At 45.2% G+C, this 144,179-nt stretch overlaps 1 long non-coding RNA gene across 1 annotated transcript; it reads left to right on the top strand.

Annotated features, from left to right (window-relative positions):
- The first annotated feature begins 92,846 nt into the window (after positions 1-92,846).
- LOC149372386 (uncharacterized) lies at positions 92,847-137,447 on the top strand. The gene is made up of 3 exons (XR_016292339.1): positions 92,847-92,926; positions 131,320-131,413; positions 137,330-137,447. It is a non-coding gene; the product is annotated as an uncharacterized LOC149372386 (long non-coding RNA).
- Positions 137,448-144,179: the final 6,732 nt, after the last annotated feature.

The raw sequence follows: 144,179 nt of genomic DNA, 5'->3' as shown, positions 1-144,179 counted from the left end.
ATTCGAAATGGTTTAACCAAAACAAAAAAAAATATCAATCAAACGATACATTTCAAAGTGAAAAAAATATTATTATTTTGGATTTGTCAAGATTACTCCCAACGCGAAGGCTGCATTGCATACGGGTTAGGATATTTGCATTTCTACATGCTGATCTAGGCTATTCCTAAAAGTTCAGTATTCTGGTTAAGTCTCGCCGTTTAGGTGCAATAGGGCTTCGAAGCCGATTCGAGCGCCCCCTCTCCTCTGCACACCCTCACAGAAAAAAAAAGCAAACGTAAACCACAGCACAGCATTCAGCGCGCATATTTTGTCGCTTTGCTAATGCGCGCAACAGCAACAGTAGTTTCATACTGTTCCGTGCGAACGTAGTTCGATACAATCTCTTCTCGCGACTTCAAAAAACGTCTTAAAGAGAGTAATGCAACCTATTTGAAAAAAAAAAAAATCTAGCTGGTTTTGGACAAGGCATTTTGCATCCCCAGCGAATCACATGCTTTGAATGTGTTGTCACGCGGCTAAACATGAGGAGAAATACTCAAGACTCTCCCAGAACCTCTCATTAGCGCGCGTTTAAAACGCTTTTGTGATTCAGCAGCTCCCCAGACATACATACGCACCCCCCGCTTTCGACAGCCACATACACAATCCTGAGCAGATGTGGCTTCAGAGCAGCTCGGTGTGCATGCAACGTTCTGCCGACAAAACACTGAAGCGTTCAATTTTGATCGTGTCGTGAATGCGAATAATGCGTATCCGCATCTCCCCGCCACTCATTCGTTATTGAAAAAGCACGCTTCCATGTGCAAGTGCATTGAACGGAGACTCAAGTAAATGGCAATTTGTCTACTAGGATAACGCTGCAGTTAGAAAATGTTTTCTGAAAACTTCTCTGTCGATATGCTTTCCACACTAAACCCGCATGAGCGTGCGTTGCAGGTTAGGCTCCGACAGCGGTAATTCGAAAAAGCTTTGTTTGCCCTCCTGAAGTATCCACGTGCCCTGCAGCAATTTTTCGTTCCAACCGCGCCCACGCGAAGGCTATGATAGCATTACTAGTTGAAGAATCGCGACTTGAGACGGAACTTAGGGCAGATAACTGGTTTTCTCACAAACCGTTTCTCTAACAGTGGACTGTCATGCATGCGCGCGACGTCAGAGAACGGGATTATCTCATATTTATACTTATGCAAACATGTCCAGAACATCTGTCATTTAATCTCCTAGCAGTGGTGCTCTATTCTTGTCGAAACACGCGTCTGACTGGTTTCAGCCTGGTGCGGAACATTAGATTTCGTTTTGTTTGGCACCGGTAGCAAGTGTATCACGAAACGTTTCATTTATTTAGATTCTCTTGAAAAACTCGACCAAGAATCGTTTTAAATCAAGTTCTGGAATGCGAAGTTATTTTGCCGCTTTTCTGCGTCGGCATGATTTGTGGGTGCATGCTCAAATATTCTGGACAAAATCATTTTTGGACGGGAACCAGTTTATGAAAGCAGTATTTTTATATATTGTAAGATTTCACTATAACAATCAATATAACTGCAGATCTCCCGTCGGCAGGCTTGCATTTTTATTTTATTTTATTTTTTTTTTTTGCTTTTAACGTTTTTGTTGTCGTCAAACGTGTTCCCTATTGGTTTTCTATGGCCGTTTTAACTTCTCGATGCGAGTGTTGGAAACACTCTAAACGAAAGATTTTACTACCAGTCGGAAGAATTGAACATTATCTCCAATATTTTCATAACATTACCTTCCAATATTTCAATATACAAAATTTTTGTCCAAGAATGTTAGACATGCTTGCTCCGCTTCCTTCCTACAGCTTCCTGCCTCAACCCAATGGCATAATACGCATTGAAATGTGCTCTGTCACGCAATTCTATCTGAGGAGTGCCACAAAAAGTGTTTGTGACCATGGCTACACTTGCTTGCTCAGCCTTTCATGTAAGCATTTAACCTTCTTGAATTTATACAATGTTGTGTCAGTAGTAATGACTCTTTCCAGGAACACAGGCCGCCGCGGTGGCTCAGTGTCTATGGTGCTCGGCTGCTGGCCCGAAAGACGCGGGTTCGATCCCGGCCTCGGCGGTTGAATTTCTTTGGAGGAGAAATTCGAGGCCCGTGTGCTGTGCGATGTCAGTGCACGTTAAAGAACCCCAGGTGGTCGAAATTTCTGGAACCCTCCACTACGGCGTCTCTCATAGCCTCAGTCGCTTTGGGATGTTAAACCACATAAACCAACCATCTTTCCAGGAACAGTAGTGTTTCTTTAGTCAGGACATACTAAGGCCCCATTATAAAATTTCCCTGTTTTATGGGCGCCACAAAGTTCCCTCTAAGTGCTAAAAACTCAGGGACAAATAAGGAGATCAAAGTTTATCTTTTCGTCTCTTCTTAGATAACGTGAATAGCAAATTCACAAATATTCAACCCTGTCGCAGCCAATTGTACGTATAACATGCTCACTGCACCAAATCACATTAAAGTCTTCTGTCCTGGAGTGGCGCAAGTATTTCAAGCACGAGAATCTTTCCGTTTCTTGGATGGATAGTTGAAATGCCATAAATCTGCGTCAAAGAAATTATTACTGTATACCAACCTTTTTCTCTTTACTACTGCGTCGTCACTGAACTCAAAGCTACGAGTGTAGTGCCAGCAAATTAAAAGCCAAGCTTTCAAAGCATGCTACAAAGAAAAAACTCCGGCCTTTCTGAAGGGGCATTGAGTTCGATAAACAGATGCACAATTCTGCAACCGTGAAGGCAATGTGTCATGCAGGGTGTGGTTTCTACAAGGGCGCATGATCTCAGCCTGACGACAAGCAGACAAGCAGAACGGCAAGCAAACAAGCGACCAACGAATGATCGAAGCGTGGCGCCACTTCCGCGAACCACTATTCTTCCAACAAGCGCGGGATCAGTCAGGTTACGTCAGGATTATAAACTAGCCCTCAGGCGACGTAGTGGCGCATGCGCGAAACATTTCCGCTTGTAGTTGCGTCACGCGACGCAAACTGCTTAAGGAGCCAGGGGATGTGTTCTTTGCGTCCTATATTTCCATGCCTCCTAAGGTATCTGCCCAAACGACCGGCTATACAGCATGAAAACGCCGCGTCTCAATGCCCGCCGATAAGCAAGCCGGCTCGCAAGTGCCGTGAGCAGACAATGGGAGCTTTGCAATAACCGAGATCGCCATCGTGATATTCGAAGACAGAAAGGGAAAAAAGGAAGCGAAGAAGGGATGACGCGGGTTGTGTCCAGGAAGCGCTGCCTTCCTTCTCTGAACACTTGGGCATGCAGCGATCAGAAGCCATCCAGCCCAGGCGCATTGCCTAATGCCTTGCCGAGATGATGGCTCCCTCATGAATGACGCCCAGGGATCGCGGGAGGAAAAGCGTAATGAATTGCGCCAACGCATCCTCCTTTATCGCCGGCTACCCAGCCAGCCACCAGAGACACGCGTCAAGGTCAGAGTTTCTGGTATGCTCTGGTTCCTTATCGCTTTCACTCACTCGTTGTCTGTGTCTTTTTTTTTTTTGCTACTTAATGTAAGAACCCGCTGTCATAGGCTTGGTCTATGGGTTTAGCTTCCCGTTGGGCTCAGTAAAACTCATCTGTACACACACAATGGAAACCTGTTATGTAGGATGAGCTGAAAGAAAATTAAATCGTGCGTAAGAAGCCAGGCTACAGATAGCAAATGCCACTTCTTTCAACAGCACCATTAAAATTCGTAGAGCTTTGCCATCATTTTATCTTATGTAATGTTCCAAGAGGGGAGGCGGTAATAGAAACTTTAAATGAGCTCTCCGCGCTCGCGTACAACCATAAAGAAAACATTAAACAGCATAGGAACGAGCAGCACAAATGTATATGATGCTAAAGGCACCGCAAAATTTAATTTTGAGGACATCAGGGCCTCAAACCGCATCTCTTTATATCGGCACTGCAAAAGCTTACATTTTTAAATTTACATTGTTTTCTTATCCATTTGATTTTTTTATTTCAGTTTACTTTTCATTATAAAGCAGCGTCCATAGCGCACGGCCAGAAGCGCAGAGTGTTCGGCTCGTATTAGTCGTGCCTTATTTATCTTGGCCTTTGTTATGTGTGCATTAGGTCACCCGTGCATACGGCAAGACCGGTTGCTTCGATAGCCTATAAGTATGAAGAATGCGAGGTAATATCAATTGCCCGGCTACTACAGCGGAGCACGGCAGCTGTTGTTGTCACGGCTTATTCAGGTAGCAGTTCAATCCATTTATGCGTTGCTCTTGTTTGTTTGATATTAGTTGTGCGCAACTATGCCCAGCTGCTACTCCATTTCACGGAATTGAAGCTTGATGGACGAGTTCAATTTTCTTGTCATTTCACATTATTCTCAAACTCAAGGTTTTTTTACAGCCATTAATCTAATAATAGATTTTTTTTTCTAAAGCTCAAGCGATGCCACGCTTGATCGCCCGTTCTCTGCAATTTGGCCCCTGAGCAGACGGGTTAGAGGAATCATTGAGGCGGTGACGACTGCATGTACACGGAATAGAAGCGCAAGCGTGGCATCGCTCGCACTACCAGAAAAGGAGTCCATGTTGTAGGATGAATGGCTGTCAAAAAAATTAATAAAAATTCAGTTTTGTCATCGCGTTCTAGAAGTTTTGTTTCTAGCTTTTTTTCTTCGTTGAGTTTTGTGTGTTTCTTTATTTGTTTATACCTTATGGCCCCGCAAGGACATTTATAAAGGTGTTTACAGGTGAAACATAAACATTACATGCAGATTCGGCCTAAAAAAATTAAAAACATTAATTGCGACGCGATATAACGTCATACAATATTAGCAAACGGCAAATACCAGCTGTCACAGAGTGTAAAAAAATAGATACAAACAAGTGAATCAATGACAGAAAACCGATTATGCGTGTGTTCAGATGAGAACGGTAATCGCGGTCTCACACTAATTTTTTGTAATAAAATATTATCCTTGAGGGGCAAATGCGTCGACATCAAAAAATATATCTTAGCTTCACAAGCAACGCAGCAGTTTTCTATGACAAAGATTGTAAAACACAAGAAGAGGAAAACGTCGCTCTTGTGATTTCGAACTTTGGTTCGTGCAGAACGAAACTTGATACAATGTTGAATCTGAGCCTTTATTCAGTAACTGCACAAAAAATCTTTAGTTGAAAACAAATCAAAACACCTTTAGATTTACAAATTTTACATCCAAAAAATCGTAAACGCGCTTCAAGAAGTTCCGCGTGAAAAAAGGGCACTTTTTTAAGGCAATTATGGCACAAGATGTAGTAAGAACAAGACCCAGAAACTTTTCGTCAGTGTTCATAACTCCGTTCGGCTACTGTCAGGAAAATTCGGGTGTTGAAATCTTGCGAATTTCAAAAAGAGCAAAAATTCACCAAATCAGATTCACAATAAAATAGAAAGCATTGAAGCATTGAAGTCTTTTAAAATTACCATGACGGATCTTAAATACCCGGCCATTTGAACGCAAAAAAAAAAGGTATCGCATTATTCTATTTTAAACTATGAAATGAACAACAAAAAGCAAAGCCTATTTCTTGCAGTTACCGTCGCTTAAAACTGCCTGTTAACGATTCGCACTTCACACACACTGCATGTGGTTGCATTTTATTTAGCGCAATAAGAAAATTTCAAAAAACAGTTTGGAAGCTTCCTTTAGCTTATTAGCTCCGTTTTTATTAAGTTCAAACGTTCCCAACTTCTCCATTTCGGATACTCTTCTTCAGGTGTAGCTAATTCTGGCAAAAAAAAACTTCTGTTCTTACTGACAATATAGCTGCTGTTATTTTATTAGCTATTTAATGTTAATATTATTTATTATAAGCTGTTTTATGTTTATTTCATTTGGATGTCATGGTTGACTACCCGCAGAAATTATGGCTTATGCATTTCTGGCCGGCGACTGGTTTGAAAAAATTTCAATAATTCGATATGAAAAGGTACAGTTAAATGGTCAGTCATTTGAGGCTGAGGCGCAAAAATTAGTAACCTCAAGTAGAATTGGACGATATTATTTTCGTGGAAGTCTCTACACGGGAGATGAACTCCACAAAATAGCATGGCATATTCAGCTAGCTACCAAACGGTCTACTCAGTTGATTGTTTGGCAGCTCATGCTAAGCCACTAACGTTCTCGTCTCTTATGTATGCAGTGCTCTAAAGTTATGACGGTCCTACATGGAAAAGTCAGCCGACAAAATGTATCCTGCACAGAGGTAATCATTTCAGTTTCAATGTCCTTCAGGCGCATGGCCGCGAGTCTATGAAATAATGAGGAACTGTTCGTGTCGCTATCTCCATAGGAAATGGCCATGAACTAGGCCGCAAACTAGACCAGAACTGCTCTCACCACGAAACGGTGGTGAAGGTCACATCAGAAAAATTACCTACATCGGATTTGCCATACTGACACGCGATGCATTTCGCTATCGCTGTTTGCTTTGACCATTTCCATTCTTCCATCTTTTCCAGGAAGTCGATATGCTTATTACGTGGGTAGTCCTGAATACTGATACTGCTTAGCTTTTCTTCGAGTGCACCTACGAAGCCACTGGCTGTTTCTATGCAGTCATTTACAAGCGAAAGCAGGCTGTCTAGTGTATCTCAACTACTCCGCCATCGCCATCGCACTCACTTTAGCCTTGTCCTATGTCCGGAAACGCCGGATTTGTAACTTGGCAATCCTTCTGTTGGAGCTCGGGAATCTGATATTCGCTCTTAATGTGAGCAGGAGTCCGGTCATTGACACATGTTTCCTTGGCATTATATGGAGACGTTGTGTCGACGGTGCGTCTTGATTTTGAGAGAGACAGGCACACACGTGGCGACTTGACAGGCAAGCCGTCAGATATAAGGGCGGATATCCATGTCGAGTTGTTTGACGTGGCAACGCACGTGAAAGCGATAACTTATAATGCGATGACAGTAGAAGCCATTTGGGGCAAAATGCGCCGTCAGTCTTAAATTCGTTCATTAGCTGCGGGCAAGCTACATCACCAGACAGGAGCATTTCCCCTGGCTCTAGAGAAGTGACGTTACTTCGGGTTTAGGCATGAACAGCTGCCAATACTACCGCATTGTCAAGACACAGTGGAATGAGGTGTACCTGTGAAACTTTTTTTTCGCCAATGGAACATTTTTACTGCATATAGAAACCGAAATGTTGAATCCTCGACAAAATGAAAATGGAAAACTGATTTTTCTCTCATAACTATCCAATCCTTTATGAACAGATATTACTGGGATGTCTAGTGAAGTTATGATGAGTAATTTTGTGGCCTTCCTTCAAAGTTAATTTAATAGCAAGGAAGTCAGGTGTTTTAACCCATCTCATTCGACTCACAAATTTCCATTAGGTCCTCGTGGTCAAAATTGAATAAAAAAAAAATTGATGAAAATTACATCTCTTCGGCACTGCTCTCATTACCAAGAACAAAGTAAGGAGTGATTTGCTGAAATAAGCAGAAAATCTTGATATTTCGGCATTAAGTGGCTTTCCTGGCACACTAAGAGCGTGACATGCACAGAGCACAACTATGTAATTTCGCGCACCTTTTTTGTATGTCTTCATGCCCTTTCCCCCTCTGGCAGGCAGATGTGTACACGCTCGCGGAGTATTCGAACGCGCTGCATATACATTCTTGTCAGGCCTGCGTCTCGTCGTGTCCGCGTACGCTTCTGCATCGTCCTGGATTTCAATGCCGCCACCGTCACAGCTGCTTAAGCCGAGCAATGTTTCGAACGCACTGCATATACATCCTTGTCAGGCCGGCGTCTCGTCGTGTCCGCGTACGTTTCTGCATCGTCCTGGATTTCAATGCCGCCACCGTCACAGCTGCTTAAGCCGAGCAATGGAGCCTGTGTTAGGCCCGTAAACATTTCATGCTTACTCTACTCTCGGTTACGGGAGAGGGATTTTCTATAAAAAATGTTAAATTCGTTTTGCCTTCCAGGAAATATATAAATTTGGCCCCGGATGGAGGCTTTCGATAACTTGCCTTATGTTATCACGTGACTGAAGCATTCTGGGAGTTCAGTCGCTTGGTGACCTCGTGCCCCTGTGATTTCGCGTAGCTGTCAGTGGTGAAGGCAGTGTTCTCCACACATCTGCGTTATGTGAGGCGTGTACCTTTCTAGTATAAGAGGCTCTGCTACCATTACGTAGTCGCCATTACATGGCATCTCGGTGGTTAAGGCACTGGCACAGTGGAGGGTGGCAATCAGCGCAGGTTGGTGGCCATGGCAGTGGAAGCCCGGGTTGGCCGAAGCTGATTCCCAGTGCGAGAACCACCCGTATCCCACAGGGGCGTGCGTAGCATGCCGGTGAGTGGCGACACCGTGGGTTACCCGAGCTAGTGCGCGTCTCATTCATGTTCGAAACAGGGTCCCGCAGGAGCACCTTTGTTGGCCCTTGGGTGTCGGTGTGTGGCGACACCGCGTACTCCGAGCACAACGCGCTTCCTACCTGAGCCCGGGGGGGCCGGCCCACAGGAGCCCCGCTGTCAGTCAACAGCGGACGTCGGTGAGTGGCGCCACCGTGGGTTTCCCCGAGCCAACCCAGGGGTGCTTCGAGACTGCGATGGCATGGCAGCCGGAGACCCCGGTATAGCCGGCATCCGCGGCGGCGCCTTGCCGCCAGGGCGTCGCCGCGGGTGCCAAAAAAATAGCGCCCTTCTGGACTCAGGTTGGGAATGCAACCCACAGGAGCAGCACAGCGTGGCACGCCACGGTGCTGTTCGGTGAGTAGCGCCACCGTGGGTACCGAGCTAGATCCGTTTCGATTCCGGATGCGACCGCACTTCGCAGGAGCACTTCGGTTAGCCACCGTTGGTGTCGGTGTCTTGGCGTCACCGCGAACTCCGAGCCAATAAATATTTATTTATTTATTTATTTATCATCATACCCACAGCGCCATTGGCTGGCATTACAGTGGGGGGGTAGAAGAAAAAGTACACAAATGCCACCGCGTGCAGGTGGTTACAAAATAAAAAAAAGATAACAATGAGATAGAAAGAACACGGAATTATTATACACAAACAAATGTCACAGCATGGAAGAAAATGAATCATTTGATAATATGGACACTACTTCCTCAGGCAGCTTGTTCCATTCCGAAACCGTTTTGGGGAAAAAAGACATTTTAAAAAGGTCAGTCCGGCACCTGTATTCTTTAACTTTAAGTGAATGATCTCTACGTAAAGACACGTAATCAGGGTTGGCTATATATTTGGTTCTGTCTATTCCAGTTCTAGAATGAAATATATTATGAAATAATTTTAAACGCAGTACTTTCCTACGTTTTTGAAGTGAGTCCCAACCCAAAGATTTTTTCGCGCTCGTTACACTAAAATATCGCCCATAGTTATTGAAAACAAAACGAACGGCCAAATTCTGAACTCTTTCTAGCTTTTGAACGTCAAGCAAGGTTTTCGGATCCCAGACTGTGCAAGCATACTCAAGTATGCTTCTAACGTTTGTATTATACAGCAGTTCTTTAGTCTTTAAAGGGAAAAGTTTAGCGTTACGTCGCAGGAAACCTAAAACACGACAGGCTTTGGCAGTCACGAAATGCACGTGACGATGCCAAGACATTGAACTTGTTAAATATACACCAAGATATTTAAATTCCAACACTGAAAGCAGTCTGCTATTATTTATGTTATAAGTGAAAATATGGGGAACCTTCTTTTTAGTGAAACACATATGTACAGATTTTTGTAAGTTAATATGCATTCTCCAATTCTCACACCACTGGGCCACTTTACACAAATCCTGTTGTAATGCATCGCAGTCACTTTGATCGTTAATAATTCTATACAATACACAATCGTCCGCAAAAAGACGCATGTATGAAGAAATACCTGAAAAGATGTCATTCATGTAAATTATGAACAGTAATGGGCCCAAGACGGATCCCTGAGGCACCCCTGATGTTACAGCCACCTCATGCGATTGTTTCCCGTTGACAACAACACATTGACGCCTAAAGCTCAAATATTCCTTTATCCACCTAATAACGTTCTCATTTATGTTGTACCAGTATAATTTTTGTATTAATAAGGAATGTGATACAACGTCAAAGGCCTTCTTAAAATCTAGAAAAATACAGTCAACAGAATATCCCTTATCTAAAGCACTTGACAGGTCATGTACAAATTCGGTAAGCTGGGTGACACACGAGTAACCACTGCGAAAGCCATGTTGATTAGTATTTAATAATGAATGTATACTAAGATGATTCATAATACTAGTATAAAACACATGCTCTAAAACTTTGCATAATACACTGGTCAAGGACACTGGTCGATAATTTGAAACAACATTCCTAGGTCCCGATTTATGTATAGGTACAACATTAGCAAGCCTCCATTCATCAGGCAAGGAGCCTTCCTGTAATGACTTTGTGAAAAGAATTTGAAGGTACCTTGACAACGCAAAAGCGCAAGAAGAGAGCAGGATCGTGGGTAAGCCGTCCGGACCGGTGGCACTGTTATCTTTTAAGCGTTCTAAGAGCGACACAATTCCTCGCTGATCAAATTCAATGTTCTCCATGGGTTCCGTACAGTTCAAGGCAAGGCGAAAATCGGCAGGGCTATTGCTGTCCTCAGCAGAAAAAACTGAGCTGAAAAACGTGTTAAAGCACTTGGCTTTCTCCAGATTATCATGAACGATACTTCCGTTGTGATCGAGTGGCGGGATAGACAATTCATCCTTTCTGTTTCTTTTTATGTACTGCCAAAATTCTTTAGGGCGATCCTGGATACGCATGTCGAAAGACTGAAAGTAGGTAAATTTAGCCTCTTTGACCGAAGCATTCATATCCTTTGTAATCTTTTTTAACTGATCCATGTTATCTTCCGACGGATTTCTTTTGAAGCGCGCATATAGTTGTTGCCTCTTTTCAACGACTCTGCGCAGCGCTTTTGTGAACCATGGCTTGCTTTTGCTGCGACGTTTCGTCATCACCCATGACGGCACATGCTGCTCACGCAAATCAAAAAGTTTGGCTGTCAGTGTGCGCCACAGCTCATCAACGCTGAGTGAATCAGACAATGTTTCGTACACATCGACATAGGATTCAAGTGCCCAGGCTATCTCGGGGAAATTTGCCTTTCGGTAACTGTAAATGCGCCGATTGCCACAGTCTTCCAGTTTAACATACTGAAAGTTCATTTCCGCTAAAACACAACTGTGATCACTGATACCGGGCACTACAAGGGTAGAACAAGCTGCCGATGGTTGGTTAGTGAATAATAAATCCAAAACATTGTTGCCACGGGTTGGCTGCAGCACTAATTGGGATAAGCTGAATGAATTGCACAGATTTAACAATTCTTTGCCTACTGCGGAATTGGCTCTAGACGGAAGACATCCTGAGCTCCAGTCTAATTCAGGAATGTTAAAGTCACCTCCAACAACTAAACAGTCAGTTTTAACAGTTTCAATCATATCAGTTAGGTCGCTGATGGGTTCAAGCTGATTTCCAGGTGGCCTGTAAAACGAGCAAACTGATAGTAATTTACCATTTAAAAGTCTAATTTGAGCCCATACTATCTCACATGTCCCAACATCAATTTCCATCTTACGAGAACTAACTAAGACGTCCACCAGTATAAATACGCCTCCTCCGTGCCTGTCTCGATCTTTTCGATAGCTGATATAGTTACTCGGAAAAACTTCGCTATCGCTAACATCCCCATCCAGCCATGATTCACATCCGATCACAACGGAAGGTCTCGCCATGTCAATTAGACCATGTAGCTTGTCCACTTTATTCTTAATACTTCTGCAGTTTAGTACTAGAATCGACAAAACAGAGTGATCCGGCTTAACTTGTCAAGAGGCTCGAACTACCTGCCCCTGAGATTCGTCGTAAATGTACTTGACATTATTCAAGTAAAGGACATCGTATTTCAGATGTGCTTTGCCATTGGGTCCCTTGCGAGGTTTGGCGTAGTCCCATAGCATTTTCCTCTTGTTTCGTACTGGTTCAGAGAAGTCCTCTGAAATGCTAGTAGAACTTCCTTTCAATTTCTTCGCATTTGACAGAACAGCCTCTTTCTCTTTGAATGAACTAAAATTAACAATTATTGGGCGAGTTCCTTCTGAACGGAACCGTCCGAGGCGATGGGCTCTTTCGATTCTGGGGTCTATTCCCAGAGTAGATCTACACAAATCTAGGACAAGTTTTTCAGAAATTGGTTGTGACTCGCGTTCATCCTCGTCCTTAATTCCATAAAAGAGCAGATTGCACCGTCGAGATCGATTTTCAAGATCGTCCACTTTCTTCATCAGAGTCTGCCACTCGGAACGCTGTCTTTCACTACTCGCCCTACAGTCCTCGACAGCAGCCCTCATTTCCTCAAGACCTGCAATCTTTGCTTCTAAATTGGCCATACGGGCATTCAGATCCGACATAGCTGTTTTGTTTTCATCCTGATAACTCTCGATAGTTGCAAGTTTTTCCTTAATTTCTGTCTGGCCTTGCAAAAGCTGCTGCAGGATTGCATCGCTAGGTCCTGGGTTAACTTCTATGTCGCCGCACAAAACCAGAAGCAAAAGGTAAAACGCAGCTCTTCGAAATAAAGAAAAACGACACCTTCTGCGTAACATGGGTCTGTGTGCTACAGAATGAGAAGAAACGCATGCATACAATACAGGGGGTGGAACCGGCAAAGCATACACTAAACATATATTGAAATATGTGTCACTAACCTGCGTGAAAAGCAGTAAATGCGTGAGGATTTGTTAGTTTTATTTTTTTCTCTCTCTCTCTTCTCATTTATTCAGAAGTCCGTTGCCCATCGCAAGTAATATCTATATTGGTTTTGATATTTTTGAAAATTCCATACTCGTCGCCGCTGCAGCGCAAGGACTTTTGGGGCCGTACACGGGCGAAATGCGCGGCCGGTGAAAGCGCTAGCAACGCCTTCGAGCGCGCGTCACACAGGGGCACGCCTGTCACGGATAATCTACCCGGTCGCTGCTCTCAGCCGCGGGCTGCGAAAAGAGCCCGTGACACCCGCGCCGGTCCGTGCCGCGCGCTCGAATGCGTGGCTAGCGCTAAGCGCAAGAGCCTATATTAAGGCGAAAGCCTTTAATGCCTCGTCGTTGTCCACAGAAGGTTGTCAGGAGAGGTGTCACGCTTTTCGGTTGGTCGAAGTGGTTATGACGTCAGAGTGCGCAGATTCGAAGTAACGAGGTCACCCACGGATGCCTGACACCCCCTTTTGGAGCAGACGACCACTAATAAAAAATAGTTGTCCGCTCCGACAGGGGGCGTAAGGTGTGCGTGGGTGACCACATTGCATACCTCATTACCGCGAACAGAGCCATGGATACAACCGAACTCATCGAAGCAGAGAGAGAGTCCTGCTAAAGAATCATTCAAAGTCGGCAGTCAAAGTGTGTAGTTCTAATGTGTAGTGAAAGTGTGTAGTCAAATAAAGCACTAGTACAGCACAAACAGTACAGCGCCAAACCCTGGCGGCGCGAACAAATGAGCTTCGCCCGACACTCTGCCACTCTGAGCTTATTTAGCTAAGTTCGCAAAATTCGATACAAGCAGCATGGGCGTGGAAAGGTGGCGAGCGCTCTGGTATGAGGGGTGTTGACTGTTTACAACTTTCTGCGTAGAATTAAAAGTGCTAATGACTTGCTTTTGCTTCGTAAAGTGTGGGAAAATGCTTTTGAGACACCTTCAAGCCCTAGATAGTCAATTAACACACTGATCGAATACACTGGCTGCAGCTGAAAGCACGATGAAGTGTCACTCTTTTCGGCACCTACGAGCGCCCGCCAGCCTGACAGTCTCTAAGCTGTGCAGCTTACGCTCGTTCAGTGCGGCACGCACTTTGCGCAGGAGATTTAAAACTTCGCCTAAAGCAAAGCAAAGGCGAGATTCTGTGTGCGGTGCAGAAAACCAATGCCTGTCAAGCTTATTTTCTAAGCCCGTCTTAAGGACTGGGATGGGCGTAAGGCAGTGGCGGCTTACACCAGCTCAAGTTTCGTAAACAAGGTTTTGCGTTTTGAAAAGTAGAAGCAGAAACACACAAATAAAGAAAAGTGGAAAGCGATAACAGGATGCTGAGCATGTAATAACGTCGTGCAAAGGAACTTCAAGCCTGTTGCCTTCGTGAATTGCGGGCTGAACAACAGCTGCTTATCTCACTCAGTCGTTCCTGTTAGCTTTAATATTTTGTTTCTGCGAGAAGAATAACAACGTATTGTGCTGTCAGAGGAAAATGACAAGCCTCTTTTTTAAGACAAAGTGTTGAATGTTTCCCGTATTTCCCCATAAACCGTCTGCGAGCCTCGAAGACGTAGAGCTAACATGCGATCCAAATCATTACGGCACCACTCGCAAGAACCCGTTTCAGAATAAAGACTGACAGGACTGGACGTTGCCTTTAGACCTGTCAGATGGCCAGATCCTTTGTAGTTGTGGTATACTTCGAGCAGAATGTGGAACTTCTTTGCGCAAGAAGCCAATATCGACAGTCACATCGACATAAGCAGCGCACTTCTCAATATGCAACGCAGACTACTGAAACCTAACCTACAGGGCATTCTAATAGAAACCCACAACCGCAACCGCAAGTTCACGATCTCCCTGTGCTAGATAACTGTCCCGACGCCACTCAGGCAATTAGGATGCTTAATCAACTTGCGGACGCAATTAAAAACCAGGTCCTCTCGGTTTCCTAGCCAAATGAATATCCAGCGAAACATGTCGTAACATACAAAGAGATCACAGCCAAACAACGCAACATCAGGGAAAACCGCACCATCTTCTATCAACAGTGCCCAGCAGTCAACGCGGAACAAGCACACATCTTCCGCTAAGTTCAAGCTAACAGTCTCCGCACATTACTAATGCTCGGCAACTTCGGATGGCGTGATATAGCTCATTATCTCAACTTTTCGGAGATCAGGGAAGACAGAATACATTCTATACAAATGCAACTCTGACATTGCCTCATCGTAATTTCCCAAGCCTTCCTCCATTCTTTTCGAGGCTTGGCTTCATTTGGACTCGACGGACGGCCAGCGAGCCTGAAAGAAGGAAGCGCCCCTTTTCACCGTTCCTGAGTGTTGTAATAAATATTTTCCTTCTCTCGCTCGTTTCAGAAATTTCGTATCAGAAAAGGGTATGCTTCTCACACGCAAAACAAGCGGTCAGATAACTACATGCCACTATTTATTTTAGTGTAAAAAATTAGAAATTTTCTCAGAGGTCTTCCTGGCAAAAGTGGGGCAGACTACTACGGATGACGACCACGAAGTTTATGCTGTAAAGAACGTATAAATGCGGTTCTATCTACTGAAATGTTAATAATTAGGCGGATATGCGCCTATCTAAAACAAACACGCACGCACGTAGGCATAAACGAAGACAAGATATGGATACAAAGATAAGTCCGGTTTCTAGGCTGAGCAACAGAAACGCCTAAGACGCGCACAACTCAAAGAAAGTGATAGCAGCTTCTCCACCGAGCTCCAAAATTGGCAACGTTACAACAATAGTCCCTTCACTATCTGAGTGCAGCCTTGCTCTTACGTGACAGTGTAAAGCGAGTGCATATGCAAATGAGCGCGTCAAGGTAGTTACGTAGAGCGTACGCTGCGCACTTGCAGCACCCTATTATATAAGACACAAGATAAAAATGCGAGATTGGCATTAACGTGCTAAATAGAAATTATGAGGGCTTAAATAAGCAAGAACTTACATGCGTAATAGAGCGAGAGTTCCCACAAAAGTCCATCTATTTCATTCAGGCTAGCTTCTCCGTATTTTCATTTCTTGTTTCCATCGAAGACCCCTCGAACAAAACTTTTCAGTTGGCTGGATGTCGCAAAAGTGCCAAAGTTGGTCATATAGTGCCTGGTGGTTAGCAGAATGAAAAAGTTTGGTGTTTTCAAGTTAACATTAATTTAGTGAGGCCCGGAATATACTTTGCTACTGCCACCGTCGGAGCTAACCAAGGAGGAGCGTGTAGAACTTTCTCTAATGAAAATGCATAAATTACAAGCCTCGCTTGAGATTGCTACGGCAGCCGACCGATCGAACTAGGAGGGGATACCTTGTGGCTCGGTAGTTGTGCAGGGCACGGAGAAGAGCACCCGATTTTCTTTTTCTTCACTCTTTCCGGCTTCTCATTTCAGGCTCGAACGAGTAGAGATTAGGTGCTAATGCACCGTTCGATCAATTTCACCTCGCTAGCTTAATACCCATCATTTTCCGATGCTACTCCTAAGTTTTAGCTAAGTTCTCCCCAACGCGACGTACAACTAGCGTTCGTGCGCCGAGCTATAGACGTCGTGGACGGTGAATATGCGACCATAATAAATTGTTGATTCTCTCCTACTTGCTTATTTTATGATAAATCATTTTTAGGTGCCTTGGAGCCACCTAGATAGCAGCTCATAGAAGGCTGCGCTCATTTAACGCACCTAGATTCGCTTTGCAAATTTCCCTGTGTTTTGGCAACAGATGTCGTCTAATAGTGTGGCATAAATTACGGCGCTTCACGCATGCGCTGTCACCCGACGTGGCTAGGCAACTAAACAAGCCGACACGTACAAGAGTTAACAGTCTTCTCTGCAGCGCTGGTGCGCTGAGCTGCGGTACAAATGGAGTAAGTTATGAGCGCCGCTCTGTTCTTGGGCCTCCGGTGGCTGTCTTTGTCGCTCGCGTAGCTACGAGGCGGAGCTGATGTCCTAGCAATGGCCATGAAAACTACCATGTGATTTAACATTTCGCTTAATTTGCTTGTCAGAGCACCGCTCGAGCGCTCTAAACAAGGCTGCTCACGCGTGTTCACAGTACTTAGCTCTATGGAGATATCCCGCGCACATGAGAAACACTACTGGATGATGTTTACCTCAAGGACGAGGCATTATGTGTGGTAGAAAACCTTTAGTCGTATGGCGCACTTTGCACGAGGGAGCCCGGGCCGAGTTATTCTGGGCTTAGTTACGTTTTCACTGCGTAACTGTTTTAATTTTATTTGCAAAAGTTGGCTAATTGTATATCCTGAAGTTTTCAACGGCGCAGAAAACGAGACGCACGCACTGTTGTACTCGTCGTCTTTTGAATCGCCGCTGCGTTTACGCTGAGAAGATCCCTGCAATGAACAAACCCACGAATTGGCCTAAGCTCAACCCCAATACGCCATCGCGCAGAAACACAGGGGGCAGCACTCTCGGTGAAGAGGCAGCCCTGCTAGGGTCTCCAGAGAAGCTGCGGTGGCGAATGACGGATGTATACATAATAGGTATCGAATCTATAGATGTCACCTTTAGATCTATACGTAGTAAAAAATTGAAGAGAACACTCAAACTCCGCCTTAAGGGTATGACGCGATAACATAATGGGTTAATTTATATATATGCAGAAGGTCATTTTCTACATCACCTTCTGAATCTCTGGGAGTACTCATACCCCTCTTGGTACAGTGGTGCAGCTGTTAAGCGATGCGCCACTGCCCTGCAATGGCAGTTTCTCCAAGCGGTGGGCCTTGTGCGACCCAGGTAGCTCTTCCCGAGCGACCAATGATTAATTTAACTGCCACACGCGGCAGAAACGCGCTGTAGAGACCCCGCACGCGGGTGACTTCACCATCATCAATGTGACTCTCCCCCTCCGAGAAAGGCAAAGAGACTTCCGCGATCAATGAAAGGATGTTTGGGGGCACACCTCCTCCTCCCTGGGGTGGCTCTACCATACCACCTCACTCGGGTAACAAGACAGACCAAGCTCAAGATGGGAATGGCTGGCCCCTCCGCCGCATGCGCTGGGCGAGATGCCACTGCCCCGCCTGAATTGACGTGGCACATGTAAAGAGTGGCGCGTCGCCTCTGCGAGATACGCTAGGAATTGCGATGTGCCACTGTCGTATTGACGTAATCATGGCTAGAGATTACACACAAGGGAAAGTCTCCACCAACGCCACCAGTTGGCCTTCAGCTTTAAGAGAGTGACGTTACGTCGTTTGGAGGCTTCACAGTCCAAGTTGAAACGCTCGCGTCTACATCATCAGGCGAGACAGAAATGCGTGGCCGAAGGCGGCAGTTCACCCCGAATGTTCACCCCGAATTCCCGACAACTCAGCGACACACTCAGCGACAAGCAATGCTCTCGGTCGCATTTACAGATCATAATAATTTCTTTTTTGTCCCCTAGTTTTTTCTTGGGAAGGGGCGCGCGCATCGGCGTCGGAGCTTTCCGTGCCCCTTTTGTCAAAGGGCAGCATGTCAACCACTGCTGTTGAACATCCAATATGGATTTTCTGATTTACCTGCTATTTCATGGAAAGAGTGGTTAGTTTTCTTTTACATATTTCTAACCTCATATACTGTGCACTGTATCACAAATATTGCGGCAAATAACACGGTTTCAACGATCAGCTCCAATGCAAGCAATCACATTCTTCTCCGCAAGCAGAGAAACTTGCCGTATGGCGGCCTTCAGTCACTTTTTCATTCCTTTGTTCCTGTCTCCGAAAAAGAAAGAGAGAAAGAGTGAAGAGACCAAACAGACGGAAGAAACAATGAAAAAACAATAAAACGGAATGTCACGTCAACCGCCTCCACTTTCGCTGAATACGTCCCGCATAAAATATTTCATTCACTTTCCACGCGCGATCTTAGAAGCGCACGCGCAGCAGATGGAAAGGCTAGAACGAAGCATCCATCCTCTTGAAAAGTTTCAAATAGCAAATGGCGAGAGATACAAGTGGAGAAAATGGGGGAAACTCGCTGTTTGACAGACAGAGAAGTGGATAAATTACACGTCTGCTCCGGGGCCGCTTTTCGCAAGAAATCTTGGGAGAGGCCTCGTACCTGGAACACTTCTGTCGCATGCATCACAGTTCAACAGCACCACTTTCACTGCAATCTTCTTCTCGTCGGCGGTGGCAGATCTCTCGCACGAAAAAAGCAAATACTGAACAGCTGCTGTTTCAGATGAATGTCGTTTTATGTGACAGGCGTTGCTATGCAAAATCTTAGCGGGCACAGAGAACTGCAGTTCATCGGTTGGATTCTCATATGTGAAAACGTTTTCTTTAGAGGGCTCTCGATAAAATTAGGCTGCCATGAATCTTTTTAGCGCCTTCTGTCTGACGTCACCACGATCGGTACGCCTCTTTCTTTCGCTTACTGAGACAGTGCTATGCCTGTCGAGAGACTTTTAACACTTTTAACTTTCCTTCGCATGCAATGTACCGTCTTATCCCGCTATTTATATCCCGCATCGATGAGGTTAGTTTCATTCTTAACGTCAAGTTTCTCTTCTGTCGAAAAATGCGAATGGAAAGCCGCCGTGTTTTACGCAAGCGAATGAAGGTAACCCGAAACGGAAACAAGCAGAAAAAAGTGAAAGGCTGACCAAGAACACGCACAGAAACAGAACAACCACGGCACAGGTACAAAAAACAAAGCATGCGAGTGAAAATGCACAAAACAAAATGTTGCCCAGCAATTCTGCTCCAGGGAGAGGCAGGTGCTGAAAACTGCCCCGTTGCTACAGTAGGAACCTTTTGTTCGTTTGATTTCTTTATTTCTCGAGTGTGGTACATTTTGCACGCGGTTGAAGTCGGTAAAGAAGTTTCTTGTTCGTGGATCCGAGCCTGGCGCAAATGCACTGTCTAGCTCGCTCCAGGACCGAGACAAGAATTTGCATTGCTGGGTTGTTCTCAGGATAAGCGTATATATAAAAGTTCTGCTCCGTCTTGAGTCTGATCTTACCGCTCTGTTTCCGACACCTGCTCTTCGTTGCGAAACTTGCCCTCCAATCCACTTTACTGCCTTTATTTGTGCTTCGCCTGGGTGGATCGCTTTAACTTCGCGTGGCTGGCCGGGTCGTTCTTTGGCAAAGTTCTGTGCAGTGCGTCTCGATGCAGTCTTACAGCTTTCCAGCTCAGAAAATTGGGAAAAATTAAATTCGTTGTTTTGTCATTGCTCATTCGTCGGCAAACAATGTAAACACTGCTTGCACCGGTTATAACAGGGTACCAAATACTTGTGTCTTTCAAGCGCAAAACTTCAAGAATAAGAGACATAAAGGATGACACAAATACTCCTTTTGTATAGGATATCAATTTTAAAAACAGGACATTCATTTACAGCAAAACAAAAAAAATAAGCAAGCAAGCAAAAACTGGAAGATGCAGTAGCTAGAGCAGGTACAGCGGGCCCAGGTATGAAGGCTTAAAAATGTTTTAAAAAAGTCGAACTCAACATCTGGTAATGTAATTAGACCTTTTCACGCCAGAAACCCGTCAAAACATTGCAAATTACCTAGTTTTTCATTTATTTAATATTTCCACGCACCTAACATGCCGCGCGGCCTCCGCGCTGAGAAGAAAACGACGACGAAGCGGCGGTGGGCTCTCGAGGCGCGCTTGTTCTGTTCGGTGTCCTGGAACCTGGCTCTACAATTAAAAGAAGGCTCCCATTGTTGAGTTCTTCCCGACGCCTACCTACACGGCTCCTCTGGTCGTGACAATATTTATATTCCTCTTGATTATAGCAGGCAATCTGGAATTGGTAAAGTAAAATGACTCGTTTTTGAGAATTAAATACACCAAACACGGAGCCCGAGTTAGGCCTATAACGACAATATGCAATCTATATAGCTGCAGTTTTCATAAACGCAGTAAGCATGAAAACACACAGCCGCAAGATCTAGGAAAGGTCTAAAGATTGCTAGACTGCCCATGGAGAAACGTGGACAAAAAATTAATCCAGAAACAGGTATGGAAATATATATTTTTAATTCATTCCTCGTGCTTTTCACCTTCAGAATCTATCACACATGACAAAAAGGCACCCTCGATGGCCCGCAGTGACATTTGTCGCGTGGCCTCGGTATAAAACACATTGTGGACGTAAAGGAAGGGGCAGAAGAGAGAAACTTGATAAGAATTTTAACAAAATGCAGCGTGAAGAGCGTATTTAGAACCTGTTATTAGTTCGAATCATTTCTCGGCATTTTTGTATCAGATGCGGGCCACGACATCGTACCCTACGTTATAGGATGAGTGGTCCAGTCTTAGGAAAAACACGCGGGTGTGTAGCCGCGCTCTAAGGGGCGGGTTTGTAGGCACACGTTCGCGTGTTCTCTCTAAGAGTGGACTAACCTGTACAAAACCAACGAATCTGCCGCTTGCCCAAGTATCAATGTCGACACATACCAACGAGAAAAAGTAAAGAAAAATGAATTTAACAGCGAAAACACTCACTAAAATATACATCGCGTGGACCCTAATTATTTACCAAGATATAGAGCCCTGTCACTTCTTGTGAATTCTTTATGTACGTCTTAGGCTCTCAAAAGCATGTGCTTTGTTCTTGAACGAAGCTGTATCCTAGTGCCAAGCCGCGAGTGCACCTGTCTGTCGTCTTAGCTCCCACGGAACTGCACGAAACATTGAAACTCAACCTACTCTCGAGCCTGCCTAGCCTGAGCATGAGAAAAATGCACGGGGGATCAGAACATCTGGCGCTAGCAAGCTTCACTGATTTTACGCAACCTGGTGCTGTCTTCCTTATTTCGCAAATTTCTTTCTCCGTGCTCCATCTCCGCCAAGGTGTTTTTTTATTTCAGCTTTTTTTTATCTTCGAAGAAGCTCTCAGCCTGCTTTTGTCAGGATCAGACGAGCGGAAGGGCATCAAACCCTTAATGCGGTCGCAAATGCTTCACATCAAGCATAAGCCCGGTGAAAGAAAACAATATAAATGGCAGCATAAGAGAGAAGTACTGAAATGTTTTCAAAACTAATGTAAAGGTTACAGTGTGTGTGCCGCGTGTGTATGCGTGCGTGCACATGTGTCTGCGTGTGTGCGCGTGCATACTTGAATGTGTGTGTGTGTGTGTGTGTGTGTGTGTGTGTGTGTGTGTGTGTGTGTGTGTGTGTGTGTGTGTGTGTGTGTGCATGTGGGTGCGTGCGTGCGTGTGTGCGTGTGTGCGTGTGTGTGTGTGCGTGTGCGTGTGCGTGTGCGTGTGCGTGTGCGTGTGTGCGTGTGTGTGTGTGTGTGTGTGTGTGTGTGCGCGCGCGTGTGCGTGTGTGTGGGCGTGGGCGTGTGCATGTGTGCGTGTGCGTGTGTGCGTGTGTGTGCGCGCGTGTGCGCGTGCATGTGCGTGGGCGTGTGTCTGTGTGTGTGTGTGTGTGGTGTGCGCGTGCGCGTGCGCGTGCGTGCGTGCCAAACTTCTCCCGTTCAAGAAGCATTTAATGCTAAGAATTCGAGGGAACGGGGACTGAGTATGCTTACAAACGCACTCCTGATGCAAGAGGTGTTTGTGCCGCGATGAACGTACTTGCAAAACTGCTTATGATTAATTCTCTTATCCATCATGCACAGCACCGGCTTGTTGAAACAACAGCTAAGCTTTCTGCAGCTTTTAATGAAAAAAACAAGCCAACTCCCGTTAGCAGAATACAATCTGCCCATTAGCTTGCTTATTAGTTCTCCTGTTACCTGAAACCTCGCGTGCTTTCCTAATGATTGCCACACAGAGCGTTTCACAGACTAAGCGATATCAAATGTGTTATTCTCCATGCGGGGGCCATGAGCCACCCCTTTTCTCTTCCCCAAGCCCTCCTGTCTATGAATAAATTTATTCCTTTAAGTTTTTCATTCTATTGTCTAGCGACAACAATAGTGCGATTAGGGTCGGGCTCCTTAATAATTCACGAGACAAAAAGAAACTTTTCTAATCGACAGAAACATTTCTTGAAGACGGCGTTTTTCAAGCTATTTATGCATACAGCATCGAGTTACACCGATTATTCCTCTCATTAGTTTCTGTTCGTATGGAGGTACAAACACTGGCGTGCTCATATTTCGAAAACAAGGAGGCTTTAATTAAACGGGACAGTGTTATATCTTTGTGCAGTCACGCATTTTGATACTTGCGCTTAAACTGGCTATGTCATTCCTATAGTTAAGCCATATTGTTTAAATGAACCATAGCTTCAATTTCCGAGCACTGATGTAAACACTCAGCGAGAAAACGCCCGCAAAAACAATAACTCACCCTTTCAGTCCGGAAGACGCCAGCAACATGACTATTTTGAATCTGTTTTTCTTATTCCTGTACAAAGAACTTCATGAAACTAAATACGGCTATTTTTTTTTTGCTCATGAACTTCTAGAAAGTTCGAACGTTGTGGTCTGTCGGCCATATTAGTAAATTAGCAGAAGGCACCGAACAACAACAAGAATTAATTCCGCTACGTAAGTGCTACATAAAAGTTCATATCAGCGAAATTTGTGAAATCCTAAGTAAATTATTCGCGCCTAATATTAGTGGTAGATCGTATTAAAACATATTGCATTGTTATAAGCGGCAAAATAACCCGCTAAGACGCATGGCCTTCGTTTTCTGCTCGGCATGTCTACGTTTAGTATTCTCGTGGTGTACACCACTGCTGTTTGTTTTTGTTTTTTTTTTTACATGGTAGCATTGCGTTCACCCAAAGCTATCAGATTAGGCGCTCTCGCGTTAGCAGCTGGTCAAACTTTCTCGGGTACGAAAAGTGGCTGATGACGAAAGCACAAGTACACACTGTACGCCTTTCTCGGCCGCCGCTATCAAGTGCCGTGCCTAGCAGTGTGCGTTGAAAGGGGAGAGGAACGATCGGGCACTGCCTTCTGAAGTTCCGCCTCAAACGTCGCATCCAGAACACCTATCACACAGGGTAACCCGATTACACCATTGAGCAGGCCGCTCCCTCAACAAAACAGGCGTGGAGATCATGCGGGGACAAGTAAAGAGAAGTAACTGATTCGCGGGTTAGAGACGTGTGGTCACTCAAGTCGATTCTACAAGAGCAGCTAACAGACCTAGAAGGTGCTGGTTGCGTCTTGCGAAACGCTCGCGGTCAACGGCCTCGCGTAGTATTTCAACAGCCGAGAGAGGGTTCGCAGCATGATCGATTCTCTCCACTTAAGTTAACGACGACTACAGGACACGTCTGCTTCGGACTCGCGTGCCTGACAACGTTTCTCGTTGTCGCTCTGGCGCTAAGTGTACTATGTGCATCGAGTGTGACGGCATTCACGTCGCCAGCTGATTTTACCTGAAGGCACAATGATACCGGTGCACCTGAAAGGAACATAAATCGTGCCACAAACAGCGTGCGGGGATCTGCACTCGTAGAAAAAATACGCACGACAGACCTCCGGCTACCCTTTCTAACGGTTAGCATGTTAAACATTGATTGCTGTCGAGTTGCATGCGTGCTCTAGCATACCGGCGAAGCTTTAGTGGGAGCGCATGGATCGTATTTTACACTGGTTGATGTTGGGTACCAGCAAATTGGAGGGTCCATTAACAAAATTCTTATATAGAACCATGCGTAAAAGACTACAGATGGTACGTAGGAAATGCATCTCTCTGAATACGAACTCAAGAATACTCGAAAACGCTTCTAAATTGAGCTAGATCTGCGGAACTGTTTTCTTGTCATTTCTTTCCTAGCGTTTAAACAAAACACGGTGCAGGGTTTACGGGCTTTTTTAAGGTCCAAACTTGTATATTGTTAGTGGTACAGCGTTTTCAGTTCATTCGGTGAAGCTTAATTGCAACAAAACATCGGAATGTTAACTGACATGTGCTAGCTAGTTTGCAAAGATTATCTACAAATAAACTTGAACAAGTTAATAGGGATATCATCATCATCATCATCAGCCTGACTACGCCCACTGCAGGGCAAAGGCCTCTCCCACGTCTCTCCAATTAACCCTGTCCTTCGCCAGTTGCGGCCACCGTATTCACGCAAATTTCTTAATCTCATCCGCCCACCTAACTTTTTGCAGCCCCCTGCTACGCTTGCCTTCTCTTAGAATCCACTCCGTTGCCCTTAAGGACCAGCGGTTATCTTGCCTTCGCATTACATGACCTGCCCAAGCCCAATTCTTCCTCTTGATTTGAACTAGGATGTCATTAACCCGCGTTTGTTCTCTCATCCGCTCCGCCCGCTTCCGATCTCTTAACGTTACACCTATCATTTTTCTTTCCATAGCTCGCTGCGTTGTCCTTAACTTAAACTGAACCCTCTTCGTTAACCTCCACGTTTCTGCCCCGTAGGTGAGTACCGGTAAGATACAGCTGTTGTATAATTTTCTTTTGAGGGATAGTGGTAAACTTCCATTCATGATTTTAGATAACCTGCCGTATGTGCTCCATCCCATTCTTATTCTTACAGTTATTTCCTTCTCATGATCCGGATCAGCTGTCACTACCTGCCCTAAATAGGCATATTCTCTTACTACTTCCAACACTTCGCCCCAATTGTGAACTGCTGTTCTCTCGCTAGACTGTTGAACATTTCTTTGGTTTTCTGCATGTTAATTTTTTGCCCCACCATTCTGCTCTGCCTGTCTAACTCATTGATCATGCTTTGCAGTTCTTGTCCTGAGTGACTTAGCAAGGCAATGTCATCAGCGAATCGCAGATTAAATAGGTATTCTCCATTAACTCTGATCCCCAACTGTTCCCATTTCAGGCCCCGGAATAAATCCTGTACACAGGCTGTGAATAGCATAGGCGAGATTGCGTCTCCCTGCCGGACACCTTTCCTAATTGGAATTTTATTGCTGACTTTACGGAGAACTATTGTAGCTATGCAATCGTTATTAATATTTTCTAATATGTTCTCATGACACTCTTCTGCAGCCTAATTCCTCAATGCCTGCATGACTGCTGAGGTGATACTAAGTCGAATGCTTTCTCGCAATCAAGAGCGCTATATACAGGGGCAGGTTACATTCTGTGCCTTTCTCTACCACTGATCGATAGCGTGAATATGGTCTATTGTCGAGTATCCTTTACGAAAGCCTGCCTGATCATTTGGTTGATTGAAGTCTAAGGTTGTACTGACCGTATTAGCGATTAATTTAGTAAATACCTTGCAGGCAGCAGGCAATAAGCTGATCAATCTGTAATTCTTCAAGTCCATGACGTCTCCTTTCTTATCAATTAAGATAATGTTAGCATTTTTCCAAGCTCTAGATACGCTCGAGATCACAAGCATTGTGTATACGGGGTGGCTAGTTTTTCGATCTTTCAACAAATCTGCTGTTATCTGATCCTCACCAGCTGCTTTCCCGCTTTGCATTGCTCCTAAGGCTTTCTTTACTTCCTCCTTCGTTACTGGTGGGATGTCCCATTGCTGTGCTCTACTGCCTCTCTCGGTAACATTCTGATGTCAATCGCTACTGTATAGATTTGTGTAAAACTCTTCGGTTACCTTAACTATCTTATCCCTATTGCTAATGACATTTCCCTCTTTGTCTCTTATCGCATACATCTGGTTTTTACCTATGCCTAGTTTTATCTTCACTGCTTTTAGGCTACCTCCGCTCTTTAGAGCATGCTCGATTTTTTCCATGTTAAACTTCGTGATGTCGGCTATCTTGCACTTATTTATTAACTTCGACAGCTCCACTAGCTTAATTCTGTGTATGGAGCTAGACGTCTTCATACTTTGCCGTTTCTTAATCAGATCTTTAGACTCCTGAGATAGCTTCCCGGTATCGTGTCGAACCATCCTACCACCTACTTCTACAGCGCACTCTGTAATGATATCTGTTAGACGATCGCTCATTGTTTCAACATTACGATCGTCATCTTCAGTTAAAGCGGAAAATCTGTTCTGCAGCAAAATTCTGAATTCATCTACTCTCCCTCTTAATGCTAACTCGTTAATGGACTTCCGCTTCACTAATTTCCTCCGTTTCCTTTTCAAATCTAAGCTAATACGAGACCTTACCATTCTGTGGTCGATACAACGGTCCTTTCCGAGGACCTCCACATCCTCTACGATATGGGCGCACCGTATCTCTTGTGGAGTTTTTCAGAAAAAAATACTCTGGAATTGAGAAAAGACCAATGTATTGGACATCAGTGTTGCGGATGAGCTTTAACAGTGTTAAATTTTATCAATATTGTTACCGATGGACATATCCTGCAGGCATATCGCTGGCTACTTTGTCTTCTCTCACCGACTGTACCGTCACTGCTCTCTCACCTGGACCGCCTTCTACTGTCTCTCAAGCGCCCGACATCCCGGCCAACGTTCCGCAATCCATTTCTGCGATGATTGCTTCTGACCTGAGCCCCGAGCATGCACAGGATCTTCACAACCTTTTGGTGTCCTACACCGACATTTTTGACTTCGCTTCTGCTCCTCTGGGTCAAACATCGGTAGTGACTCACCGCATTGACACCGGCGATGCAAGACCTATACACCGGAGGCCTTATCGTGTGTCGCTACCAGAGCACCAGGTCATCCAGCGGGAGGTGGACAAGATGTTGGCCAACGATATCATCGAGCCTTCAAACAGCCCTTGGGCATCTCCTGTCGTGCTCGTGAAAAAGAAAGACCAAACTTGGCGGTTTTGCGTCGACTATCGTCATCTCAACAAGGTCACGAAGAAAGACGTCTATCCCCTTCCGCGCATAGATGATGCCCTGGACTGTTTACATGGTGCCCGCTACTTTTCTTCCATCGACCTTCGTAGCGGGTATTGGCAAATCTCTGTTGACGCAAGAGACCGCGAGAAAACAGCTTTCGTCACCCCTGATGGCCTTTACCAATTTAAGGTCATGCCCTTCGGCCTTTGTAACGCCCCTGCCACATTTGAACGGATGATGGATTCGTTACTCCGGGGCTTCAAGTGGACGACCTGTCTCTGTTACTTAGATGATGTAACTGTTTTCTCGCCCTCTTTTGAAACCCACCTGCTTCGCCTTTCGTCCATCTTGGCACTTTTCCGCCGCGCAGGTCTTCAACTCAACTAAAAAAAATGTACTTTCGGCCGCCGCGAACTCAAAGTCCTCGGCCATTTGGTGAATGCGAGTGGCATACAACCTGACCCTGATAAAGTTCGTGCCGTCAGTGCTTTTCCCTGTCCCCGCTCGCCCAGCGATGTCCGCAGCTTCATCGGTCTCTGTTCCTACTTTCGCCGGTTCGTCCCGAACTTCGCAGCCGTCGCTCGCCCTCTCACCAATCTGTTGCAGAAAGGCGTTCCTTTTTACTGGGGACCAGAGCAGGCTACTGCATTCTCCAGCCTTATCGCCGTCCTCACTAACCCTCCTGTATTGGCCCATTTCAACCCGTCTGCCCCGACTGAACTTCGCACTGATGCCAGTGGTCACGGAATTGGCGCCATCCTTGCTCAGCGACAACGCGGCCAGCACTGCGTGATTGCGTACGCCAGCCGTCTTCTTTCTTCCGCCGAGAAGAATTACTCCATCACAGAACGCGAGTGCCTGGCTCTTGTTTGGGCCATTGGAAAATTCCGCACATACTTGTTTTGCCGCTCATTCACTGTTATCACCGACCACCACGCCCTGTGCTGGCTCTCCTCTCTCAAAGACCCTACTGGCCGTCTTGGCCGGTGGGCATTGCGATTGCAAGAATACACCTTTTCCGTGGTTCACAAGTCCGGTCGCCTTCATCAAGATGCAGACTGCCTGTCACGCTATCCCGTCGATCCTCCTTCTACAGACTGTGAGTCGGATGCCTGTGTCCTCTCCATCTCCGACCTCTCCCACATTGCCGACGAACAGCGCTTGGATCCCGCCCTCACCTCTCTCATCGACCGCGTCAGCACCGACCGGCGCGACACTTCTCTGGCCCGGTTTTTGCTCGACGGGAACACGCTGTACCGCCGCAACATGCGACCTGATGGCGCTGAGCACTTCCTCGTTGTTCCCCGACACCTACGTTCCACTATCCTCCAACAACTGCATGACGCACCTACGGCTGGTCATCTTGGTGTCTCCCGTACGTACGACCGCGTGCGCCGGCGTTTCTTCTGGCCTGGTCTGTACCGCTCCGTCCAACGCTACGTTGCCGCTTGCGACGTCTGTCAGCGCCGAAAGAAGCCCGCTGTCCTGCCGTCTGGACACCTGCAGCCGATTCCCATCCAGACCGACCCGTTTTCTCGTGTTGGGCTAGATTTACTTGGGCCCTTCCCGGAGTCCTCCTCGGGGAACAAGTGGATTGCCGTCGCCACCGATTATGCCACGCGGTACGTGATCACTCGCGCCATTCCAACCAGCTGCGCCACTGACGTCGCTGACTTCCTTCTGCACGACGTCATATTACACCATGGCGCTCCCCGTCAACTCCTTACCGACCGTGGCCGCTGCTTCCTCTCCCGAGTTGTTGACGAAATCCTTCGTTCGTGCTCCGTTCGTCACAAGTTCACCACTGCTTATCATCCTCAGACGAACGGCCTAACGGAGCGTCTCAACCGCACGCTTACAGACATGCTCGCCATGTTCGTATCCGACGACCACCGGGACTGGGACATAAGCTTGCCTTTTGTCACCTTCGCCTACAACCATTCGCGCCATGATACCACTGGTTACTCGCCCTTCTATCTTCTCTTTGGACGAGACCCCTTACTGCCCTTCGACACTCTGCTGCCCACAGCCGGCCCTGTCACTACATATGCGCATGACGCTATCGCCCGAGCAGACGCCGCCCGCCAGGTTGCTCGTCACAAGCTCTCCGCCTCCCAAGAGGCTCAAAAACACCGCTACGATGGCCTGCACCGTGATGTGCGCTACCCTGCCGGATCTCTCGTCTTGCTGTGGCTCCCATCGCGTCGTGTGGGGTTATGTGAAAAACTTCTGCCGCGCTACACAGGTCCTTATCGTGTATTACGGGCAGTGACCGACGTAACGTATTAAATCACGCCGCTGCACCCAAAGTCGACGTCCGCTCCACTGAAGTCCGAAGTCGTTCATGTAGCTCGCCTCAAGCCCTATCACCCACCATCGACATCGCACGCCTAACACGCACCGGGACGTTGCCTTCAGCCGAGGGGGGTAGTGTTACCGATGGACCGTGAACGAAGAAGTGGCGGTGCGCTGAACGACGACGACGTTGACAGTTGGTAGCTGGGCCCTCGGTGTCTGAGCTGAGTGCTGGCCATCTCAGAGCAGCCGCCAACACAGACTTACCGCCGTAACATCCCCATAACAATATTTTCAAGTAACCTTCTAAGTTATAAATCTGTGCTTCCTTCGACAGGCGCTTCTTTGCTGAGAAATTGTTCAGGAATACTTCCTACCTAGTAAGGATTTATTGTCCGAGTTTTAAAAGAGCTGTCGGTTTACTGTTTACAGAAACCCGACATCATTCTTCTGTCATCAGGGTTGGTTTCCACACATTTCCGATCCTCTGAACAAGTCCAAGTCTTAAGCACGGCTCGGTACACTCGTTTCTCCGCTAAGCTCCGAAATGCAGGTGGTGCGGTTCTCAAAACACTGGATTACGATAACGGCGTCCTGAAAGAGGGCACCAAACAATGCGTCAACATAATTCAGATATATGTGCGGAACATTACAAGGATTCAACTGCTACCATAACATTGTTTAGCTTTCTTCAAGAAACTACTTGGCAAAGAAACAGGAAAACGGTAGCGCGATGGCCGAAAAGCGTTCCCATGAGATACGTGCAAAAACGTCACCAATCTTTGAAAGTGCTTGAGAATGAAAATGCCGGAAATTCTATCCTGCAGGAAGTCGCAGTTGAGATGGCTGAGGTTTATGCAGCCAGCCAGGCACATCGCTGCATTAAACAAAAGTTATTGAAAGGTTGCTCTTTTCACGACCTCAAAGGAAAGAAGAGAAATGGCTTTTAGGAATTGCGAGAACGTAGGCAAGGTCGTTCCATATCATTCGGACGGCAAACAATATGAAAAGAGTCCAGGCAAAGTGAGCAAGCACGAACCACTTTCACTGTTTTATTTGAATATTTGAATACTTATTTCCTCTATTGTGTAGGTACGATGAGAGACTGAGACTAAAGGCTCATGAATGACTGAATGGTAACTTACCAATATCCCTGAAGAGAAAAGTATATAACAGCCATATCCTACCGGTACTCACCTATGGGGCAGAAACGTGGAGGCTAACAAAGAGGGTTCAGCTTAAGTTAAGAACAACGCAGCGAGCTATGGAAAGGAAAATGATAGGTGTAATGTTAAGAGATCGGAAGCGGGCGGAGTGGGTGAGGGAACAAACGCGGGTTTATGACATCCTAGTTCAAATCAAGATGAAGAAGTGGGCTTGGGCAGGGCATGTAATGCGAAGGCGAGATAACAGCTGGTCCTTAAGGTTAACGGAGTGGATTCCAAGAGAAAGCAAGCGTAGCAGGGGGCTGCAAAAAGTTAGGTGGGCGGATGAGATAAAGAAATTTGCGGGGATACAGTGGCGGCAACTGACAAAGGACAGCGTTAATTGGAGAGACATGGGAGAGACCTTTGCCCTGCAGTGGGTGAAGTCATGCTGATGATGATGATGATGAATGACTGACAGAGATCCTAGCCGCTTCGTGCACGAAATCGACAGCACACACTGCTCATTTCACATGTCCAATGTAATGCAGCATGTATTACACACAAAAAATATACTGGCTGGAACAACCTATACAACACGTACCCAGATATGCCCAAAAGCGCAGACGATATTCACCATGAACACACACCTCTTTAGTTTGAAGTGCAATCACTTGGCTTTTGCAAGACAGTTACCACACTTATGCTAAAATATTATAAGAACAAAGAAAATGCCCAGTGGAGTGGACAGTCCATACAAGATAAATAGAAACGAACAAGCCCAAAAGACATACGAAATCTTTACAAGGAAGTAAAAAATTCCATCCAAACAAAAGCAGTCACAAAAACTAAGATTCCCCGAATCTAAACATCAAAATCGATAAGTCTATTCATGGAAACAAATCATTTGACTGAACAATAATTCTTTACTTCGTTTCTGAACGCCTTATTAGAGTATAGTTATCGATTATTTAAATCTATCTCTTAAGTTCATCGACTGACCGGTCGGCAAATATTTGTTTCCGATATTTCGTTCTTTTTTCGTCTGTAGAATGTGTGGTATGTCAGAAATTATATCCGCTATCATGTCTGTGATCCTGCTGAACGTATAACTCTTCTTTTTGTACAACCTGGAGAAATTTTATGCAGTAAATCTTATAGGCACGCAATATGAATATTCCTGAAAAAGCAGATCTTTTCTTAACTAGGCTTACGGATACTGATTATTTGAAAACAAATGCAGAACGCATTTTTGCAAGACTAACCATTTGCAACAATTTGGTTCGCTTGTTGTGCCCTATACCCGTGTCCCATAACAAAGTTCGGAAAAAAAAACATAGCTGTTTTTGTACCCCCTTCTTTTACCGCTCTGGGATTAAATGTGTTATTCTGCACATGACACCCATGTTCGCAGAAAATTCACTACAAGGTTAAGATGTCTTCATGTTCTAAGATAATTCTTCCTGAAACCAGACTGTTACTTTAGAGTACGCTGAGAAACCCGAGCTACTTCGCTAAATGCCTCTTGACGATGGCTGGACAGGCTATTAGTAAAAAAAAAAAAAAAACAATAACAAAAGTGCAATGGCAGCGAGGGGCGCCGGTAGGGTCCCGCTTCTCAGACCGTGGGCGTGCATAGCGTAACCCAGCTCGCTCTCGGCGGTCAGTTTTATGGCCCTCTTTAGTCGGGGCGCTGCACGGTTTCCCAAAACGCATTGCGACCGTTAGCGAAACTCTCGGCCGCGTTTTAGAATCTACCGGGAAGACGACAGGACTGGATCACCCACTGAGAGCACATGAGAGCTTGAAGGCATTAATAAGCTGTTCGCTTTGCTGTGGGCCAGCAATTAGTCTGAAAAAAAAAAGATTTCGACGCGAAAATGAGAAGATGCGTGAGCACATGAGAGAGCTTGGGAAGTTGGTTGGCGGCGGTCGAAGGAGACGGACGTATCGTTTGTGTCGCACGGAGGCGAGGCTGATGGAGGTTTCGCATTGTGCAGAGTACGTCCTATTGTTTAGGGGAAGGCATAGACTCCACGCTGGGTGCGGGCTGTGGCCCCATTCCGCTAGACTCTGACACTTGAACTCCTCGCGAGTGGTTGAAAGTTTTTCGGATGCCAGTCGCATCCGACGGCCTTGTGAAAATAAATAACTGCAAATAAACGTCGTACGGTTTCAAGAAAGTGTCTTCTCCGCTCACCACAACTTGCCACCGAGTCAACGAAATACCGGGAACAACATTATTGCTTCGTCATCCAATAAATTAGCTCAGACACCCAGAACTTTTGTTATTTTACACAATTTGTGAGAGTTTTATTATAGATTATGTTGATTTATTTTTCTGTCCTTCTATTAACTGGTTTAAGCAGGACGTTAGCTGTATTTATCTGCAATGTGTTTTTTTTTTCTATCCACTCTAATAGCAAATTCAGGTAACCATTTACACTAGACGGCTGCACATTAAACCATGAGAACTAAAACATGCACTACTGTCGTCAGCATACATTACCAGTTCTCGAGCACCTCGTATATTTACAATGTCATTCACGTCTAACAAGAAAAGCAAAGGACATAACTTCTTAATTTGTGGGACGCCATTCCGCAGCTCCAGTGTAGCGGAGGACATTTCTTTCATTTTATGCTAATTGATCTGTATTATTTAGGTAACTCCGTATTAGCTCACTATTAAGTCTGCGTACACCATAATTTTCTAAATTTTATGAGCAAAAGTTTGTGATCAATAAAAGCAAAAGCATTTTTAAACAAAATACCCTATTATAAGCACATGTTTTTCGGATATTTTCGATTATTTTATCTTGAACACATACCTGTGTTGGGTCTGGATATCGAAAACCAGAATTTATGTAGCAGATGCCGAAGAAAGGAATTTCCTTTCTCGTCGGGTACTCGTTTGAGCCCTCAAACATCTCCGGGAAATTTAGCATCCTCACGAGTAGCGCCTAACTACAGGAAAGTACGAAGGTGGTGGTACTTTTTGAAGCCAGGTGCCATATATGTTTAAGCGACGTTTGCTGTATTAGTTGGCAGTATCAAAACAGAGCGAATAATTTTCCCCGCACGTATGATATTTCCGACTGTAACATAACCACTACAATTTACAGCAACTTCGAGATCGAACTACAGCTCAAAGTGCTGAATATAATTTTTCCTCTTGCTCTGAACAGTCCAGGAATTGTAGTAACTACTTTCTCATTCTTGTATTTCAGAAGAAAAAATTTAATGCAATCTCTACTATTTATTTCGTTTTAATTCCTTCGAAGTTATTATTCTATTCGTTTGTTTGCGAGCCATTTCAGTCCTTCTATTGACGCTGCTACTAACATTTCAGACAGAAAACTCGACGGTGATAAAATATTTTTATCTTAATCACCTTGCACACCTTGCACAAATAGGACAGGTGTAGGAAATTTGCGACGCAACCAACAGAGATAAAGAAAGACCGTAAAAAATTTGGCAGTGGTTTAGCTCTGGTCAAACCTGGAGGATTGCGAAAACAACTAGGAGAGAGAGAGAGAGGTGATGGAGAGCGCGCGGCAGCGGCGGCTGCCCCGGCACGCTAGCTATGCGCCGCTACTGCGCATGCGCAACTGGCGACCGCGGCGGAGGCACCTCTGAGTCACCCGCGCAGCGACGGCGGCGGCGCGCCAGCTGTGCGCCGTGTGGCGTTACTGCTCCTCGCGCATGCGCAGTATGGCCTTTCGTCAGCTTCACGAAATGGCTCGGTGACTCCCGTAGTGTAGCTTTCGCAACAAAAAAAAAATAAAAAATTGTTTGTGCTTAGACCACAGCCCAGCGCCCGAAACACGCTTTTGTCGTTTGCAATTCCGCGTGTACCAATGACACGTTCTGCAAAAAAATCTTCAGTGGGGGCGCTGGCAGTCATGTCCAACATTCTTGGACAAACGTTTCGAATATTCAAAAACTATTAGGTACTGGAACAGAAATATTGAAGGTAATGGTTCATTCTTTCGATATGCAGCAAAATCTTTCTTTTATAGTATTTCCCTCGCTCACATCGAGCTGTTAAGACTGCCATAAAAACCAGTAGATAAAGCTTTTGTCGATACAAAAACGTTAATAAAAAAAAATTCAAGCCTGCCGGCGAGAGATCCGCGGATAATCTTGCAATTTATAAAACATTGCCCTCATAAGTTGTTTCGTGTTCAAAAATGCTTTTCTCCAAAATTGCTGGGTATGTAACGACGCCAGGTAAGAAGGTTTAGCGAAAGCTCAGTGCACGAGAGCTTTAAAGGCCTTTCAGGGATCACCGCTGAAAGGGTTCTCAGAGCCCGGCACGTGCGGCGTCAGACCGTCAAGGATTCAACGATTTAAAGGACAGAAATGGAAGGAGTAACGTCGAGGCAAACACGAAGTGAGCACGTCTGCCGAGGCGAATCCTCGCATGACAGTCGATTTTTAACCGTCATCCGAAACACGGGTGGCAAAAGAAAAGGATCAAAGCTCGCCTACCGTGCATGACAAATGTAGGCATTCCGACGTCGCTCACATTCGCGCTATATTTCACGTGGAAGGTGGGGCATGACAGAGGACTGCGAAAACAGGCGCTTGCCGCTTCCGGAAAATGTATAATAAAACGTAGAAATGGCGTGGGCTGTCCAATAGCTATGTATCGCGTTATATTCGGGTTCTCCGTCATACGCCACGTGTATGGTCTTGCGCCTGAGCGCGGTAACTAAAACTAATGTGTCACGCCGTCGTGCTTGCCGTGTCCACCATTAGAGAAAATTTTGACTGTACGGCTTGTTTTGTGTTTTCGCTTTAAAAGGAAAACTTTCTCAACACTGCCCTCGCTAATCTTCATTTCGACTTTAATACTACTCCGCTTTCTCCCTCTTCATGTCTCTCTCTATCTGCATGAATAAAGCATTGGCCAACGAGGAATACGCGTGCAATAAAGCAGATGGCACCAGCCAAAGCGCTATTATTAAAGCACGCGGGGTTTATTTTTCTTATGTTCTTCGCCATGCCATCCCGCGTTTATGTTATACGGCTGCAAGCTTTCACGGCAGCATATGGTTCGGTTAACGTTAAGCAACGCTATATTGCCCCACCAAAGCCCGTACTGCAGGACTAACTATGCGCTTTCCTAAGCCTCACGTCGCCTGTTCCGCGAAGGCCGCGTGTGGGCGGAATATGGATGGCCCTATAAACCGTGGTTTCAGAGCGCGTTAGTGATCCCCAGGTGGTCCGAAATGGGCCATTCTTCCGCTACCCGGTGTATCTCGGATAGTCTAAGCGTTGTCTTGTAGAATTTGAAGCCTAACTGAACGGTTGTGTTCGGTCTTGCTTCCTTGAACTCCATATGGTTTTTTTGCGGTTTCATGACTTCTTCTAAGCGCTGAAAGAGTTTTCGAGGGGGACTTCTTAAGCAGTAGTGATGCCGATGCAAAAATAATAGTTGCGCTAAACAATACCGTAACAAAGCTTCGGAATACCGAGGTTCACAATTTTATTAGCAGTTTTCAGTATCATTATAAAGAATCTGGAATCATAGCTCCTTTCGCTAAGGTCAGGGGTGCTTCATGCATTTCGTTCACGATATGGTCCTAACAAGTCTTCCAACTTTCATTTCTTATTTTTTACTTATGCGTCGCCTCATTTACCTCGGCGAAAAATAATGTTTACGAAAAATAGTTCCTCCCGTGGCATGATTCAAACCAGCATCGCCCTGGTCAGGTTATATGAACAAGTTTGCCGCAGGTGCTAACCGCAGGGTTATGGTCCGAGCGCAATGCGATTTACGTACACAATTTGAAAGTATCGCAGCTTCTAGAGTGTGGTCCAGGAAAGGCTGTTTGAAAGATTTAACATGTCAGAAAGTTCAACTTTCTTGTGTCAGGCACAATACACGACCTACCGAACTGTACGAGACTTCATGCCATTTCGCCTCCATCGAAATTCGACCGCCGCGGCAGGGATCGAACCAGTGACCCCACCGCAGCCGGTATCGAACCCGTGACCCGAAACACGCAGGTTGGATCTCAACCGCGGCGGTCGAATTTTGATGGAGGTGAAATTATAGAAGTGCGTGTACTGTGCGATGTCAGTGCACGTTAAAGAACCCCAGGTGGTCGAAATTTCCGGAGCCCTTCACAACGGCGTCCGTCATAGCCTGAGTCGCTTTTGGTGGTTAAATGTCCCCATAAACCAATTGGCAGATTTTTCGTAGTCGGCATTGGAACAGAATAAGAATTGGAATAGAGTTGAAATCGGAATAGTCTTGCGAGTGAAGGAAGAATGCTAACACATTTCCTCCGCAACAATCCAATTTATCGCTCCTTATTTTTTTTATTTTAGCTCCCTTTGGCAACCCCTCACAAGGATACGAAAATCCACAGTCAAAGTGTCCGCATGAATTGAGTCGAGAATTGTTGAAAGCGACGCTTGGTTAGTCACCCGAGAAAGAGCTGCAAACCCTTTTCTTCTTTTGTATAACAGAACAGACAGAAAAATATTTCACCTTTGTTGATAATCGCCGGAATTCAGCTGAGTACAAAGGATATATTGATTATGCTGTGCTGCTCTCAAACTTCTCGAGAACTTTGTTCAACCCCGATAATTAATTTTTTTTTGTCCTATTCTTAGAGGTGTCAAACACACGCTCCTGAGAGGCATAGAGGGCTCCGCTGAACTCAAAACTGCGCAGCCCTTTGTGAAAACAAAAATTTTTTTTTCTTTAACGGAACTGCTTTCTACTCTCTGATTCTAGGCTTCCACCTCATTAAACATCATTTGAGGCCTGAATAGATGGTTAGAAACGACAAAAATGCACGTACTGCGCATCAAGCGTCACCTCCAGCAGGCCCCTGTCTCGGCGAATAAACCGCAGTCTTACTTCATGCCTGAAATATGACGGCGAAAATATCGAATCACGGGTTGTTTTTTTAGTGCAAAAAGCGGCAAGTGAGAGAGAGGGAAAGGCAGGGATGTTAACCAGAAAGGATTCCGGTTGGCTACCCTGCACAGGGGAAGGGAATGAGGGGAATTAAAGAGGAAAGAGAGAAGTAACGGGAAATAATCACAGTCTGTCATTCAAGGCAGTCGCTCTCAAAAAGCGAAAGAGTGCCTTGTAAGCCTTGATGGCAGTTGACTGTTGTGGCCACGGACTGAGGATCTTGGCCTCTGTGAAAGGGCGAGGGTCCAGGCGGTCCAGAGCACATCGCAGCTTATGTCTTTCGGCTACAAAGACAGGGCACTCACACAAGATATGGGTGATTGTCTCATCACAGGCGCAGTTCACACAAGAAGGGCTGTCGGCCATCGCGATCCGGAAAGCATACTTATTCGTGAAGGCAACACCGAGCCATAGACGACACAGTAGTGTTGCTTCACGACGCGCTACATTACACGGAAGACGGAGACGCAGTCCAGGGTCCAATGTCCTGAGGCGACGGTTGCACAACTCTCCAGAGTTCCACGCTGAAAGTGTGACCTCCAGCCTGAAGGAACGAAGCCCACACGCTGCGTCAGCTCTCGTTACGGGGATATTAACGGGGATTCCGTCATTGTGGGCAGAACGGGCAGCTTCGTCAGCCTGGTGATTGCCATGAATGCCGCAGTGGCCCGGCAGCCACTGGAAAATTATGTCATGTCCTTTCAATGTGGCGTCATGGTACAGCTTGCGGATTTCGGCAACGAGTTGTTCGTGTGACCCACGGCGTAGTGCAGTTTGCAGGCCTTGAAGGGCTGCTTTAGAGTCGGTGAAAACTGTCCAGTCATGTGCAGATTCCAGACTAATGAACTGAACTGCAGCCCGTAGGGCAGCTAGTTCTGCAACAGTTGCAGAGGTGAGATAGGTAGTCCTCACCTTCATTAAAATAGACCTGGCCGGTATCACCACAAGGCTTATCAAAAGACAATATAACAAGAATGGTGTGAACAAACAGCGAACTGAATACGGCTATTTTTTTGTAAGTTGATCGCGCCAGCCTCCGAAGGTGATGGATGTCTCAGACATCGCGAAGGGACTCATAAAGGACTACAAAAATATATTAACACAAAAATACATCAGGCGTTGCCAAGACGCCACGTGACATGCAAGTATGCACTTAAACCTCGTGCGCTGTGCATTCTGGGACATCTGTCCCAGTGAGACTTTAAAGGCACAGTGGCGATATCCTGTTCCTTCAGGTATATCCTGTAGCTGATATGCGGTTCCTTCAGGCAGTTCCTTCAGGCCCTTAAATTAAACACTAATAATTGTAGCGTCAAACCTCAACAGCTGGTCAAACTAGAAAATAAAGAGGGTGATGACAAAAGAGAAAAGAAAACATCTGTCACATCAGACAGAAGCAGAAGGCAAGATAAAGGCCACCCGTTTATGTTTTTTTTTCTTCCTAGCTTCAGATGACGCGTTTTTGTACATATGATAGGTATGTACGCGCAGTTTGCGGTATTAAAATACTAGGAGTTACCAATTGTGTGCGCTTGTTTTATTGAGAACTTATATAATAATTGCTTTTTTACGAACGCTGCTTCTTTTCACACATTGGTAGTGTACTGCGAATAGCTATGTCTGTGCCGTGGTTATGCAAACGTCTTTTCTTCAAATGAAAGTCGATCAAGTGAACATCGCGCATTTGTATCGTTCCTGTTACTTGCATTCAAACAGTCTTATTCCCCAGCGAGTGCGGCATGCCAACGTTCTTCGCCCGTAATTGGCGCTAACTCGTTTCTTCGCTCCCTCAGTCGTTCTGACGCTTATTGCAACTCTTCTTTCTTCGCTCGCTCTCTCACCGCCTTGGATGCGTGTAGCAGTTTGTCCAAACTGCTTTCGTCATTAGCCCGCCAAATTGCGAGGCACAATGGACCACGTGGCCATGTAGGTTCGTAGACGAAATTGACGTGGTCGGTCGCCCATCGACCGTTTTCGGCCTCTCTGGAACAAATGCTCTCCGGCAGAGCGGATGCAGAAGCGCTGGCCGGTCGTAATGCACCCATCTGCTCAGCGGCCTCCGAAGCAGTCAATCCTGGACGTATACTTCCTGCGGACAGCGAGGGTAGCGGACACTGCGTGGTTCGGCAAGCGAGTCATTTGCGGGATGCGTCGCGACAGGATATCCGAGAGATGGCGCTCGCGAGCTGAACATAACGAAAGCAAGAGAAATGACGTCCGTCCTCAGCGCGCAGCGCGCTATGTGTCCATTAACGAAGCGCGCAACGGTGGCACTGGTGTTTGAGGGTGGAGACGACGATTCATCCGCTTTCGGGAGAAGCTTGTAAGAGCCCTCTCAGCAGATGGACAGGACATCCTCGGCTTTCGCTCTCAGTGCACTCTGGGCGGAAATTAGAAGCGCGTGTGAGCTTCTGGTTTGTTCAGGAAGACTCTGCCTATTTTCTCTGGCATTAAGAAATCGTCAGCAACAGTTTTGAAAGAGGTCACTCTGAAGTTTCTTGGAGCATTACAGAACAAGATCAGCGTTTCACTACAGCGAACAAATTTTAAATTACGCCGGAACGCGAAGAACTTAGTTATTTTCCTCCACAAAAAAATGAGCCATCAAAGAAAAGCTTATTCTTAAATATAGTTGAGAAATATCTTTTTTATATAAATACATGAGTAAGTCAGCAGTGAAGCACCAAATATTCATAGATTCATGCTTGCAAAACATCAACGCTGCTGCTTTGAAAACAGGAAACAAGTGTTATAGTGAACAGCACCAAAACGTATCCTTGATTTTTCTTTGTCTTTGAACTGTTTAAACCTGAAATCACCGATTTGTTACGTGCCACTTTCTTTCTAAGCTTTCTTTTTTAAGCGCACTGTGTGCGTCTCTCTCGGTGCCTTCATCTTTTGATCGCTTTTACGATCCCGTAATGCAAACCAACAGGCCTTCCCTCCTTGCCTCCCCTTCCAAAAAAAAAAAAATCTAGCACAAACACTGTCGCTGTGTTGTTCGACTCCTCCATTTAAAAATTCATCAACGCAATTTGCAAATAAAAGTGGTATCCCTTCACCAGCACCGTGAGGTACGACGCAAAAAGTCGCGAGTACGCTTTCCGCTCTCCAATTACTTTCAATAAGCGCGCTACTCCTCGTTTCTCGAAAGTCATGTCATTCCGTGGAGTACCCGAACACACTCCCTCAATACTCCCTCTCTGTAGCGCTTGTTCAAAGATTAAGCAGCTTAGTGGGTTAAAGAGTGACCGAAGTTGTGTTGCTCACGTGTTGCTCAGTGAAGTAGCTTGACTGGTGCTAGGAAGTGACGGATTAAAACAACCTTCAAACCTGACTAGCAGCAAAGGTTTGCTTGAAGATTAATTATCCTCCCTTTCTTCAGAATCTGCCAGTACTGTACCGGACCTATCATGCATTTGCGGGTTGAATTGCAAAAGCGGGTAAGGCAGTCCTGTAGAGGTCATGCCTATCGGCGCTCAAGGAACCATATTGTCACAGGCCAGACGGAGCACAGTCGTAGACGTAGAGGGGGACCGCAGAACGGCCGAGGTTTTTAATCACCCAGAACAGAGCCAGCCCGAGCACGCCTCACGCGAACGCGACCACTTCGTCCTCGTCACGGCTTAGTGCGTAGGTAGCTCGAGCCAGGTCCGTGGCATTAGTCCCCCGAAAAAGAAGAGCATCGTCCCGATGCGAGGGTATGTACAAAGCAGAAAACGAACAAGAAAAGCAGGAAGACAATGTTAAAAAAACGGACGGCCTCTATGAATTTCGTGTTCTCCCCTTCGGACTCTGCTGTGCTCCAGCAACGTTCCAACGAATGATGGATACCGTGCTCACCGGCCTTAAATTGCAAACATGTCTAGTATACCTGGACGATGAAATCATTTTTTCAACAACGTTTTCGGAACATTTGCAGCGGCTCAGAGTGGTGTTAGAAGCCGTCCGGTCAGCTCATCTTTCTCTAAAGCCGCAAAAATGCCATTTTGGCTTTACTGAATTGAAGTTTCTCGGGCATGTCGTCAGCGCCGAGGGCATCCGGCCAGACCCTGACAAAATTTCTGCCGTCGCGGACTTTCCGGTTCCCACTGATAAAAAAAGCCTTCCGACGATTTCTAGGCCTTTGTTCGTACTACCGACGTTTCATAAAAAACTTTGCTAAGCTGGCCAGTCCTCTGACGCGCTTGACACGAGATAAGGAGCCATTTTTGTGGGGTGCCGAGCAGCAAACTGCTTTTGACTATCTACGACGTCGGCTAAAATCACCACCAGTACTAGCCCATTTTGACGATGGTGCTGCCACTGAAATTCACACGGACGCCACCAACGTCGGTCTTGGAGCGGTTCTCGTCCAGCGTCCGAACGGTGTCGAAAAAGTGATCGCTTATGCTAGCCGTGCACTTTCCCGCGCAGAGTGTAACTACTCTACAACTGAGAAGGAATGTTTGGCCGTAGTATGGGCCATCACAAAGTTCCGCCCCTATCTGTATGGCAGGCAGTTCCAGGTTATTACTGACCACCATTCATTGTGCTGGTTGACAAACTTGAAGGACCCATGTGGCCGCCTAGCACGTTGGGCGTTACGCCTACAGGAATTTGACTTCACCATCATCTACAAGTCTGGTCGCAAGCACACCGACGCTGACAGCTTGTCGCGTTCACCCGTGCAACCTTACCAAGGTAACGCAGAAGACGATGCATTCCTTGGTGCAGTAACGTCGTCCGACATCATCGCACAACAACGTGCGGACGACGAGTTGAAGCTGCGCATAGAGCATCTAGAAGGTCACCATCCCTCGATGCCCTCCCACCTGGCTCGCAGGCTGCCATCCCTATGCCTTCGAGGCGGAGTGTTGTGTAAGAAAAACTCCGCCTCCAGTGGTAAGAGTTACTCCTGGTCATACCAGCCGCCCTCCGCCACGAGATCCTCCTCGCCTGCCACGACGAGCCAACCTCTGGGCACCTTGGATTCACGCGACCACTTCGTCCTCGTCACGGCTTAGTGCGCAGGTAGCTCGAGCCAGGTCCATGGCAATATCATTTAATGATTAGTAATGAGATGGCATTAAAAGTTTCATCGGGGAAAACAATGTGCCGTCAGTCATAAAATTCTCCCATGGCCTGGAGGGAAGTGACGTCACCAGACCGGAAGTATCGTGACAGTAAGGGCATGAACAGCTTCTAGTACTATCGCTTTGCCAAGGATTAATATAGTTAGGTGCCCCTCTGAATTTCTCGCTTCTCTTTTCATGTTCTTTGTCCACTTTCTCGGTAGTGAATCATGTCATTGATACCGAAACCAGCAAATTACATTGATGGATAGCCATAAGTCCTGATATAAGAGGCGGCAGCTTCCAAACAGTGATGCGGAAGAAGGAAGAGGAAAATTAATCGTTACAAAATACAGTGCCAGCTTTGGGTCCTTCAAAACTAAACAAAAACGATCCAAATCAAGAAAAATGTAAAAGTATATTTTATTTCCTCCATCTGGACATCTGCGTCTCTGAGGCCATGCGCATGATTTTTAATTAAATTGCACTCAGACCACTCGTGGAGCCAAGACTACTTTGAAAGCTTTAGTGTAGAAATCAGGGGAAAACTAACGGGCCTGAACCGCGAAAAAAACCATCGATTCTGCTATAACGTTTAGTTAACCAAAATGCACACCCCCGTCAAAAGCATACAGTCCAAGAGGTTTGCTTGTGAGGCCTGCTGTATGCCTCGCTATGCATCCTCAGCGACCGTCATCTCTCGAAAGAGAAATGGCTTCGCGTCCTCAATCCTCATAAGCTTTGGATTACTAGATATGCTAGGGAGCCCCTCTAAACAGCTTAGTAGCAAACCCCTTGCGCTGTATACTTTTGACGGGGATGTACATCACTAAAAATTGCTTCAAAAAATCGGCTCAATAGCAATCTCAAAAAAAAAAGAGAACAGCGAGCTCGCCTAAAGATAATAACTGCTGTTCTTGTTATCTCGTAAAGGGAGCCGACCATTATATGGGACACTGTTATTTTGATCCCTTGCAAGCCGCGCATGAAGAAGGTAGGAAGACAGTACTAACCTCCGGCGTTGCCATAAAGCTCTGCTTTCGTATTTAAACTGCAATATTTCAGAAATTCTGGTATACTACAAAGCTCAACGAGTTCCTTTGAAGCCTGCAGGTTTCGACTCGACTCTTGTTACGCTTCAGTTTCAAGGAACGTGGTGCTACAACCGGCTTCATAGGTAAACATCTATTTGCCCAGATGCCGCGAGTTGTTTTCTTCTAAAATCATTCCTTCTCAATGTCTAACGTTCTCTTTTGTTGAGAGTGAAGCCGGAACGGATGCTCGAGCTATTCTAAATTGCTGTGTTTCGTTGATTTGGGACTATGTTTTAAGCCGGTGACGAACATAGATCTACAATTCGCCGTAACAAAGCGACATTTGTCACTCCTTTATGGCAGTATGCTTTGGCTTCTTTGGAACAGCTTTTCTAACCTTCTCCATCACTGGCGGCTCTTTATCATGAAGGCTACATTTCTTCAAACGTAAAAGGCGCTTTTCGCTCTCATCCCCGTCTCTTTCATTTTTCGCTTCCCGGCAGGTTTCATCAGCAAAGTTTCCAAGATCCCCCAGGGCACTTATACGAAATTTTTTTTCAAGGCAATAGCTGTATATGTAATTTCCCTCAACGCAAAAAGCGCCGCAGTAAAAAGGGGGGGGGGGGGGGGGGGCGGAGGGGGGAAGGGGGGGGGGGACGCATAGCTGCAGCTATCACTTCTTCATCTTGCCGGCCTGTGGAAACTTTGCCAACTAGTTTTCTTATTCCCTTGTGTTCATTAAAGAACTCAGCAGTGCACGTATAATCGCCACTTGTCCGTAACGTTCCACTCTAAACGTCAGGAAGTTTTTTCCTGCAATTTCCATGGCAGCCCCCATGAACGCTTGAAGTTGATTAAATTTCAGAGTCTGAGCTGGAACAACTAAGGCAAACTCCGGGAGGTGCTTAGCCTCCAAAACCTTTTCCCTCTGGAAGCGTGGTTTCAACACTTCTGGATGCGACTGAATGCTCTACACATAGTTGCTGCCCCGAAATCTCACTTTCTAGGCTTGCAAACTAAATATAATTTGATTACAAAGACTCTTTCAGTTGATCATAGCGCCCACGAAAAGCAAGAAATTTCGGTTTGCATGCGTTCTTCCAAAGCCTAAGTTCCGGATGGCAAATTAAAAACTCTTGCAATTCACAGTTTTCACATTGCCGTACAACGTTTAAACATAAGTATGATAGACGTGCGAAAAATTTTTTCGCGGTGAAATGAGTAAGAAGTTTGAATTAGAAAGAGCTACACTGTCATCAAATTTGTCCTTGTCTTGTTTTTAGTTTCAAGTGTTGACTTATGATGTTCAGCGCTATCATTGAATGGAATTCACAACCAGCTCAGCTGCCTGCATCCTTGTTAACTACATTATGTTCAAGCTCGAGAATTGTTGTATTTGTATAGGCCAGTGATTTAGAATATCCGACTTAAGCTGATTTACGTATAAATGTTGTTTATTTTAAGCTGTTTGCAGAACTACCTGTAAATAGCAATGTCTGCAAGAAAGAAAAAAATGCCTTCAGCAAAGTGGTCCCATTCATATCTCGCCTGCATTTAGGCATCTCCTTATAATCTAAATTGTTCAATCTGTCCAAATAATTCAGGTCTGCGCAGCCGTGGAGAAATATTTGTGACGAAAGAGTGGTTAGTTTGCAAGTTCGAACCTGCGAAAACACCCCAAGAACAAGCTGCATATAGAAATGCAAGCGCAGGAGGTCGCCTTCGTTTATATAAACAAGAAGAAGTCACTGCGTGGAGTGTTGTGGAACGTCAAGAGTGCTCCGATTTCACTCTCGTTTTGGTTTCCTTTGTTTCAAGCCTGCCTTTACGAATCGCCTTACTTTGTCTACGAAAATTCAAGAAAAAATATCAATGTCTGCACGCTACATAGGCATGTGTTCTTTGACTTCAGTACCTCTCACGTATTAAAAATCTTACGAAAAGATTACCAAGTTTGGGTGTTCCGATTAAATATATCTCAAATATTTTTATCACTGCTATAAAATTGAATGAGATGAGCCCCGTGTAATCCAACCACCGAAAACAGATTCTGTGTGCTCGTAAGCTGGAAATCAGTCTGTGTACCCAGCGAAAATAAGCGCTCATATTAATACGTTTCATTACGGTAACGACGTAAGAATGAGTTAAGGAACCAATAACGCAGGGAAATTAAAGATAACTAGCGATCGTACTCATCCAACGTAGAATAGCTGCCATAAACAGAAAATACCCCTCCCCTTCTAAACGGGAATTTTAACGAAAGCAGGTTTACTTATACTGTTTTGCATGGCATTTCATTTACAGTGACAGACAGTCACTATATGTACAATTTATGGGCTACAATCTAGAGTGTATTCTTTTCACAGAAGGAGGTCAACACTTAAAAGAAAATCTCTTTTATTCCCTTCCCCTGTGCAGGGTAGCCAACAGGAATCCTTTCTGGTTAACATCCCTGCCTTTCCCTCTCTCTCTCTCTTTGCTTGTGTGCAGGTGGCAAAACTAAAAACTATTTTAGCCTAGGTTTACTACGTCTTGAAAGGACCCTCTTAACGAAAAATCTACAGCTTTAATAATGGCCCGAATCTGTTGTTTCGCATATTTGCATCAACCTTAACGAAGATATTACGTCCACCTGAGTGTATCGCCTGTTTCTTCTCAATAGCCGTACTGCAAGACATCATATATGCTGGGAGTTCCTCATTTTTATCAATTGTAAACAGGACTAAAAGAATATTAATTCACTAGGGGCCCAAAACGAGACCAAAAACACCCACGGAATGACCTGACTGCTATCGTTTAAACCGTTATGGGGTGACATAGCTTGGATGGAGTAATAAAGTTGCATTCAGCGGTGCTCTGAAAAACGACCTAGATAGGATCTCAAACGTTTCGTAAAGCGACTACAAAAATTAAACTCTCCGCAACCGAAAAAACAGAGATGTCAAATGATTCTTTAAGGCATATATTTCCAGAAAACGCTTCCGTTATTAAATCGAGCAACTTTTTGAGAATACATATAATAACAAACCACAAGCGTAGCTTTCTCTCTTATTTCTGTCCAGTCTGAAACATGTTGCGACAGAGAACTGGCGGTATTGTATTGAACCGCGTAGCCGTTCCCGCCTTAAGCCTCCGCACCCACGATACGCGCTTCAAGCTGCCGCCCGCGATACGATAAGGGACGCACTGGAAGGTAGGCACAAAAAAAGAAGAAAAACAGATGATCTTTCATTCATTTTCATTATACAAGTCCCGCAAAATACGACGTCATCTGTGGCAAGTTAGGGGCATGCGTGTGGCCTCTGATTAAAAGTTTTGCTGCTTTTTTAAAATGAAAAGAAAGAGTGAGCAAAGTTCGAGAAACCTGATATTGCGAAGTTAAAGAAGCGCGGAGAAAGAAGCCGTAGCAGTTTTACATTCGAAATGATCTGAGAAGTAGAATAATAAGAGAAGGCGGAAGGGAGGTAAAAGAAAAATGCCAAGAAATGCTGCTCCCCCTCCTCTCCTCCGGAGAATTGGCCGCCAAAACTGGTGTTAGAACATCCAGTCCTAGATCGCGCCGCAGTATTCCTTTTTTTTTTTGAAATCAGGAAGTATGAAACATGAAATAGTTAAGTTCCCGTTCTAGGAAACTTGGCAAAGGAGCTTTTCTCAACAGGCAAACTCTTACTCTGAACCGTGTGATTACAATGTCCATCTTAAGAGTTCGCTGTAATATGACCAAGGCAAACAAAGCATCAGGACACAGAATAAGGCAATGATCTATGTTCTCTGGCCGTTGACACTGGGGGCAATTCACCGATAATAACACAAAATATCTATACGTTGTGCAAAAGTAATATGTACGTTGTGCTTAGCTTACATTTATTTTTAGAAACCATTTATGTTATCCTGAACGGCTTTCAAAACAAAAAGAACTTCTACATTTTACTTCTGTTACGAGGAATTTTTATTTCATGCATGATCGCAGCTGTTTCGGGAATGTCAATAATGAAGCGAATCTGAAAGCTAAAAAACTCGTATCATCTCGGCATGCAATTTCCAAGTCATTAAGCTCGCATGATCGAGCACGACCAGCATCCAAAGGACCTGACTATTCCCGGGTACGATTACCACCACCCATGAGCCGTCCTTGAATGCGAAACGCCGTTCTTGCAGCACATTTCGCGCTCTTCCCTTCCCTCTACGAAGCGGTCGAAAGCAATTTTTTGTGTGTTTTTTATGTTGCGTGCGTGTTGCGTGTTATTATGTTGCGTATTATTTCGTCGTCTCTTCTCCGACCGGAACATCTCGCGAATGTCCGCCCGTTGCAAAGGGTCAGGCCCATGCAGCTCTGTTCTTTTTGTTTTATTTCTGTTGCATCTCTCCAAGAAATAGAGAGATACGTTATGTTTCTTCTTTTTCTTGCATGGAGCCTTGTGCTCACGTCAGTGCTTACATCAGTAGAACCAGACAGACAAGATGAAAACATGATAAAAGAACTGCGATGCCTCTGACTGCAACTAGTGCGTATCGCATTCCCTTCTTTCCTCGAACCATACTAGAATAGAACAACTGTCACCAGAGATTGTGAACCTGTCATTGGTCGACTCTTTCTTGATCGCTTTGAATAATCATGTGGCATAACACTTGTAAACACTGCTCCCCATTTCGAGTACTAAGCATCGCACAGAGTTCTTGTCGGAATGTTGTGCATTTTTGAGCGCGGCATTTCTTTTGCATTTTTTTTAATATATCCGTGTGCTTTTCTTAACAACTGTAAATCCTTTTTGCGGTCACCACAAGTGATCGAGCATGTATAGCTTAACTTGATGTAACGTTTCTACTTTTTTCTTCGTTTTTCCGGTTTTCTGAACGATGTTAACTTTACGGTTGTATGCGAACGTCACCAGTGTGTTTTTTTTTTGTTTTATTATTCATTTTACCGACTGCTTCTTTGACCGCCTAAGCGCAGCCGTCAGTTGTTGATGAATAAATTTAATCATTCTGCAGGGCTGAGTACAAAGCATGGGAAAGGCACTCTCGAGACGACACTGAAAACTTGGCTTTGCGGGCATGCGACCGAGTGCTGGCTGATTAGGAACTAATCCCAAGCAATGGGGAAATGAAGGCCGGCATTCTAGCGCTTCAAAAAAATTCCAGTGAAGAGAACGTACAAATCAAGCGAATTCTTTTTTTAATTTCTTTATCATTCGCATACAAGAAAAAGGCCAGAGTAAAGGAAGAGCTTCAAATTACAGCGGGCAGACTATTGTTTTTCAAGTTTGTTTCAAGTTTCGTCATTCACTTCCAAATCGACGATGTCGGTTTTTTTTTTCTTTTCAAGTATATCTCATACTTACCTTTAATTCCTCTTTTAGTTTAGAGGTTGCGCTTTTTTATCTTTCACATTAAGCGCAAGTTGCTTGACGTTCAAAACACTTCACTGCTAGAGCATGCCTTGCCGAGATGCCATGTTCAACCCAACGGAAACTGCCGAAGGAAACAAAATTCATTGCGTTCCAAAAATTATATTGTGCAAGCTAAAATTTTTTAACAACTTCATTGCAGTCCATTATATTGAGCAAATTAAAATTTTGCAATAACTTCACTGCAGTCGCATGATTTACTGCGAAGTCAATATAATATGAATGAAAAAGTAGGCGAAAAGGCAGATGTTCGCACCGCAGCTGATTTTCAAACTTTTACAAATTTTATGCACGTATACCTAGTGTAACGTTAAGAGGACATGGTCTCAGGTCGGTCACTTCATTGATTGATTGATTGATTGATTGATATATTGATTGATTGATTGATTGATTGATTGATTGATTGATTGATTGATTGATTGATTGATTGATTGATTGATTGATTGATTGATTGATTGATTGATTGATTGATTGATTGATTGATTGATTGATTGATTGATTGATTGATTGATTGATTGATTGATTGATTTCGAATTCTTAACCAATGAAGCGCGCTATGCAGTTTAAATAACTTTAAGTTCCCTTATATTTCAGTAGACCGGCGTTCTTGCATTCAGCCCCATCGAAATGCGGCCCCGGTAGCCGCGGTCGGATCGAACGGCTGCATTACTTTCTTTCTCATCAACACAGTTTTGTTTTGTATAACGCTTGAAATGTCCGTCAATACATCTTTTCCAGCAACCTGCGCAAAATGACCACATGTTGGTTCTTTTTTCTTTTTGTTTTTTTTATATTTCAACTCGCATTCTATACAATTCCTTCCCCTGCTCGCTTAACGGGTCTTCAGGCTGTTAGATAAATGCCTGCCCTTGACTTGGTCCCGAAATTTATAGCCCAGCCTTACTCTCCTTCAGGGACAATCTGCCGCCGAGATGAATCAGTCGTTTCATTTACGACCTGTTAGGAGAAGGAACACTTATCGAAATAGCGCCACCCTCCTCTTCTCTTACTGCCTCAAGTCTGCGCGACTTTATTGGGGCCTACGTCCCCCCTAGCAAAGCTGTATCCTCCACCTAATCAATCAGATGGCTTCCTACAGATACTTCTCGAGCGGCGCTAAAGTTTGTTTGTTTTTTTCTTTTTGTCACGGTGGAACTCTAAGTACGTGATAAAGCTTCTGAGAAATTGCTCCAAGCAGGGGGTGATTAATGAAACCACCGTGAACTGGTTGCTTCACAGCAGTCCGATAGGAATGCTGCAAACGCCCCTGCTCCTCAGCTTAGAGTGTCATTATCTCCATGAGCGTCGGCTACTGGCTGAATAGGAGTAGTCTGGCTGCCCTTACCACTTCAGGACCTATCGTGAGTCTTATGAACATCCAGATGAGGATAGCGATTGCGCATGTTCACTTCACGCAGGTTGTCCCCACAGGCGACGGAAGCTGCCGACGGCAGCTCCGCCTTCATAATCTCAAAACCGCATTTTCCGCTGTCCCGAAATCCTGGTTACTTTTCACCGAGACAATACACGAGTAACATTGGCACGTTCGAGACGAGACATGCGACAAACTCCCTGAAGCAACTAAACTCTGGGCTCGGCGAGATATTTGCACAAAATCTCCTGAAGAAGCGCAGTATTGCTGCTCTAACAAATGTGAGCACATATTCGCTCTCGCGAAATGACTATGCTACTTCGAGCTGCTAGGCGTCAACTGTAACTGGAAGAAAAACCTAGTGTAAAACGTTTCATTCAGACTTCCTTGTTTGGGGATGATTTTCCTCGAGGAAACATGTCACTCAAAACAGTGGTGGTGATGTGACACAGCATTCGTTGGGGGTGCATTTTGTAATGATAATTTTTGGCAAACCATGGTTCTGTTCTTTCACAGTTTCTCACAACAGCTCGTAACATGACCGTTGATATCAAGAAGATGGAAAGACTATGCTGAAATTAACCAGGCAACAGAGTTAGTTTCGTAGCCTCGTGAGGAAGCACTTATGGTACCCATTAAACTTTAAATCAGTGTGAGATAAGGTAGTCTTTGTCCTCACTTCTTGAGACCCTTTGCTCTTAAGGGTGCTTTAAGTGCTACACTATACAGATCAGAAGCGAATTTCGTTGCTTAATTACTTTTACCAAAGGTAGTATGTAGACTCTGGTGTAATATGGTTTACACTAGACACCTCCTGCCTTTTAATCGATGCCAGTTCTAAAAAATTATGGGCTATAAAAGGATAAAAAATTGGTTTCAGAGTCGCATTTTTTAAAAGCTTGATCTCTGTTATAGACATCATTCAATAAACTAAGTTCTTCTCCGGCCACGCGCTGTGTAGCCGGAGAGCTGTCGCTCCTCCCCTTTTATTGCCGCTCCTTTAGACTACGGCGTCGAGTCACGGCAGATCGTTTGGGAGTGTGCGTGCCCTCCTTTTTTTCGCTTAAGTGCCAGCTTCGTGGCGGCATAGCAGAAAGTACTATCTGTGGCGTGTCTCGAAAAGCTCTAGGCATCGTAAGCGGCCATATCCTGGTGCAGGAGCTACGCTCTGCACAGCCTTCCGAAAAGCGTTATGATGTCCCGAAGACCAAGCGAAAGAAACACCCTGTCGGTGGGATGGCGAGGAACCGGGTTTGATGCCCGACCTCGGGATGGGCCTCTAGCAAGTAGCGTACTGAATGGGTCATCTCTGCAGGCCTTTCAGGGGATTCGCACGTGGCCATTCGCTTCTACTTTTTTTTTATCGCGTCTCTGTTGTGCTATATTAAGCCGTTCTCGCCGACCCGAACGAGCCTCTATTGGCGAACGCAAAAAGCGTCCATGTGTCGCACCCAAGGGAATGCGTGTACAGCACTTAGTGTCATAAGATACATCCAGCGTACTTAATGCTGGCACTGGACTCCGGCAGTCAGAAATCGAAATTACGAAGCTTCTGGACTCCAGTAGTTCATCCCTTACGAGAGGTTCGTCACTGCCAGGCATTATTGCGGAGACCATGCCTGGTAGCCAACTACCCGTTGGCCAAGCATCGGCTGAACACGAATTTTTTCCGTGATGGCAAAGCTTTGCTAACAGGTGTCTTAATCAGTGTGGGCCAGTTTCAGCTTGTAGGAGGCGTATGATATAATAGTGGAGTCACCACCACACTTTATGCGAGGAAACAAAAAGATCCCAAGAAAAACTTGCAACGTTTGCAGGTTGTGCAGGAACGTAAGCTGTCATTGCTAAATAGTTTAGTCGCCATACCTTTGTCGGCGCCAGTTATTTTACATCACGCCATGATAACTGTGCTATAGTTAGGATGACCGTAATCGCTTACTGTGTGAGTTAACATCAGTGTGCAAGATATTTCTGGAAACCTCGCCAAGCTTACGTGGTTGCAACGTAAACAAAAAAAAAATCACAGCTGTTAGGTGAGGTTTCGAAGCGCTCACTACTTGGCCGTCTCTTCGATCCTTAAAAAACAACAAATTTAGCAAGCATATGATTAGCCTGCTCATGCGAAAAAGCTCAAAGTAGCTAATAATAAAGCACCCTCGTCGTCTCCTCACTCTCCGCTGTCTTGTGTAAGCGCTGCTATTCGCCTCAAGATAAAGCATCGCACACTTATGGTGCTCAGCTCCCTCTGAGTCGACTGAGAGGACAGGCAGAAGTGAAAAGCCACCACTCACAAAAACTCAAGCACAGAAGGAGAACGTACTTTATCACTTTTGTCTACTGCGTGTTAGGATCACGCAGAATGGCTCCAGGCTTTCGCTGCATGCTTAAATATTGACAAGAGTTTTGCATCTCGTTTACTTCGTTTCTTTCATGATATAGAATGCCTGCCCAAGTGCTCATTTCGAGAGGTCTATTGGACGTGCAGACAGCGAATAAAACTGCTCCCAAAGCGTCTAATCATCCGCTTCGCAAGCGCCGATGTTCCTTCCGTTTACCGGCAAAAGATCTCAATGGCTCAAAAAAAAAAAAAAGAAGTTTCTAGAAGCGCTGCTCCCGGGGCACATGTCTTTTGATCGCAACTCACAGCTGTAGAGAGTGGAAAGCGCAAAAGCGTTCGTTCTAGCTGTGCTCCCATTTTCCTTACTCTTTTCTTTTTGCTGGCACTTTGCCCAGCATCTCGGCGCAATTGCCTATGCAGATAGAAGCACGCGATACAGCGAAGATGCAAATTAAAGTTATTTGCTGCTGAACTTGAAAGCGCTTCAATGCGTCGCAATAAAGAAAATTAGTTGCTTGTGTTTTTTTATTTTTGCTTTTGTTTTTAAGACAAACAAAACAAGGTGCAATGAAACCTGCTTCGCGTTCACTTTAGAACTCTGAGCCGCGCTCTTTGACACTAATCCCACGCAACAGTTCAAAGCTGCCTGGTATTGCATGCCATCCTTAGTGAACAACGACTACTAGACCCTGCATAGTCATGTAATCAGTGCTGCTGTCTGCTTTCGGGTAAATGAACGCTTGTACAAAAGTAAGTTTCAATTTTTGCTTCCAAGAAGAACGCGCGCAAAGATCACTGAACTGTCACACCCTGTTGCGCACTCCATCTCTCAGCCGTTCGGATGGCTGGTGCGTGGGCCTCGGCTTTTCGCTTCAAAGCAGGTTCTTTCTTACTTCAACGTCAAACCTGTCTCTGTCAGCTAGCAATGCTCGTGTAAAGAGGTGAATACCTCTCAAGGGGTTAATACCTGAACCTTTTCGAACATCAACAACAAACGTGACAACCAAGGTAAGCGGTAACTAGCTAGTCATGAGCCTTTGTTTCGAAACAAGAGCTTTGCCAATTAAGCACCTGAACTACTGGTAACAGTAGCTTCTAAGGCTCTTAACATTTCAGTGAGAGAAATTCTAGGGCACTGCCATTTATTGAATAACGCGTCATTTTCAGCGCAGCTAACAACTTGCCATCAGTGCTCGCCCTACTGTGGCATAACGAAACAGAAGCACCGCGGAGAAAAACAGAGAGGTTAGTGCCACTTGCTGTAATTAAGACTTCCAATAAGCCCCAAGCAATCTTTCGAGTCAGCAAACTTACGTAAGTTTTCTCTGGACGTGACAACTTTTCCACGCGACAGCCCTTGTCAATCCTTAGTCGGTAATGATGACAAAAAGAAACATATACGCGCGTAAAGATTCAGAAAAACCCTGTCCGGAACAGAAATGTCCTTTGTTATGAACACGTCATGGCGGACGAACGTGCTTAAGCACTGGCGACGTTACTGCGGCTGTTTGCTTAACAAGACTTTCGCAAGAGGTCCTGCGGAAGCGAGAAACAAAATTGCACCAAGAGAACCGCCAGGGCTCCGAGCGACGGACAGAAGGAATACGCCAGGATGATAAAGAAAAACACTGAAACTCTCAGCAGTACTTTTAAGCTGAAAGGAAAAACATACATACAAAGAGCTCACGCAAACTGCAGGACTGCTGCACGAGTGTGGTGCAATTGTTGAATAAACGTTCCTGCTTTTCTTGCAGACCACTCTCGCGCTGTCAAAAATAATGTTCGTTGTTTTTCACGGTAGTAACATTTCAGCAGCGGTGCTGGAGACAGGCGATGGGATATTTTCCATCCTAGGCGGCAGGCAGGCAGCAGGGAAACGTTACAGTGCCTGTTCGAGCCCAGAGTAACGGGATTCGAAGGCCCTTTTCCAAGCCATTCACCCTGGAAAGCGCCGCACCGAGCGGGGGATAACCCTATACCCGTTTGAAGAAACAGGTTGATAGTCGGCCGGTAATGGGTGTCGTTTCTGGGGCTTCTTTAACGCATAGCCTCCGGTTAACGAGTGTTGGGCTCCAACCTGTTTATTTTTTTTTTCAACAAGGTCTTGGTATACGTACTATTATTTTTATCTCCTTTTGTTTTCATTTCTTTTTATGTTATCATTTAGCAGTCCTTTAACGCTTTCTATCCATCATCTCTGCTTCCCTTTTCAGAGATACCTCTCGCCTACTTGAATTCTGGAGGTACATGAGGTCTTCTCGGATTTTGTGAAGATTTCCATCCTCACCACACACCCTGTTTTCGATAGTTTCCGTAATTTCAAGTTGCAACCACAAACTAAAACTCAATTCTCAGCCTGTCCCGACTAGCTTAATGTAATGTGTACTTTGTGTTACGATGTGTAGTCATCCATCTTATGAAGTGAGCTAACGAGTCCCTAAACAAACGCTACTACAATTCTAAACTGCGTGTCATCTTCAAAATGACATTTTTTTTTAAAGACAAAAGGCAATAAGTAACAGCATCATGCATGCAATCGTTCTAACAACATCAGAAAAACAAAACTAAACTGCCAAGATGGTGCTAAATTTCCCGAGAGAAACATAGGTCCCGATATAGTGGAAAAATAGAAAAAAAAAATACTTTACAACAGATTTTACAGTGTACAATTCGTATATCTCTAAAATAATAAAAACTAAAAACAAAGTAACTGTATGCTGACCAAAAATGGGTTGCGCTGCTGCACGATCATCAACGATAAAATGTGCAGCAAATAATAATAAATGCATTTAAAAACATGGTAGGACATTTCTGAGGAATGTACTTTTGCACCAGCAAGCTTGAAGCACTGAAAACTTCACCGCACAATACCGCAGCTCGTGTCTTTCGAGGCAGCGATTGCTTCATAAAAGGGCCCAACGAATTGAATACGATCCTCGTTGTCTCTAAGCCCCTCGCAAGTGGCAGACTGCCGATTGAAATCCCGGCGATGAATTCTGCGACAATGGCTTCGTCCTCTTTAAAGGAATTCCGAGCCTAAACCTGGAAGTATTTTAGTTTCAATAAACCTCGTTCGATTCAAGGTCTTATTCCCCGATTCGCAGGCAGACCTGTGTGGAGTGTTCTCAGCGCGGAACTTTGCTCTCCAAATATAACCCACGATGCCACCCTCTGAATTAGTTTTAGGCGCGCAACTGGATATTGGAGTTTGCTGGGCATGCGCAGAAACCGAAAAGGGCAAGTCAACACTGTAAATAGCTCAAGCGACAAACGTAGAACCAAAACTGAGCTCACCGAATTCCCGAACCATGAAGAATACCCTGGCTCACACTTCTAAGACGACCCCCCTCAAATAGATGTGAACCCCAGGTGGACGAAATTTCCGGAGCACCGTCCTTCATAGCCTGAGCCGCTTTGGGACGTGAAACCCCAATAAACCAAACCAACCAGTTGTTCTTAAAGACGAGTTAAGCGTGTATCAAGGACATGTGTGCGCAACTCGTCTTTAAGAACAACAATGCGCCAACAAGCCCAGCAAGAAGTTCTTCTAAGCTCCCTCCGTAGTGTGCACCTGGTATTAGGTACCTGGTTGGTCCAGCTGATGACTTTCAGATAACTAAGCACAATGCCTTTCTCTAAGGGTAATATTAACCGCAACCTAGCTGACAGAAGGCGCAAAAAATATGACTGGTTTCAGCACGCGAAGTTACTGGTTTCAGCAGCCGTTCGTAGATTGTGTGCATCGACGCTCATGGACTTTGATTGTAGGTTTCATGTATCTCTTTTCTCCTCACCCTTTCCCTCTTATATTTGTTTCCAATTTCTTTGTCTTCTTTATATTTTTTTAATGCAATGTAACCAACAAGACAAAAGTTAGGTTAAGCTCCACTCTATTCCCTTTTCTTCATCATATGTCCCTCACGTGTCTGTGAACCTCCACAGACGACGCTCTTAGAATAGACTGAGCATACAGTCTCTTTACTCTATTCATTATATTAGCAAATAAGGAGTAGCCACACGGAAAACATATGCCAGCATCCCCTCGAATATTACGCAAAAAAAAATGACGAGACGTATGTATCGAATGATTTTCGAACTAGGCGGTAAATGAACTAAAAAAGTTGTTACAAAGTCACACGCATGAACTGTGCCAAATTTACCTCAAAAACAGGCGCAGAGTTTCTTGGGCAAAGTCTCGAGTCGTTAGCAGGGCATAAGTTGCTTCCCATTTATATTTCCGGGGACATGACAGACTTTAGAGCTAAATCACCCTCTCCGCATCATTTCAAGCAGTAGGTGCCACATGCTTAGATGTCTTTCAAATAAACAAACAAGTGAGCTCCGTGTGCAAGCAACTTCCCATTAGTTTTACCTGGTATAGTGTAAAAATGTTGCTCTACAACGCGTTAGTACTAACTCATATTCAATACTGCAGCTTGATTTGGGGAACAACAGGGGTAACAAATCTTCATAGATTGCATTTGCTGCAGCAAAAGGCCGTCCGGTCCATAGCAAATGTGCCATTCTTTTTCCCCAGAAGAAATATCTTTATAAAGTATTATATCCTTCCAATCTTCGCATTATACTTTTACAGGCTTCTATTATGCTATAAATACTCTTCAAAACAACGTGATAATCTCTTCACTGTACTTGGACTACTGAGAGAAAATAACAGCTATTGTAACACTAGACACAAAGAAACTTGGATCACTCCAACACCAAGAACTTACTCTGTGAACCAGTCCTTAAGTTACAACCTTCCCTTCTTGCTAAACAAACTAAGTCATGACAACTTTGATATTACCAGAAATTCAAAACACAATATCCGCGACTACTGCCGTGACAATTTCAGTCTGTGAAAGAAGCAGACATATGAATTTCCTTGTTCATTATTTGTGACATCTATCCTGTATATTCCAGTTATTTATAAACATTTGCTTTGAGTACATGTGTGTACTGCGGTTTTTTTTTTTTTTTGCGCGTGTGTTCGTGCTGAGCGTAAGGGTGGATCTGTATCGCCTACCCATGGCATTACGAATTGATGCGAATGATGTGACCCTCGCCTTCCTTCTGCACTGCCACTATCTTAAGGAGTCGGGACCTTCAGTTAAGCTGTTACCGCAGCTTTTAGTCCCGGTTCCTCCTTTGTAAGAAAGGAAAATAAACTTGAACTTGAGCTATCACCTACTGGAAGAAGTTGAGAGAAATCAAAGGTGCCGTGACTCGCTCTGTGGGCAGGGAACTATTTCTCTTATCTATTTCGAAGCCCACGTTAACGAAAATCGCTCTCTAGGTAGATACCCAAACACTCTGGCGACGGAAGGGATAAAAGGCGTTAAAAGAGGGAGAGGAGGAAGTGCAGTCGCGTAACAAGGAAGGTACAACACAAGCGTGAGTGCTTCACGCCCACTCGAGTTCAGAACCATGCTGTCGGAACTCGTCCTGACCCTCTTACTGCAGACGCTTCCGCCGACCGGTAGGTACCCTTTTATACAGTAAAGCCTACAGTACACAATATCTAAAAAAAAGGCCACCTCATTATATCCGCATTTTGCAGGAGGCCGTAGTAGTAAGTTAACCCTCGAGCCGCACCGTGCAGTTAATATGTTTAGGTTAGGACTTAACGAGGTTCACCAGACTGGAAAAAAAAAAAACTAACGTGAGCGTCGGCGTTGTACACTCATTTGCGTTCCTTGAGAATAAAAAAAGGGAGCGTGGGCAGGTATAGTAAAGCCTGGAACAGCGCACTAAAACGAACAGCCTAATAAATATAGGCATCGAAAAGGCCATGCAGGAGACAGCGATTCTTGAAACCTAATTAAAGGACAAGTTTTTTTTTAGAAACCAGTGTGATTCATTGAAAATGAAAATGTCTCGCCCTTTTTTCGCAAAGCATACCTCTAGAGTAAAGCGTTATGGACAAAATCATACAAGTCGTAACTATCCGAGCATGTTTTGCAGGTAGCGGGGCTATAACCACGAAGAAACATACACTGGTAAGATGGAAGTGCAGCAGAATTTGTTCACGAACTTGGCGTCTAAATGGTATTACAGCTTCGAGATCTCTTCGAGTATAACTAAGGTCTTGATCACCACGCACTTTAACATGTGTGCTGCGTGCTGCCACCTTTCTCTTAACACATCTGCTGGAGAGATGAAAATCGCAGAACTCTTTGCAACAAAGATAGTTACTGAGACACGTGACTCTCTGTCATAAGCTGTGAGCAAATAAAAATCTTTGCTGTCCTAAACAGCACCCTCAACTGGTGCCACCATAGATGATCATTCGCAATTTGCTTCTATGTAACAGGAACTTACGTGATTATACAATATACTTGCGCGATTGTAATGTACAAGTAGGTTAGAAAGTGTTAAAAGGAGAGAGGAGGATTTATTGTTGCCCGCAAGAAACAACACGTGCAGAAAAGCGGAGCGAATTCGACGAACACATCTGCTCATACATCAACCACTCAAAGCCGCTTGGTGTGCGGGTATGAGTGGTAGGCTTTATAGAGGCTGCTGCGTGCCCTCTTATAAAAGAGGGCGCTCGCGAGGATGCCGCTTCACTATATGAGCGCGACATACTGGTGATAACTAAAGACCATGCCTGAGGCTACAAGAGTGGGTTGAAGGTATACCGTGAGTCCATTTCGATCAAACAGGCGATCTGAAGCATATCTTCACTAGTGAATATAGGCAGGCCACGTTGGTGAAATAGAGCAGTGGGACATAACATTGACAAGTGGCATATTCTATTCCAGTTCTGCCATCCAAAAATTCCAAGATGGCATAGAAAAATAAGCGTATGTGATACCGAACTACTGACATTCGTTAACTTTAGAAGAATAGCGGACAAATACCTATGACATCTCCACAACAAAATCCTTTAAATAAACGAGGACGAAGAGGACTGCTTGGCCAGTGAGCTTTTGCTGGGATGCCTAAAGAGAAGATGAGAAACTTCGCAAAGACGCCCCCTTGAAGGCAAGCTCGGAGATAGTGGTGAACCTTTCGTGCCAAACGACAGCGTGAACTCATTAAGTGGGCCCCCTTTTTACGAGTCGATCACGAATCCTTCTTGTCCGGTATTTGTGACACGTGCAACTGGTTTTACAGGCCACGGCAACAAAATAAGCCTACCCCAGGGTCCAGGACCGTAAAAGCTGCGGAAATCAGAGATTGTGTGCCAGTTTCTTAAACAAAAAAAAAAAAGACGCGTAGAACCCTCAATAATTTCCCTGCAGCAGTGACTCCAGTCGGGAAAACATGAGTACAGACCACTCAAAATTGAGCTATTCGCTGGGAGAACTAAAGCCTGAAAAAAACAATAAAAACACCTTGGCTACGGTGATAGGGGCACGCACATGGCAGACACAGGGATCGGAATGACTGAGTCTGTGGGCCGTGCTCTATTTAAACCTGACAGCAAATGGTGCATATCTGGCCTCCGTGCAAAGCCCGGAACGGCGCAGAATCTGCAGTAGATTATGGTAAACGTTTGCGAACACTCCAGCATTATTCGCCATATGCCAGATAACTCGCACAGCACCACGAAAGTAATGACCACTCGGCCGAACGCTGACGGCGAGAAGCTAAAGCGTCCTTTTTAAAAGCATCCTTAACAGGGCCTGTGGCAAAATATCGAACTCTATAGCAATGCCCAGAGTGCCCGTTAATACTATTAATGTTCTCTGTAACATTTACAAGCCTGGTAAGGGCCCCGAACTCAACGGCAGAAGAAGCTCTAAAAATAACGCTGGCTTTTGTTGTAAGTGCAAAGAAAATTACGTTGGGTTTAACTAGATTGCTTGCTCATAGACAAACACTGACATCTCTATGTTGCCGAACATCCAAGTTTTTGAGAAGTTCAGCTACTTTCTTTTTGGGCCCCAGTACAACGAAAGAGTTAAACCCAGCAGCCGCTTTCACTCACTTTTTCTCTAAGCAAACGGAAGCCGGCACAGCTCATCGACCCAAGCCCTCAAACCCAAGCTCCTATCGCAGTGAACTGGAAACACAAGCACTTCACAACCTGCCCTTGCTGCTCCACGAAACATTCGCATGGCTCCACTGAATGGTCGTGTTTGTTCCGTAAACATTCACCATTGGTCCCCGAACAGACCCGTTTGGTAGCAATGTTTGGAGGCCCTTAACAACGAAGTCCTCAGCGGTTCTTTTGTCCAGAAAGAACTCCAGTAGAAAGTTGACTCCAGAGCTTCAACCTTTAACTCAAAATTTTTGTTTTATTTGGGTTGGCTTCTATTTTCTGAAATGTCTTTTTTTTACTGTCTTCTTTTTTTTTACCGCAAAAACCGCTCGGTACGAAACATAATTGAGAGAAAAAAGGAACATTGCGAAGGAAGGAAAGTGAGTTAGCGGCCGGGCGCTTCTGTTTTCGAAGCCTGTTTTGCAGGTGAATAATTGCAACGCATAGAGAATGGGACATTGCTTGCAAACGACAAGGGAGGCTCCATGCATCTGCATTCTCTCAGAAACATTGCCCCACCACGGAAGGCGAAGATGGCGCAACAAGAGAGATTTTCTACGTTTGCGTATCGGTAATAAGGACATACTTTACGATGTCCACGAGCTTTAGGAGCAGCAGCAGGATGCCTAGTGCTCCTGGAACACAGAACGTGAATGCTTGTGCTAAAGATACATTGTATGTAGGTACACATAAACAAAATGTAGCAAAACATGTTAAGATTTCATTCATTGCTCCTCACCTTAGAATCTACACAACTAGCTTGGCAGACGTAACTCTTACCCTCAAGATAAACTTGTTTCATTGAGAACACAATTTTCTCCGAAAAGTAGAAAATAAAATTGTACATTGAGCGATTAAAGAGACTCCTCAAGATTAAGAAGTTTATTAAGCACATTGTGTTGCGGTAAAGGTCGCCACAGAGGCTTTAAGAGATTACCTCGAAGCCTGAGCATACACAACAGGCAAATAAAGTTCTTCCTTTCACGGGTGAAGTAGCAGAATACTGGCAGTGCTCCTTTTAGAAACTCGCCCGAAACAAACCAAAGAAAATCTCTCAATAGAGAACAGAACAAAAAAACATAGCGAGGCGTAGAGAGAAAGTATTACCTGTTTGAATCTTTCGAAGGCGTGAGACAGATCGTGTAGCAAGAAAAAAAAATAAGCGCAGCATTAATGCCTTCACCAGCATCTAATCCATCTGAGGTTGCAACTAACATCCTTCTGACCCAAAATAGCTGTAGCCGTGCCTAATATATCAGTTTTACCAAAGTAGCGGTGCAGTCGCGCAGTAGATTAGTATTTTGCACCGACGACTGCAGCCCTCTCAGGAGCTTGCCCTCCAACCCCTTTCTCTCTATCTCTCTCTCTCCCTCCGCTCCCAGAAAAGTTGCGTTGACTCGGAGCCCGTCCGCCTGCCAGCTGCAGACGTATTGCGCATAACTGTCCCTGAGCTCGAGCTGTTGCCATGACAACCGAGACCGCAATACCGGTGCTAGACGAAAGCGAGTGGCCATTTTGTCTGCGCTCAAGTACGATGCACGCGCCAGTGATGGAAGAAGCGCCATCTGTGCGGCTTGGCTGGGGCGGCTGGCAGCGAAAGCCCGCTCCTACCAGTCGGCACAGACGTCGTCCAAACTAATGGTGGTCGTAGGGAGGCTTTATGAATGCACAGTCGGTTGGACGTGCTCCCTTTACGAGTACGTGGGTACATGTTGACGAACGAGCACGCGATGAACGAGCTCCAGTTGGTCATACATTCTCATCTGGAGGTCGCATCCAGGGCCGGCGATCTGATTGCATTGACCGAGGGAAGATGGTGTTACGCACCGCACCAGGAGCTGCATGTTGCCGTGGGCTTCTTGAGCATCGTTTGTCTAGCTGTACGAAGAAGGTGCAAAAATATGGGTGCACGCTTTAAAAGACACAGTTGTCGAAAAAAAAGAGGCGGAACATAAGTTGCCCTTTTTTGTTGTTGTTGTTTCCTGGCACATAAGGTTTCTGCTTGATATTACAAACGATTTATAAAAGTTTCAGGTATTATGTTTTTGTTCACCTGCTGGTCTGTTGAAAAAAAAAAGCTAATTTATAATACAAATTACTGAGTTTCCGTTTCAAAATGATGGACGAGGTGAGGAAAAAAACAAGAATGCTTAATGAGCTCTCGCTATCTTTGGAGCAACGGCATGCAGCAGGAAAACGCACATTTTACACTCCGCGTGTCTACTACAGGCCATGTGGCGAAAACAAAAGAAAAGGAAGACAAAGAATATACAAAGCAACAGAGTAGGACGCCATATGGGCAATGGTTGCATTCAGCTATTATCTTTAATAAGAAAACAATGAAAAAGTACTTTAGCTTTATTTGAATAGCATTTCTTTCATATTTTCGTGCTTGTTGGAATGGTATGTAATGTAGTACTGTTGCCACTGCTGCTTAAAGTTCAGGAAAATGTGACAAGGCAGCGTTTTTTTTTTTTTAGCCCTTAGCCTTCCCTCTTCATTGTTGCACTTCCCAGAAAGATTCCAACCATTTCTTACGGGCGCCTTCGCATCCACAGCTCCATTCAGAACATTTCGATGGCTGTGGCTGGATGGTTTAACCGTGAAATAGCTGCACTTTGATCATATGGAACAGTGTAACTTTAAGTTCACGATTTACTTCGAGCTTCCAGGACCCCCAAAAGAACTAAGAACCGCATTGCGCGAGCGTTTTACCTACTCTTTTCTTGACTCCGAATAATTTCAGTTGCTGTGGATGGGAATTAGTCCAGCAAGCTCGGACGCAACAGTAAAATGCCCAACGACCCAAGGACGTACGTCCACAGAACAGGACCTTCCACAAAATATGAATTCTCGCTTACTAATGACATAAAACTTATTCGTATTTCAGGATTATGGCAATTTCTAATGAGTATGATACTACAACTGTCTGGCCAGGCAGAGAGCATGTGAAAAATCAGCGCACCAAGCACTTGTGCTGTGAATCACATGGTGTTTTACACCTTGTGCACCGCTCAAGAAATGTTCGCCTCTCTTGTCGAAAACCATCACTCTCATAAGTGGCTCCATCGACTCGACAGGCCTGTAAATAAGTTCAACCAATTAAAGGTGCACTAACGTGGTACTATCCTTCTTTACCCCCAACAGTAATTGTTTGCGCAATCGTCGATTTTACGAAATAAATTTCTCTTCATTCTTCTCCCTCCCGCTAGCCCCGTCATTTTTAAAAGAGCAGAATTTCTAATTAGGCGAGGTCGGAATAATTTCAGAATGCGTCTTTAGCTCCGGTTCCAAAAGGCGCTGTTTACAAAAGCCTTCAATGTTGCAGAGGCATGGTTGAAAGCAAGGGCTGGATTTATAACTCTTGCTGCACTAAAACACTTCATGAATGCATCTGCGCTTGTTCACAGACTTTCTTGTTTCAGTCCTTCCTATATCTTTGTGTATTGTGTATTGTGTTTTATTATTTTATATTTTTTATTTTTGTTCGCTGCGGTCTCTCAACACATTTCTATGTTTTAGCTCCGCCTTTTCTCTTAATTACACTAACTATTATTTATACCCTTAGACGGTTCCGTGCTACATCCGCCTTGTTACATCACCTTCTTTGTAAATATTTTCAAGGAGTGTTGAAGGGCAGTTATCTCTCAGCTTTAAGCCACCGCGGCGACTCAGTGGTTACGTTGCTCCGCTGCTGAGCCGAAAGACACGTGTTCAATCCCGGCCGCGGCGCTCGCATTTCGGTGGAAGTGAAATTCTAGAGGCCCGTGTACTGTGCGATGTAAGTTCACGTTAAAGAACCCGAGGTGATTGAAATTTCCGAAGCAATTCATTACGGCTTCCGTCTTAGCCTAGTCGCTTTGGGACGTTAAACCTCCATAAACCACAAACCAAACCTTAACTGTCAGCTTTTGTTTGACTTGTGCTGGAAGCAGATGTCCAGAGAGCCCTTAATATCGGTCACTTCAATAACCCCACGTCTCATTAAAATCAAGATTATGGGGTCAACGTGAGGTCAGGAAAGTTCCATTTGTGACTATGACGCTCTTTGCAATTTGGTCACGTTACAGGTAACCTGCGCGCTACAGTATTATCTTTCTACAGCTATGATCCTGACTTGAGATAGCTTGAGATAGTCACCCATTTTCTTTCGTCGGGCATGACTACACGTGACCTCACTGTATATAATTGCGGCGAATTTCGCATGAGGTTTGAAATAGGCCACTTTGCTGTGTGCGCCAAAAGAATGCGGCAAAACTGTGTCGCGCCCAGCATTCCATGGCGTCACTCCCGTCTGTCCTACTTAAACGCATTAGAGCGTTTTTTTTTTCTTATTGAAGTAATGATATTCGGCACTATAGGCGCACAACGTGCTGCAAAACTGCTGGCTCTTTAGCAGTAGTACTGAGTAATGACTCTGCACAAAGGTCGCTTTGCTTTCGGAAAAACTTATTCAGAACCACGCGCTGCGGCTCTCACAGTTTATTTATATGCTCTATAGTAAGTCCGTTCCTATTCTGGGTGGCGGTAGCCTCATCAGCATGCTTTCTTCCCCAAGTGTACGGGCACAAAGGCGCACACTGCGCTGAATAATGGATGAGGTAGTTAGCCTAGTTAAGGCACATTCTGAAGAATGAGTGCGCCTTTAACCGGAACTTCGTTTCTAACAAGGGCAAGCCGCTTCCGCACTGCGTACAGAACAAGCAATCCTCCGAGAACGCCTGTTCTGTGAACGAGGAGAGCCGGTTAATATTCAGCGCGATAATTATCTCGTGGAACAATCGCTGTTAGGTCTCGGAAGAAAAAAAGTGCTTTCTTCGGTCGTCTGGGCGTGGCGCCGAAAGTCACGGGACGAACTTTAGTTAATCGCTGTCGAAGGGCCTGTAAAATTTGTGAAAAGGTGCCTTCCTTTGGGAACGCGTTCTTTTAAACTACATGAGGAGCGCTAACAAATAAATGAGTGGCTACTGGTTCCGCTTGCTCATACGCGAAAATTTCAGAGTGAACGCGTAAAGCACAAGCTCGCTGATTCTTGGTAGAGAAGCGGAGTTTGCATATTTCACTCGACAGAACGTATATTAAAGATCCATACATTTTGTTTCGTAATCTCCTCAGAGAAATAAGGAATCATCGGCATAGGTTCCGAGTTGCTCAATTGCGTCGAGGATAGATGGAGAGTAGGAAAAGCACAAAGCAAAAGACAACATGAAAGGAACTCTTAAAACGTACTAGCCCTGACTGGCAACTTGTGCAATATGAATTCCGAGCGGGCATTTATATCCAGCAGACACGTGAACAAATAAGAATCATATTTCCTCAGACCAACGGAACCAAATAAGCATTTTTTTTTTTGTTGCAGGATAGGTAAGCCCGACGTCGTCTCAGGAGGAAGGCGGCCTATCAAGCACCAAACGTAGCATACGTGCGTCAGCAAAGGCACCGACGACAACGTCAGAAAAAGGCTGAACTTGCACTTCGAGAACCTAAACTTGGTCGAACAGAGTGGTTGAAAGTAATAGAAAGCAAAAAGTCAAATCTGTTAAAATTCATGAAAACAACCACATTAAATTAGATTAAAGGAGTCAAAGGCCGCTAGATTTAGAAAGATAATAGGCTTAGCAAAGACAATGCCAACAACAAGCTAAAGGCAAATGGTACGCGGATAATCAACAAGGCGTACCAGCACCAGCACAGTCGCCCTACTTAGAAAAGGCGGTGTCAAGTGGCTAAATCAACACAGAACGAAACAAAAATCCTAAAAACTGACCGTTACAAGGGCAATGTCTTGTCAGCTGTGACGACCTTATCCCTTCTGCACTGCAGTTGCCGTTTTTACAGCGCTTACAATGTTCGGCCGGATGGCCGACTGGATTATTTTGAACGGGGAGATGGCACTGCCTTGCTCGTTCATTGAAACACCTTCTTTTTCTTTACTTATCAGTGGATAAATCGGCGATAATTCCAGAGCACTGAGAACCCAACCTTCATGTTGTTTCTGTTGGTTACCTTCTTCGTATTTTGCGAAAGCCTGTGATGATATGCTATTCCATGAAAACGATTCTTATCACATGGCATGTTTGTCTTTTCTCTACCTTTGATCATTTGTAATAGGCTTCCAAAGATATTCCAAATCACAACTCAAATGTAACCCGCGTTTTTGAGACGTTGGGTTTGCAAGGAAAAGCTTTCACGAATGCAATGCTTACATCTTTTAGTTAGCGCTGCCTGAAGTATATTTGACACACTGACACTAGTTACTAGCTTAGTGTGAGCGCTGTCATATGGCAGAAAAGATTAGTTCCCTTTATGGCCGACCTGGTAATCTGGATTTATAATCCGAGTAGCAAGGAAGACGGTAGTCATTTTTATTTATTTGTGCCATTGTTGAGTCGCGTAGGTGTAGCAACGTTTATAACTCTAACACTCATGACAAAAAAAATGACAAAAAAAGTCGTTACGAAAAAGGAGTCGCCTTCAGGAAGACAAGTAGGAGGAGTGGGGCGGGCACATCCCCTGGGGGCGTATATGCAAACTGCCTGTTGTCAACGGTGCCATGTGAGATCGGATGTGTGCAGCATATAACACCAGTTGACAAATCACGTCAGCAGACTGCAATCTATCGCAAGCCTTCATTTAATTCGTAGTTATCCCCCCCCCCGTTCCTCTCACTGTGAAAGAAAGTAAAAACGGCGCACGAATAAATCATGAAGAAAGAAGCGTAGCGCTGAGATGTGCGCTTCAATGCACGGACATGAGCGTCGTTATTTCACTACAAGTGCTGACAAACACTCCTATGTCCACGATTTACTTTACTTTGTTCGTTTACTCCTTCGCATCACTTAGAGTATGGCATTTAAATATAAGCTCATTTTCTATCGATCGTTTCCGGTTCGCGAGACCCCTGTTTACCGTGTAAATGCACTGAGCATGCACTGCGTTAAAGTACGTGGAATACGCTTACATGATGGTGCAGACATTTTCAGAAAGAAAACCATAAAAAATGCCGTAACACGGCATTTGAACGTATGCTCAGGGTAGAGCCTTATCGAACACAGTACTGAGGGGAAAACTGATACTGCACCTGTTACGGCACAGCTGAAAGAGACAGATATTCCAGACTCTGCATCCCTGACACTATAATATGCATACGTCCCTCTCTTGTTTTTTTCTTCTGCAGTTTACACGCAACGTAGGCATGTGCACTTGAAAATTATTGAAGTAGAGTCGACTTCGTACATGCTTCTCAAAGGTCGGAGGAAGTGGGCGTGAACCGGAATTTCGCTGGTGGCGCCACTGCTGCGTGATGAAACAAGGGCGCGCGCTTCCGCTGCCGGTGGGCACACCTGCTCATCTCGACACGGTACAAAACCTGTCGAATTGAACTCGGGTGCGCCTCAGCTCATCTTCATCATCCCATTCTACAGTAAGTGGAAAAGAGCACGCGTTTCCTGAAGACATTCCGAGAATTCTTCAGCGCACAACTCTACTTTACCTAATATTCGCTGTATATCATCATGAAAAACTGGAAAGTGGTAGAACAAGCGCTGACCCAAGCTTCACAGAATTAGAAAAAAAATAATACAAAGGCCATACTCTTCACTTATTTCCAGGAATTCTGAAAGCTGTACACATGTGCCTTAGTTTCAAAATCTTCCTCTGAAGTGAACAAAAATAATACGCGGTAGAGTCAGGAGTTAACGAGAAAAGACTGGCGAAATAGAAGCGCACACAGTTAGCCAATTGATTTAGCGATGGTAGAGGCGGGTAGGTGGGATTGAATGGCTGTCGTTACGGAAACACACTAGAAACATAACACGGCGTGCGCAAAAAAGTCTCAGTGCTCCCGAAAGAACGCGGACATAGAATTGTCAGTCCACGGGAGCGAGCATAACGCCCATAGTGGCTTGGTGCCGTGGCTAGATAGTACCGTAAAGCCTCGTTTCGATCCTCCCCTGAAGCCTGCTAGAAAATTCTTCTGTGGCAAGTTTTATGCTTGTCATAATTGGCTGCACAATCTGTATCGCCTAATTTATTTTCCTTCCTTTATTAGTTCAGAGAGATGGTTGGACTAGCTCAGTTAACATTCTTGAAGCGAACACCACAGCGACGAAGAAGTCAGGGAGCAGGCCAGACAAACGCTTGTTTTGTTTGCTAGCATTCCTTGCCGAAGCACTGACATGTTGTTTTATGCAACACCTATAGTAAATCGCATTGAGTCTAGAGTGGGCACCCAGGTGTATTAAAACCGTACATCAGTGCAGCAGGTAAGGCTAGCGTCAGCATATGATAGGTCATTCTCGACTGTCAAGGATTAATTAGCACGATGAGAAAAAGCACGACAGGCAGCCGATCGGCAGCGCGTTCCTACATTCGCACAGTTTGGTGAATTCATAAAGGACTAGTGCCAACAAGACCTCTTCTCTCTGGGTTCGAGGTATTGCCATTTCCCCACTCTAGCCGGCTATCTTCAGCTTGAACCTCAAATACTCTGCTGAGTAGGACTGCAGTCTTGTATCTTCCTTCAGCATGAACGACCCGCTGCTTTATCATAAATATTGGCAGTGATGCTGCGCATCTTATGAATGCATGCCCTTCAGAATGCTGCAGCAAAAACGTTTCATTCAGTAGTATTATCAGTGCAGCCTTCTTCCTATTATAAGCATTGAATAGTTTATTTCTGCCGAGGAGTACAAGAAAATTACGTCTCCCCCGGGCATATCCATTCTTTGTTTGCAAGACTACGTAACTCTGGGCAGCCTGCAGACCGCTTAGTTTTGCATTAAGCAAAACAGCACTGACCTCGTCTTTGCGTTCAATGCAGAGCAGCGCGAGATCCCTTCGCTTAGTCTCATGTTAGAAATATGAAGATCGTAAACGCCAACCTGCTGCATAGGTGGCTTATATGCAACACCCTTCTTTCTTTGTTTTTAGTTTTCTCTTTGCAAGCAGACTACTTCCATCGCTTTGCGTACACTATTGTGCAGGCTGCACTGGCTGAATTCGCAGCTCGGCGCATCACTGGGTATTAAATATTGACTGCGCTGGCTGCATTGAACTCGCGCATAAATTCTGAAGATGCCTTCGTCGAGAACGTGTTTCTTCGTGTGAAGGCGAAAAGGCGTCACGACCGCATAAATAAGTCCGTGACCTCTTGGCTGCGCTACTTGGCTCCACGCAGTCACTCCGGCTATGCGAGGAACGCCGACAGCTTTTCAACAAGTGCACCAAACGTTAATGTTACGAGGATAGGGGCCGTTAAGACGTCACAAAAATCCGTCTGGGAAACAAAAACCCGAGCCTTTTTATCGGCCATCACGCACACAATACGCGCGCGTAAAAGCATGACATAAATCAGCCCCGCACTGACGGTTGCGCTTTCTTTTCTTGAAGATGTTTATTCCTGCAACACCTTCCCTATTTTATTATTCAAGCTTTAAGATCCTTGTTCTGCCACAAACAACACACAAGGTTTCGACAGGAGATTAAAAAAAAAAAGGCATTGTTCGCAGCAAGAAAACGTGCTGCCCTTCTTGGGACTGGCAGATAAAAAATTAACAGGTTTGAAGTGTTCGTAGAGACGAAGCAACGCCTATTGAAGTCTGCTATGAATGTTAATTATCAATGCGAAGGAGGAGGAGGAGGAGGAGAAAAGCATTTATTTAGTAATGTACAGAGAGGTGCTCGGGGAGAGGCCCCTAATGGGTCTCGCCCCTTACAATACTAGGCGGAGTCCTTCATTCCGGGATCCCGTTGGTCGAGACCGCTACACAAGTCCGCCGAACCAGGGCCTGCTGGGCCGATAGTTCCTGGCAGCTCAGCAGGGCCGACTCCCAGTCCTCTCGGGTAGGGGAAGGGGTGATTGGGGGGAGAGAAGGATTTTTTCTGCATGCCCAAACCATGTGGAAGGTGTCGGCCACCTCCCCACAGAATGAGCAGCGGCCGTCAAAAGAAGGATTAAAGTGCTTGAGAACCGCCGGGCACAGCAGGGTGTTTGTAAAGAGCCTGAGGAGAATTCGTTCGCCAGCTTTACCCAGTTTTTTCATAGGAACTGGGTATCGCCGGTGTTAGGCACGATAGTGCTCAGTAATTTCTTTAAAAGAAAGGAGAGGGCTGTGATCTGAGTTAAGATCCTCCCAAGGGACGCCTGGTGCCCGGTGAGTGAGTGCGCGGGCTGCCTCATGGGCGGCTTCGTTACCTGGCATGCCTTGGTGGCCGGGGACCCATATGATTGAGCGATGAGTTGGATCGCCGTCGCGAGTACTGCGGTGTAAAAAGTACTGCGGTGCGAAAAAGTACTGCGAGTACTGCGGTGCGAAGGAAAGTACGCTCGGTACAGGCAAACGATTTATTTCGTGTATTATGGTAAACAAAAAAAAATTCTTGGCAATAAATAAAATCGAATTCTACGCAAGAATTCAACGCTATTGTTCGCTGAAACACATATTGAAGATTTTTGTGAGAAGAAAATTGCACCAGAAAATATAGACTTACAGGGAGCATCTAACAAAAGCGGGTGCCAGCAATAAAAGATTTACTCTTATTTATAGAATAAAATGAAAAGAAAAAATGATGAAAATCTCGCGTGTTCGCACCTCCCGCGTGTCAGAAAGGCTTTCTAAATGTTTAGGATACATAGGGTCTCAGCGAGACACTTCTATAAAGGAAACTATTCGCGAAAGAAAAGCACAGCAGAGGCCCTCGCTATGTGAGCTGCATGGCAAAATGTGGGTTGGAAGTCACGTGCTGTCGCAAGGACTGCTGGGAGCCTTCGACCAATGTTTCAGCTAATAGTGTACGTGCGTATTATATAGTGTTCGCGCGAACGAAAGTTAGAATCTGTGGCGCGAGTGAATTGCCGGGGGATAGGCTCGCGGGTTATCTTCTGATTCACGCACTCTGTGTAGAAAGGAGTGCATGCATTGAATGAATATTAAGCTCAAAGTTAGCGCATGCGGCGTCTACTTCGTGTTGTCCGTGTTTCCGAACGCTGCAGTCTTCATACTCAACAACCAACTTCCTCAATCAGCTACCCTCAAAACGGCATATTCCTCCGCTCAACGGTCTCTTGACACACCGTGTTTCATGAAATGTGCCTTCGAACTTTCTCTCGCTGCTTCATACATTGTCGTTTACGCTCATTTTCACCTTTTCTTCTTTACTGATTTCCTTTCTTATTTCTCACCCTGCCGGGGCAGGCTAGCTCTGCAGCAACAAAAGGTCAGTACTCCCGGCTTACATGTACGAAGTTTTGCCATGCACCTTTCTTTCTCCTTCATCTCCTCACTGCCAGCGGAAGGAACTCATCAGTAACCTGGGATGTTCTTAATTTGCCTCCCCTGCCTGCGCAAGGAACGCGTTGGGCTTTGTGCAGCCGGCCGAAGTCTTAACAGAAACAATGGAGCCTAAGCTCCAAACCTAAAAAGGCAACGCCTGGCAGCGTGTTCCCAGTTACGCCACATTGTTGCGCACCGTCTTCTTTCGAAGGCAAGAATGGGCAGCGGGGAAGGCTGCTGCCTGCAGAGCTCATTAGGGCCTCCTTCTGCGACGGCGCTGTGGGGCTGTGAAAGGTCCAGGTCTCTTCTTTTATTTCTTTCTTTGCTTTTTTCTTTCTTTTGGTTATCTGTTATTAGGCTCGCCCTTTGCCCCTTTGTTCGGGGCTGTCCTGTCCTTCTTTTTTTTTATTCTTCCTACTGCCCCTTCAAGGTTTCTTTCTTCTTTTTTCTATTATTCTATTCCTTCTTTCAATTACCTGTTAATTCGCCAGCCCTTTCTCCTGTGGTCCCATCGGGCCGTCTTACCCTTCTGTTCAGCAGTTATCACACGTACACTTTGGTGCAGTGTGCTAGAGAGAAATGAGAGAATATTTTTTTGCAGATAGAAAGAGGGACTACGTTAGCTTACCATCAAGCATAAGGCGGCAGTATTCCTTGCGGTTTTTTATAGCTACTAACGAAAGCAAATTGAATCATTGTGCTTTCACTGCCTTGTCCTTGTGCGTTACCAGCTGTTCGACATTACAGCTTTCGAGAAGCCTTACAGTTCTCTTGTGCTTTCACTGCCTGGTCCTTGTGCGTTACCAGCTCAAAATTTCCTTTGACATTACAGCATTCAAGCAGCGTTACAGTTCCCACACGCTCCCCTTACCCAGCGTAACACTCCCTCTTCGCCCCATGGGAAGAAATTCCAGACCACTGCGGCGACCCGCATTGGGAGTATGCAAAAGCATTGTCGCCTCCTCGGCACTCATCACCTCTCTTCGACTCTTTATCATTTTAATTTTGTTTTTTAAATTATTTACCCAATGATTTAGCGTAATTTTCTTCAGCTATAATTAAATATTGATTTATTTACTCTGATTGTACCTTCTTTTGTCTCAATCAACCATTTTGGTTGCTTTCCTGTCCGTGGATACAGCCGTGGTTGCTTTCCTGTCCACTTACTGTATCCCCGTCCATCCTATTCAACCGTCAAATGGTTTTTGCTGATAATTAATTAACTAATTAATATATGTCAATGGCTTTTATATTTTATTAATTAATACTCGTCAAATACATATCATTTCAAATTTTTTTTTTCACTCTTTTGCCTATTTTTTTCACTAATCTGCCGTCCACGTCTGTTTTCCCGTCCACCCATTTTATCGACATTCGAGCTATTTCGACGCTTTTTCGACATTTTTGGCTCTGATTAATTAACTAATCATCCTATCGACATATTTTTGCGCAGCATCTTCGCGTCATCCTCTTTCGATTACAACCACTCGTTTGATGATGCCTCTTCTGAAAGCGTCGCAACTGCTGCGGACACGTTTTGGTGACAGGGCCCCGCCGTCGTAGCCTAGAAATGTTTTCGCATTAATAAGGTTTTCTGCATTAATTCATTCATTCGAACCTTTACCGCCTCCCCAACCATTTTTGGCATTACCAACATCCAAACAGCTCTGCACTACGGCACCTCTCTCTCTCTTTCTTTTTCACTCCCTTCTTCATTCATTTCCTTCCCTCCCTGGTAAAGGTATGTACTTGTGCAAAAAACAGGACCAAAATGAAGGAACACATACGGCATGCACAAGACGCACATGTTGCACACGTCCCTCACTGCCCAGTTTGGGTGTTCACCGGGAAGCGAGACTACTGCGCTCTTTACATTCCTCAAAATTACCTTTTAGCGCGATATCGTTAAAGACCGCTTTCACCCGAAAATCCGGTGTCGGCGTCAGCGTTGTGGTTGAAAAATCACGGCATGGTTCTGGCAGGTGGTCCCCACAGAGCAACCTAGAAGGCACGTGGGCCACCCAGGTCACATGACCTTGTAATAAGGGAGTAATTACTCATTGACATCCACCCAAGCGCAGCCATACGGCTACAAAGGAAAGCTATACAGCTTTCTCAGAAACTTCGTAGTTAAAGAAAAATTCGTCCTGGTCCGGGGTTCGAACCCGGGACCACCGCTACACCGGAGCAGTCGCTCTACCAACTGAGCTAACCGGGACGGCAAGCTTAGGGTAGGGCGAGAGCGAATTGATCAATAACTCGAAGTGGGAACAGTGTTGGTCAAATGTTTAGGGGAATCCCCCAAGGTGGAGTAAATTTGTAATTTTTCCTTTGTAGCCGTATGGCTGCGCTTGGGTGGATGCCAATGAGTAATTACTCCCTTATTACAAATTTACTCCACCTTGGGGATTCCCCTAAACATTTGACCAACACTGTTCCCACTTCGAGTTATTGATCAATTCGCTCTCGCCCTACCATAAGCTTGCCGTCCCGGTTAGCTCAGTTGGAGGAAAGGGTTTCTTCTTTCGCGGAGAAACATGAAGCGCATGACCGCTCAGTTGGTAGAGCGACTGCTCCGGTGAAGCGGTGGTCCCGGGTTCGAACCCCGGACCAGGACGAATTTTTCTTTAACTACGAAGTTTCTGAGAAAGCTGTATAGCTTTCCTTTGTAGCCGTATGGCTGCGCTCGGGTGGATGCCAATGAGTAATTACTCCCTTATTACAAATTTACTCCACCTTGGGGGATTCCCCTAAACATTTGACCATCACATGACCTTGCGGCTTCGTCACAACCTGCCCACCGGATAGTGAGAAAACTGCCCCCCGTGGCAGGTGGCCGTTAATGATCGATGGCTCGTGAGGAGCAACCTGGGCCACACAAGACCCACCACTGGGAACCCCTGTCATCGCGGGGCAGTGGTGCATCGTTAACCGCCGCACACTACGCGAGTATGCGGACTCTGAGAAATCTATGAATATAAATTAGAGAATAACCATCTGCATATATACGACAAATAACCCATTACGCTACCGCGTCATGCCCTTACGGTAGAGCTTAAGTGTCCGCCTTCAATTTTTTTGCCTTTTCTGTGCAGGTTTGTTTTTTAATCTCTACTTGGTAAAAATAATTGCAGAGTTCTGTTGTGAGTTCCCAAACAAACAACCTGATTTGTTCGCAACAATCTTAGCATTAACAGCTAGCGCTGGAAAAAGTTAACATTAGTGATAATGACAACTATTACAGCACTGACGCAACGTAGAACATCAAAATTTCGATTCATGAGGATAATCTTATAAAGAACGTTCTTTTGCTGAATTCATCTCTGAGACAAAACAGGATGCCGCTTTGGTAGCTTATTTTCCCGCTATCCATAAAAAAGAGTCGGAACGAAAAGGAGCGAACCAGACCCTATTGTCTGCAAAGCAGTGAGAAATGACCCTTCAAGTTTCCTAAAATTGATCATGCAATGCCCTTGTCCATTTCTCATTCTATATCTGTATATCAACTCTCTTTTGTAATTCCTAGGCACGTCGTTTCGCCTGTTTAAGAAAGCAGAGCAGGCCGATACTTATCCACACTAATCTCCACCTTTCCCTCATTAAAATTCCTTTCTCTCTCTCATAAATGTTTATCCTTTGCGATTTGGTGGTATTTTCAGCAACAAAGCAGTTAAGAATCTTTTAGTGTGCAGTTATTTTTTACTTGAGCGGTTCTTGCCGCTGTCGACAACGCTCTTTTGCAAAAACTGAGGCTGTTCGCGAAAATTCAACATGAGTAGTTTATGCTTTACATAACTTGAGCCTTCGTGGATTTAGTTTTTGCAGCAGCACACGTCGAGTATTATTATGATATACGTGCGCATCTGTTCTCTTTCAACATAGGAGAAGATTTAAATTGCGCAGTATTTAAAGAAACCTTGCGCAACGTGATTTTTGGTGGCAACCTTGTGCGCCCTGCTTAAATATATCTCACTCATTCGTCCATACTGCGAATTAAGTCTTGCAAAACAGTTGCATTTGCAGGACTTTAGAGGGGTCCGCCTCAGATCTAAGAATATTTTGTTTCGGGTGCAATGTTTCTCCCTCTAATGGTGTTCGTGGAAAAGAAAACTTCGTGGAAAAACTGGGGGAAAACATTGCCATGAAACTAATGAACGAACCAATATGGTGCGCTACGCTTAGGTATATTTGCATTTTTGAGAATTGGTCTTTTATCGGTGCATTACAATAATGCATCCACGAAACGACGTGTGCAATCGGCGACAGTCGACGAGCGGTTAGGCAGCTGTAGCCGATCTAAATCTGTTCGTAATCACATGTTAAATTCTCCACTCGTTCTAAACTAATTATTCATTTAACGTTCGTTTACGTAAAAGATAGGCTTATAACAATGTCCTATGGACGCACTCTTGTACGCCAACCAAATGTGGTTATTCCTATTTTTACGAAACACTTTTCTCATGCAAAAATTGCACTGCAGTTTTTATTAGCATAAAATCTGCATAACAATTTGAGTTCAGATTTCAGTTTTCCTAGTTGCTGTGCAGTCCTTGAAACAATGTGTTCAGAGAGCGCGTCTGCAAGAGCAAATCACGGTTTTCTTGTCGATGTGTCGTCATTGGCCACTCTACTTAGTTACCGGCTCCCCGTACGTAACTCACCTTGAGTGGGTGTGCAAGATGTATCTTCTAGTGACGGCAAGAGAAATAAACCTACGAACTGCGTCTAAAATTCTGAGTATAAGTTCTAAGAGTCTGAAGAAAACGAGTCTAAGATCAACTCGGCTTACTAAAATGGAAATGACGGCATATGTGACGATGATTACGATGAAAACTTTATTATCTGCATTGGGCAGCCCGGGTTACAGGACCTTGTTGAGCAAAAGGCTTCTCCTCTCGCCTCACATTTGTGTATGCGCTATTTCACACAGGTTGAGAGACGGGCTCTATCCCCCGCTCAGCAGCAAGACGCTGTGGATACACAATCAGGAGGGGTGTGGATCAGGAGCTAGCAGAGCAGGCCTTTCTAGTAATCCATTTCGTGCAGCCGCGTCCGGCAGACCGGGAAACGGCAGGAGAAAGAAAAGGACTGCTTGCATTCAGCGAGCGTTGTCGCACGCAGCCGGCGCAATCTCGAGGGGCTGATTGCGCGTAAAGCTTTGCCCGTGAGTGCACTAAATCAGTGGTCTGCAGCTCCCCTCTACTCTCCTAGCATGCGGGTAAAGACTAGTAGAGTCTAAAGCCTGTGTACTCTGTCCTCCATCTGTTGCGCCTAGACGTGCAATCGACCAAACAGCTCGGCAGTTGTTGAGGCCGCTGCAAGAACCGACACCACGTAGCTTGTGCGCGACTGCAAGAGACAGACAAGCTTTCCCAACTTGATATTCTCTTGTCTCCTTCTATTGTGTCACTGCTGATGCGCGAAAAGCCAGTGTGGTTCGCTAAAATACTTTCACGAAATCGTGCTCAAGAGTCAGGTAAAGAACATGAGTTGTATTGAAAAATTCTCTGCCTCTCCCGTAACCGAGAGTAGAGTAAGCATGGGGGGGGCGCTAGCGTCGGTGACGGGAGCCATAGAGTTTCTTACTACTACCTAGAGGGAAAGCTGGCGGCGCTGCACTTCAGCCAACATGGACGCTCAAAGCATCATGGGGCGGTGAGCTACTTGTTGCGGCACAGTCGTAGTTTTTCGGGAACACAGAGTGGCAGTACTAAGGCGTTTCATTCCGAAAACGTAGTTCGTGTGTGCGCAGACGACTTTCGCGCGAACGCAGTGTGCAAAAGCCATAGTAGTGAAGACGCGACGACACACGACGCCAATAAAAGGTTTTACTCTTCCGAAATGCCATTAAAAAACCTCTTAAAGTATCTAAACAACAACATTTTTTTTTGAAAACATATTTACTTTTAAAAGTGCGCCTGTTAATTACGAAATATTAGTTTTTTTAGTGTTCATCACTTGGCCAATAGGAAAGCTAGTAATGTCTTATTTTAGGCAAACTTTGCACTTAAATCCTTTTCTGCTCGTTTGTTGCAATCATTAGACAAGATATTGAATGTTAGGACGTTTGTAGCTATCAAACAGCTTCATTTTTTTATTATTTTTTGGCCAAAAGTTACAGTTCCGCAACAAGTAGCTCACCGCCCCATGATGCTTTGAGCGCCCATGGTGGCTGAGGTGGTCACGTGGGGTCTCCATGCAAACTCCCATAGACGGCTTGCCAGCTTTCCCTCTAGGTAATAGTAAGAAACTCTATGACGGGAGCGGTCGCATACCGCGTCGGCTCCGTGACAAATCGCAATCAATTGCGATACACCAACTTTTTCCCCTGCAAGCCTGGTATTATCGTCTCCAGGAACCTCAGCGGCACCCGTCTACACCACGTTTGTTAAGGTGGGGCCAATTTTCGACCACTTTTCGGTCATTTGAAGCTTTCGTCACGCCGCGGTGGTGCTAAGCCTAACGGCGCCGGGGCCTGCGATGGCCCCGGTCGGCGATCCCTCGGCCTCGGCGGCTCCAAATCACGTCACCGGGTACGACCCACAGTCCTTGCGGATCGTAACAATGGATACAAACCAATCCGAGGGTACTACTCAAGGCGAGGATCCTCTACCAACCGAGGACGATTACCTTGAAGATATGGTCCGCGTCTGGCGCGGAAAGAAGAACGCGGCGGCGGCATCGAGGGACGCTGGTGCTGGTGCCACCCAGCAACAGGCGCCGGCTAGCTCTACGAACGCAACCTCGAAGCGCTCCAGGCAACTCCGGTGGCGGCCGCAGAACACGCCGCGTATCGAAAAAGACGACATCGTCGTGGTGCTGAAACCGCGAAACACGGTCGACCTCAGAGCAACTTTTGGTCCCGGACAAGCCGGCGCTGCAATCCGCAGCATCCTCGGGGACGACGCAAATGCAGGATTTGCGGTGTGGCCTGTTTGGGACCAAAACGTGCTGGTATGTGCGTTGAAATCAGTCGACGCCGCGGAGAAGCTACTCCGGGATGTTGTGCTGCGGGTTGGGGAACGCGAGCTACCGTTCCGGGGACACCCCAAACTCTCCGGTGCGTTCTGTCGCGGCGTCGTGAGTGTTTCGCCTGACGAAACGTCTGAAACCGTTAAAAGAAAACTCTGTGCGGAACCAAATGTGGTGTCTGTGCGCAAGCTGGGGGGAACCCCGGTTGCGGTGATCACCTTCGCGGGGACTAAGGTGCCACGGACGGTGTTGTACAGCTACGAACGGCTCCCTGTTCGCCTGTACAAGAAAACAGTGCCTGCATGCCACCGCTGTGGCACAGTGGGCCATCGGGCCGATGCGTGCCCGCGACCGCAGCCGGGGCGCTGCAAACGCTGCGGAGTCCAGGTTCCCGATGCCACTCCTGACGGCCCGGCGGAACATGACTGCGTTCCGAGCTGCCTCATCTGCGGAGGCGGCCACCCTACCGGAGCTCCTGGCTGTGCCGGGCGGTTCCGGAAACCCATCAAACCCAGCTCCCCATCAGGATCCAAACCGAAGACAAAGACGGGGCCCAAGCAGGCTCCTCCGCCCAAGGCCAAGAAAGCGTCAGCCGATCAGGAAACCAAGGCCAAAACCGGGCCATCGAAACCTGTCAAGCCCGCGACCCAGGCGGCGCCCCCGGTCCTCAACGCCAGGGACTTCCCGCCCTTGGCACCCGTCCAACCACAGGTGAGCAGTTGGAGTAGGGCAGTCTCCGGGCCCACTACCCGTCCCTCCCCTACCCGTCCCTCCCCTACCGAAACCGCCCTACAGCAGCAAGTAGAGGAGCTCAGGCGCCAGAACCAAATTCTAGCGCGCAAAATTCAGGAATTAGAGGCCAAACAGGCCGGGTCATCTGAACCAATGCAAGAAGCTGAGCCAGACGACGAGGATGACGGATCATCCGTAACATCTTGCCTCACTAGCGTCTCGCGGCAGAGCGGGGACACGGTAGTTGGATCAGCTGGTCGCGTCGCCGGCCTAGAGGCACTGCAGCGCCAAACCGAGCAACTGGAGGAGCAAGTGGCGGCCCTCCCGAACCAAATCATGTCAGCAGTCAGCGAGTCCTTCCAGGATATGTTCAAGGCAGCTTTAACGCAAGCACTTCCCGACCTTATGGCCCAGGTCACTGACTCGGTCCTTAAAGCCGTGCAGCCCTGGGTCAGCACCCAAATTAAGAACGCCACAAGCTGCGAATCCCATCACCTCAAACGTAAGACAGCCTTCCGTCAGGCAGCGGAGGAACATGGTTCAGGCTCGGCAGCTGGTGGGTCGGTGCGGCCCCTCACTGGGGTTGCGCCGGCTTCCGGCCAGAGCTATTCCGATCACCCTTAAATAAATACGACAAGATGGCTAGCAGATGTAATAGCAATGCTAAAAACTTTGAAAAATTCCAGATCATCCAATGGAACTGCAGGGGTTTCAGATCTTGGAAAAAGCGGTCACACCTCCAGCTTTACCTGCAGTCCCTAGGTGACATGCCGGCGCTCATTGCCCTACAGGAGCCCGGCATAGACGCTAAATTATCAGGCTACAGCACCTTTCAGGGGGGCCCCTCTACGTGCATCCTGGTGAATAAGGCTTACACCGTGGTTCAGGTCGACTTAGACTTGAGTACCGAGCAAGAATATACAATGGTCCGAGTATTGCCTCTCAGACGCCGCGACCCGTCAATACATATCCTCAACATATACTGCCCTCCGCGTAAGCCGCGCGTAACTTTCAATGAAATCTTCCTTCGCGCGATAAAATTGGCAGCCAAAGAGCCTCTAGTGATCGTTGGAGACTTCAATGCTCCCAGCCTTCATTGGGGCTACCACTTCGAACAGGCAAGAGGACGTAAGCTGGCGGAGCTCATCTCCACCCTCAGCCTCACGTTGCTCACGGACCCGGCGTATCCCACTCGAGTGGGGAATTCGGTAACCCGCGACACGTGTCCAGACCTTTCTCTCGTTAAAAATGCTAGAGCGGCTGCATGGGAGAACTTGGGAGATTCTCTAGGCAGCGATCACCTCCTTCTCCGGATTACACTCGAGGCAAAGGCAGCGCGCAAAAAATGGGGTCAGGCCAAGCTGACCGATTGGCACAAATTCCGGAATCACACTATCCCTCCCGTACTATTTTCCGGCGGCTACGCGGAATGGGCTAACCACATATACAACATTCAGAAACAACACGTCACAACACTACAAACCACCGAAGAGATCCCCGCAGTGGACACCCACCTCCTGCATTTGTGGGAGGCGCGCCGGAGCTTAACTAAACGGTGGAAAAAGCAGAAAACTAATCGCAAATTACGCGACCGCATAGCCAAACTCACAGAGCAGGCTGCAGCGTATGCTGCCGAGCTCTCAGATTCAAATTGGATAGCACGCTGCGACGCCGCAGCTCATCAGATGAGCTCGAAGGGGACGTGGCGTCTCTTTCGCAGTCTAATCGACCCCTCCCAAACGAGAGGGGAGACGCAAAAGCAGCTCCGGCGGGCTCTGCAAGGGTATCAAGGTACGACGGCGCAACTTGCGGACACTCTGTGCGACAGATATCTCTGTCGTATGGAGGACCCGCCTGGGCAACAGTACATGTACTCTGGCAGGCCTAATGAAACACTCGATGCCCCTTTTGAGTTGCACGACCTTAAGGCGGCCTTAGCAAAAATGCGCCGGGGTACGGCTCCGGGACGGGACCACATAACAGTGAACCTGTTGGCGAACCTACCGGACTCAGCCTACCTTCATTTATTAGAATACATCAACCAGATCTGGGACGGGCGTCCACTCCCTCCAGAGTGGAAAACGTCACTTGTGACGTTTATCCCTAAAACAGGTAAGGCCGTGAATACGGACAACCTGAGGCCCATATCACTGACCTCATGTACGGGCAAGCTTATGGAGACGATGGTACGGGATCGCCTCTCTCCATACCTCGAGAGTAAGGGCTTCTTTGCACTCACCATGTTCGGGTTTCGCCCTCACATGTCTGCACAAGATGTCCTTCTCCAGCTGCACAGGGATGTAATACGACCCACAACTATGCAACACAATGACAAAGCCATCCTCGCCCTTGATCTGAAAGGGGCTTTCGACAATGTGAAACACGGAAGCATCCTGGCCAACTTGAGTTCTACCGATTGTGGGGCTAGGACCTACGCGTATGTAAGAGATTTCTTGTCAAATCGCCAGGCCTTTCTTCGGATTGAGGGCGAGGAATACGGCCCTTACATGATGGGAACACGGGGTACCCCTCAGGGAGCAGTGTTATCACCGTTCCTGTTCAACATTGCTATGATGCGCCTCCCAAGCCAATTGGCCCGGGTGGAAGGCATTCAACACGCGTTATATGCAGATGATATTACAATTTGGACCACTCAGGGGAGCCTTGGAGACATGGAGGACCGCCTTCAGCAGGCTGCTTCCATAGTCGATGCGTATGCTAATGACTGTGGGCTCCAATGTGCTCCAGCGAAATCAGAGCTTCTGCATGTCAGAGCGAACCCAAAGGATAGGACAGCAATACACATCTCTCTGTCAGGAGGTCCTATTAGAGAGGTGGAGGAGCTCCGTATCCTGGGCCTTTTCATTCACCAGAGACTCAGACCGGACTCCACTATTGCGAAACTCAAGAGAGTAGGCGAACAGGTAGGGCGCATGATCCGCCGCGTTTCCAACAAGCGGGGTGGTCTGCGGGGCAAGGACGCGCTTCGGCTCGTCTATGCCTTCGTGACTAGCCGGATCCTCTACGCCGTGCCATATCTCCGCACTACTAAGCAAGACGAGGCGCGAATAGACGCCATCATCCGCAAGGCAACTAAGCGAGCCCTGGATCTCCCGGTGGCTACCTCTAATGCCAAACTCAAGGCATTGGGGGTGCTAAACTCCTACCAGGAGCTGCGGGAGGCCCACCTCGTGAACCAATACACGCGGCTCACGCAGACGGCTCCTGGGCGCCGCCTGCTAAACCGCTTACACATCCAACACGACTGCACTCCAGAGGAGGCGGAGCGTATCCCAGTACTATGGCGCCATATGCTCTGGGTCTCCCCGCTCCCCCGTAACATGGACACCGACATGCATGAAAACAGACGACAAGCGCGGGCTCGGGTTCTTGAGAGACAACACGGCTCCCGACCCGGTGTATATTATGTAGACGTAGCAGGGCCATCGCCCACGGGATTTTACTCGGCCGCTGTCGTTCACCAGGAAATGCACGTTGATGGACTCTCCTTTCGAGCCCCGAATTCAATGCGGGCCGAGGAAGTAGCGATAGCGCTTGCTGCCGCCCACGCCAATTCGAGAATAATCATCACGGACTCCCGAAAAGCATGTGAACATTACTTGGCAGGGGAGATCTCCCCCTTAGCTGCTTGTATTCTACGACGGACTGCCACTGATCCAACACCCAAACGAATCATTTGGGCTCCTGGCCACCAGGGCTTACGAGGTAATGAGGCCGCTGACGCGGCTGCCCGAGCGCTTACTCACCGGGCTCCTCATCCCAGCTCTTCTGGCTCGGAGACTAACCAGCCGCTGCTGCGATTCAGGGAAATATTAACACATTATAGCGACAACCACCGCCTTTTCCCGGCCCCTGCAAAAGGGCTGAGTAAGACGGAGGAGCGAACTTTAAGGCGCCTGCAGACAGGTACTCTACTCTGTCCTGCAATAATAAAACATTACGATCCTAACACGGATGGGCGATGCCCACACTGTGGGGAGACCTGTGATATCTTCCACATGGTGTGGGCATGTACTCAAAATCCCCACCTCCCCCCTTCCCCTACCCCTTCCAGAGAGGCATGGGAGACTGCCCTCCTCAACTGCTCCTCGCTTGAGTCCCAAAGGGCTCTGGTGAAACGGGCGAGAGACGGGGCCTCGTCGTGCGGTGTCCCGGACTAGGGACGCCGACCATGTAGCGGGGCCACTCTGTGGCTCCCAAACTCTTTTTTACAATATAAAAGTTTTCACCACCACCAGTAAGCATGAAATGTTTACGGGCCTAATGTCATCTCGGTGGACACCCGAACCGCACCGTGCAGGAAGGGAGGAACGCCACCACCCGTTCAGCGCGATGCCTTGCCATTTGAACGCAAGGTTTTTTGAGGAAAGGAAATGGTGGAGTAATTCTCTGCCATCTCGGTGGACACCCGAACCGCACCGTAAAGGAAGGGAGGAACGCCACCACCCGTTCGGCGCGATGCCTTGCCCTTTGAACGCAGCGCTTCTCCCCCGGGCCCCTGTCCGCCTGCGCGGCTTTGCTTCGATGCGCGAAGCCCCTAAGAGATCACGTACGACAACCAAGTGTATCGTGGCATTTATGTGCTTTTTGCACGCGTTATTAGAAATCGGAAATTATAATTCCGTGCATTATCAAACGCACAGCGACTGTTATCTTGATAAACATTGAGAAGGCACTGGCAGTAGTTATTTTTTGTGACTCCTTTGGAGACCAACCGGCGCTTGCATGCCGGTCGCGTAGGAGGGCTTACAGAGTCTCGTTAATTCTCGTTAAGTCTCGTACGGTGCCCGGATGTTCTCGTTTCAGAGCCCGGATGACTGGAATTCAGTGCCCGGATGAGTGGATTTCAGTGCCCGGATAACTGGAATTCAGTGCCCGGATGACTGGAATTCAGTGCCCGGATGACGGGAATTCAGTGCCCGGATGAGTGGATTTCAATGCCCGGATGAGTGGATTTCAATGCCCGGATGAGTGGATTTAAATGCCCGGATGAGTGGATTTCAATGCCCGGATGAGTGGATCTCGGTCTCGGCGTGACGTCACCACACTGCCGACAACGGGGGCTAAAAGCATTTCATGCTTAAAAAACTTCTCATGTGCAAGGGTTTTTCGTGCATAGCCAGTTTGTCACACTGTGGTAGCCATGACTGAGCTGTCTTATCCTGGCCTCCTTTTACCTGGCCGGGTTTGCCAGCCGGCTTACCACAGAGTGGTCTTAAGCAGTAAAATTTCGTGAATAAGAGTCTAGACCACTGAGAAGCTTAACCGGCTTTCTTTTGATACAGACGCGCAAACGCGTGTTAAGACAGCTTAATCTTCTCTGTCTGATCAGTTTATGAAACTCTGGCAGTTGGGCCTCTCTCGGTTACGGCGTTTCTGTTTCTCTTCCTTATCTTTTCGGTATAATATTTTGCCATTGTTAGGAGGAATAGGTAAATTTATTGTATTCATGTCATTTCACCCTTGGATAGTCGTATAACACATTCCAAGCCCATAATGCACGGCTACCGTTCCCACTCATTCTGTTTAGCCAAAGCATTTAGCTACGATTCACAAAATAACACAAGAACGCACAGAAACAAAGCTAGAAAGCTTACGGAGGTGTGTATGACACGCTCATGCTCGGGATTGATTTATCTGGCATCGATTTATCGGCGCTTGTTAAGGCAAAAAAGAAGCCATTAACGAGAGACTGCAAAGCGGATCACTGTAGTTGCTCGCACCATAATAAGAACGAAACTAACGCCAGCAGCGACCTGCAGTCCTGGCCAATATGCCGTGAGTAGTGACGAGTACGAGCGCCATGTAAGTGCATCACCATGTAACGGTTCGCAAACGGTGCTCATTAGCAGATGCTGTGCCCAGATGAGAATAATTCTCGCTTTCGGGGCACAAGGATATTTAGGGATCGCACGGCATAAGTCCGGTGAAGTGCAAAGCGCGATGCCCGATAATGGGTGCATTATGAGCAACGTGATGGCCAAACGGAGCAGCGTGATAGCGGATGTCGACGGTGTCCTGTTTTCTGCGGTTTCTCATCGTATCCCAGGAAGAGCCAATGCAGCCACGCTGTCTGTGCATTACTATCGTCTGCGGCCCTTGCAGCCCTCGCTTCGCGAGCAGACGATCAGCGGGGGTTGTGTCCCGTAAGCAGAACAACCGAGCAGACGACGCTGCAACTGGCAAGGGCTCTGTGCGCATGCGCGTGCTGTCGTTCGTTTTTCCCGCTGCGGTCCTGCATGAGACCCTGAACGACAATCTGGTCGATGCTATCGTGGTAGTACCAAAAAACTAGAAAACTGCTTCATTGTTACTATTCTTGCTTTCTTCGTCGTTGCTTGCAACTGTGCTCACTGGGCTTGCCATTTCGACCAGAGCTCTTAGATCATACAAGTTGGGAAGGAAGAAAGGAACTAAAAACATTTATTGAAAGGGAAAAAGAAGGTGGTTGAAGCAAAGCAGGTGGAGCCTCCAGTCTAAGACCCCAGTGGGGAAACTGAGCTTCAAAAATTTACTGGTCCCAGAAGCAACTTTCCGAAAGCGGCCAATGAAAGCTGTTGTCCTCCTTTTGCCTTTTAAATTATCGCTCTGACTGTTATATGTAAAGATCAATGAATTTTTGTTTTGCTGATTTTCTTTCCAGGCGGTCGTGCATTTATCAACAATCTAGAAGTTTGCAACTTGAACGCAGTTCATGTTATTGACCACGAGTGGTGCAACAATCTGTAAACATTCGAATTCTTGGCCACCTCCGACTGCCGCATTTTGATGCATGGACGCTATGGCAGGTTTCGCCACTGGTAATATCAAAAATCTCGGATTTCAACAAACTACGTTCCAGCTCGTCGTAAGAAGTTCTATGCATATCCGCAATGTAAGAAGTGAAATTAGCCTTAAAAACAATTTAAAATCAGTTTAAAAGTCACGTATTGCAGCAGAGATAATTCAAGAACTCATAAATTATTGTTCGACCTCGACTAATAGCACTGCATGTTTTCCTTTCAAATAAACAAGCTGCCTGATAATACCGTCAGTCGCAACCCCGCGGCCACTAGTGGGAAAGATAAAAAAGGACACGTACTTAAGAAACAACATGCGAATATTTTTTTTTTTCCAGGAAAGGTCTTTGTTAGTAGCGGAAGAACTAAAGGCTGCTAAAGCCAGGCGGAAAATTAAGGAGGAGGAGGTCACTTGGGGCGAGCACTAAGGCCCAGTGAAGAAAAGAGCGCAAGGATATGTAAATAACCTTAATCCATGAGCGTTATGACAGATCCATCTAAGAATATTAAGCATATGTGACACTAACAACGCCCAACAGTTCAGCGTGGGCTGGAACAGTAAGAGGAAGCACGCAAAGATCAATATCTGGGGTACTAATCTGCAAAGGGCGTTAAGAATGAAGAGAGTTGTTTGAAACCGCGATGCTTGTTCCCAGCTGCACTGAAACGGCATTCACTAATTCAGTTGTAATCCGGCTGCTAATGCGCAGAGATTGCGCTGGTCGCATTCGAAACCAATGTACCACATTACAATATGCACCATCTAGCCCAACAAAAAGTTCTTCTGTACCACATTACAAGCGGCGAAAATGGTACCATGGGAGGGAGGGTAGATACCCGGGCTCAGAATAATTCCACAGGCATTACGACACTAATTATCACAGGCTAGCACGAAAGCTGGCGATGGAAGGCTATGCCGGTGCCGTAGGTTTCGCAAGTGTCAGTTTTTTGGAAACTTCCCGAAAAGCAGAATGAAGAAATAGCTGATTTTCTGGGTTCTAGATTGCCTGCATATTAACAATAACAAAAGATGCTCCGCTTGTAGGCTATTCAGGCGGCCAACCTGAGCAACAAATAGTAATGCTTGATCGCACAGAGCTGCAATGTGTGATGTTTTCTTAGCGCACATGACGTGAGATGTGTTATAATCTAATTTTCAAGCGTTACAGCCAGAGTTGATGCTGCGCCAATAGCCACCAAGTACTATTGTTCATACACCAACTTGCAGCTACACGCTTCAACGCATGATTTAAAAGTATACATGCTGAGTCAGGATTGAATGGCCAATAGGTTCTTACGAAACTGAGTGAAACTGACTGAAATCAGCGGCAGTACCTAGACATCTCGTATTTTTTCTGTATGCTTGCCGTAAACACTTTTATTAGTACATCAGTGTACAAACTTCCAATTTAAGCACGCCGGATTTTTGGAGCTCTTCTTAATTAGAAATTAACTTTCTGAAGGATGGAATGCCGACTTCAGAATCCACTTAAAAGATCAGTTATCAGTGGGGCAAGACGAATCGTCCTTAATATACTACGCTCGGAAATGCGCTTTCAGCTGGTCAATCAAGCTAACAATCCATTCACTTCTGCTCATTTTTTTTAATATATCTTCTCGCAAATGCGTATTTTATTCGTGCAGCCGAGGCCAAAGATAATCTTCATCAGGAATACAGACTAGCATGGTGAAACACAGCGAAACGGGTGAAGTAATGCATACAGCTGATAAAAAATAACTGCTTTCTTCAAGTGATACAGAAAAACCACCCCAAAATTAAACAGTGCTGTAAAAACATAGTAGAATTATGAGGGACCACGTAAAGAGAATATGTGAAACGCACGCAGGGGCAGTACTTGGAATAACTGTATTATCCAATGCGCAGTGCAGGAGTGGTACAAGAAGAGGGGCACACTTGACTTCAGAAGAGTAAAAAATGAAGCAAAAACTGGAAAACTTCTTTCTTCCCTAAAGCAGCAATTGTTTCTAACATGCATGGCTCACACTTCAAGGCTGTTTTACTTCCTTTTAGATAAAAACAAGAAGATATTTTTGCCGAGAGCAAGAATATACTTCTTGAAAGCCCTACAAAATATTTATTTCTGTGACAAAAAAGTGAGCAGGAGATATTTTAATGATCTCGTTTCAATTTCAGAGCCATCTTACAACATGCTGCGCGCGAAAAAACGACCGTTTGATTGATTTTTACTTGGTAATTATTCATTTAATCTCGTCTAGAAGCAAAGCCCATGGACTCTAGCAATTCCAGGATGAAGGAATATTCCGTCCGTCGATCGACCACTGCACTACGTCTCTGTCGAAACGAACAACCCTTCTAAGCCTTTGTGAATGCGACGGCCGACTGCAGCCCGTTAACTAATCGAGCTCTACGCTCAGGCAAATTAGCAAAGGAGTTCGAACTGGCCTCAACTAATGCCCTGGCTAATTTCGAAAATCACCCATGGAGAGACCAAAGACTCCAGCCAAACGCGGCATTTCTTAAGGGATAAACGTAATGAGACTTGAACTCCTGATTGACCCGTGAAGCTCTGTCTGCCAAGCCTCTGCCGTGTTCTAGTCGTAAAAGTCAAATGATCATTGCTCATCCGACGAGCCGCAGCATCTGCAAAGTTCATGACTCAAGCTGTTCCCGTAAGCACTCTCGTTGTCAACAACAGGATACTACGCATCGCAGTTAACGTCCTTCGTGAAAGTATTGTTCATTTCATGCCCAGAAAAAAAGTCTGCATATTTTAACTTTTCATTCTTCGTCACGGAGAGCATTTATAATGCCGCTGCCCAATACGCCAAGTGTGTAGGCACGCTGTTAATAAAAGGGTCTTGTGTAGGTGGTGGAAAGACCGTAATGAAAGCAGCTTTTTGAGTGTCTCGCCCACGCCATGCTAGCTTTTGTCTTCTTTTCTTTATTTACACTATGAACTTTGGAATCCTCTGACATATTAATGTCCATTAGCGGCCTTCTTAGCTTACTTACCAGCATTAGCCTGTGGTCTACGAAGGCTTCATTTAATCTGCTCCCTATGGGGAAATTAGCTGGTCCGATACCCTAATGAAGCTGGGCTAATTAGAGAATGACATTTCAAATCACAAAAGGGTTCGTGGATAAGGTTACATGTACATTTACCTTAACGCCTCTGCTCAGAGAACGCCTGTGCTCAGAGAGTAAAACTGGCATTTAATAAGTGCATGAAAGCAAAGCAGTAATTAAAAAGGGCAAGCCTGGGATTCACTAAAGCTGGCATGCCAATTTGTATAATTGTCTTCGATGTCTATATGGTGAAAACTGCAGTTATCACTGCCACTTCCTTGTATTATTATCACTAAGAAGTCAAGAATATTTAACCGGTTCTGAGTTGTAGGTGCGCAAAAATAAATGCTTCGAAAGCACTAGGGTGTCAAAGCTATAACCACACACGTCACACTTCAAAATGTGGGTTCATTCTACGCTTTCATTCCACATAATAAAGGAAGCGTAAAAAAACTGCAGTATAACGGGATCATGGCCCTTTCCACATCGACACTGAATACGACCGCACTGCTAGGAGAGGATTGTTTTCGTTGTGAAATGCAGGAAAGGCTAGCCTAAAAAGAAAAATATATACGCCGACGTTTAGAATATTACGCGCTTTCTGAATAATGTGAACGATGGTCCAGGATTTTCGGAGATCAATTTTATCAATTGTTAGGCGACTGCGGTATATTGAAAGGTAATGTTGTTTAAAGGTTAATCGTAATCTTACATTCTTTCGATTTACGAGGGGGTACCCAAAAGAAACCGGACTTATTTTTGTTTGAACTTATTTGTTCACATTTTAAGCACAGACCTTCAATCTCCTTCAAAGTATTCCCCACTTGCAATGATACTCTTGTCGAATCTTTCATTCCATTTTTCAAAACATTGTTTAAATTCATCTTTTGTGATGCTTGACAGTGCCTCCGTCGTTTTTTTCTTCACCTCAGCAACATCAGCGAAACGCTTTCCATTCACCTATTTTTTCATTCTAGGAAACAAAGAAAGTAGCACGGGGCAAGGTCGGGAGAGTATGTGGGTTGAGGAATAGGGGTCATGCCATTTTTGGTACAAAATTGTCGTAGAGACAGGGCTGTGTGATCAGGTGCATTGCCATGATGGAAAAACCAGTCAGCCGACCGCCACAAATCTGGCCGCTTCCACCGCACACTGTTGCCCAATCTTTTCAAAACATCCAAGTAGAAAGCCTGGCTAACTGTCTGACCCTGCGGAACAAATTCTCAATGGACGACTCCTCTAAAGTCGAAAAAACAGATCAGCATTGTTTTGAGGTTTGGTTTCACCTGACGAGCTTTCTAGAGGCGAGGTGAATTTGAAGTTTTCTATTGGCATAATTGTTGCTTTGATTCAGGAACACTTGAGTTGTCCCCATAGCATCGTCCTTGTACGTCTTTCTTAATATTTCAAGAGTTTCCATTCAACTTTTTCTGAGCGAAAATCAGAATTTCATCGGCGCACGCTGTTCACGAAAATCAGCCATTGCAAAAACGACATTCACACAAAACAGTCGTCACTCTAAAACTCTGCCTAAACTGGTCTGACCTCCTACAACGACGGCACTCGGCTTACTGACTCTGGAATGTTCGTTCTATGCGCTCCTAGTGGCAAAACGCGGTACCACAGAAGCTTTTCCGACCAAAAAATTTAGTCCGGTTTCCTTTGGGTACCCCCTCGTATAGTAATATCTTCCTCTTAAAGTTTGTCCAGCGCACGCATGAAGTAATTAAGGCTGCCATAGAAAACCAATGGAGAAATTTTTTTGTCGATAACAAAAATGTTAAAAGAAAAAAATTCTACCTTGCCTAGGGAGTATCCGCAGATATATTGATTGCTATAGAGGAATTTTACGATATATAAAAAAACTGCATTCACAAAAATCTTCCCGTTGAAAAATGCACATGTCCAGAAATTTCAGGGGTATGTCATCTCCACGTTAAAGTTTGTTCAAGAATAAGTACGCTACACTATGTTGCACAATTCTGAATTAAAACATTGTATTTATCTCTCATAGTTTGTTCATTTTCAGCAAAGTGTAGTTCATAATGGAGTAAAACGTAATCATGTTTGTTCTATGCCAAAGCGAACACTGCATATTTTCTCGACATGAGCTAGGTTTACATTTTTTTTAATCCACTGCCTCTCATTACGTGGTACATATTGTGCATAGATGTGGCTAGAAGAAAAAATAAAAAAAGAGTACGTGTGTGTGTTGTTCTGGTGGTTTTCATTCATCGTTAATTAACTGCTATGTGTATGTCGAACCTTACGCACTTCAGTGTGTTAACATTGCACTTCTAGTTGGTGTGATGTCTTACGGCTAGTCTCTGTGGAACGTAATTTTTCTTTTTCGTTGCACGCGCAGTGGTGGCTCAGTGGAGTCTTGGGCTACTGAGCCGTAGGACCCGGAGATTGAACCCGGCTCCTCCGATCACTAGCACAACGCTCGAACCATTGCGCCGCCGGACACATCGATGGGCACACAGCGCAAAAAGAGCCCATGTTCTGCGCTATGTCAGCGCACATTAAAGTATCCCAGGTGGTCAAGTTAACCCAGAGCCCTCCATAACGGAATACCTCATTACCCACGTATCCCTTTGGGATGTAAAAACCTATAATTTATGCCGTTCGTGAATGAAGCGGCTAAAGAAAAGACAGACACAAACGACAGTCACTTCAGCTGTAGCGTTACAGTACCCATCGTAAACTTTGATCAACATCCCCAACTTTTCGGCCTGCTTCAGCGTGTGTCTTGCTAGAGCTTTTTCGTGTATCTACTGCCTGATCACAACCTTTTACGTCCAAAAACATCTTCTATCATTTTTTTTCTGCAATATGACAGTATACGAATTCCATGTTTAACATATGCTTCCTCAATTAAATCATCGTACCCAGAGCCTGATCTGTTGCCAGTGAACTCCCCTTTCTTTGTACAAATTATCCTGTCTTATAAATTGTTTCTTTTTTATTTTCTTTTGTTTTCTTTTTAGCTCCCAACTTCAACTGATGGGACACCGGCGCGCCATATCAGCTGCGAAGTAAGATACCCTGGGATCTGTATTTGAGTAAGTTTCATCATCCCTGTGCATCACCAACGACTCACGCTAAGACTGAACTCAGGCCTGCATCAATTATTAACTAAATTACAGGTCGCTTACTTTCTGTTGCGAAACTCGTGTAGAAAGATATATCGTTCGACCCTCTCCCCTCCACACCTACCCACCAAAAGAAGAAAGAAAAAAATGCTGTCATGGGAATACTTGCAAAAAATAACGTGTTAAGAAGCGTATCCAAAAAACAAACATGAGCGGGGCGCTGGCCTTTACTACTTTATTTTTTAACTTTTCTTCGGTCACAACAATCTTCTTGTTTCGTGTGCCTCCCGTAATGAGTACGATCATGACCAAACAGAGCCCTTTGGTCATACCAGTTGCGAAACTACACTCCGAAACCTAAATAGTCGCGGTGGCCACTTTGAGTAAGTTAGTAGGTAACTATGTCATCTGTATGTGTCCAATAAAAGCAGTCGCCTCTGCTTGTTTTAGCTTTTAACTATATCCTTTTATATCTGTTACTCCATTTGTGGCACTGATTTTGTTGCAACCCAGTAAAGTGGATATTGCGCACCGCGAAGTTTAAATTCGTACAGAGTTGTTTTACTGCCCGAAGGTGTCGCGACAGTCAGCAAATCTCTTAGTTTTGGCCTAATCACACCATGGAATTTAAATTTGCGTAGTTTGAGCGAGGGCTAATATCCGCAGCCGCGTACAAAATTCTGAGCACTATGCCAAAAGAGAGGGAGATAATTGACCTGGTTTGGGTCGCCGACAGAGTTCAACTGCCAGTCATCTACAATAGCTGCAGAAGACAGACACCCGTCAAACAGCTGACAATAAAGTTTTCATTCATTCATTCATTCATTACTGATTTGATCAAAGACATCTGTTCTAACGTACCCTGCGGACTCTAAACTTAACGCAAGCAAAACTAGTCTAAGTAGCAAAACTAGCCTGCGAAATCAAGCGGAATGAAATGAGAGGGCCAAATCCTTTTGAACCAATAAGACAGGAATATGCGGCACCTATTTCTTCATTTCATTTCGCCTCATTTTATTTTCATTTTCGTTTCATTTATCCCTAAGCTAGTGCGGCGCCCAGACATAACATCAAATAAAATTTTCAATTGTTGGACACAGATGTCTACTGTCACGTCACAAATTTTTACCCCCAGCAACTGGCGTATCATGTACTATACAGATGATGAAAATTTGATCAGTATTGCTCACAGATATTTAAAACGCATTATACTGTAGCACGAAAAGACTTTTCCAAAGTATTTATCAAAGCAAGGTCAACGGGACAGGCGCCAAACACGCAAAATAATCTTTTTTTTATTTTTGCCCCAAGAGCTAACCGTAATGACAAAACAGCTTCAAATTCCTGCAGCCGTCCTGCTGCAAAGGCTTGTTGGAGAACATTATCGAAATTTGGCATTATTTATTGTAAGTGTTTGCGTACTTCTGCTCAGTTTTGTCGTTCTTGAAGTAACAGAAATCATCGTTAATTGCTAATTAAATTGCGCATAAATAAATTTGATCCAAAATGATCTACCAGCTTATTTTACCTTTCTCGTGTCTAGATATCACTACTGGCCAATTCCAATTTTCACGATTTTTCTCCAGTGTTTTCGTTGCTTGGGTATTAACGGCTTATATAGCTCCAGTAAAATTTGTTTTCGCGGGCTCCTGTTTTAATTGATACCCTGAAATACTAGAGCCTCTTACCACCAGCTGGCCTCCAACAGCTTACTTTTCAGCCTCAAGCATTTATTGATCAACTCCATCTCAAGAAGAACGATAAACACTTTACTGACGAGCGCACCAGCTAACTGCGCATGTATTCCACACATAGACATTCTTAGTTTCAACATCTCAAAATACTAACGTCAAAGTAAAGAAATAGTCAAAATTTGTAGAAAATACGAAAAGCAGTTTTGAAATTCCATAGGCATCCTTTTTTTTTTTTTTAACTCAGCAACTTCCAAAATAAGAGCCAATCTTCCGAACCAGTATCCTCGATAACTCGCAGCCAGCAATAAGGCTGCAGCAACCTTCGTCTTTCTCTGAGAACTTCGGGTCGAGTGACAGATTACGGATCTTCCTTTGACTCGTTAGACTTTATGAATACAAAATACTCGACCGCACATTTTAAAAGTACGGGTCTCATTTGCTCTATTGAAATCTCTTTCGCCGTCAACCTTACCTGTCATGCTAGAGCCCTAGAATGCCGTACAAAACTTCTCAAATCCTGTAGTTCTTAAAAGCAGCTTGAACATGTTAAAGTCCGCCGACCTTGCCATCATGGTTCTGTTCGTCTCAGCTTTAATTTTCAAGTAAAAGTTGTTCGTAGTTAAAGGAAACACTCGCTGAGTCAATTTAAAAATATAACTGTTCTGCATTTGCATACCAACAAGAACAATATCTCCAGATAATAAACGCCCACTTTTTGCAAAAGAAGGGTAAAACTACTGGTGTATGTTTTTACATGTTCATTATAAAGAAAATCAGAAATTATAAATGTCAAGGCGGAACCCCAAACCATGGCAGGCGTGCGCAATGCAGTGCTGCACAATACAGCGACTGCATTTTTTTTTTCGAAGATCTGTTCTAGACGACATTTCTCATCTAAAAATTGGTACATTTTGGATTGCATCTTGACCCCCTCACTATCTCTATTCTTTCCCTACGTCCTTCGCTTTCTTACAGTGTAGTTACTTTCCTAATTCAAACTTCGTTATAGTTTCGAGAACTAATTAAAAAATTGCAGTGCACCGCAGGATAAAAGCTACAAACTCTCACAAGCAAGTACTGAAATAAAACTACGACAAAGTGAAATGAAACGGGGAAATAGGTGCCGCATAATCCTGCGAAAGAAAGAGACTGGTAGCTTAATTTTATGGTGTTACGGGGAAAAAAAGATTACGTTTTGTGGAGCAGCCGAAGTGATGTCTCAAGAAAAAACAAAGAGGCTGTGCTTCGTACAACTCTATAAACTATCAAAACTTATTCCGTAGAGGGACTAAAGAACTCTGCTCTTCAAAGACACCCAATTCCCTTGAGGCCAAGAATATGCAATAATAACGCACCTTAGGTCATGCCCAGAGGCTTCTTTCGCAAGCCAGTGTTAAGAAATGATTGCATAGTCAGGCGTAGCGGTTCCAGGGAAAGGTTTTGTTCAGTACGCCTAACCTGACTGAAAGTAAGGAACAAATTTTGGCCATACCAGTGCCTCGTTTAATTTGGGCATAGTCGCTTGGTTTCAAAGTCTTAGTTTCTTATTTTTAAATGCAGCATCGTGGATCGGTCTCGTAGACGCCGGGCGGATCTTATTTTTTCTATCTTTATTTCCCGATTATTACCTTAAATTTGCAGCTGGTTTTTACAGCAGTGCTACAGTTGTCCGAGCTTCCAGCTTTTCAACATGAGCAAGGGTGACTTGTCGCAGGTTTCGTTAAAATGTCGCGCGTCATTTGCCCTGCCATGAAAATCAATGTGAAGGTCACACACGTGCTCACAAAACAAGCATTGTGTTACCTTAGTACGGCGCAAATGTACGTCAACCGCGAGAACATGGTGATACGCCCACAGATGTGCGCAGAGCAAATAATATAAAGGACACATAAGCGCAGGGTTCTGATTCTTTGAAGTTTAGCGCTCTAAACACTCCTTGCAGACGACCCGCGAATAATGCGATTATTCCCGTGAACAAACTTTTAAAGCGAAAGCTTTGCTAGTCTAGCGGCGCCGATTTCGCTTCGTCTGCACGAATGACCTTGAACAGGAGAAGCGGAGCTGCGTAAGTAACCACGTGACGCACAATGTGACTTGCATGAGCTGCCTATACAGCCTCTCGCTATGGACGAAGCGCCCCGCTGCGGTGGCTCAGTGGTTACGGCGCTCGGCTGCTGACCCGAAAGACGCGGGTTCGATCCCGGCCGCGGCGACCGAATTTCGATGGAGGCGAAATTCTAGACGCCCGTGTACTGTGCGATGTCAGTGCACGTTAAAGAACCCCAGGTGGTCGAAATTTCCGGAGCCCTTCACTACGGCGTCCCTCATAGCCCCAGTTGCTTCGGGACGTTAAACCCCAATAAAACCAAAAACCAAAAAAGCTATGGACGAAGCAAGTCAGCCAGAGCCGACGTCTGCGAGAGCGGGTACTCGCATACGTCGGGCCGAGTCTGATCATCCTTTCGACATTGCCAACCATGCGAGGGACTTAGGAATCGATACGGAGCGCAAACGCGCTAAACGGGCAGCCGAAACCGATGAAGAGCGGGAGCTTCGAAAGCAAAGACGCATAACTTGTTTGCGATGATGCCACAAAGTCACGTGACCTTGGATGACGTGGAATGGTCAGGTGACCGGCCCCTTTTTCGATCATGGTGGGTTGCGCGAGGCCTAGCACAATGTTGTGCCCCAGGTTGGCCATAAGGTGCCCACCTAGGGTTTATATTGTGGCCACCTGGCCACCCCACTCCGACCGGTTTTTCGCTCACAACGCCGACGACAACGCCGACGACACCGAATTTTCTGAAAAACGGGAGCCTTAACGCTATCGCATTCGAAGCGATGGCCGTGTCTAATTCAAACGCAGTGGAAAAGTCCGATGCCCTTCAGAAGCACTGTCTACCGGCCACCTCCACCCACTGACACCCTCGATTCATATATCCCCACCCAACCTTCGGAAGAGCAACCCGCCATCTAACCGACAACCTCCGCTCTCATTCACCTTCCAGAACAATTCTGTCGCGTGTGGGAAGCTTCGGCTTAGTGCAAAACCTTTCGTTCGAGCAAACGCCTCCAATTGTTCGTTTAGGGTAATTCCAACTGCTCTCTCAGAATTCTCTCATCAGATACACGTGTAATCGTCCAGTGGTTTTTTAGCGATACTTTCGCGTCCTTGTTGTGAGAGAATAGGGCCTCTGAGCAGTCGCTGCAGGTAATTCCTAGTTTATTAACGTATCGTCCCTCGATGGTCCCCTTCGATAAGCAGGCAATTCTGACATGACAACACGCGGCTCCACTGAATCATTTGCCACTGAACCTGTTTTTATATTGAGCTCTCAAACTCTCCGCACACTGTCTATCGGCTTATTGCTTACTCGTATCGTCTACTGATATTCAGTCGTACCCTATGCTTGTCACCTTCTGCCATACTTTTTTTATTCCCTTAATAATTCGATTCATTGCAGTACCCCAGTATGGTAGCTCGAGGTGACATACACTATAGGCATAGCTGCTCTATTCTTGATGATTTTCAAAGTTTTCGTACTTCTAAATGAGTGCTGCATATCGCAATATGCTTTTTTTTTTGTTGTCAGCGTATGGTTGGTTCCTTTTTCTGCGCTGGTTCCCAGTTTTCTAGCTCTTTTGTTTGCAATATGCATGTATTTCTGTAGAGCTTCGTACATTGTATCATCAGCTTGATGTAATTAATACTAAAATTGTTTTTATATTTTCCTCCCCAATCGTGCCGTACAGAGTGTGCAGGTATTGTATAAATAAAAATAAACAAACATCAATACCATAAATGTCCCCTACTTCAAACTCCACTACTTACGTACTGTGGATCGATAAGAAAATAGGCCTTCAAGTAAGGCTCGACACAAACTTCAAAAAATTTCCAGCAAAATGATGCACAAAATTCTGCCTTCCTTGAAGATTTCTAAGCTGAAACATTAATGCCAAATTACGAATTTTAATGCAAATATTTGCTCCACGAAGCGTACCCTTCATACAAAAAAAGTTAAAAAAATTGTGGCGAGTGCAGCGATGACAAAACATAGTAAGGCCAAAACTTAATCCGTATAGCGGAAGCAACGTAAAGGAAAGACAAATCCATGCAGCATGCGAAAGCACCGTGACAAGCGTGCTCTCTGTGTTGTCACTGAGCACAAAGCGTGCCAGAACAAATATTTACCGAAGACTCGAGAGCTTTTGTGGAGAGCTAGCATGTCCGCGTAATACGAACAGGTGTCTGGCGACGAGCATAAATTTTCTCTGAAGCAAGGAGAGACGTCATCTGCATGCTTAGCGCAATATCCTGGCGAGTTGTTTGCTCTGATAAGCTTATATTCTGTCTTAGGCTTGTTCATTTATGCTGCTTGCATACACCAGCGATAATGGATCACTCCATTTATAGTGGCAGCTACTGCTTCAGCTGAGCCACCGGTCTCCGTGGCAGTCATATAAGTATGAAACTTGAAAATTCAATAGAAATTTTCTGCACACACTCCATAAAAAGTTATAGTCTCTTCCACCCCAAATAAGAACCGATTATGGACGACAGCATAATGAATATCACAAACCTAGTGTTTTCAGCAAATACACGAATTAATCAGCCTCGGTGCCTTTACCTCGAAAACAAATACACCTTAAAGCTCTGTTGGTACAAGACAGTATTGGATGCATTTCAGTTTCTCAAGCTGATATCCTTAATTTGTATGCCTATGTATGTGCATTTTGTAAGACATGTTTTCATTCTTGTAGCTATTGTGCAGTAATATTATATGTGTACTAAGCTTGTAAAGACAACGTTCAGAATTACGTTAATATTTTACAACGGTGCACCGCTTTACTGATATATTGCTGTGCTGTTTAATTTGTTTTCAGCGCTGTGTACCATTTTCTCGAAATTAATTTGCCGGGAACTGTTAATGTGAATATTTCATACGCAAGTTTGTGTTAAATCATGGTTGTTCCAAAGTGTGTAAGAGGCAAAAGCCAGCATTCGGATTTTTGCTGCTGCTCTTATTTCTGTCTCAGAGAAAAAAAAAAGAAATGAAATAAAATTTGACAAATTAAGGTTTCTGGCATTTTATTGCACCGGATTTGTGTTTACTAACGTTGTGGGTGCCTAAAATAAAACAAACTGTTCTTGCGCCGGCGCCGTGAGCGGAGTTTCCTGGTCATATTTTGTGAGTCTGGGACTTTCCGTTCAAGACTACAAGGCGGTGTGTATCGAAAACTGCTGTGTAACTGTTGATACATACTTGTCGCCGAACGTTTCTCATGCGGTCTTTTTTCATGACCACAAGATGGTGTAAGAACACACCCATATAGTGTACCACATGTAGATCTTATGCGAGAAGGACTGCTAACTGTCGATTATTTCACTCATTCCTGTAGGGCGGCAACTAACGTCGCCAACATTTCCGAATTCACTAAAAAAATTTCTTGACTTGTTCAGTCATTCCACTACATACTCAGCAGACGATTAAACCTTATCTTCAAAAACAAAACGCAAACCCCACTCATTTCAGCAGCTCATTCTAAGCTTCTACGCTCTCGTCTTTACTGCGCATTAGCAAAGTTAAGCACATTAGCACGATGGCTTACTTAACAGCGTAAAGGTCGATGGACAACCCGCGTTGCGGAATACAGTGCACAGTTTTTCAGCTTCATCATCATCGTGACCATCAGTCCAATCCTTTCTACAGCAAAAGCCCTCTCCAAACATCGCTTATTACGCCCATTCAACATATCCGTGAATATCTTGACACTTCATTTCATTAGATACTCCGGTTACCCAGACGACGCTTTTCTTCTGTTAGTGTCGACTCTGTTATTCTAACACCTCTCGCTTCTTCCATGCATCATAGTCCAGGCCATCTTAATGCCAGATGAATATATCATTCAATGTTAGGAAATATGATTATAGGAATGCATAAACAGAAGTGCTCCAGCGGGTAAGTCATGTTGATTTTAAGCTTTTCCTTTAACTTCGTTAGGCGTCTTTGTAGCCCAAGCTAGCTTCCACACCAGTCGCGAAGACATGAAAACTAGTTCTCCGCCATTGCTCAGTGCTTGCGTTTCGAAGCCACAAGACGCTGCCAGGTACACAACTGCAGTGTCTCGGCTTGTTTATTCTGGAATTCCGTAGGCTTTCACCACCGCCATAGCAACCGCCACACCGTAAACATCACCTAATGGCAGACCGCAGTACTAACAAAGCGCGAGCAACCCTTGCTCAGAGAAGGCGACGCAGCAGTGACGACGCGAATCAAAGGCCCAGTATTTAGTTCAGACATCTTGTTTTAGTGAAGTTAGTCCCACGCCCCCCCCCCCCCCCCCCTCTCCCCCGAAAAAAAAAAAACGTTCAAGATACGCCCAGATATAACCACCAACAGTTTGTTCTTCGTGGCCGCAAAATATTTGCGCACGACGCGACCTTTTGACTTACAATCGCGGCATCTCGCCTTGCGCTGAAATTCGCGGTGCACCTTATGTAAATTGGTAAGCTCCACTTCTGAAATTGTTGTTTAAGAGTGACGAGCTTGCCTCACTTTCGGGGAAAATGTAATCGTGCTGCGCCTCCAAAGCGGAAATTAATCTTTACAAATTAGTCCGTTGAGTTCTGCAGCGATCGTCGATTATTGCTTGAGTAACCACTCTCTCGAATATGCAGTTATTAAAGCGGAGGAAATCCGGATTGCAAAGGGCTTGAAAGGACGGTGGAGCTTTTCGAACATTTAATGAAAACAGAATATCACGATTGCATTGAAAATTAGAGGGGTGCTATGTAAGGTAAGAGTCAGTAAATACCCACAAGGAAAGAGCAGCTGTTTTCCACACAGGTATATAGCAAGAAACACACTAGAATTTGGATCATGCTTGAAAAGGCCAATGACTGGCAAGCTCAGTCTGCATAGCACCTTCACTATGTGTTTTAGAAAGCAGTTAATAGTACCTTATACAAATGCAGCATGCAGTTAGCCTAGCTTGAATCATATGGCGAATATGTGCGGACCATGGAATGACGCCTAGGAAGGTGTTTAAAATTATTATTATTGATCTGTTTGCCTCTAAAGATTTTAATATCGCGTCCATCACAATATTCAGTCTAAAATCAAATACAAACCACCATGGCTTTTTTGCTTTTTCACTTGGGCTAGTAGGTATGTCCACTCGACTATGTATGAGCAGTGAACTCATTGTCTATTCCCAGGTGCGTTTAGGATCATGGCAGTGTATTTTGCATTAGGAACAAGACCCAAGACCAATTGAAGAATAAAGGGAGCAGACGCCGTTGGACGTGTTTGCATAACTCATAATAATCCTCGCCCCGTTTGGAAAGCGGTGACACGAGGAACCCGTATAAAAAAATGTTTGCTTCGAAAAATGGATTTGGGTAGCATGAGCAGCTTAGGAGGGCATAGACAAGCAGGCACCACACATATGGTCTTCATCCGCTTCAAGAGCTACTTAGAGTGGTGCGCTGCGTCGGCTCTGACGAAAGAAGCGGCGCGACACAAGGCTTTAGAGCTCATAGGATAAGCAATCGCCTCGTGTTCCGAACTAAGTCGTCTGTAGGGGAGTCCTTGGCTTTAAGCTGAAGACGACTTACAGTAAGCATTATTCATAACACATGCTATACCCAGTCTTACGACGGCACATAATAAACAAGTCTTGAGACTCCTATTTTGTTCGAGGCGCTGCAGTAAAGTGCTTTGTAAAAAAAATAAAAAATGAATGAAGAGACTAGTTCTTCTCAAGGCTTTTCCTCAGTCGCTTTCTGAGCATCTTCACTCAACTCTAAAAAGAACAAAGGTAAAAATGGAATTTATATTGAAAGAAAGAGTTAGAGAAGAAAAAATTAGAGCTCAACCAAATGATGCCCGTATCTACGTAAGTAAAGTACCCAAACGCGAACTTTATTATTAGTCTCTCTGCACGTCCGTAGTCGATCTAAACATGAATGCAAATAATGGCAAGCTCAGGTCATTTTCAGTATTTAAAAAATTCACATTGGCACCTAATTACCCTGCGTGTTTTCAGTGGGATAGCATGAGAAGCCGTTGATGTCGCAGCCGGGAGTACAGTCATTTCCCTCACCCAATCGAAATTTGCCGCTGTAATGACGTCACTCCCTGCAGCAAATGGGAATTATTTTGCCTGGTGAGGTCATTACCCTCCAGCCAATGGGAATTATCCTGTCTGGGGATGGGAATTCCTCCAGCCAGTGGGCGAATTTTTGACCAACAACTGATTTTTTTCCCAATGAGATTTTTAATGCCATTAAGGACCATAATATGGCCTTACTTTTTTGTAGCTAATGAAATCTTACAACGCACCTCCAGCTCTTCCAGTCCTGTGGATACTTTGAAACAGAACCACATCTATAGGTACAAGGGGGAATTGCTTTTGCAGTGAGTTAAGTGAGGAATCCCCATTTTAAAGCTCCGAATTGTACACTGCGTTTTTTCTTTATATGCATGGTTAATCGCTATAGAAAAATAAATCTTCAGATGTTATTTACACGTTCAGTAGATTTTATGTCTTCATGCAAAGCAGACAGGCAGTAATTGCGCCTTTTTAGTACCCCGTCTACGACGGCAGTCTGAAACGTCGACGTAGTTTGATGATATTCTAGTGCGCCGAATAAGAAAGGATGGAAAAACCGTATCCAAATTTATATGCTCTAAAACTAGAGTTATTAGAAACAAGGAGGTGAACACAGCGCGTTAAGTTGTTATTAGAATACTTCTTGGAAGCAAACATGAATGATGACACTTATATACACCCTCCTTTTCGGCACTAAATCCGGCTGGACCATAAGGCTCCAATTCTTCCGCATGTTGCACGCACTGACATCATTCATTCTTTTTTTTTTTTTCATAGATGTAACTGATAAGTTTAAAAGGCATCTTGGAAGTACTATGGCAGGAACAGAAACCTCCCTGCCCGGGACGCAAGCGGGAAGTTCATAGTAATTAATTAAAATTAAATAAATAAACACTTTAACTCTTGCAAAATTATACTGGCAGCATTTTGAATTCTTGTTCAACAAAAGTCCAATTACTGCATAATCTTGTGTAAGGGCCACAGCCATGTGTAGGCCGCCCCCCTGTTTTGGACTAGACAACTGAAGGAAAAAGGTGGGTATATGTGTATTTTTAATTCGTGTATGGAGTGCAACTTTAAAATTCACAGCAATTTTTATTTTAAGTGCGGCCCTTATACGGCTTCATACGGTATTGACTGGTCTTCTTGGCTGCGTCTTCAGATTCAGTCTTCCTAAAGAATACCTGAATCAGGAACCGCATTTACAACTGGACGACCTCATCTTTATTTTTCGATGACGCCCCTAACGATACAACTGTCGACGCTTGCAATTTAAAAGGCCTTTCAATCTCCTAGAGCGCTTTTGGGTGCGAACTGATGAGCATGACACTGACGTTTTATTTTAACTCTTATACTCTCACAGGAAGCAATGGAACTTAATATTTCCGTTGGCTTCTTACCGGTATCAACTGAGGTCATATTCACGTGTGGCTCACCAGCAGATCCGCTCTGATTGTGGCAGCACCCCTGCCTGATGGGATTAAAACGCAGCTTCATTTCTAACTATTCTAAATGTCGCGCTCGTATTAGTACAGGGTCAGTCACACTTATAGGAAACACGGCTCCGCGTGGCTGCGCACATGCGGAGCACCACTGCGACCAAGCCGGTAGCAAACCCGTGCAAAGGGGCGGATGACTCAAAGCACCACGTCGAGGTCCCTCACTGATTCGTAGTTTAGTTTAGTTTATGGGGTTTAACGTCCCGAAATGACTTAGGCTATGAGAGACGCCGTAGTGGAGGGCTCCGGAAATTTCGACCACCTGGGGTTCTTTAACGTGCAGTGACATCGCACAGCACACGGGCCTCTAGAATTTCTCCTCCATCGAAATTCCAGCCGCCGCGGCCGGGATCGAACCCGCGTCTTTCGGGACAGCAGCCCAGCACCATAACCGCTGAGCCACCGCGGCGGCCCTCACTGATTCATGAACGGGTTGGATGCAATGGCACTCCGCACGCTCGTGGCCACGCGGAGCCGTGTTCCCTCTAAGCGTGATTGACCCTGTACATGACAGCACAGTTTTTGTTTTGCTTTTTAGCCTTTGATGAGCAACTTGTAGCGGAGATACAATACCTGCACCATCAGGCAATCGAACAAGATCACAAAATCATCTTCCAATGGGTACCAGCCATAGCGGCATTGTTGGTAAGGCCTTAGCTGACGATGCTGCTCGATCGGCTCACGATACAACCAACACTGTCCGCATACCACTAACAAGAGCTGGACACCCCGCTCGCACCACTTCAACCTTTTGCTTCAACATCATATACCATTCGGCCTCCCCCGCGGTGATACTACACTGTTGTGCCGCCTGTGGCTGGGAGTGGTGTTCACAAACGCTTATTCCAATCTCATCGCCATGGCAGACTCTCCAGCGTGTGACCATTGCGGTTGTGATGAAACGGTCGGACACCTTCTCTGTGACTGTCCTCGTTTTGAGCGAGAGCGCGGTTTCCTAATTGCTACTCTGTACCGCTTGGACTCGCGTCCTCTAACAGAGTCCAACGTTCTGGGGCCTTGGACACAACCTTCCTCACAAAGGAAAGAGGTGAAAGCGCTCCTGAGATTCGGGGTTGTATTCCCATCTATAATCTTTAAGTTTTCAGTGCGCGCCCTCTGTCCCCGTGACATACTGGTCGCTGGACACTTAGAAAACTCATTTCATTGCTGCTCTTTTTCCTTTTTTCCCCTTTGTTCCCCTCCCCAAGTGTAGGGTAGCCAACTGGGCATCACCTGGTTAACCTCCCTGCCTTTCCGTCCGTTTCTCTCTCTCTCTATATATATATATAGCATTTGAGCTCGGTGTCTCGAAGACATGCGGGCTAATAGCGGAATCGTACCGTACAGTGTTTTCGGAGAGTGAACTCTGCAAAGTCCTTCATCATTATGCACACAAACCCGGTTCGTGTTCAAAGGAAGCGTTGGCAATGATTTTCGGCAGCCATCCTGACCATGAGGGACCCTGGTCGATAAAAGTTCATGAATCTCCAAATCATCATCATGATTTATGCAATGCATCTTGTCATTGTCGAACGGGTTCATGTGTTCAGCTGTTTGCGCCGAACTCTCGGAAAATCTAATTTTTGAGGGCGCTCGATAATTCAATAAAAGCGCCGGTGCCGCCGACCTCTCTTATTACTGGGGCAGCCGTCGGCACCGCCAAGAACCCGAGAAAGAAGAAAAGCAGAACTGCGGAATGCATCGTGCCGCATTCCACAGAGCCGTGTTATAAAACGCTGTGGTTCAGAAAGAGGCCGTCTTGTTGTCGCAGTGTTGTTATTTTGCTCGATGTGTTCAAGCTTGTCGTACCCTGTTTCGATCTGTTGGGCTGGAATTTATGTTGTGTTCAGTAAAAGAACTTTACACGCACTATTTTTTTCTCTGGGTCGCGCTTGTTTCGGTCACGATCGAAGGGCTATCACGGGCGGCTTGCGCCGAAGCCCTCCAAATAAAGTCGGCTTATATATTCAAGTAACTCCCGTTTCTTTTTTGTGCATTTATTTGCTCCCTAAACCGGTTTATTCTCGAGAACGGTGAGATTTTTATCCAGAGAAGCTAGGTCGACCAGGATCCGGATATTGTCTCGTTTTCTCGTCAGGAAAAAAAAAGTAGAGATGTGAAATACTTTGCAAGCCACCGGGTGCGCGAATAAGCCGAGGTTTCGTCTTACATGCTAGCAGTTTTTTCTTACCTGCAGGGCATAAACATCGAGGCACAGAAGATTCCGCGGGTGCAAGCGCAACTGAAGCCTGAAAGCTGTAGTAAGCATCCTTTTTCCGAAGAAGGTACTAACCCGCTACATTCATCTTTCACAGTCTATTCACTTGGTGCTCTACATTCGCCTTCCGTCTTCGGCTCTTTAGTGTATTGTAGTGTAGAGCCGGTCTCGTCAATCCCAGGGAGGCTGTTCAATCACCGTTGTAAGTGGTTGATGTGCTTATTTCTTTTTAGTGCAGTTTCACAAAGCCTAAGCGAAGACAATAAAACGAGCAAAAAATGACTGTATGGGCATTGGATTCACGAATGCCTTGGCAGCCTTGCTCAAAAATTTTATCCTCTTCGCTGATGTCAAATGCGCATAAAAAAGGCTTTTTTTATGTTGGAAAAGATCGAAAAGTGCTGAAAATTCTACAGGACGTATCGAGGCATTGAATTCTGTATTCTCACAAACGTGATTTTGCCACCCCTCTGAACTTTGCCCATTCTCATCGCCATGCAGCTGCGGATGTTTCATTTTGTGGTCCTAACACTGGTTCTTCAAGACATCGCATAAGTCATTCAGCTATGCGTTCCACTAGCATGTGTTCGGGGCTTGCATTATTGCATAAAGGAACTCGGTGACAATAGCGCGTCAAAAGTATGAATAAGTCATGTTTACTCGATGAACGCTGAAACCTGAGGCACGTGTCAGTCGTCTTCACACAAGTGGTAAATGCATTTTGTTGGAAGGGCGATTGCGCTTTACTGGAGGAAGTTGCACGATCTGCATAATTTATTCAAGGAACCTCGCGACGAATACGGACCGATAGAATGCATCCACTGAACATGCTAGATGAACTCTGCTTTTCTCGCGCTGAAATTTACGCCTTTCGGAGATCCTTTCTGTATTACTTTTTTGTAAGTCATTGCTTACCTATATTCATGAAGGTTTTTAGCCTTAATTTTCTGCTTTTTAGGCACATCGAGCGCAGGTTAGGCAGCGCTAAGAATGTTAACCTCCAGATAACACTCGTGACAACCCTCTCGGAATATAATCAAATTGAGAAAGAAAACATCGAATCCGTTCACAGGGCTCGAATTCGATTGACATCCCTAATTCCAATTGAGCTGTAGTCTGCTCTTAAAGGACCACTGAAATGATTCCAGAATTCCACGAGTTTAAAGGGCTCGAATGTATGAAACATGCAAATAACGCGTGCGATGTCTTTTCGTGATAGAATTCGAAAAAAATGACGTAATCGCCTGATTAAAGCCGCGTTGGCTTTCGAGCTTCTCTGCAGGGCACAGCGACTGTAAGAGGTCGCAATGATGACGTTTCTTCAAGGTTTCTTCAATGAAGAAATCCAACGCCACCGACGTTCAAGTTCACTAATAAATGTTCGACGGCACCACATGACGCACAGAAGTATGTGGGTGAAGGGCCACATGCTTCTGGGCAAAAATGCGATAAATAACTGCTGGTTCTCTCTAAAATCTATGATTACTGTGTAATTAAAGTTAGCAAATTAGCTTAATCTGTTAACTTATACGAGCAATAAAACTGAAAACACATATTTAAACATATGCAATGAACTGGTAGCAAAATTGAAAATCGTCTGCTCCATCATCTGCCAATGTGAGAGTACGCCTGCTGAAATTTTAGACTGCCAGTAGAGGGCTGGGGAGGGGGGGGGGGGGGGGGGTTGCAGCGAGTGATAGCACAGCAGCCCTCTCTAACCACTGGCAGTTGACAACTCAACGTATTGTTTGAATATGTCAGCAAATAAAACAAAATGATTCGATACTCCTATGCGAGGGTAAACGAAAATTATTTACATTTTTACCGTCCGCATTGCACGTAATGGCTGTTGGCTTCTGTCATATTTATAACGAGCCCCTCAATCCCCTTCCCTTGTTTGCTTAATTGCTTAGCGAGGGACTCGGTTCTGGCAGCCTTGACGCCATAGGAAGCATAAGAGGGTTCTCACGCAGCTTCCATCCTCTTCGTTCGATGACGTTCTACGTCACACCTGCGGTAACTCAGGACGTTCCACGTCCGCCGCTTATGAACGTGGGTGGCGCTGATGAACACTCTCAAGGTTAGGTTTTATTTATTTATTTATTTATTTCAGTACCCTCAGGGCCCGAGGGCATTACAGAGGGGAGTGGGGTACAATAGACAAAATGACAAAAGAACAGCAGTTACAAGTAACACAAAATGAACAAAAATATGGCTCGCGCAAATCAGTAGGTTACAGCAAATACAATCAAACAAATTAACAGTCATTTAACACGAAATTATGAGCAAAGGATAAAAGTAAGCATACCACGCAAACAAAAAAAAACACGAGGAAATTGTTGAAAATGGCAGGAAAACACTGGTGCACACATTCTGTCATGCCCTTAAACAGCAGAAATTGTGAAGGGGAAAAAAAAACAAAAAAAAACACCAGGTCTCTTTGAACTACAACATATGCTGAAAAGAATAAATGGCAGGGCGCAAGAATTACATGTACTATCTTACCATCAAGTTAGTTAAAGCCGATTTAAACACAGAATGGTCACTTATTTCGACGACCGATCGGGGAAGGTGATTCCATTGTGCCGATGTGCTGGGGATGAATGAGTTGTAAAAGTGGTTTGTTTGGCCTGAAAGAATACCAACTTTATGACGATGATCGATCCGAGCTGAAACGTAGCAAGGTGGCGTTATAAATTTTCTCTTAAGGATGGGGTTATCATAGTAAATCTTATGGAATAGACAAAGGCGGGATATATTTCTACGTTGCGTCAGTAATGGGAGTGATAAGCTTGATTTCATGGCACTGACGCTAGAGTTACGGTGATAATTCGAGAGAATGAAACGGGCCGCACGGTTCTGTATAGATTCGAGTTGGTATATTAGTGTCTCTTGATAGGGGTCCCAGATAGATGCAGCATATTCTAGTTTACTACGAACCAACGACTTGTAGAGAAGCAGTTTTACGGAGCTAGAAGAAACGTTAAAGTTACGGCGTATGTAGCCCAGCATGCGATTAGCGTTATTGCTTACATGGTCTATGTGTACTTTCCAAGAAAGATTATGGGAAATGAAGACACCTAAATATTTATAAAAAGGCACAGACTCAAGGCTGCAATTATTAAGACGATATGAAGACAATGTGGTGTTACGACGAGAAACCCGCATGTACTTGCACTTTTTTATGTTTAGTTCCATGTTCCATTTGTTAGTCCATTCAAAAGCATGATCAATATCCGATTGAAGAAGAGCTATATCAGAGTCACTGTTAATTTCGCGGTATATGACGCAGTCATCAGCAAAAAGATTTATTGTTGAACATAGATTGTCAGGTAAGTCATTAATATATATAAGAAAAAGCAGAGGCCCTAGAACAGAGCCTTGTGGCACTCCAGATTCAACTGGAGAAGTGAAGGAAGAAGCATTATTAGCGGTGACAAATTGAGAACGATTAGTGAGAAACGAATGCAGCCACCTAAGAACGTTAGGGTCGAGGTTAAGTTTACTAAGTTTAAAAAAAAGCAGTTGATGAGAGACCATGTCAAACGCCTTTGAGAAATCGAGGAATATGCAGTCGACAACGGAACCCCTGTCGAGGAATGAGTTTAGATCATGCGTGAAGGTTAAAAGCTGTGTTTCGCAAGAAAACCACTTCCGAAATCCATGTTGACTGTCAGTAAAAAAGGCATTAGAATCAAGGAACGATGCAAGGTGAGAGTAAATAACATGCTCCATAATTTTACACGGAATGCTGATAAGTGAGATGGGTCGATAATTATGCGGGGAATGTTGATCACCAGATTTATGCAAGGGAATCACCTTCCCGACCTTCCAGTCATCAGGTATGCATGCTGTTTCAAGAGATTGCTGAAATAGGTTAGAGAGTATTATTGCGCTGTACACTTTGGTTTTAATCAAGAACTTAGAACTAATGTTATCAACACCACATGATGAAGAAACCTTTTGTTTTTCGATTATTTTTTCCACTCCAGCAGGATCAAAGATAATAGAATCCATCGGTAAAAAGTCAGCACTGTTATATGCAGGGGTTACCGAACACTGATTTTTGGAAAAAGCTGAAACGAATACACTGTTTAGAACATTTGCACATTCATTAGGATGAATTAGTTGGTCACTGGAGTCTTTAAGGCTGATGGATGAATTGTCTTTTTTGTTAACTACGCTCCAAAATTGCCTAGGGTTATTTATCAAAAGGGAAGGTAATGTGTCTTTGAAAAACAAATCTTTGGCATCCTTCAGTGCACTTTTATATTCATGGGCCGCGGCCTGATAAGCAGTCCAACGTTCTTCGGAACCGGTTAGTTTTGCAGAGCGGAACATGCGTTTTTTCTTATTACAGAGCCGTTTTAACGATTTAGTGAACCATGGTGATTGACGGTTAGAGGTGATGCCTAAGCGTGGAACATATTTTTCAGTGAGCGCAGCAACTTTTTCTTTAAACAGGCTCCAGTTAGCATTCACGCTGCGATCATGAAAGCTTAGCAAGTAATGGTCTAGAAAAACAGACAGTTCATGGTTAATAGCATCAAAATCAGCATTTTTGTAATCATGGATATGATTATCAAGGTTACTTGTAAACATAAAATACCCCCGAAAGCAGAAGATCTGACAGCCGTCGCCGTAGCTCAGAGGTAGAGCACCGGACGCGTAATTCTGAGGTCGTGGGTTCGGATCCCACCGGCGGCATGTGGTTGTTTTTTCTTCTGCTTTTCTAATCAATTAGCTTTAAGCGATAGTATATTCAGTAATATTCTAAATTTATCAACACCAAAAATTAAATAAATAAATTAAAAAATCCCCTGTGCCCCTAGGTTTCTGTGGCTGTTGGCTTCTGTCAAGGAATGACAAGGTTAGATGTGCGGTCTGCTGTTCAGAGTTTAGCTTTTAGAATCCATTATAATTTAAAATATAACATCGAGACTAAGAACTCGTTCTTACAAATCAATAAGCTGTAAAGTGAAAAAAAAAGTGTCTTTGCAAATTAGTATTTTTACATCAGAGATGAGTCGCGAAAAATGAAAACTATAATTCCTTGGAGCCCTACCAAATTCAAAAGTTGCCACCTCTAACTGCTTTTCTAGAGAGAAGCCTATTTATAGCTGACTGAGCAAACAGCATTTCTCTCTCCAGGAAGCCGGCCAGTTGAGACAAGCGACGAAGTGCGCGTTAATCAATGTGCTCTATTGGAAAACACAGGACGGGGTCTCTAAGTTCTAATTTAAGCCTTGGGGATGACACAGTGGAGCTTATTGCATGTGCGCCGAAATACACGAATGTATTGACTGACGCCATGTCCCCGCTCTTTTTCCCCCTAAAATTAGCGACGAGGCTATTGACAGAGCAGCTTTTACATCACTCTCAGTCGATCTCATGAGCTGGGCAGCACCGCAATAGTTGACGTAGCATCCTCAAAGACATTAATCGTTAGATTAAACCAACTAAATATGGAAGGGGGTAAACTGAACTGACAACAAACGCAACGGTGAAAATGTAGGCGCGTTGGTATAGCCGCATCAAAAAAACTAAGCACTGAAGAATGGGACGAAGGAAAGGAAAAGACAACACAGGCGGTGACTCTGAGCTGATTTTTTATTAGAGGACCATTAAAATATATAGTTAACAAAAATAAACTGAAACACGCAACGAATAAAAATTGCGAGGACACTTTGGCAACTAAAGTGTTGAGAGGCGAAAGTCGAAGATACTATGCCGTGTCGACTTCCGGTGGATGTGACGTCACACTGTTACCGTGGCCATATCGATACCCAAATTATACATCTTTCGTTGATCTTAAGTGTTAATTACGCATAATTGCATGTTTTTTTCACCTAATTTGACACAAATCTGATGTTTCTTCGATCATTTTGTGACAATTTTCACTATGCTGTGACGACTTCTGGTGGATGAGACGTCACACAGTTTTTGTGGCTATATCGACGTCCGCGCTATTTTGACGCAATTTCTACATTTTTGCCTATAATTAATTAACTAACTAATTAATCTACAGTCATCAAACTTGACTTCTAGGTTAATTTTTTCCTCCTCTATCCGAAGCAACCATCAAACGCGTGTGACACGCTTTGTTAACGGACGACAGTATGAGCCATTGAAGGTTTCCGCATTAATACGACTTCACTCTATTTCCATTTGTCGGCTCACTGCCGTCCATGCGGCCACGTACCTTTTGTTTCATGAGGCAGTCACTCTCGATACCAAGCAAGAGCAATTGTCTGGCGATATTATTCAAGAGTACTGAATTTTCGAACACGCGGAGGTTGTGCCGTTTAGACGTCCGTGGCTTCGCGCGCCAAACTAGTGTGTTATATGCAGGCGACTTTTGTAACTGACGGTCTCCGTGAAATTTGCACGTGTCGTAATTTTTGTGTTTGAGTTTTTCTCATTTTCTTTTCCTATTTTCTTCGGAGCTGTTTCTTTCCCATCCTGGAAACAAGCGCTGCAACGTATCGAAACGTGTTACACGCTAAAAATGACTGCACATAGTAAAAAGCAAAGGCCGCTCACCGCACCGATTACAAAACCAAAGTGGGGCCCCTTCACAGGAACCTATACTGTATCCTTTTTGGGGGGGCGACTGCACTATATTTTACTACGTTTGTTAACTAGACCAATGGTGAGAGTTCCAAGTCTGCACATCAAAACAGGTTCGCCTGTGTTCGTTTAACCTTCAACCAGCCTTCCGCTTAGCATGTACCAGAGAACCTTATCGATTCATGAACTTACCGTGCTGAATATTTTGGGTAAGCTCTTAAGAAATAATGATCTGAAGTGAAGTTTTTAAGTTCCTTTTAAGTCCTTCCTACGCTATGCCGTTTTTCATGCATGTGGTATCCTTTGAAGTTCTGTAGCTGACCCAACTCCGAGTGGAATCAGTAAATACTGTCGTGTGCCCTTAACCCGACCCCGGATAATATGGACGACTCGAATTATGAACAATCTGTCTGAGGAGAAAACTTTTTCAATGCATATACGACTCGTTAATATGGAAACTCATTGTCCGGAAAATGTGCAGGGCTAAAATGCACGGAGCTCATTGAGGCCCATGTATTTCTAACGCGCTAAAATGGAAAGCTATGAGAACCAAATCTCGACTGCCTCAACCAGGTGTTTTCTTTCCTGTAGTTTGACACCCCAGAAAGGCTGTGCGAATGTTCAAATGCTTTAGTGACGGCCATTTTTGTTTGTGCTTTCATGTTTTACAGTGCCAAGATGCCCAGCTGACGTTCCTTACGGTTTGATGTATTTCACGAACTGGCGCTCGGCTGCTGACCCGAAAGACGCGGGTTCGATCCCGGCCGCGGTGGTCGAATTTCCATGGAGGCAAAATTCTAGAGACCCTTGTGCTGTGCGATGTCTGTACACGTTAAAAAACCCCAGGCGGTCGAAGTTTCCGGAGCCCTTCACTACGGCGTCCCTCATAGCTTGAGACTTTTTGGGACGTTAGACCCCCATAAACCAGAGCATTTTATGAGGTGATGTGAAAAATTCGCAGCCGCTTTACACAGCTACCAGTGACTAAGTAGGGATGTGCACCAGCAGTTCATGGGATGCTTAGAGCCGCAGCAGAAGATAAGCCTAAACGCCATGAGACCGCCGTCACGAAATTATGCGCCACCAGGGCTTCAAACAGCGCTGTAGTTGTTAGAAGAGAATGGTGACCAGAACAGTGCACTTCAAACTTCCAAGGTTTCGTATAATTTCCACTTTACTGATACCACTATCCACAGAGGCAGACCTTAATTACAAAGTTCTTTTCGGGTTCGATCCCGGCCGCGGCGGTTGAATTTCTTTGGAGGAGAAATTCGAGGCCCGTGTACTGTGCGATGTCAGTGCACGTTAAAGAACCCCAGGTGGTCGAAATTTCCGGAGCCCTCCACTACGGCGTCTCTCATAGCCTTAGTCGCTTTGGGACATTAAACCCCATAAACCAACCAACCAAAGTTCTTTTATTTCTGATTTTTTTCTTCATGAATAGTTATTGTGAACCACTTGCTTTATGAACAGCTTTGCTCGGGAACCAAGATGTCCGTATAAACGAGACAAGGCTATACTTGGCAGGTTTCACTCAATTGAAAACAACTCGACGCAAAAGCTTCTGAAGGGGCATTGCGGACACATGGCTAGTCGAAAGTCCTTAAGTTGAATCACTGCAGCTGGGCCGGGAGAGTGCGAGACTGGAACAACAAAATAAGACACTATATTTTCTACATACCACAGCAAACTAGAACTTCACTCGTGGTCACGTCTTTCATGCAGAAGTCAGAGCAAAGTTGGACCGATTGGACCAACCGCAGATTTGCATTATTTACCCCCCCCCCCCCCCCCCCTAATTAAGGAACATTTTTTCCCAACAAAAATCTCTGAAAAAAATCGGGGTGTGTTTATTAAGCGGGGTAAAACATCCATACGTATCCTACTTTTTTTACGGGGGGGATTTGGAAGGAAGCCGCATGCCGCGTTCGTACACCAACTGTCCGAGTTCGCGGTGGCGAGCCAAGGCCAGAAACACTGCGACCCGCACTGTTACTAACAAACTGCTTAGAGGTGAACCGTCGGCGAAGAGGAGAGGGTAAAAAATACAAAAGGTAAAAATGTGGGAAGAAAACGTGACAATATCGAGGAGCCAGCGGCTGAGATTTCTTCGTGTTTGTTAATTAACACCGCGTGAGGTGGCTGTTGTTGAGCCCAGGAATGTCAACACAGATAGGCACCAAATGCCAACCCGGATGAGGACAACCCAGAAGCGTTCAGGTCTTGGGTATCGCAAAGCATGAAAGTGCCTGCAGCCTCCGTACGTTCGTGAGTAACGTGTGACAAGGACAAAAGGGAAGTCGCAGTTCAGCAAGCACTGAATGGCGAAGAGCACAAAACACACATGTTTCGCACGCTACAGTCAGGTACAACTTAAGTCTGCAGTGAAGCTCCGCCCACATTCAGGACCGCCGCACAGAATTCCTCCGCGACAAAAGAAAATGTAGTCCGCTATTAAAACTTGTCATGTGGCTTCAACAAGAAGCTAATCACAAGAAAAAAATTATCAGCTCTAGAATTTGATACCTGAATTGTTTGAAATAGTCAAACATTAAAAAGTTGATTTCATTTACTATTGTGATTGACCGGCTTAGTAATACAGTACGCCGCGGACCATGGCCCAGTGTAAGCAACTGCTGTTTACGTTGCATCCTACTATAGCAACACGAAGCGAGCGCCAGGTTGCAAACAGGATACGTTACAAAGGAGCGAGGCTATTTAATCGGACGAGCAATAAAGTAAAGTGAAATGAAGTAGCCATTCTTTCAGACCCATCATTTTCATTGACCTTGTCCTCCCCAGATGCAAACTTGGCAGAGTAATGTAGACAAAATACATGTACGGAATTTTCAGTGAGAGTTTGGAAGGCAATAAAACATCACTGGACGCAAATAATACATTTTATCTACACCTATTGTAAATCAGCCGGTAATCTGTGAGTACATAAAATTTCCGTCTCTGACGATTCAATTTAACAAAAAATGAGCGCTTGCAAATCTTGGAAATAGGCACCGCAAGTTCGACCACTCTAAAAGTAGCGGCATTGATTTCTAGTGGCCAATAACGAATACTGGTTCCAGCCCTCAAATTCCCGTGATCCAACGGCCACATCGTTACTCAGACAATAAAAGTATGCGTTTATTGGCTCCATTTTTTCTTATCTCCATCCCCCTTTTTCTAGCGCTATTATTCGCTTTTTAATGACGTCGTAACGGTGCCGCTGCTTCAATTCGACGCTGACGCTTTGGAGAGCCTTTACAAGCGTGCCGTGACATCCAAATATTATTCAGTCTTTCGACGAAAAACTTCATCAAAAATCCACCGTCTTTGTTGTTGTTTTTTTTTTCCACCAATTCACGTATTTACGCACATAATGCATTTGGAGAAGCTGAACAGAGCAAGTTACCGTAAAGAGTTCTGAAGAAGGCGCAAAGAAGAACGGGGACGAAGACTAAAGTTATAATGACAGAACTGGTCATCTTGTTCATGTGCCTCCTTTCTCCCTGTTCTGTTCAGTGTCGAATTTAGAATCCTTGACGATTATGAAGCAATTAGCCCAGACCAAGTTATTACTTCAGTTTGCCACGTGTGCCAAATTTATAATCACTGATAGAGATAAACATCATAATCTTGAACCAAACGACTGGAGAAACAGACTTACGTTATGACAACGCTAAGTAAGTCTCTAAGAACACGACATCCCCTAAGCCATTTATTAAGCTCAAAGCTTAGAAAATTATTTGTATACAGCTTTATGGTACAAAAAAAGAAATATTACTCTCTAGGCCTCTTTTGCAACTCACGTTCATGGGACTCGGATTTCAGTACAAAAACTCTGGTTGCTAGAAACTAGAATAAAGCTGTCTGTAGTATACATTATTGTGAATGGTCCAGTATTTCTCTCTTAACGCGATGTTGCTGGTGAAACGGCAGTGCAGTGTTTAATCACATTGTTCAAAGCAATGGTGATTCGGCTCGCTGTCTAACCTGTTGGTCAAATGTTTTAGGGGAATCCCCCAAGGTGGAGTAAATTTGTAATAAGGGAGTAATTACCTGTCGGGCGTATGAACTTTACAATCATAGTGCGTTTGGTCGAGACGTGACATTTGCACGTACAGCAGAGCCGGAGGCTGTTTTGGTATAGAAAATAACATTACTCAAACAGCTGGTACAGTTAGGTTCCTAAATCGTGTCCTGTTTATAAAGCGTCGTTCGAACCTCAATGGTTTCCCAGACTTCTTCCTAACTTTTCAACAAAATAGCATTTTAACTATGTCTTGCTTACATTATTATGCGTCTTTACTTTGTCATTTTTTTCCCGTTTGGGAATGGATAATAACTTTCCAGCTCCGCAGTTGGTAAAGAAGTTACTCTACACATAAGGATGTCCCAGCTAACATGGGCAGTTTCGTGCAATTAGTTTGTTTCTATGTGTTGAATGAATGCAACTTTTCGCGACCTTTAAAATGTAGTTAACACATCAGGGAAAAAGCCTTCGACTGATTATTTCGTTTGGTTCTTTGCTTCATCAGGTCTTCGCTTTTTTACTTTTTTTCCACCTCAGGGAAAGCCATCCTAAAGTTTTCGAATCATTGACTACAGCTACTTGTTGGCAAATTATACATTTGTGGCATTGGAGAGCATGAAATGAACAGGGGGCTGGAGAGCATCAGAGAATTCTTAGTCAGCGAGTCAACTATTTAGACACGAGGACTTGTCCACGGTCGATAAGGGTAACGAACTTGCTACATGGAGAAGGCAAGAGTAGCAGGGGGCGGTAGAAAGTCAGGTGGGCGGATGAGATGAAGTTTCAAGTGTAAAGAAGAAAGGTTACGGCTGTTTAATGAATAAGCGGAGCATCGGATCACACTGAAAGTAATGCAAAACAAAAGAAAACAGAGCTTCAGCAGGACTGAATACGGACAAGTGACGAAAGGAGAATAATAGAATAGAGAGAGGAGTGAATCAGTCAGAATAGTGTGTTCCACGTGAGAGAAACTCCAGAAGGAAGAAAGGAGAGGAATAGATCTCGTAAAGACAAGAAGAGCAGATTCGGAGGAGATGGTAAAAATAAACCCAGTGCGTGCAGAGGATTCCATCTTTTCTGCCCTCTCTCTCTATTAGCGATATTTAACAAGTTTTTTATACAATACTTAATCAACAGCTTTTTTTCCGCACGCTATATATTCTTGCGAACCCAAGAAATTTCTCGTCACAACTTTTTACTTCACAGTGCAATGAGCACAATATCACTTACGGTTTTCTACTAGGCGTTCAACCTACGTTCCACCTGTAATGCAGCGAACATGAGACATTAAAGTGAACTACCCTTTCGCAACGGAATAGCAGCGAATGATAAAGAGGCAAAGGTCGGCATGCCGTCACCCTTTAAAAGATCTAGAAACTGTACTTTTAGAATGAATGCAAAGACATCGTATTGTATTTCGGGTGTTATAAATCCGCCTTCCTCTGAAAGATACCCTTCGTACTTTATATCGTCCTTGAGTTCATCGCACAAAAAAGGGCAAGAAGAGTGACAAAGTAAACTTGATGCGAGCGGTGGACACGGGACACGAGTTTGTTATTTCCGGGAGGACTTTTCAGTTAACATCACAGCTCAAACCTTGAAGTTGCACTTTCATTTTAATTTCCATTCCCGTTGAATTGCAATAGTCTAACACTTTCTACCTTTCTATTCCTTTTTCTTCTTTCGGGTGGAACGATGGTAGGACAAGGCCGAAAGGCTGATGTGACGTCCAGAGCATACGCCACGTGGCTGCCGTCCTTGTCGTCTCTTTTCCAAGGACAGAAAGTCCGCAGGCAGCACGGAAACTTGAGCCGTCGAAGCGGAATGTGTGCCTTTTGCTTCACTTGCTCTTGCAGCCATGGATCGTGGGATTTGAAGGGCATATTTGTCGTCTCTCTATGGCTTGAGCTGGAAACATTTGGAAACTCAGTATCAGCTCAAGTGTTCTCTCTTTTTTCTTCTTCTTCTTCCGGAATGGAAACAAGAGAACACTACGCTAGAGTAGCGTCTCCAAAGTTTCTGTGGGAAGTTCTGGCGTCACGGGATGAGAGTAGGTGAAGTTGAGGGTGCGATAGTTCTGAAGCTAACCACCGGTTGAGTTCACTGTTCGCGGTTTCTAAAAATGATCATGTCTTTACAGAAATATTTGCTTGGTGTGGATGGAAGATCGAACCATTGGTTGCCCACAGATTACTTCTCGACTATGAATTCCTTTCTACCTGCTCAAGCGGGCATGGCTGCTCTTAGTAAAAAAAACAAAAAAACATGGGGGTTTTCATAACCACATTCTTAAAGAATAAAATACGATAGCGTTTAAACTGACTGATATGGTGTTTACAGTGAGTGTCTGATGTTAATCTTGCAATTTTCTATCCAAAACTTCGGTTGGAACCGGATCTATTGCCCTCTGGTTGGAACCGGTTCTATTGCCCTTTTATTCTATGCATGTGTCTGCACCTTTTAGAATGATCCAGTACCCTCCATTGGATTATCACATGGTATTATACTATTCCGACATACTAATCCACCTGAATAAATTTTCCGGAGTGGGCCTACTTCAAAAATTTTGGGGGTCCAATAGAAATCATTGGGAGGCGGGCGAACTTACAAATTTTGGGGGTTTTCACATCTTCAACTTTGGCGATGCCCTGTGGTTGGTCTACTGGGGGTCACGTGGTGTTGATGACGCCAGAGCCCTGTCAGTCGCATTCCTAAATCGCGAGGAGTCCTCACACCTATACTGTCTCAGTGGGGCAGCGGTTAAACGATGCACCACTGTCCCGACAGGTGGCTGTTTCAAGCACAGCCACCTGTGAGGCTTGTGGGACGCAGGTTGCGCTTTCAGAGATCTTGTAAGGTCCATGCCCAGCGCCAAAAGGGGGGGGGGGGGGGGGGGGGGCAGTTTACGGTTTTTATGGTGGGCAGGTTGTGATGACATCACGACACGAGATGGCGAGACCTTTCGACCAATCAGGAAATTTCGTAGGAATTTCAAATTTGGCGGTGTTCTCTGATGGGCCAAATGGATTGACGTGACCTTAAATACGACATCAGGGAACTGACCAAGAAATTTTATTACGGAGAAGCAGGAAACTCCATGAGGAACGCCTAAATTTTATCACGCTAAATACATTCTTTAAGCAACAAAACAAAAGCGGTGACATTGTGACACTCGTGCTCAGCGATATTCAGCTTTGGCTTTTAAAACGATTACGTCCTCACTTGCTCGAAGATTAGACTAAAACACCTTGTGCCAGTGTGGAGTAGCAGGCCAGGGCCATGTTACCACCGGCCGACCTCTCCACCTTTCCCTCATTAAAATTCCTTTCTCTCTCTCTCTCTCTCTCCTTGTGCCAGCTGTTTTTGTGACGTGTTTAATCGGAGCGCTTCTACTGCCTTTTTTCCCGTGATGTAAAATCCCCCAGCATTTTGAGTTCCCTGAGTAATTTTTTTAACAATCTTTCTCTTGTGAGCCTTGTTTCTGCAGTACACGCACATCCTCCGTCAAATTTCCAGAGGCGAGCTCGCGCGGTACTGTATCCATAAAACCCGCTCAAAATTTCTATACAGCGCGTACCAGCCTGAAGCGCAGTGTCTATAAGACGTCATGCTGCTGAGATCAAAACCCGCGCGACATATGGATTTTCATATAGTTAAATGTGAAAAACATTAGTGTGTTGAGCGTTGTGAGCGTACAGTACATAGTTGAAGGTTGTCTTATTAATTCGAAGCCTTCCACTACGGCGCCTCTCACAGCCTACGGGCACCTGGTTACACACGTTACCTGGTTACAGCCTGGTTACACACCTGATTACAGCCTGGTTACACACGCAACCAGAATCAGTATTGACGTTACACAAGCAGATATCACATGTAGGTTGACGATAAACATGTATATATCTACATGTGTACATTGATATGTATTCCTACACATGTATAAAAGTATGAATCTTTCATGTGTAGATAACACATGTAGATTTCATGTTCCAGTGATCTTGTTCGCGTTTAATTTGACCGTGAAAGTACTTATGCAAGCTCATAGCGCTACATCATCTCCTGTCGACCTGCTTTACTAGTGCGAGAATGCGTACAACACACCCTGTACGAATAGCGAGGACGTCGCGTCTTTTGTCCGGAAGTGCAGAACATCCAGGAGATGAAGCTTCTCTTCACGGATTACATGGTCTTTTAGTATTTGTCCGCGTCAGTCGCGGAGATGGGTGAAGCCTGTGTAGGCGTTAATGACGCTTCAGATGCAGAGAAAAACGCTGCTAACGCTGTCGCATATCAAAATGCGCTCTACCAAAGCCGCGAAAAAGCAAAATTTGAAAAAGACTCAAAATAAAAGGTTAAGCCTCGTTTCCACAAGTACCAGAGCGGTCGTTAGCTAGCATATGCGTTCCATTCTATTCTTTGTTTATTTTTTTATTGGCTGCTCTAGTCTCTCTACTTGGCTTTTGTGATGAAATATTTTGGACGCGTCTTGCAGTTCTCTTCGAACGACAGGCTAAGGCGACCTGCACAGACCAGCGTACATGTCCAAGCCTGAAAAACAACAATCGAAAGAAGCGAATTTTCTTCTTCACTTGCTATGTCCCGCAAGTCGTCTTTCTTCTTATTTTATCCTCTATCTCTGCATAACCTCATAACTTACTTCGTACGTTACAGCCGTGCTGTTGAAGGTTACCCGTAGCTGAATGTGTTCACCATTTCGGCTGTACGTGCAGTGCACATTTATTACACCGCGTTGAGCTGAGTGCGACTCGCACTCTTTTTATATCAGTAGCGTATTTCTGAAGGTGCAGACTACTGGGAATCTTGTTATGCCTCCAGGGATCTCAACGTGAACCAGACGGGCGCACACAACAGAACAAGAAAGAGTACCGGCACCACTTTACGGCCTTCCTTTGTAAGTGTGATTGAAATGCGGGATCCACGCAGCCGTCATGATGGAGGGGGTATTCAAACTCAGACTTTTTTTTCCTTCACCGGTCCTTTAGTGGAACCTGCCGTGCTTTTATCACCAACTGGGAAAAGGCAAAAATAAAGACCACATTAAGGGGAGCGTTCTCAGAAACAGGGATGTATTCTTCGTGATAAAATCTCATGCGTTGTAGTTTCCTGTTTTCATTCCACTAAACTGGCGAATTTCTCAGCATTTCACGGCACTTACTACGCTACATTCGGCACTAAAATTTCACTAGACGCGCCACTATCTGTCATCTCGGTGCTATGTAAAACGCGCTATCCCAGGGCAAGGTCACATGCGCAGGCTGCTTTTTTTCACCTAATTTTTATTAAAACTCTAATCTGGGCGAGTTGGTTCATAGCTTGAAAGGAGTACGTACTTGCGCGAAAGACGGGAAGAAAACAAGGAAACACAAACGACATGTACATGTCGTTTGTGTTTCCTTGTTTTTGTCCTGTCTTTCGCGCAAGTACGCACTCCTTTCAAGCTAATTTTTATGTCTACTAATTCAATATTCTCCTATTGTCCTCATTTCAAGAAGTGTGCGATGAGTGGTTAGTTGATGATACATGAATTTCAAGAACAAAAACCACGCAAGGAACAGGACACACAGGATAAAAGTAAACAGGACGAGCGCAGACTTGCAACCGTTTATTGAAGCGACGCCTCCTTCCTTCATCAACAACAGTGGGCATGCGTCGTCCAGGTACCCACGGCTTTATCCAAACAATAAACGAGTTTCTTCAGGTACAAGTGAACCGAGGCTTCTCTAGTTCACCTTTCAGGGCCATACCCTTCTATATGCTGGTTTATTGGGGTTTAACGTCCCAAAGCGACTCAGGCTATGAGAGACGCCGTAGTGAAGGGCTCCGGATAATTTCGACCACCTGGGGTTTTTTAACGTACACTGACATCGCACAGCACACGGGCCTCTAGAATTTCGCCTCCATCGAAATTCAGCCGCCGCGGCCGGGATCGAACCCGCGTCTTTCGGTTCAGCAGCCAAGTGCCGTAACCACTGAGCCACCGCGGCGGGTCCTAAATGCAACGCCTCGAAAATTTCACATGCCTTTTTGTCTTTCGAACCACCAATTATCGTAATATACTTGAAAAGCGGTGTGCATTTTTTTCTCAGAGGATTGACAATGTTTTGGCAAATGATCAAGTAACAAATGCAATGATCAGAAACCTCAGTGATGACCAAATCGAAAGCCTGACTGGACTAATCAACGAGCACTGGGAAAGGGGCACGGTCCCGGCGGAGTGGAAACACGCTGAGATTATCGTGATACCTAAACCAGGGAAAACACCCAGTTTGGAGAACCTTAGGCCCATTTCACTAACTTCATGCCTCGGTAAACTATACGAGAAAGTGGTCAAGACTAGACTGAGCATTTACATGGAGGACAACGGTCTGTTTCCGGATACCATGTTCGGGTTCAGAACGGGGCTCTCCACGCAAGACGTGATGCTCCAGTTAAGAGACACGGTACTAAAACAAATATCGGGCACTCGAGAAGGCGTAATCTTGGCCGTAGACCTCAAGGGGGCCTTCGACAACATCGGCCACAATGCCATTCTCACAGAACTCTCGGCAACAAACTGTGGGGAAAGGATCTTCGCATACGTAAAGGCCTTCCTGTCTAACAGAACAGCAACGATCGGCATCAACAACATTAGGTCAGAAAAGAAGACGACGCCAAACAGAGGGACGCCACAAGGATCCATCATCTCACCTTTGCTCTTTAACATAGCAATGATTGGATTAACTAGGAGACTGAAAAACATCAAAGATGTAGAACATTCAGTTTATGCGGACGACATCACAGTGTGAACGACAAAAGGATCGACGGGAAACAAGCAAGAAATACTGCAAAGAGCGGCGGATGAGATCGGTCAATTTGCTTTATTTAGCGGGATGCAGTGCTCCCCAGAAAAATCAGAATTTATTAGACTTCACAAAAATAAAGAGGACAGGGGAACGATAGAATTAGAGATAGATGGACAACCCGTAAGAAGGACAAATAAGCTTCGCATCTTGGGAATGTGGCTGCAGGAGAAAGGCAAACGGGACCATACCATCCAGCTCTTGGAACACTCCACGAAACAGATATGCAGGATGTTAAGCCGGATTACGAACAAGAGAAAAGGGGTGAAGGAGCGAGATGCGTTACGGATCACTTCTGCGCTCATCATACCGAGGATGACGTACGCGCTTCCGTACCTACAACCTAACAAAGGGGAAAAGAACAAAATGGAAACATGCATCAGAAGGGCATATAAGCAAGCCTTAGGCGTCATGACCTGCGCCTCGACAGAGAAGCTGATGAACATGGGGGTGTACGGCACCTATGAGGAGCACAGCGAAACCATGCTCAGATTTCAAATGGAAAGACTTAAAAGAACAGCCGCTGGCTGCGCACTACTGATCAAGCTAGGATACCCGGCAGAAGACGAGGGCGAAGACAAGACAGACATTGACAGCCAAATTAGGAGCACTTTCTTGGTTAAACCAGTGCCCAGAAACATGGACCCGAAGAACCACGAAGGAAGACGGGCGGCGAGATCATTGGAGTTGGACAGGTTCCTAAAGAAGAAACAGATGGTTCTGTATGTTGACGCGTCCAAGTACAGAACGAAGGAAAACGCTAGGGCGGTAGCAGTAGTGAACGCCAATGGGAATATAGTTACTGGTGCATCAGTGTGCACAAGGACAACACAAGCAGCGGAAGAGATCGCCATAGCTCTAGCCCTGACTGAAGCCAATCGGCAGGGACTGAGTTACTGGATAGCCACAGATTCTCAGGCTGCAGCAAGGGCGTACAGAGATGGAAGGATCGGCCGAAAAGCCGCGAGTATCCTCTTCGAACAAAAACAACACAGACATGGATCAAACAACACAAACATTCAACACACCATCATTTGGGTCCCTGACACTGGGGTTGAGGGAAATCTCATGGCAGACACCGTTGTCCGAGGGTTCACGAACCGGAGGGCGGGTTTGCCGGTGGAACCCTTCAGCACGCCAGAATCTTACGGGGAGGCAATGAAGGCGTTGTTGGGAGCGCGCAAGAAGTACTCGGCTCCGGCGGATATCCTCGACAGAGAGCAGGCCACCACGCTCAGACGACTACAAACAGACACCTACCCAAGCAGAGCCATGTATCACAAAATGTGGCCGAACAGATACGCGAAAGAGTGCGTGTGGTGTGGGGGCTACGCCACAACGTACCACGCCACCTGGGGCTGCGAAAAAAGCCCTTTACTACCAAAGGTAAATAGCCCTAGTCTAGAGCAGTGGGAGGCCCTCCTGGCTGACTCCGACCCGAGCACTCAGCTTATGCTGGTGACGAGGGCCAAGGCAGCGGCGGAGGCCAACGGTATCCTGGACTAGGGAAGACCGACCACTGTAGCTCCACATCTATCTATCCCCATCCCCCTACTCCCTAACTCTTCCTTTTGAAAAAAAAAATAAAATGTTTTTACTACTACTACTACTTTGGCAAATGCTGCCTGCAATACAAAACCAAAGAGTTCCTATGTTCTTGTAGAGGCTTATTAATGCAACGTCCCGTTGGTTCCACATAAACCGCACCGCAGAGGAGCGGTATCTCGTACATCGCTCACATTCTGCAAGGCGCAAACTTCATTTCGTGGTTGATGCTAAATTCATGCTTTCCTTCGAGCATCATTGTTGGTTAGTAGACACAGATGGGACAGCTTTCAAGGCACGGAAAAGAAAGCATGCACATCGAATTTTCTTCCCACCCTCTTCAGGCGTAGTGAGTTCTTACGAACATAGGGGAAAACTAACATAGGGCAGAGCTAGTTCTGCCCTATGTTATGACATATTATAGACATATTATGGACATAGGCCAGAACTAGTTCTGCACTATGTCCATAAGGTCCCGCATAGCCCGAAGAGGGTGGATGGAAAATTCGACGTAGATGTTTTTGTTTCTACGCCTTGCAAGCTGTCCCATCTGTGCCTGCTAGCCAACTAAGATACACGAATGAAAGGAGGCTGAGCCTTCAACTACAAAAGAAGTTCGTGTCCTGCACAATTGAAGTGATATCGCTCAGCTGCGGTTCGCTTTAGGTCGAACGAGCGGGATGCTTCATTAATAAGAGTCTACAAGAGCATAGGAACTCTCTGGGTTTGCACTGCAAGCAGTATTTGCCAAAACATTACCAATCCTGTGAAAAAAAAAAAAGAATGCACACGGCTCTTCAAGCATATTGTTACGGCACCTCCCCGGCACCTCCACCAAATGTTACGTGGCGGCCAGCCGAAGAACGAGGCGTGATGAACGATGGATAAGAGATGATTTAATGGCCGCTGGCCTACCGCGACGCTCCGTCCCGCGCCACTGCCAGCGTCGTCTTCTTCGTAACAATATTAAGATAATTGGTGACGCGAAAACAGCTGAGCACGTCAACTTTTCGAGGTCTTGCAGACAGAGGGATATGGCCCTGAAAGATGTATTAGCGAGGCATCGGCTCACTTGTACAAGAAGGCACTTAAGTTTCTTCTTTGGACAAGGCCGTGACAGATGGCTCGCGCATATTTTGTTGATGAAGGAAGGAAGCGTCGCTTCAATAATGAGTTGCAAGTTTGCAATCGTCCCGTCTACTTCTTTCCTCTGTCATGTCCCTTGCGTGGTTTCTATTTATAAAATCCTCTATTCCAGTTTTCTCTTCTCAACAGTTTTAACCATATACTTAATTAGCGTGTTCCTTTGCGTACTTACGTTTTATGGCATCGGAATCAGGCACCTGCGCAGCCTATGGAAACTTTGCTGGCTTCTCGTTGGTCGTGAACCGTACAGGATAAAGTCAAATATTGTAATACAAGGTCTTGACGTTAAAGCTGCAAGCGCCCTTTCCACTGTGGCTCGCATGTGTCTGTACGCTCCGGTACCTTCAAAATATCGGTCGCACTTCATGGCAGAATCTACGTTAATCACAACAATAATTTAGGCCATTGAGTTTCTTTCATATTTTATCAGTATTACCATACTTTTGATCTTTACTTTATTTGTGTCATCGCTAGATGTATAAATGCTGCACTGCTTACGAGAAAGTAGAAAAAAATATATTTTACAAATGATTAACGATCTGATAAGTTCCCTTGTTCGGAACGTCTAGTATGCCAGGATAAATGCTACAGGAATATCTCAACCGATGCTACAGGTCAGTAAAGGTGTTGTTATGCCGATTAGGTCAAATGTTTAGGGGAATCCCCCAAGGTGGAGTAGATTTCTAATAAGGGAGTAATTACTCATTGGCATCCACCCGAGCGCAGCCAAGCTGTATAGTTTTCCTTTGTAGCCGTATGGTTGCACTCAGGTGGATGCCAATGAGTAATTACTACCACCTTGGGAGATTCCCCTAAACATTTGACCAACACAGTTCCCACTTCGAGTTATTAATGAATTCGCTCTCGCCCTACATAAGCTTGCCGTCCCGGTTAGCTCAATTGGTAGAGTGACTTGTCCGGTGAAGCGGTGGTCCCGGGTTCGATCCCCGGACCAGGACGAATTTTTCTTTAACTACGAAGTTTCTGAGAAAGCTGTATAGCTTTCCTTTGTAGCCGTATGGCTGCGCTCGGGTGGATGCCAATGAGTAATTACTCCCTCATGATGCCGATTAGATCAACTTTCTCCAGGCCCTACTGCATTCTTGCATTTTGTCCGGCACAGTGCTGCGACGTTTCTTGCAGCGCATAATCCTTTCTCTCCTCTCTGCTTTGCTTCTCTGGCAACAGGCCTGATCTGAAAACAAGCAGAGCGCGTAATTGGATTACAATCCAGCCCTGCGAAGCTTCAGAAAGCTCTACGACCACCGCAGTTCCCTTATGCAAACAAAATATAAGCTCGACAGCCAGTCTGAGCAAATAGGCAGAAGTTTCCCCAATCAATAAAAGCTTACGATTCAGCAGGGTAGCAGTAGTGACCGGTAACTCGGTTCGTATCAGAAAAGTTCGCGACTCGCACCAAACCGCGCATTTTTAAGGCGGAAGCCTTTAATGCCTCATCGTTGTAAGCAGGAGCTGTCGACAGAAATGTCACGCTTTTCAATTGGTCAAAACGGTCTTGACGTTACAGTGCGCGAATTTCAAACGGGGCCAATTGTACTTCTGCTACTAACCATGCAAACAATTAAAGGGATCGTATAGTGATGCTCCAAGTAAGTTTGACTGAGTTTAGTTAATTGCTTACTTAACCAATTAGTATAATTAACCTATCTAGTCAGACCAGATAAATAAAACCGAGTAACAAATTGGCCGAGCTTGGGAATCGAACCCCGGTCTCCGGAGTGCGAGTCGAGCACGCTACCACTCCGCCATGCCAGCTCGATGGCTTGGAACAAAGGTGCGTCTAGTGAATACGGTGTCTTCGTTCACTCCCATCTTCCTCTCTTCCCGTTACGGCGAGGTTTAGGTGTCCACCGAGATATGAGAGACAGGTACCTTTCCTTTCCTCAAAAACCAATTTACCGACGAGCAAGGCGTATTTGTTCGCGTTTCAGATTGGTCCAAATTGTCGTGACGTCACCGCGCGCGAATTTTGACGGGTGTCCACAGAAATATGTGAGACAGTTACTGCGCAACTTTCTTTCCTCAAATACAATTTTCGACTAGTGTCTACTGAGATATGTGAGACAGTTAACGCGTAATTTCCTTTCCTCAAATACAATTTTCATTTTCTTCACTAAGGCCCCTCTTTCTTCTTTCACTCACACTTCCTCCCTTCCTGTACAGTGTGGCTCGGGTGTCCACCGAGATGACAGAGAATTACAGCCCCATTTCCTTTCCTCAAAAAAAGTTGCGTTCAAAGGACAATGCATCGCGTCGAACGGGTGGTGGCGTTCCTTGAACTCCGTGGCAGCGCTACAACGCGCTGTCGCGTTCCACTCCTAAAGGCGAAGCTTGAGCGTCATTAATCGGCAGTTAATTAATACACCAACAAAATGTGAAGTGAACAATCGCGCAGCACAATGCAGCACTCAGGCTTTCGCCTTTCACCACTTTAGCCGCTAAAGTTCATCGTAACTTTTTCATTAACTTCAGAATACTAGCCGCGTTAGCGCTGACCCCTGCAACTTCAGAATACTAGCCGCGTTAGCGCTGACCCCTGCAACTTTTTTTCCAAGCTGAAACGGTTATGGCACGGTAATATTGTCCAGAAGCCCACTCACGACACTAGGGGGTCTGCTAAAGAGTCGTCCAATAAAGCTACCATCTGCAATGCACAGCGATATGGTAGCCTACAAGTGCGAGGGGAAAACAACTTTCTGAATAGGCCGAGGATTTCGGAAGAATATACATATAAGCTTCTTCTATAAGAACTCGTGAACGTTTCTAAACTATCTCCGAAGCGGGTATGCATGCTGCTAAGAGTTATGCTGCTTGCATTTTTTTAGCACTGTGCTCAAACCGCGTACAAAGTCGGATTGACGAGTATCCAGGCTGGAGTGAAGCGAAGCCTCATTTACACAAAGCTTACAAAGCTTTTACATATATGATTTCCTTTGCAACTTTTTGTCGGAAGGCGGAGGAGAAACAAGCAGCCGGTGTTACATAGCGTTGATAACAAGCACAATGGCGGCAGATTTGAGTTATTACATAAAACAATAATGCCATATAAAAAAGGAACATGCCAACAACAAAGATCATGTCTGAGCGAATTTCTCCCGTGTACGCGCGAAACAAGCCTCACAAAACAAAGTTTCTTTTCATTCAATTGTAGGCAATTAATTATATTATTTGAGCCGCTCACTCACCCTGCAAGTTACGCCAATGTCGTGCTCGGCGCAAAGCTGGCCAGCTTCCAGAGATGCGCATTTTAGAGCAGTTGGTGATACTTCGTAGGCAATTAAAAGCGTTACGATTACGACATTACGCGCGAACAATTACGCGCTGTACTCACCGCTAGAAACGCACAGCTTGAAAGCACGAAACAAGGAGGACTTTGTGGCCACTGAAATATTGGTTGTTGACTAGCATACGCCGTCAATCCGCGCAACGCGCTTACAATAAATCATGCTGCAATTAAGTTAATCAATTTCTGTCTTCAATTGTTACAAGACTATTGCATAGCGCTAAGGTCAGATGTGAAAAGGACGAGGAGTTAGCGCTCAACTGTAGTTTACTCTGCACTCGTAAATCAAAACTTTGCTTTTCGACGCTTCTTATGTGGTTGGCGAGCAAAAACGTACCTCCCTTCACTCTGAAATTTCAAACACAAAACAAAGAACAGGATAAGCGTTTGAGTGCAGGCAATTTGTTTCCTTTCATACTAGACAAGGCTGTACCACGTTTGCTTGGTGTGATCGTTTCTGTCGTCTTTTTTCTTCAAATCCCCCAGCCTCCTAAACCCTATGGATGTTGTTGCGCCGACTTAGCTTCTCAAGGTCTAGAAAAATCTCACAAGAACATATTGCAGCCCACTTATGTTAGACAGCGTGGATTTAATGCCTTCTTCCTTTTGATAATGCCTTCAAAAAGGCTATAAAATAAAGCAATTTCTAAGTGTTCGTATGTCAAGGTCACAGTGCTCTAGCCAAGTGGAAGAAGTACTGGAGAGCGAGCAGTAGAAAATTAATTATTCTGCTCTCACGGATCTGTCGTCTTCAGTGTCAACAACGTCATTTTAGAGACGTAGGCAGGAAAGCTGCTGTCAGAAGCACTTGCATTCATAGACTAACTTTGATATCAGAAAGAGGTTTCTATTTTTTTCGCGCCGGCTGGTTCTCTCGATCGCTTTTCAGTACGCCCGGCGCGCGAAGTTGAAAAATTGAGCCTATATTTATCAATGTCAGCTTGTCTCTTGCAGATGTCAGGCATCTGGCTTTCTCTTTCCTTCTCTCTATCTCTCTTTCTCTTGACTTCAGGGCTCTCGGTTGTTTCAACTCAAAACTTTCTGCCGTACTGACTGGGCGGGTTCGCGGGCAGACAGCCAGGTTTACCTCGCTTACTATATTTGATCCGAATGATACTGAAATTGATGTCTGCCCACTGAAAGGAAATTCGTGCGACTCGTATTTTGTCATGAAAAAGAAAGCTTTGATTTCAGGGTGTTTTTAAGGGTGCGATATTTATCATTTTAGTCAATATTTATTTTTTCCCGCACTCTCATTAACAGAATTCTGAGCAACAATTGCGACAGAGGAACGCTCGAGAAAGTAGAGGATTGGTTCATTGGCTTCACGCTGATCGTGCATAGACCGGACCAAATTACACTTAACTTCGAATTTTGCTCGCATGCAGGAGGTGTGGGGTTCGATCCCCAGTGTTGCCGGGTGCCCACCAGTGACACACTTGGTACAAGCTTTTCTCTGGCCAGGTGCTGGGCTTACCAGAGGTAAATTGTTTAAGAAATCCCTATCTTACCCCACCTTGAGCAGACGATAAAAACCTTGTGCCATGGTGCTCTTCAGTCAAACCTGCTTTTGCGTCAAAGAAATTAATCATACCATCGAATTTCGCAAGGACTTTATGAAATCAGCAAATTAGAAAGAAAACTTTCAAGGCACCCAGCACGGCTGACTTATTCGACGGTCATGCCTTGGCCACTTGTGTCAGCCAGAGTCAACTACGATAGTTAGTGTTGGCCGGCCATGTATACCATCCTAATTCCTAACTGGGTTCGATAATTAAGTGTCCGGTTTGTATATTGCGTGCGACGAGATACTATGTTTGCCCACGACGCGAATTTGCTTTAGTTATGCAGCTTATATTCATACTCTTGTTGGTAGTAAAATATGCCAGCTGGTGGAAATGTTTTGCTTAACTGCGCAAAATAGAACAGAGAGAATTAGAAAAGTAGAAGAGACAAGCGTTAACAAGTGCGCTTAGCACTGTACTGACTCGCCAGGGTTTTGGTATAATTTCCCTAATAACATGGCACCTTCAGGGTAATTTTCAGCTTCCAATGCCGCTCAGTAAGTTCTTCCGTCTTTCTAACCTCTTTAAAAAGACACATAACCCTTCACTACGGCGTCTCTCATAGCCTCAGTCGCTTTGGGACGTTAAACCCCAATAAACCAAACCAAACCAAACCAAACCAATTTCAACTTTTAGGTCCGCCATGAAACTTGTGCCGCAGTTAAAAATAATTATCATAAGAGCATTCAAAGCACTTATAATAGAACATGCAAGCGCACTCATGTAGCTAAACGCGTCAAATTTCACCATGCGGCGTAGGCTTGACATAAACTTCAAACCCATTGTGGTTTCGTATGAGTGCTGAGAAGCAGACCGCAACAATTCGTCCGAAAACCAATAGCGACAAGGCATTTAAATATGAAGCCACTTCACTGTCGACCAAAAAAAAAAGCGCGCACGAGGTGAGTAAAAGAAAGAAAATATAGACGGTTACTGCCCAACTAAAGTTAAGTGAACTTGTGTCAGTATCAGAAATGAACATGAATAAACCTGAACAGCTTGAGCGAAGAGGCACTGAAGTGCTTGACGGAGGCCGGCACTACTGAATCACAGACCATAGCATGCGTAAACAAAATATACTTCTCACAGCGAAAAGCCTTTTAACATACAGAAATAAGCGTTTCTGACAAGTTGTTGCCTTTAGAAATACGTAGAAACAATTTAACGTCACCAAGCTATTTATTTCAAAGCGACAAGACCGGGTTATTGCTTCATAAATGGCTAAGAACGCTACATGGTAACGAGAAACTTGATTGATTAGTGACCACAGCTTTAGTGCTCGTGAGAAGGTGGTCTTATGTCGTTTCAGTTTTCATTTTCATTTAACGTGACTGCGCAAGGGGCTGTTTCCTTCCTTACGACCGGCAGAAGTGGAATCGGATGGATACCCTAAGCCTAGCCGCGCCCCCTCCCAGTAACTCTGGCGGTAAATGCGCGTTGGAGTGCTCTGTCCCCATCCAATAACAGCTACGCTCTCGATATGGTGTACCCACATATCGAAACGAGTCTCACGTTCTTCTCAGCGGAGTGAACATGACGTGATGCTGAGCATGTTTCTTGCTACCGACGAGACGAGGGTACAGCGCTGTATTACTGCGCGGCTACTGTTCCCCCTTAGCGACACATACGACGACAGATTTCATGTAGATAATGTCATCGTTCTTGGCATCGCTCTGTGTCCTAAAGGTGCTTCTCAACGTTCGTGCCAGCAGCTAGAAACACGTCGCCAAGCGTCACGTGACTCCGCTGCACCCAACGACACCTCTGACGCTCACCTCAGGCCTACTTTTGCAAGCAAAGGTTTAGCGCGGCCAGCGTATAATATAAAGGGTGCCGAGACCTCACATGTCAACGCAGATTCCGTTCGCTATATGGCCTCACTCTTCTAAACCAGAGGGCATTGGGAAGAGGCCGACGACGAGAAAAAACCGTAGTCGCCACGGGCCCACTGTCCCGACTTGAATTGTCTTCCGCGAACTTCACCCTAGGCGTACAGTCGCGAGCAAAAAATATTAGCACAGATTATTGGGGATCAGAATTTGTATATCTCACCACGCGGCGCTGCGGTACGCAGACCTGCCTAACGGGCCGTTTCCATGTTTGCAGAATAGGTGGGGACGGCGGGAAGGAAGCTTTATCAAGCGTACACCGCCCGAGCGTTGAAGTGCCGACCCTACGTGACTGTGCTTGCAGCATTTATTTTGGCTCGGTTATCATGAGCAAAGATGGCCTCTTTTTATTACTTTTTTTTTATGTCCGCGATGGTTTGTCAAAAGGAACTCGCGGGAACAATAGATGATAGCGCTGGGGCGCGATTACGAGTTTTTGTCTCAATTTTGAGACTCTGACGTCAAAATGACGACACCGCGAGTTGTTGACGGCAGAATCAACCAATTAGCAGCGAGGTTGTGGTGTCTAATAGTAGGGTTCCACCCAGGAAGCATTTAGTTGCGCAATAAGGGACCGTATGCTAAAGTTTTTCTGTAAACACGCCGTTAATAATTTGAAGAATGTTTTATTTCGCTAACAAACTATGTTTCAAACTCAACGACATGAAGCAAAAGAAGAAGCGTCCTCAATTTTGCAATTAAGTTTGCTCTTCAGTAACTTTTGCTGCCGCGAGGGTGCGCTGACGCTGGAAAAGCGTCGGTAGCGGCGGCTAGGTGGCGTGAGCTGTCGCCTGATTCAACGGACTCAGCCTTATCCCTCCACGCACATATTCAGCCATCGTAAACATGGCAGCCACAAGAAAAAAACAGCTGATTTGACGGCTGTCCTCTTTTTTCACACATTACGCAGAGTCAAAGTACTGCGCAGACGTCTTAAGTGCGCGGAAAAATCTGGTTAAAGGCAGTGATTGCTACGGGTCTGCCGAGAACAATTTGGAAGGAGCGCTTGGCTCGAAAACCGACGAAGGCAGCTTTAAGGCAAGTTCACACTGGCGAGTTGCAATCGTCGCGCTAGTATTCTAGGCGACCGATTTCGGTCAATTAGTTACGGTTTGCGAAGCACATGTAAAGCGGGGAGGGAGCGTAATAAATCTATTTAAGCCTGTCGCGCGACCTCCGCGACTCGCCAGTGTGAACTCACCTTGCTGCTATCGATGGCAAATGTGCTCCAAGGGCGATGCGTGATTATATTTATTTTTGTTCAGAAAATACCCGGCGACCATGAATAATCACACTGCAGCAACTGCCGACATACGGAAGCAGACCGGTGCAGCTGATGGGAGCTTGCAATCTCACAGCGTGAATTAAGAGCCGGCACGCCCGGTCACTGCGGCAACAATCACTCTTCCGCCTCGTAACCAACTCATGCCGCCCGCTTCGGGTTAAGCACTTGATATTCGTGTTGGTGGTGCCGTTCCGTTCGGATGATGCTCGGATGACGCCGCCGGGGATACTGCGGTGGCGAAAGTTTATGCGAAGGAAGTCCACCTTCGCCGCCGCCTTGTCTTGAGGGGTCTCGCCGGAAAGCGCGCACCTTCTGCGACTTAACTTTGACAGTGGTCTCCGCAACTCACCGCAAACACTTGCACAGTCGGTTGGGCTACGCCGACGTTTACTTCATTTCCTACGGTGTCTTGAAACCCACCGGCGGCGAAGGCGCGCACAGGCACTTGCCGCTCCACTGACCGCGCACTCACCCGCACACCTCCAAGTTCAACGGCGAGTTCGTCGCACAGCCATTATGCTCCTTCCTATGTCAAAACGTCGAAACAACTCGTCCGGCACGCCAAAACCGTCTTCGTGCACCCTCTTACACCGTTGCTCGCGCGGCCACCGGCCATGTAAACAACCGCCATTTTCTGTCTCGAGCGGTTTGAGACCACTCGTTCCAGTCGCAAGAAATCGTCTCAATCGGCTCGCATAATTAGGTGAGCAACGTCAACACTTTTGGCACACTTATGACGTCGGCCGGTGACGCAAAAAACCAATATGGCCGCTGGTCACGACCGACCAATAGGAACGGGGCAAATGAGACACTTTTTGAGACACTTTCCGATTGAGACGATTTTGAGCGACTCGTAATCGCGCCCCTGCTTTTAGCCAGTAATTTTGCTGTCCGTGGCAGTACGCTGAACCCTCCTAATACTGTAGAATGGGAACGGCCCGGTACTCTCGTTATCAGCCTCTTCGCCACCCGCAGCTCCACGCGTTGTCATTCCGGCGCTCCGGTGTTCCATCGTGTGTGCTAATCTTTTTTACCCGCGACTGTACCAGTGGACTCGCCGCACCTGAATCTCCTTAACAGGCAGGAAGTCCGTGAGCGTGTCTCGAAGCGCTCATTCTCAGCGTAGAGCATTTTCGCCCCTTTCCTGCGAGGCCCTTTGTTTGGATAATGAAGGTAGCCAACGGAAAAGCCAAGTTATTCGGCTCGAGCTGCCGCACGGTATCGATCGATTACCTCCCCTTGTCGCTCGCACAGTCTACGCTCCCCCATAAGTTCGGCCACTTGCAAGTAAAGCTGCTTTAATAACGCAAGGAGTGGGTATATGCTGAATCTATTTAGCTCCTTTGCCGCAATATTGCCTCTTTTCTATGACATTTCTTTGCACTTCGTCTCTACAAAAGGAGAAATGCACTGAATTGCTACGCTTTTTAACGAGGCCACGAGGCATTACATCTATTTACTTTTGCTCAGTAAGGGCTGCTAGTTCTTACGTAATTATTTCAAAGAACTCGCTTCACACATTCGCCTGTGAAACACTACGTTTTGAAATCGTCAAAATGCGCGCCCCGATGCTTTCGTTCTTCAGGGATCTCCCCAAATTGCTTATACTCTCGGTTGTTCTGCAACATTATGAAGGGTACAATCTAAGTGAACCAACTGCCTACTCACAGAAACTGGCTTCAAAGCTTACCTCATAATAGTTAAAGATGCAGCAGAAACAGCAAAGGAAAGAACAGGCCGATGCGCGCAGAAATTTACGCGCGCTCTTTCCTACAGGAACAAGAGAAGCCTAAGGCCGCCTCCGCCATTTAATTTCGGCGCGAAGAAACTTCTCCCAGCTAGACTCCGACAGGTTGTGTTATAGTGTTCTGGTGTTTAACGTCCCACAGTGACTCAGGCTATGAGGGACGCCGTAGCGGAGAGCTCCGGATAATTCGACCCCCTGAGGTTCTTTAACGTGCACCGACATCGCACAGAACACGGTGCTCTAGCATTTCGCCTTCATCGAAATGCGACCGCCGTTACTGGGATCGAACCCGTGTCTCTCGGGTCAGCAGCCGAGCCCCATAACTACTGATGCACCGCTGCGGCCGACTCAGAGAGGATGCACAACAATTTACTTTTGCAGTAACTGTAATGACGCCGCAACAGAACTCGTAACTTTTGTTCGACAAGAGAGGTCAGGGCGGGATGCGAGTAGGGTGCATATCGGTCGCGTCTAAATTTCCGGAAGGCAGTCCTTCGCTGATCTTTGTGGGCGTTTCAGCAATTCTTCCTCGAAAGGGAAATTTGACTGACCGACCTACCGACCGACCGACCGACGACCTGCCGATTGATTTATGTATTGATTGATTGATTGATTGATTGATTGATTGATTGATTGATTGATTGATTGATTGATTGATTGATTGATTGATTGATTGATTGATTGATTGATTGATTGATTGATTGATTGATTGATTTATGTATTGATTGATTGATTGATTGATTGATTGATTGATTGATTGATTGATTGATTGATTGATTGATTGATTGATTGATTGATTGATTGATTGATTGATTGATTGATTGATTGATTGATTGATTGATTGATTGATTGATTGATTGATTGATTGATTGATTGATTGATTGATTGATTGATTGATTGATTGATGACCAGCTCCTGTTCGCTCCCTGAGGCCCTCTTTCTGGCTGGATGTCTCCGGGACAATACTGAAGATGCCGGGTCAGGTATCCTCCAACGAATGCCCCGGACTAGGTGGCTTGGGATGTTCGCGAGAGCTCTGCTGTAACCCCACAGGTACAATATGATGATCTAGCAGAACTTTTTGCTGGGCTAGTTGGTCCATTCTGATATTGGTGAAAACAGCGCGAAAGAAGAAGCCCGAAGGCGAAACGAGGAAGTGACAGGAAAGAGCGCTGACTGACAACTGAATTTATTGAGCGAAACTCGCGAAATATATAGGAAGGCAGTGCCAAAGATAGTCAGGCAGGTTTTCCGCAGACTGTGATTTCGGCAGTGACTGAAGCTCTGCTTCAGAAAGTTAAAGGCAAGAAGAAAAACGTTACTCAGGAAAGCAATAGGAGGGTGAGGCCTGCCGTTATCCCGTATTCCCACCGGGTAGCACATAATTTGAAAAAGGTTGCAAATAAATATGAGATTCCCGTAGTCTTTTCTGCCCCTTGCAAGCTAGCTACGTTGTGTCACAGGATAAATAATGAAAAGCCAAGACAGCAAACCTGTGGCCTAAAGCATGCCAACATGTTCGTCAGGTGTAGGGAAGGTGTGATTTACCAGATTCCGCTTACATGCGACAAAGTTTATATTGGTCAAACCGGAAGGTGCCTGAACGAACGTATAAGGGAACATGAGCGCTCACTTGAAAAAGGCACTGGCTCTAATCTAGCGCTTCATTGCAAAGATTGTAAATGCATGCCTCGATTACGCGACACTATTGTTCTTGATAGGAGTAGAGACAGCGTAGCCCGGGAGTTGAAGGAGGCTTTCTTTATAAAAAGAAAGGGCTTGGAATGTATCAGTGACGCGTCAAAATCATTGTACAGGAGTGAACTTGCCTTTTTGGAACAACATTGCTAAATTTTTATTGTTGACTACGCGTGTTTCAATCGTTGAGTGTCACTGTTTCATCGTTTTATTGTTAAGGTATGTGCATGTTTTAGCCATACGTTGTTACATTCAGTTAGTTTTTATTCTTTCCACAATTCCATTTCGTCATTTTTTATCGGTTTTACCCTTGTTACCTGCTATGGATGTTTTATAGGTTTTTATGGCTCTTTACACCTTGTGACATTAACTGTTTAAGTCATCATGTATTTTTTTGTTACCATCCCCTTGAGATTCTGCTGACTTTTAGCCTTTTCACCCTGTTATGTTTTTATCGCTTTTATGGCTCTTTACACCATGTGACATTAACTGTGTATAGTCATTGAGTGTAGTTTTCATTTTGTTACCTTCCCTTTTGATATTCAGTTCACTGTTAGCTTTTTCACCTTGTTTTGTTTTTATCTATTTTATGGCTCTTTGCACCATGTGACGTTGACAGCATCTGACTATCTTTGGCACTGCCTTCCTATATATTTCGCGAGTTTCGCTCAATAAATTCAGTTGTCAGTCAGCGCTCTTTCCTGTCACTTCCTCGTTTCGCCTTCGGGCTTCTTCTTTCGCGCTGTTTTCACCAATATCACAATATGATGAGCTCCGATCGGCCGGCCTCAGTGGTTGCAACCGCTTTGCAATTTCGCAACCGGAAACAACCATTCGATCTCCTTTATATATTCGCAGCTGGCGTACAATTTATTGCCGTATTCATGTTAAAAAGAAGTCAGCTGCGTCTTTCACTCTTCAAACTGGATCCCCAAAACACACGTGGCATGCAGGTATACACAGTACACCCTTGCCTTTGGTTTTCCGTAATACTTCCCTGCCGCTGCGCTGGAGCAGTGGGCATGCCGTTTGCCGTCTCCGCCACTATGTATTTCCGAAGTTTCATTACCCTGTTTCTCGGTTACAGAACATATTGTGCAACTTAGCTCTCCAATCTGAACACGCTGAGTTAATTTTCACCAAGTTATACAAAGCAAATCAAGACTGTCTTTGAGTAGGAAACATTAGATTTGGCTAATCAAAACGTCAGGATAATTACTAAGCCATTGTGCCCATCAGGATGCTCTTCTGGCATACGACGGTTTCTGTCTGAAACCAAAGTTACTGTATTGTAAAACTCTCTCACGAATGCGATAGATAATTGGGATTGAGAAACTTCAGCGTCAACCGACTTTCCGGGCATTAGGGCTTTCATCACAGATCTCGCACATTGCTCAGAGTTCATATAATAATTATCATCGTAACCAACAGCCTAGCTAAGTTTTCCACACGAAAAAGGACTCCTTTTATAATCAGCTCATCATCTATGGCGCCATTCTTCTGATATGCAGCAAAATCTTTATTTTATAGTGTTTCCACCGATCGCTTCGGGCAGTTAAGACTGCCATAGAAAACCAATGCGGAACGCTTTTAACGATAGCAAAAGCATTAATAGCAAAAGCAAATGCAAGACTGTCGACGGGAGTTTGCGAATATATGGATTGTTATGGTGAAATGTTGCAATATATGCTTAAATTGCGATCATAAACTCTTTGCCGCTCAAAAATAATTTCGTCCACTATTGTTGGGTATGCCCATTGCGCCTAAAATGCAGTTTGGTCGTTGCTCCCGTGTAATGCACTGAGCGAATGTTGCCGAGAAACATTCGCTGTGCGTTGCAGGCTTCCTGCAGAGCACAGTAGCTGCGTTTTTTAAGTTGTACCAAACCAGACGCTTTTGACGTACTGCCTGTCGGAGGTTAACGCCATGCATTATCCTCTTCAGCCTCTTTCAGACAGCTGTCGACGAAACCTCGTGCTGGGCATAACTCCACTATAGAGCTTTTGAATATCAGAGCAGTTTTGGTAGTCGCCACATCTCGCAACGCATAAATCTCCACTGACGCTTTCGTAGCCTTTACTTTGCCAGAGTTTGGTAAACAAAATGTTGCTACAGCATAAGAGCGGACGACTGTCATTTACGTCACTTTACTAGGACGTTACTACTAACTATCAATGTAGTGTTTGCAAGCATGCTGGAAGCTCGGGTAGGCGCACAGTAGGCACTAACTATGGCTGTTAGTACAGTGAGTGCTACTGTATTCGTCGTACTAGGGACCTCATGAAATGCTACTGGTTCCTAGCTTAACGATGAGTCCTGCAGTTGTGAATAACGGTATGGTTAAAACATGGACTACTAGCCCTCGCAGCATCAGACTTTGTTAGCAGGCTAAATAAAAATTCTGGGCGGCACTTTGCTCTCACTAAAGCGCGATGAGGCGAAAACCATTTCCGACTCTGTTGCTGCCCCTTTTACTGCAGTGATGACAAAAGCATGCAGTGATGACTACGCATTGTCTATGACGTCATGACTATTGTTAATTATTCTAATTAAATTACTTTGATTAGTTTTTAATTAATAAAATTTTAATTAATTGACAGCTAGGGAGGGACAACTGCGGACACACACGCCTGCGAGTCATCAATCTGTAAAAACTTTCGCCTTAAAAAGCACGTAGGCTGGCACTCAAATGCCAGTTGTGGGTTGTGGGCACTTACACGGACAGATATCAAGGATATCTCTTCGTCTACAGCTGCCGGATTTATAGTTCAACGGCATTTTATCTCACTCCTTCGGTTCGTTTCCTCACAGAACCATCGCTGTTAGTTTCCTCCAGACTACACCCGTATAGGGCTTCCAAGAAAGTTGTATTTTGTTTTCACTTAGTCTGCGTGTGAAAGGCCTCAGTGTACGAAAAAAAAAAAAAACGAGACGTTACGTAGCGGGCTGTTTTCCGATTTGACCGGCCCCTTGATTAAAAAAGCGAATGCCATCACTCTCAGCTCTTTATTTTTTGTTCTATGACGCAGAGAGGCAGTTAGACAAGCCTCAAATGTCCCTTCGCGGTGTCTCGTCTATACGCCTTCCAATGCTGAAGCGGATTCTCAGCATCTAGCCCCAATACAAGATGCCCTTTGTGTAACAGCCCTTTGGTTATGCCTCCACTGTTAATAGTGGTATTGAAGTGTAAAACATGCCCGAGCGTGTTCAGTGTCATAGTAAGACGACTGGTAAGATTGGTACTAAAGAAAGAAGAAGCATTTTTAGTTCAGCCTAGGCGTAGAGTCTTAAAGGTTATTCTGTTTTGTGAAACCCTTTTCTTGGGTAATTTTGTCCAAATATAAATCTAGAACATCAAAAATCTCATTTGATGGTTCCTTGACCTGGCAGAAATCAATTAAAATGCTTGAAAGCAATGTAACGTGTAATTTCTATGTAAAAAGATCCTGAATTAGCGGAATAAATCGTTATGCTAAAGCGGAATAAAGCAGCCACTAACAAATTTAACGACGAGAAATTTGTGTGCCTTAGACGGCGTCGCAATGGTTTTCCTCTGAAATGTCCTTGAAGGCCGTTTTTCTCACCAAAATATAATTACCCAACAAGCTCTTCGTCGTCATTACTCTATGATGCGGGTGCTTTGTTTTCTCTAGATTGTTGCGCCGTGCATTACGCCACCGACCTTCTCGTGCTGAGTCTCGGTCGGCAACTGGGAGGATTGCGCGCCCTTGGAATACGTGCACAAAATTTATAGCCTGCCCTTAAACTTCTTCTGGGACAGTCTGGTGCCTGGATGAATCGGTCGTTTCGTTTATAGCCGCGTGGGGACGGAGCACTTAACGAAATAGCGTCCGTCTCTTTGTTATCTTCGCTCCGTGGTTTAACCTGCTTTAGCGCAAAGGTGGCGGCAATGCAGTTCCCACGACTTAATCGATCAGGCTGCTTTCGTGATGTCGTTATTTGGACGCCTCAAAGCTCTCATATGGGTACGGTGCTCTTAAGCAAGACCGCAAAGCTTCAGAAGAAAGCTTCAAGTGGCCTAAGCTGTCACGTGACAGGGAGAAGCAGCATTCATATAGTATGCATACACAAGGCGTTTAAGCTAAGACAGTTATCAATGTATTAAATTATGCTTTTTTAGTTACAAGAGCGGTCTCTTCGGCTTAGCGTTGCCTGCGGTGATGAGTACTGAGATAGCTAAGCTAAGCTAGTTAACACCTTAACTAGCAGGCAGGTGAACTTGAATAGTTAACCCATTAACTATCACTGTTAAGCTGCTCATTCACTGAGAGGATTGTAGCCCATTATAAGTCATATCTATATCAGTTTTTATAGATTTTGTAAAAAGGCATTCTGGTCGCCGCTGCAACACAAGAAATTCTGAGGCCGCACATGGGCGAAACCGAAAATGTCACGCCTGAGAGAGTGTCTACGAGAGCTCCGCATAAAGGGGCACTCAGTGCTCGCTGCCCGCTCGCCGCTCTCACCCTGGCGCTGCTAAAGAGCAAAGAACTGATATAGATTTTACTGATGGTAGGCTGCAATCCTCTCAGTAGATGAGGAAGTTGACAATAAGAGGTAAAAACAGTTAAGTACCATTGAGCCAGCCTGTTAACATGTCTTAGCTGTACTCTGATGCACACCATCCTTGACAATGCTATGCCGATGAGAGCGCTATTCAAACTCAAAAAGACTATCAAAGTCTATCTTTAACTATTGCTAGCAGTCTGAGGTGAAAACTGCTGTATGAAACAAAATTTTATATATGTTCGTGTTTTTTTTTTGGTTATTTTGGTTATTTTTGGTTATTTTGGTAATTTTTGGTTATCTCCGCACTTGATCTGCGCAGCCAAGCGGTGTTTTATTGCACAAGCAACTGCATAGACTCCATTTTCGATTGAATGGGTGCTCAGATGACAGCATAAGGAAGAAGACGCACTGGCGGATTTAGTTTTTCACTTCTGTTTTTAACTCTTACATGAAAGGTTAGGTTTGGTTTGCTTTTATGTGGTTTAACTTCCCGTAGTGACTCAGGCTATGAGGGACGCCTTAGTGGAGGGTTCCAAATAATTTCGACCACCTGAGATTCGTTAACGTTCACTGACATTGCACAGAACACGGGCCTCTAGCATTTCGCCTCCATCGAAATGTGACCGCTCGGCCAGTACCGAAACCGCGTCTTTCGGGTCAGCACCCGAACATCATAACCACTGAGCCACCGCGGCGACATTTACTAGTTTTGTGCATATTTTCTTTTCTCATTTTGTACTGCACGCACATACGTTTCTGTCTCAGGGCACAGTAAGCCCGAAATAAGCAGTTTTTCCTCCATAGTTCAGCGCCATTTCTGGAAATTGTTACATACTTCAAGGCTGCCAGGTCGGTGGTTAAGATCCTCCAGTGAAGCTCCTTGAATGACATCTGAGGTGTCTTTTAAATTAAAACATGCACTCATAGAGGAAGTGCTGGGGGTCAGCTGCTTTCGATACCATTAATCAGGCGATAATGCTTCTTAACACCCGTTCGATAACACGTTTTCACTTCAGCCAGTCCATGTGGTTGGCTCTCGTCATTCCGGCTGCCGCTGCTGATAGCCGCACCAACGATAACATGACCCTACAGGCGAGGGCGCTGCATACCACGATACTACCGGGAAAAGAAAATGCTCATTTTTTTTTTTCAGACTGAAAGTTCTACTACGGTCTTTTGATTCTGCGCTGTAAATTGTACAGGGTCGTGTGGCTCAATTGTTCAAACGGAGAGTCTTCTAGTACTCTACTCTCAAACGCTTCCATAACTGTCAAACGACATAAGCGAGACCAGAAATGACCGCTGAGTGCACCCTAAAGAGCAAGACAATTCTTCCCTCTCTTTGGTTGAAATCCGCACAAGCTCTATCTGCGACGGTCCGGCCTATAGTGAACTTCAAGCAAAGTCCATTGCGGTTAAACCAAAAGCTACTTTTGAGAGGACAATGAACCTTCTTGCTTGTACAGACGTCAACGACAGGAATTCAATTGAAGATGGCGGCCTAAAAGACCTCTTGAATACGCGACAGCACCGA

Source organism: Amblyomma mixtum, chromosome 1 (assembly GCF_055824585.1).
Source record: "Amblyomma mixtum isolate Tamu chromosome 1, ASM5582458v1, whole genome shotgun sequence".
Taxonomy (NCBI): Eukaryota; Metazoa; Arthropoda; class Arachnida; order Ixodida; family Ixodidae; genus Amblyomma; species Amblyomma mixtum.
This window is presented reverse-complemented; position numbering and strand designations above follow the sequence as displayed.